The sequence below is a fragment of the Haliotis asinina genome, chromosome 15 (assembly GCF_037392515.1).
Source record: "Haliotis asinina isolate JCU_RB_2024 chromosome 15, JCU_Hal_asi_v2, whole genome shotgun sequence".
In the NCBI taxonomy this organism is placed as follows: Eukaryota; Metazoa; Mollusca; class Gastropoda; order Lepetellida; family Haliotidae; genus Haliotis; species Haliotis asinina.
The window spans coordinates 40,381,643-40,525,821 of NC_090294.1; the positions used below are offsets into that span (position 1 = coordinate 40,381,643).

Below are 144,179 nucleotides of genomic sequence, written 5' to 3' on the forward strand. Positions count from 1 at the left end.
CTATTAATTGCCAGACATCGACTAAAAACTTGGAACTAAAACTGATGTACCCAATGATATTCAAATTGATGGCTGCAAACCGTTTTTGAAACACAAAGCTCTGGGTGACCAACGCCCTAGGAGTTTTGGTATATCAGTTGAAGGTTGTTTCTCCAAATATGTCTCTTTATTAGATTTTGAATCAGAATACATTCTATGTTTTAAGATGTCTAAGGTAGCTTTAAACAGCGAAGATGATTTTATAGTAGGTGTTCTGTATCTTCCACCTGAGTGAGTGAGTTGAGTTTTACGCCGCACTCAGCAATATTACATTTATATGGCGACAGTCTGTAAATAATCGAATCTGGACCAGACAACCCAGTAATCAGCAACAACATGAGGATCGATCTGCGCATTTGGGAACCGATGACATGTGTCAACCAAGTCAGCAAGCCTGCCCCCCCCCCCCCCCCCCTCCCCCGATCCCGTTAGTCGCCTCTTACGACAAGCATAGGTGCCTTTTATGGCGAGCATATTCTACCCCGGACTTTCACGGGTCATCTTTCACCTGAAGGATCCAGGTACGACTCGTATTAACACAGAAAGTGATACCTGCAAGGATTATCGAAGTTGGAGGACAAGAAACCAAGTTTTCAAGAAAGTGTAGCATTATAAATACTAATTTCTCAGTTTGAAAACTGAAATGTTTTAACACATGTCCATGGACACACAGAAAAATATGTTGATTGTAACAAGTAGTCAATGGCTGTTTTATCGACACCTATGTGTCTGCCTGCGAGATCTTCCTACTAGTCCAAAACCTATCCTTTAAGGGTTCTAGATGAGTGTCGGTCTGTGATATTTGGTCACGCAAACCGGCTCTCAAACCTGAAGCGAAAAACGAAGTACATGTGTATATGGTGTCACATTAAGAAACATAGAACAAAGATTATACAAATACAAAAACAAATAAATACATATGATTATAAACATATTTAATGATTAAGGTACAGATTTCCAGATTTAAGTTTGTTTTCTTTCCCTTGTCCACGGGATTTTCTGAAATTTCAACATATTCCAATATTATGATGAAAAACGTACTTGCGAGTTCATTCTTGTAGAGTGTTGGGACTGGTGTTGAAGACGTTCGCAGAAGATCCTAGAGGTTCTCAAATATCTTGTCTGCTTCTATTTTAGCATGGCCTGCTGCATAAATGTGATTGTCTGAAGGTTGTTCTTGGTGTTGATGGTAGACCTACAGTCTTTTGTGCAACACTTCCAGTAGACGGCGTCTCTACTTCTGGACTTAATGCAGGATTAATAGTTGTGGTAAACTAACTATTGTCCACCTCGACCATTTGGAATAAACCGAATATTGACCTGAACGCTTGCCAATTTGCAGTAACGGTTGACATAAACGTTTCCCAAACATATGTATCCTGATTATACTCACCAATTTATTTTATTTTATTCAAGTTCATTGTTTGATGTGTTTACTAGGTGTCGAAATCAATACATGTGAACCATATTCACTGCATCATGTTAGTAAGATAAAAACTCTGCAGCCACACCCGTTCGCCCGATCAGGTGAGCGGTGTTCACTAATCCCCTAGCCGGCTGGACGCGGGGGGACATTTTCTATGGTTATCGATAAACTTTGCACAACCATTCATAATCTTAATCTTCTGAATCTCCTCAGCCTGCCGGACAAGTAGAAATAACCCCCTGTCTGCTAATGGCACAACTTCAATCATAGACCACTACTCTACTGATAAGTAATCAGCTGAAGATCATTTCAGCCTGGTTCTTGAAATTGGATTGATTGGTTGGTTGCAATATTCCTGCTATATGCTGGCGGTCTGTAAATAATCGAGTCTGGACCAGACAATTCACTGATCAAGAACATGAGAAATGGGGAACTGATGACATGTGTCAACAAAGTCAGCGAGCCTGACCAACCGGTCCCGTTAGTCGCTTCTTACGACAAGCATATGTGCCTTTTATGGCAAGTATGGGTTGCTGAAGATCTATTCTACCCCGGACCATCACCATGGGTACCCGGTGGGACAAGTCATGTGACTCTTAACTTTCTAGCACTTTCAAAGGCAGCTTGAGGTTATCGAAGTAACGAAAACTTGTGTGTCATCTGTTTGAGCACGCGCTTTGTACATGGAAAAGGCGCTTTGTAACTTCACAATTAATTTATTAATTATGTTTTACAGCTTAATGATAATATGCAGCAGACAGTGTTCGGGTGATCCTGGCACAGACAGGCTGATAAGGCCCATTATCATCTCAGGGCCTTTGCCTCTCTACACGCAGAGCTTTTCGGGGTATATGTAGACCCATCACCACTGCAGTCTTCTGCATTACCCAGGGTGTCAGAAGGGCTGTGCTCCCGATGAAGCAAAGAGATCAAACCAAGGGCACTGAGAACAACGGGGAGGCTGAGTACTTGGTATGCAAGCAAGACATTTCAAAGGCGAGGTTAGCATGCTCGCCAATTACATTGCTGTCAAAAGGGACAGAAAATCAAATGATATTCAATGATATAAATAAATCCATTGGTTTTATGTAAAAAGAGAAGATCATGTTTGTTGGGTGGAAGTCATCCAAGGCTGTAAATGGGCCTATTCCATAGCAGTTTGAAAGCATCATTTTCCATGACGCCCTGATCAGGGTGGCACAGAGGGACAGCTACAGGCATGGAAGAGACGGTAGTAAAAGCAGGGTTCACAGACAATGTGTTGGACAGTCTCTGTACATTTATTGCATAATCAACATTTTATGGAAACATTTTCTTTCAAGATCACATTTAGGCGATTGCGAGTGGGTAGCGACTGGTCCTAAGCAGCAAAAAGGAAGACACCAGTTTCACATTTGAGACCAGCTGACGTCATCCAAGGGGGCTCGGGGAGATGATTTTTAAAGAGTAGCGTTGCAATGTGAGTGACCATAAATTAGGAACGGTCCCTAAGTACTTATTAGTACAACAAAAATAGCCAAAGTGAATATCGGCATGGTTATGGTTGAGTATCAGTTCGGCTGTCTACAGTTGTCTGCAGATCATCAGTCGAGTCCCACAACCTCTCGACTCCACTGCAACTTCATACCTTCCAACTACCCAATTCTTTACCTGTCGTACCATCCAACTGACCACCTCCTCCATCGCTCTGGTCCATCCCACAGACCGGCTCCATACTTCAGTCTATCATTCCATTCATCTGTAAACTGAAGGTAAACCTAGTCCTATGGATAGTCAACTTCTTTATTGCAACGAATATGGCATTTTGGCGTAGATACTAACACTATCTAACAGGTGATCATCATCATCAACAACTTATAAAATGCCTATCAAGGAATCTGATAAATGTACTGTGAAACGTGTGAAACATTCCAGAAAATAATGATTATAGTGTTTCATAGGATACAAACAGAAGAGGTATTCTGGAAATTCACTCATCGACATCGACATCACAGCCAGGAAGACGTGTTTGTTATACACAGATTGGATCCTGACAATCGCACAAGCAATACCAATCAGGTTTGCATGAACTGAAACAAATTCTTGAGTCACGAAAGTCAGAAAAAGAAACAGATGCCAGATATATCTACAGTATTCCACACAGGAGTTCGGTGATGGCAACACCCAATGCTAAATATTACATAGTGTTAATCACCAGCCATCGACAATGCTTTGTATTTTAACGAAAGGGACAACGGGTACAAGTTCTACCCCAAAAGCAGCCACGGTAGAATAACACCCCACCACGCTTTCTCTCTCTCTGCCAAACTAACATACATCGTCATACACAGCCCTTGTTGTCATCTGTACTGGGTCATCTTTCCACATGCTGAATTGGCCAGTTAGGACATTCACCAACGACTGGCACTGTCGGTGGTTATCATTTTCTCTTTCTATCAGTAGTGAAATCTGTGTGTAGAATCGGATTAGAACTGATATTCAGTGTCTTTGAGGGACGCCTTACGGGATATGGTGGCCAAGCTCTGTGACTTGGTTAATACACATGATCATTCCCCCAGCGTTTCAATGCTGAAGACGCCTATCGCTGGGCTGCTTCGTTCCAACTTCATTATTTCTAGACATATGTAATATCACAGGATCGAAGCGCTGACCACACGAAATGTGGGATTATTCCCAACGCATCTCCATATCCTGAAGAGTGATAGAACACGTGGCCCAAGAGTAAAGGAAAATTGTTCCTCGCATTTTCATCATTTTGAAAGTATATCAAGTTTTGCCATTTGACAGACAAGTCTAGAAATTTGCAGATGTTTCTGTGATAGCTGGACACCCTCTATATTTATTGATGCAGCTGTTATTCCATATCATAACGACCCCATCTCCAAAACAACATCCTACCAGAACACATGTCCTCATACAACGTTCACCTGCACCTTAGTTGATACGTGTCTTGGCGTCAGCTCGCTGACGAAGGACACCGCTTCTCCAACCACGTGCTCCCAACAGTGACTTCGATGTTCTGTCGTCATTGTCGTCCAATTCTTCTCGCAGGTACACCTCTATCGCCAGGTGTGGTACAGGCGGTCATTCATCCTGTGAACGTGTTCCAGGACAAATGAATCATGGTCTTTAAACTGCATTTTGCGGAAACTACAGGCAACTGGTTGTCTAGGCAACTAAAGTGAACGTTGCAGTTTTCTCCAATAAGCCATGAATCTATTAACTTTCTTTCTCACATAACTCAAACAATTCCTTGGGTAGTTTTTTCGGCTATTTTGACTCACTATTCCTCTCAAATCCAGAAATTATTTTAGAAGGATACAAATGAAAAGCCCCATGTCACAAGAACGTTTTTGTCTCAGTGACAAAGAAGTTAATGTAGACTTCCAGTTCAGAGAAAAATTCCGCTCCCTCAAAATAGTTTGTCACTGTTATGCGCTTTTTAAAATATTTCCCCGAAATAGGGTTTGTTACCAACAAACATGGACTTTGTACACAGAAGTAGAAACACGTCGCCAAGAAGAACGACCTTCAAAGGAAGAACTTTAGTCCAGATTCCCAAGCAACACTTGGATTTATCGTTAAAATAACAAATTTAGTGTACAGTGTACGAGCAAGAGAACGAACATTAACAAGGTATTGTTCGTGAATTTGACTGGGTAGGAATGAATAAGAAAGTTCAATATTTTTAGTTTATGTCACGGTGACGCATGGTAACTAGATATCAATGCCTTAACATATGACACATCCTCGTGTGTTATTCAGAATGGGCATCTCTCTGACTTCTCCCCAAACCAACGTTGTAACAGGCAAGGGGATCCCACATCTCCATACCTGTTTCTTTTTGTAGCTGAAATCTTAGGATGTATGATAAGACAACATGAAGTTATAAAGGGCATTATAATTGACAATCAAGAATACAAATTGGGTCAATATGCAGATGACACTGAACTATTTCTGGATGGCACTGAGGAAAATTTGTACTCCGCTATAGACACACTTAATACATTTTACAATATGTCAGGACTGAAAATAAACATAGATCAGACTAAAACACCCTGAGGTACATACCTAGATCTTGAATATGTTATGTATATTTTACCTGAATCTTGGAAAAAGACTGTAAAGGAACATGGATATATAAACACAAATGACCTCGCCATAAATTCTCTCCCAAAGGATTTCATAGCCCCAAGAAAGGGTTCAAGGGTCTTATACGATACATTGCTAGCTGCAAAACCCCACAGGTGACAAATGGGAAACATTATACATTATACATTGATATTGGTTGGTGTTTGATTTTTGATACTTCCAGAAAGAATTTAAAAGATGTGAAATTGTTAGATTTCCAGTATAGATGTCTGCATGTATTTCTGTATATACCAAAAAAGAACGTTTTAGGATGAATCTGGTTGACAATACATTATGTTATGCCACATATGCCATGTATACTGGGGTTGTGAGGAAACCAAAACTTTCTGGAAGAAACTTGAACCGTGGAAAACTACACATATCCAATCATATCATTTGACAAAAAAATTTATTTGGTTTGGCTTTTTGGGTAAGAAGCCATTACTGACTCACATTTTGTTATCTAACACAAGCTCTTTGAAAAATAAAACATGATGTACTCAGCTTACTCTATTCACCCCACTTGTTGTATGTACACTTATTCTACTATATGCTTTTTCATATCTTTGTACTCACTATATTGGGAACAATAAAAAAAAGATTGAAAAAAACCCAAAGTAGATGTATAAACAAATGCGGTCGATCGTGAAATAAAATTCACTTATGTGATTAATCGATATAAAAAAGCTTGCGCTAGAGTTACACTATGATCCCGGTGGCTCTGACAGCACCGTTTCCCCAAAACATAGTGCGCCAGGAGATCTGGGCCAGTTTTCCCTCCAGTTTCCTCGTGGTCTGTCACAATATCTGTGATGGAACCGTTGGTAAAACGGCACACGGAAGTAAGGCACACTACGGTTGGCGCCCGGTCCACTGTGGGTGCCATTACGAATCTGTCGTGAGAAGCTGGACAAAACAAGAGCAAGGGCGAAACAACCGTGACAAAACGGCAAACAAACGGACATGACAAAACTTGAATGTGACCGCGAGATGACTCGGAAAGCGCATGCTTCCTGTCCCACTATGGACCCACGTGGGACCAACTTCGGACCATCTAAAATTTGTTAAGGTACATTGTAGGCTGTGACGTTTTGCTGTTGCAGTTACCAATCTGGCACGACCATTACAGACTGTCACGTTGTCTCATGTCCATTCCGAATTATGCCTGTTACGCTAAGGTTCCACCGAACGGGGCAGCCATGATCCCCAGGAACTTGGTGTGTACAAAGCATGACTAGCCGATCACGTATTAATGTTGGACTCTTTTGATAACGTCAGTGAGTTCCTAGTCCCAGACATAGGGAGAATTATTAATATAACAGAATTCATAAAAAGCATTCATAAAAAATGGACTTTTTTTACCATTTATATCTACATTATTTGTTGTTAAAGAGTGATAGTGTGGAATATCTGTTGAACAAGTACGTAAAAGGATGTTTCTGCAGAGACATTAGTGGAAAATGAGCAGTGCTGGGTGGTTTGTACAAAGCGACTTTGTAAGAACAGACCATGGCTCTAAGAAAATTAGTGATTACATTTTTACATTTGATAAGTATTACATAGGGCACTTTTTCGATGCCCATTTTGAAATTAGATGAAATTCGACTTAGTTCCACCATAAACGATAACTGACGAAAATAATACTAAGTGTATTATTGGATCTATAGTATTAGCCATGGAGTCTTACTGTTACTACAGTATAAAATCGAACAGGTAGGAGGGGTCGTCTCAAAGACACAACTAGAACGGATGTCGCAGATGGTCGATGGGGTCTGGGTGGGGATAGTGATAAATGGCACGCCATAACAATTCATAAATAATATCCAGTCCTGTCGATCTTCGGGAGCTCGTGCCAGCATAATTATACATCTTGAGACATTTCATACGATGGGTGAGTTAAGCTTTCCTAAGAGTATCATACTCTTTTACATATCTCAACATAGCATTTACGAAAGAAAGACATGCGAGATGTTAATCAGTAAATGACACATAGCACATGAATTCTAAAAGCATGAAATATATTTGAAATGACCCCCTATGCCCGTATACAGCACATGCATTTCATGGCAGGTGAGTCGAATTTCCGTCGTCAACCTGGCTGACCGATCTATTGTTTTCAGCAGCTATTCTGTTGTTTTATTTTATGAGTAAACACGTTTTCCTAGATATCGAATTGCGCATCCCGCCCAAAGCCCACTTAGGCCGATATGACCTTTGACATATGCTATTTGCGATCTCCAGCAACCTATGCTTGCCACTAAAGGCGCGTATGCTTGCCGTCAGAGGCGACTAACGGGATCGGGTGGTCAGGCTCGCTGACTTCGTTAACAGCTGTCATTGTTTCCCAATTGCGCTGACCGATCCGCATGCTGTTGATCACTAGATTGTCAGGTCCAGATTCGATTATTTACAGACTGCCGCCATATAGCTAGAATAATGCTGAGTGCAGCGTAAAATTAAACTCACTCACTCACTCTAGGTATAAACAACATAAGGACTTTATCAACCTTTTATGGTCGTCTTGTCCAATTCAGACAGGATCATATACAAGCGAATCGTTAAAGATTAGTGGACACAATATTCTTTATGGTAAAGGTTTATCCCCTCGATTCATTACAAGTCATCAGCAGCCATGACAACGCATCATAATATATTCATCTGTAAAACATCACAAATTAAAAACCGGTGTATATACATGGGCAGGAAACAAAATAATTGGTAAATAATAAAACAATAGAAAATAAATGGATAAGACGTAATGGTGTAATTCGTGAGTTTCAAATTTCTACCCAACATTATTTATGATTAGATATAACAAAAAAAAACCCGTCAAAACAACACAAGTGTTTTGGTGTACGTATAAATTCTGATTACAATACAAAATTCACAGAAAGATGGTTTCGATCCCCGTACAAGATTCTGTGAGTCTTCCAAGCAGTTACCCAAATTCCCTTGTCCCAGAGGGTTCTTCAGATGTGGCAGTGAGCAGGACACTGCTGGTTTCCCATTTCTATGTAAAACACTTTCCTCTTCCCCTGAGAAACTAGGGATTTCCGTTTGGCCCCACAGTGGACCTTGAAGTTCAATCCAACTCGAAAACTAATAAACTTTAAATGCTCAATGTAAAGCCGATCACAATCAAAACATCAGGCCAATTCTGTGAGGTTCTTGCAGAATAAACGCACTAAAAATATTTTAAAAAAGCTGTTACGAGGCAGAGTGCAAAGAAAGGGACAGCCCGATGTACGAGAAAGAGTCAAGACGCCAAAGCAGCGTAATGAAGCAATAACTTTGTCTGCATCTCTGCACGTATGTACTACCTAATTCCAACTGCAGTTTAAACGCAGGTCCTAATTCCAAAGGCAGGTTGTCAACAGGTACCTGTTTCCAAATCCCAATGACAGTTTTCAAGCAGGTACCTGTGTCCCAAGTCCTATTTACAAGCCGGGACCTGTGTCCCGAGCCGAATGACAGTTTAAAAGCAGGTACCGGTGTTCCCAGTAAAATGACTGTTCACAAGCAGATGCACAACATGTTGTTCGGTCCAACTACTCATCATATAAAAATACCATCTAAATAAGTAAATCTAAACTTGTGCTAAAAGTGTGAACAACTTAGAATTGATTGAAACAGGCGCCTGCACATAGCCAGCGTAACTTTTGTACATCTTTCTCAAACAAACACAACAATAGACGTATGTACATTGTAAATCTATACATTATAATCTATAGGATCAGTTATTCCTCACATAACAGTTGGATAATTTACTTTAATCATCATATACATCATCAACTCTAAAAGTCTAGGTCACTGTAACAAATAACAATGTCAAGTCATTACAGACACATCAAACCACAGTCATACTCCGATACAGAATCTATATTACAAACCTATTGGAATATTATCCTGTAGCCTTTCCTGTGCTGTCATCGCATTGACAAAACATATACTACTTAAACAAAAATGTTAACATCTCCGATTGTTTCGTCAGCAAAATAACAAACGAACTAGGGGCGGATCTCAATTTTAGCACTTCTTTTAGAGTCATGGTTGTAGAACAATAAAATAATACAATCATCTTTTAACAAGACTGGCAGTGCCAGCATCGCTCAAACATTCATTACTGCATTCGTTTATCTAAATGTCTTAAACATAAAAATAATGTTCATATTCATAACAAAACAAAATGCCGCACCTGAAAACTCTGTGTTTATGTTGATTCCGATCCATAAACAATGAGTGAGTGAGTGAGTGAGTTTAGTTTTACGCCGCTTTTAGCAAGATTCCAGCAATATCACGGCGGGGGACACCAGAAAATGGGCTTCACACATTGTACCCATATGGGGAATCGAATCCGGGTCTTCGGCGTGACGAGCGAACGCTTTAATCACTAGACTACCCTACCGCCCCCATAAACAATGAAAACAATAATAATGATAATAATGAAAACAACAGAGTATGAAGCCTCTCCCCAAAAGATGTTTCTGACTAGTATGACTCTATACATGCAACAGATGATCACATTATTTGTTGAGGATGGACCCATGAAGATCCGGGTTAGCATTGGATCTTCAGCAAACCACGCTTGTCGTTAAAGGCGACTAACGGGATCGGGTGGTCAGGCTTCTTGACCTGGTTGACACGTCATCGCAACCCAGTTGCGTAGATTGTTATTAATGCTGTCGATCCCTGGACTGTCTAATTGAAGGTTGATTATTTACAGACTGCCGCTGGAACACTGGAGCGTTTAACAACCGCCAATCAGTCAAGATGATGATGGATATTTTATGAGTGATTCTTGCATGTTGAAATTTCTCTCAAATGATACGAACATCACTGCAGTGCATCTCTCATACATCATTAGCGGGTCCTCAAAGCGCGTCATTATAACTTCCTCATTTGAAGAATTGGCGACCACTGATTTTCATTCTCAACTCCCTGGGAAGTATAAAATAGTCGACAAATGAACACAATTTTGTAGATTCTGATAGCTTTCGGTATGAACTTACAGTAACAGTATCAAACATGAACATTCAAATTATAAAGTTGAAAAACAACGCGATGAAGAAAGCTCCCGCGAATTTGGAGTTAAATGCTTCATTAATTTGACGCCAGCGCTGGGGTGAAAAGTGGTTTCAACAGGTGTGTTTAGATGTGATTAGATACGTGTGGTTTGAACGGTTCATGCCCACCTAGCCCAAACCTGGCTGTAACTACTCTGTTGTACAAACAAACACATTGGACTGTGTGGGAATGGTTATAACGTTTGGGTTCAGGGATTAAACCTCTATACGGATTGATATGATTTGTTTCAGATTATCATCTGAACATGCACTTTACATGTAGGAATCAGCATCAGCAAACATGGAGTCAATTTCGCAACATTGGTATCTTCAGAGCCTGGAGTTGAATCTGCAGATCTCGATACTTATTCTTCTTGTACTTCTATTTACCTGTGACCTGGAGATGGGTTATTGAAATTTCATTCTTGACCTGCGTGGTTTTGATGGCGTTATTGAGCTTATGGTTCAAGATGGTTTGTTATACGGGGACCCTGGGTGTCAAAGTGGTTCCACGTCTGGCGACCTTTCTGAACCCACTTCTCAGTAACATAGTCCGCAAACCTATCTAGGTTGGTTACTTCTGATGGTCGGTCTTCCAAGGGCTGAACCCATACATCGTCTAGTTTGTCTAATGGCATTAGCGGTAAGAATGTACCGTTGCATGTCTGATGAATTTGTTGGATCGGGAATGTCTCTGTGGGGAGCTCAATTTTCAAAGGCGAGAAAAACATTGCAGAAGGGTACATAAATATATGATTCACGATTTTGGTAACTTCAGTAGAACGGCGGTCACTCTGGTGGCTGTGGTTCTGGTCTGACTTAACTAAGGCAGCGTTCGCTGTCGTAGCTGTCGCTCGACAACCCATGGGATGAGTCTACTGTGCCCTTATGCCTATTCTTAACGCCGAACTGAAAGCCATTGTAGACTAAGGTTATCAATATATTCAACTTGTACCTGTGCGTTTGCGATTTTGAGTGAAGCTGTCTAAGTTGTCTGAGGTTTTTATACTATGAACTGGAAGACACTGAGTGAAGACTAAAGATAGTGAGTGAACGCTCATCCAAGGCAAGATCTTTATCCAAGGTAGTGGACACTCACTCAAGATATCGGGGAAACAGGCTATACCTCAGAGCGTTAATCCCGTGTAACAACACTTCTCTTTTGGGCTTGGGACTTGCGTGCAGGGATTATCAGTGCGGTCGATGTTGGAGTGAGATGTTTCTTGTGATTACAAGCATCTTGGGTCTGCAGTAATCAAAATACACCCATGCTGGGATGCAGATTTGCAAACCAAGTTTTCAAGAGAGTGCAGCAATAAAAGTACTGTGAAATCACTGTGAAAAAAATCTTCAGCTGAAATGTTTTAATACGAGTTTAAGGACACATAAGAAATAAGTTGACTGTGACAAGCAATCACTTTCACAGACAAAACTATGACTACAGCAGAAGGGAGAAGAGGTATTCTGGAAAATCACTGATCCTTCGATATCAAACACTGACATTGCAGCAGGGGAGACATGTATGGTTTTTTTTTGGTTTTTTTAAACATATTTTTATTCATGAACATAAATAACATGAATATGGATTGGCACAACAAGCCAAAGGCTTATGTAAGTGCCTCTCCATTAACTATAATATAATGCAATCACAAATTTACACAGTACAGAGGCAATGAACTATTTAAGAAAAAAAAGCGAAAGAAACAGTTATTTCCACAAATGCATTAGATCATTAATATTCGGGAAATACGTCTACACAGGTTGCATTAAAGGGGTTCATAGTAATTGTAGTCTAGAAGAATTTGAATCTATTTGAAAGCAGTATGTATTTACGAACAGAGTCAAGAATAAGATGATTAATTCTGTTGCTTGAAGTTTGATTACCTTGAAGAACTGAATTTAAGTTAAAGCCGTTAGTGTAGAAAAATTGATCTGATCTTATTGAGTCATAATATGGGCAGGAAAAGAAGTAGTGGAGAGAGTCTTCCCATGGATACCCACATGCACAGTTTGGATTATCTGAAATATGTCTATCAAAGCGATGAGCGTTCAAGTCACTACACCCCAATCTGAGACGAGCATGAAGTATTTGACAAAATCTAGATCCAAAGTTTTGGTCAAAGAGAACATGTCTTTCTTTGGTCTGTCGTTTATTGAATGAATTTACTGATTCTGAGTTAATTATTTCATTCTAATGTATGTCTAGTTAATCTATATTTAAAGCTTCTTAAACAGTTTACCATAGGACTTACAACTTTTACTATCTCTTCAATTTGTTTTTTTTCAATAACAATCTTTTTGAAGATAAATACCTAAATGTTTATAGAAATATACTTCATTTACTTGAGTTCCCTTCATTTCGATGGGTGAACGTACAGAGGGATTTACTTTGCGAGAGAATAAAATCGTTTCAGTGTTTGTTGGATTAAAATTCACTTGCCACATATCGGCCCAGTCAGATATACGATTTAAGTCATTATTCAAAATCCTTGTTGCTTTGTCTGGATCCTCTACAATTACATATACTGAAGTGTCATCAGCAAAGAGTCTACGTGTATGTGTTATAGAGAGTTTACAGTCGCTCAAGAAAGATCAATCAAGTTTACATGAACTGAAAAAACTCTCATGTCACGACATCAAACCAACGTCACAGATCCCAGATATATCTACAGTATTCCACACTACAAGGCGATGGCGTCACCCAATGCTAAATATAAGATACTATTAATTGCCAGACATCGACTAAAAACTTGGAACTAAAACTGATGTACCCAATGATATTCAAATTGATGGCTGCAAACCGTTTTTGAAACACAAAGCTGTGGGTGACCAACGCCCTAGGAGTTTTGGTATATCAGTTGAAGGTTGTTTCTCCAAATATGTCTCTTTATTAGATTTTGAATCTGAATACATTCTATGTTTTAAGATGTCTAAGGTAGCTTTAAACAGCGAAGATGATTTTATAGTAGGTGTTCTGTATCTTCCACCTGAGTGAGTGAGTTGAGTTTTACGCCGCACTCAGCAATATTACATTTATATGGCGACAGTCTGTAAATAATCGAATCTGGACCAGACAACCCAGTAATCAGCAACAACATGAGGATCGATCTGCGCATCTGGGAACCGATGACATGTGTCAACCAAGTCAGCAAGCCTGCCCCCCCCCCTCCCCCGATCCCGTTAGTCGCCTCTTACGACAAGCATAGGTGCCTTTTATGGCGAGCATATTCTACCCCGGACTTTCACGGGTCATCTTTCACCTGAAGGATCCAGGTACGACTCGTATTAACACAGAAAGTGATACCTGCAAGGATTATCGAAGTTGGAGGACAAGAAACCAAGTTTTCAAGAAAGTGTAGCATTATAAATACTAATTTCTCAGTTTGAAAACTGAAATGTTTTAACACATGTCCATGGACACACAGAAAAATATGTTGATTGTAACAAGTAGTCAATGGCTGTTTTATCGACACCTATGTGTCTGCCTGCGAGATCTTCCTACTAGTCCAAAACCTATCCTTTAAGGGTTCTAGATGAGTGTCGGTCTGTGATATTTGGTCACGCAAACCGGCTCTCAAACCTGAAGCGAAAAACGAAGTACATGTGTATATGGTGTCACATTAAGAAACATAGAACAAAGATTATACAAATACAAAAACAAATAAATACATATGATTATAAACATATTTAATGATTAAGGTACAGATTTCCAGATTTAAGTTTGTTTTCTTTCCCTTGTCCACGGGATTTTCTGAAATTTCAACATATTCCAATATTATGATGAAAAACGTACTTGCGAGTTCATTCTTGTAGAGTGTTGGGACTGGTGTTGAAGACGTTCGCAGAAGATCCTAGAGGTTCTCAAATATCTTGTCTGCTTCTATTTTAGCATGGCCTGCTGCATAAATGTGATTGTCTGAAGGTTGTTCTTGGTGTTGATGGTAGACCTACAGTCTTTTGTGCAACACTTCCAGTAGACGGCGTCTCTACTTCTGGACTTAATGCAGGATTAATAGTTGTGGTAAACTAACTATTGTCCACCTCGACCATTTGGAATAAACCGAATATTGACCTGAACGCTTGCCAATTTGCAGTAACGGTTGACATAAACGTTTCCCAAACATATGTATCCTGATTATACTCACCAATTTATTTTATTTTATTCAAGTTCATTGTTTGATGTGTTTACTAGGTGTCGAAATCAATACATGTGAACCATATTCACTGCATCATGTTAGTAAGATAAAAACTCTGCAGCCACACCCGTTCGCCCGATCAGGTGAGCGGTGTTCACTAATCCCCTAGCCGGCTGGACGCGGGGGGACATTTTCTATGGTTATCGATAAACTTTGCACAACCATTCATAATCTTAATCTTCTGAATCTCCTCAGCCTGCCGGACAAGTAGAAATAACCCCCTGTCTGCTAATGGCACAACTTCAATCATAGACCACTACTCTACTGATAAGTAATCAGCTGAAGATCATTTCAGCCTGGTTCTTGAAATTGGATTGATTGGTTGGTTGCAATATTCCTGCTATATGCTGGCGGTCTGTAAATAATCGAGTCTGGACCAGACAATTCACTGATCAAGAACATGAGAAATGGGGAACTGATGACATGTGTCAACAAAGTCAGCGAGCCTGACCAACCGGTCCCGTTAGTCGCTTCTTACGACAAGCATATGTGCCTTTTATGGCAAGTATGGGTTGCTGAAGATCTATTCTACCCCGGACCATCACCATGGGTACCCGGTGGGACAAGTCATGTGACTCTTAACTTTCTAGCACTTTCAAAGGCAGCTTGAGGTTATCGAAGTAACGAAAACTTGTGTGACATCTGTTTGAGCACGCGCTTTGTACATGGAAAAGGCGCTTTGTAACTTCACAATTAATTTATTAATTATGTTTTACAGCTTAATGATAATATGCAGCAGACAGTGTTCGGGTGATCCTGGCACAGACAGGCTGATAAGGCCCATTATCATCTCAGGGCCTTTGCCTCTCTACACGCAGAGCTTTTCGGGGTATATGTAGACCCATCACCACTGCAGTCTTCTGCATTACCCAGGGTGTCAGAAGGGCTGTGCTCCCGATGAAGCAAAGAGATCAAACCAAGGGCACTGAGAACAACGGGGAGGCTGAGTACTTGGTATGCAAGCAAGACATTTCAAAGGCGAGGTTAGCATGCTCGCCAATTACATTGCTGTCAAAAGGGACAGAAAATCAAATGATATTCAATGATATAAATAAATCCATTGGTTTTATGTAAAAAGAGAAGATCATGTTTGTTGGGTGGAAGTCATCCAAGGCTGTAAATGGGCCTATTCCATAGCAGTTTGAAAGCATCATTTTCCATGACGCCCTGATCAGGGTGGCACAGAGGGACAGCTACAGGCATGGAAGAGACGGTAGTAAAAGCAGGGTTCACAGACAATGTGTTGGACAGTCTCTGTACATTTATTGCATAATCAACATTTTATGGAAATATTTTCTTTCAAGATCACATTTAGGCGATTGCGAGTGGGTAGCGACTGGTCCTAAGCAGCAAAAAGGAAGACACCAGTTTCACATTTGAGACCAGCTGACGTCATCCAAGGGGGCTCGGGGAGATGATTTTTAAAGAGTAGCGTTGCAATGTGAGTGACCATAAATTAGGAACGGTCCCTAAGTACTTATTAGTACAACAAAAATAGCCAAAGTGAATATCGGCATGGTTATGGTTGAGTATCAGTTCGGCTGTCTACAGTTGTCTGCAGATCATCAGTCGAGTCCCACAACCTCTCGACTCCACTGCAACTTCATACCTTCCAACTACCCAATTCTTTACCTGTCGTACCATCCAACTGACCACCTCCTCCATCGCTCTGGTCCATCCCACAGACCGGCTCCATACTTCAGTCTATCATTCCATTCATCTGTAAACTGAAGGTAAACCTAGTCCTATGGATAGTCAACTTCTTTATTGCAACGAATATGGCATTTTGGCGTAGATACTAACACTATCTAACAGGTGATCATCATCATCAACAACTTATAAAATGCCTATCAAGGAATCTGATAAATGTACTGTGAAACGTGTGAAACATTCCAGAAAATAATGATTATAGTGTTTCATAGGATACAAACAGAAGAGGTATTCTGGAAATTCACTCATCGACATCGACATCACAGCCAGGAAGACGTGTTTGTTATACACAGATTGGATCCTGACAATCGCACAAGCAATACCAATCAGGTTTGCATGAACTGAAACAAATTCTTGAGTCACGAAAGTCAGAAAAAGAAACAGATGCCAGATATATCTACAGTATTCCACACAGGAGTTCGGTGATGGCAACACCCAATGCTAAATATTACATAGTGTTAATCACCAGCCATCGACAATGCTTTGTATTTTAACGAAAGGGACAACGGGTACAAGTTCTACCCCAAAAGCAGCCACGGTAGAATAACACCCCACCACGCTTTCTCTCTCTCTGCCAAACTAACATACATCGTCATACACAGCCCTTGTTGTCATCTGTACTGGGTCATCTTTCCACATGCTGAATTGGCCAGTTAGGACATTCACCAACGACTGGCACTGTCGGTGGTTATCATTTTCTCTTTCTATCAGTAGTGAAATCTGTGTGTAGAATCGGATTAGAACTGATATTCAGTGTCTTTGAGGGACGCCTTACGGGATATGGTGGCCAAGCTCTGTGACTTGGTTAATACACATGATCATTCCCCCAGCGTTTCAATGCTGAAGACGCCTATCGCTGGGCTGCTTCGTTCCAACTTCATTATTTCTAGACATATGTAATATCACAGGATCGAAGCGCTGACCACACGAAATGTGGGATTATTCCCAACGCATCTCCATATCCTGAAGAGTGATAGAACACGTGGCCCAAGAGTAAAGGAAAATTGTTCCTCGCATTTTCATCATTTTGAAAGTATATCAAGTTTTGCCATTTGACAGACAAGTCTAGAAATTTGCAGATGTTTCTGTGATAGCTGGACACCCTCTATATTTATTGATGCAGCTGTTATTCCATATCATAACGACCCCATCTCCAAAACAACATCCTACCAGAACACATGTCCTCATACAACGTTCACCTGCACCTTAGTTGATACGTGTCTTGGCGTCAGCTCGCTGACGAAGGACACCGCTTCTCCAACCACGTGCTCCCAACAGTGACTTCGATGTTCTGTCGTCATTGTCGTCCAATTCTTCTCGCAGGTACACCTCTATCGCCAGGTGTGGTACAGGCGGTCATTCATCCTGTGAACGTGTTCCAGGACAAATGAATCATGGTCTTTAAACTGCATTTTGCGGAAACTACAGGCAACTGGTTGTCTAGGCAACTAAAGTGAACGTTGCAGTTTTCTCCAATAAGCCATGAATCTATTAACTTTCTTTCTCACATAACTCAAACAATTCCTTGGGTAGTTTTTTCGGCTATTTTGACTCACTATTCCTCTCAAATCCAGAAATTATTTTAGAAGGATACAAATGAAAAGCCCCATGTCACAAGAACGTTTTTGTCTCAGTGACAAAGAAGTTAATGTAGACTTCCAGTTCAGAGAAAAATTCCGCTCCCTCAAAATAGTTTGTCATTGTTATGCGCTTTTTAAAATATTTCCCCGAAATAGGGTTTGTTACCAACAAACATGGACTTTGTACACAGAAGTAGAAACACGTCGCCAAGAAGAACGACCTTCAAAGGAAGAACTTTAGTCCAGATTCCCAAGCAACACTTGGATTTATCGTTAAAATAACAAATTTAGTGTACAGTGTACGAGCAAGAGAACGAACATTAACAAGGTATTGTTCGTGAATTTGACTGGGTAGGAATGAATAAGAAAGTTCAATATTTTTAGTTTATGTCACGGTGACGCATGGTAACTAGATATCAATGCCTTAACATATGACACATCCTCGTGTGTTATTCAGAATGGGCATCTCTCTGACTTCTCCCCAAACCAACGTTGTAACAGGCAAGGGGATCCCACATCTCCATACCTGTTTCTTTTTGTAGCTGAAATCTTAGGATGTATGATAAGACAACATGAAGTTATAAAGGGCATTATAATTGACAATCAAGAATACAAATTGGGTCAATATGCAGATGACACTGAACTATTTCTGGATGGCACTGAGGAAAATTTGTACTCCGCTATAGACACACTTAATACATTTTACAATATGTCAGGACTGAAAATAAACATAGATCAGACTAAAACACCCTGAGGTACATACCTAGATCTTGAATATGTTATGTATATTTTACCTGAATCTTGGAAAAAGACTGTAAAGGAACATGGATATATAAACACAAATGACCTCGCCATAAATTCTCTCCCAAAGGATTTCATAGCCCCAAGAAAGGGTTCAAGGGTCTTATACGATACATTGCTAGCTGCAAAACCCCACAGGTGACAAATGGGAAACATTATACATTATACATTGATATTGGTTGGTGTTTGATTTTTGATACTTCCAGAAAGAATTTAAAAGATGTGAAATTGTTAGATTTCCAGTATAGATGTCTGCATGTATTTCTGTATATACCAAAAAAGAACGTTTTAGGATGAATCTGGTTGACAATACATTATGTTATGCCACATATGCCATGTATACTGGGGTTGTGAGGAAACCAAAACTTTCTGGAAGAAACTTGAACCGTGGAAAACTACACATATCCAATCATATCATTTGACAAAAAAATTTATTTGGTTTGGCTTTTTGGGTAAGAAGCCATTACTGACTCACATTTTGTTATCTAACACAAGCTCTTTGAAAAATAAAACATGATGTACTCAGCTTACTCTATTCACCCCACTTGTTGTATGTACACTTATTCTACTATATGCTTTTTCATATCTTTGTACTCACTATATTGGGAACAATAAAAAAAAGATTGAAAAAAACCCAAAGTAGATGTATAAACAAATGCGGTCGATCGTGAAATAAAATTCACTTATGTGATTAATCGATATAAAAAAGCTTGCGCTAGAGTTACACTATGATCCCGGTGGCTCTGACAGCACCGTTTCCCCAAAACATAGTGCGCCAGGAGATCTGGGCCAGTTTTCCCTCCAGTTTCCTCGTGGTCTGTCACAATATCTGTGATGGAACCGTTGGTAAAACGGCACACGGAAGTAAGGCACACTACGGTTGGCGCCCGGTCCACTGTGGGTGCCATTACGAATCTGTCGTGAGAAGCTGGACAAAACAAGAGCAAGGGCGAAACAACCGTGACAAAACGGCAAACAAACGGACATGACAAAACTTGAATGTGACCGCGAGATGACTCGGAAAGCGCATGCTTCCTGTCCCACTATGGACCCACGTGGGACCAACTTCGGACCATCTAAAATTTGTTAAGGTACATTGTAGGCTGTGACGTTTTGCTGTTGCAGTTACCAATCTGGCACGACCATTACAGACTGTCACGTTGTCTCATGTCCATTCCGAATTATGCCTGTTACGCTAAGGTTCCACCGAACGGGGCAGCCATGATCCCCAGGAACTTGGTGTGTACAAAGCATGACTAGCCGATCACGTATTAATGTTGGACTCTTTTGATAACGTCAGTGAGTTCCTAGTCCCAGACATAGGGAGAATTATTAATATAACAGAATTCATAAAAAGCATTCATAAAAAATGGACTTTTTTTACCATTTATATCTACATTATTTGTTGTTAAAGTGTGATAGTGTGGAATATCTGTTGAACAAGTACCTAAAAGGATTTTTCTGCAGAGACATTAGTGGAAAATGAGCAGTGCTGGGTGGTTTGTACAAAGCGACTTTGTAAGAACAGACCATGGCTCTAAGAAAATTAGTGATTACATTTTTACATTTTATTAGTATTACATAGGGCACTTTTTCGATGCCCATTTTGAAATTAGATGAAATTCGACTTAATTCCATCATAAACGATAACTGACGAAAATAATACTAAGTGTATTATTGGATCTATGTATTAGCCATGGAGTCTTACTGTTACTACAGTATAAAATCGAACAGGTAGGAGGGGTCGTCTCAAAGACACAACTAGAACGGATGTCGCAGATGGTCGTTGGGGTCTGGGTGGGGATAGTGATAAATGGCACGCCATAACAATTCATAAATAATATCCAGTCCTGTCGATCTTCGGGAGCTCGTGCCAGCATAATTATACATCTTGAGACATTTCATACGATGGGTGAGTTAAGCTTTCCTAAGAGTATCATACTCTTTTACATATCTCAACATAGCATTTACGAAAGAAAGACATGCGAGATGTTAATCAGTAAATGACACATAGCACATGAATTCTAAAAGCATGAAATATATTTGAAATGACCCCCTATGCCCGTATACAGCACATGCATTTCATGGCAGGTGAGTCGAATTTCCGTCGTCAACCTGGCTGACCGATCTATTGTTTTCAGCAGCTATTCTGTTGTTTTATTTTATGAGTAAACACGTTTTCCTAGATATCGAATTGCGCATCCCGCCCAAAGCCCACTTAGGCCGATATGACCTTTGACATATGCTATTTGCGATCTCCAGCAACCTATGCTTGCCACTAAAGGCGCGTATGCTTGCCGTCAGAGGCGACTAACGGGATCGGGTGGTCAGGCTCGCTGACTTCGTTAACAGCTGTCATTGTTTCCCAATTGCGCTGACCGATCCGCATGCTGTTGATCACTAGATTGTCAGGTCCAGATTCGATTATTTACAGACTGCCGCCATATAGCTAGAATAATGCTGAGTGCAGCGTAAAATTAAACTCACTCACTCACTCTAGGTATAAACAACATAAGGACTTTATCAACCTTTTATGGACGTCTTGTCCAATTCAGACAGGATCATATACAAGCGAATCGTTAAAGATTAGTGGACACAATATTCTTTATGGTAAAGGTTTATCCCCTCGATTCATTACAAGTCATCAGCAGCCATGACAACGCATCATAATATATTCATCAGTAAAACATCACAAATTAAAAACCGGTGTATATACATGGGCAGGAAACAAAATAATTGGTAAATAATAAAACAATAGAAAATAAATGGATAAGACGTAATGGTGTAATTCGTGAGTTTCAAATTTCTACCCAACATTATTTATGATTAGATATAACAAAAAAAAACCCGTCAAAACAACACAAGTGTTTTGGTGTACGTATAAATTCTGATTACAATACAAAATTCACAGAAAGATGGTTTCGATCCCCGTACAAGATTCTGTGAGTCTTCCAAGCAGTTACCCAAATTCCCTAGTCCCAGAGGGTTCTTCAGATGTGGCAGTGAGCAGGACACTGCTGGTTTCCCATTTCTATGTAAAACACTTTCCTCTTCCCCTGAGAAACTAGGGATTTCAGTTTGGCCCCACAGTGGACCTTGAAGTTCCATCCAACTCGAAAACTAACAAACTTTAAATACTCAATGTAAAGCCGATCACAATCAAAACATCAGGCCAGTTCTGTGAGGTTCTTGCAGAATAAACGCCCTAAAAATTAAAAAAGGTGTTACGAGGCAGAGTGCAAAAAAAGGGACAGCCCGATGTACGAGAAAGAGTCAAGACGCCAAAGCAGCGTAATGAAGCAATAACTTTGTCTGCATCTCTGCACGTATGTACTACCTAATTCCAACCGCAGTTTAAACGCAGGTCCTAATTCCAAAGGCAGGTTGCCAACAGGTACCTGTTTCCAAATCCCAATGACAGTTTTCAAGCAGGTACCTGTGTCCCAAGTCCTATTTACAAGCCGGGACCTGTGTTCCGAGCCGAATGACAGTTTAAAAGCAGGTACCGGTGTTCCCAGTAAAATGACTGTTCACAAGCAGATGCACAACATGTTGTTCGGTCCAACTACTCATCATATAAAAATACCATCTAAATAAGTAAATCTAAACTGGTGCTAAAAGTGTGAACAACTTAGAATTGATTGAAACAGGCGCCTGCTCATAGCCAGCGTAACTTTTGTACATCTTTCTCAAACAAACACAACAATAGACGTATGTACATTGTAAATCTATACATTATAATCTATAGGATCAGTTATTCCTCACATAACAGTTGGATAATTTACTTTAATCATCATATACATCATCAACTCTAAAAGTCTAGGTCACTGTAACAAATAACAATGTCATTACAGACACATCAAACCACAGTCATACTCCGATACAGAATCTATATTACAAACCTATTGGAATATTATCCTGTAGCCTTTCCTGTGCTGTCATCGCATTGACAAAACATATACTACTTAAACAAAAATGTTAACATCTCCGATTGTTTCGTCAGCAAAATAACAAACGAACTAGGGGCGGATCTCAATTTTAGCACTTCTTTTAGAGTCATGGTTGTAGAACAATAAAATAATACAATCATCTTTTAACAAGACTGGCAGTGCCAGCATCGCTCAAACATTCATTACTGCATTCGTTTATCTAAATGTCTTAAACATAAAAATAATGTTCATATTCATAACAAAACATAATGCCGCACCTGAAAACTCAGTGCTTATGTTGATTCCGATCCATAAACAATGAGTGAGTGAGTTTAGTTTTACGCCGCTTTTAGCAACATTCCGGCAATATCACGGCGGGGGACACCAGAAAATGGGCTTCACACATTGTACCCATATGGGGAATCGAATCCGGGTCTTCGACGTGACGAGCGAACGCTTTAATCACTAGACTACCTTACCGCCCCCATTAACAATGAAAACAATAATAATGATAATAATGAAAACAACGGAGTATGAAGCCTCTCCCCAAAAGATGTTTCTGACTAGTATGACTCTATACATGCAACAGATGATCACATTATTTGTTGAGGATGGACCCATGAAGATCCGGGTTAGCATTGGATCTTCAGCAAACCACGCTTGTCGTTAAAGGCGACTAACGGGATCGGGTGGTCAGGCTTCTTGACCTGGTTGACACGTCATCGCAACCCAGTTGCGTAGATTGTTATTAATGCTGTCGATCGCTGGACTGTCTAATTGAAGGTTGATTATTTACAGACTGCCGCTGGAACACTGGAGCGTTTAACAACCGCCAATCAGTCAAGATGATGATGGATATTTTATGAGTGATTCTTGCATGTTGAAATGTCTCTCAAATGATACGAACATCACTGCAGTGCATCTCTCATACATCATTAGCGGGTCCTCAAAGCGCGTCATTATAACTTCCTCATTTGAAGAATTGGCGACCACTGATTTTCATTCTCAACTCCCTGGGAAGTATAAAATAGTCGACAAATGAACCCTGATGTAGAGAATATGCAGTATGCTCTACACTCATACTCTTCACCAAGTATAGTCAGTCACAGGTAGTTCATTTAAGTTGATCAAGCAGATTCTACACTATCCTAAAAGCAATGGCAACCAGATAAGAGGTCACTGTTCTTGTCAACCTTGTAAACGTATGCATCAATTATAGTCAAAATGCTTTTTTCACAGTCCAGCTAGAGGTTTGTTCCTGGGGAACAAGGAGTGTATTTACCAATATATTACTTTTCCTCTTACAAACTGCTATTTCAACTTGACAATAGTGGTGTTTTGCGTCAATTGTCCAGCAGGTAATTCTTGACATTGCCACAGCACTTGCAGTGGTCAGACAATTTTTCTTTTTAAACCGAGTGCGGTGGGTCTCAGTTCTGTGTAATAGGCAACTGCCCACAGGTTCTTGCAATAATGCCACAATGATTTTTTTGCCACAATGTTTTGAACTGATGCCAAGATGTTCTTGAAATGTTGCCATAATGTTCTTACAATGTTGGAATGATTTGACGCTGCCATAATGTTTTCCATAATACCCTGAGGTTCTTGCAATGTTGCCATGTTCTTGCAATGTTGTAATGAGGTTCTTGCACTGTTGTCATGTTCTTGCAATGTTGCCATGTTCTTGCAATGTTGTCATGAGGTTCATGCAACGTTGCCATGTTCTTGCACTGTTGCCATGAGGTTCTCACAATGTTGCCATGTTCTGGCAATGTTTCAATGACCTTGTGGTATTACCCTAATCTTGCTATGGCTGCTGCTGCTGCTGCTGCTGCTGCTGTGATGATGCATTAATGTCGTTGTGAAGATATCATGCTGTTGATGCACACTACTAAATATGCTCAGCTACATGCAGTGACTGGAGGTCAACTGACGGGTCGAGTGAACACTATGAAGCCAAACAGTGTCAAGTGCTTCATGATAGGAGTGAGCAAGGCATTCAGAAAAGCAATTCTGCGTTCTGCATCTCAAAATACTAAAACAAATACATTAAAAATCATTGTCATGTCCAATGTCATGCCTACTGCCATTTCTGAATGCAACACCATCTGTACCAAACCAGAGCCTAAATTCATGTTGTGTTTGAATTAAGCTACAGTTTTCAGTAAGCCAACAAGCCTATGAAATAATGGTCTTTCGACTGCCGAGATTGGATAGATTTCTGATGGACAGTCTAACCTTACAGCTTGCCAGCCCAATGATCTGGTGAAAATATTAATGTTCAAACTCGCATAATTAAACACATATACTAATCAAAGAAGTTAAAGAACATACAAACCTTTTATAGTTATAAATTTTTTGAGAGGCCTGATAATGGCGTCGGAACTACACCAAAATGTTGCTCTCATAACAATAAAGACGTTTATTATCCATATACTGTGATCCTTTCAGAGGTCTCTAGTTATCCTATCATGTCACTCTAATCAAGTTTCACAATATCTATATGGCAACACACAGCATACAATAAAGCAGACAGCTTTATGGATAAAACAATTTCATGTTTACTGCACAAAGTGATGTTTCAATGTAGATACTTACACCTTTATCAAGCTAAAAGTGTTAATCAAACAATTAACAGTTAACACACTTTAGGTGAGGATTTTCTATAACTTGTATTGAGTAGTATCAGGGCAATATTAGTGGAACTGGTGTACATTGCAACAAGAACTTTAATGCCCAGCCTTTAACAATATGCCGCCTATAGCGGAAAGTTGACCAAATGAAATATATCAGTTTCAACATCAACATAATATATATACAACATTGCAGTTCTCATTATGCCTGATTTTACATCATCATCATCATCATCATCATCATCATCATCATCAAAAAGATATTTCACATTTGCTTTCCAGTATTCCTATTTCTAAAAATTTGGGAAATTTATCAGAGAGGTAGCAGAGTTCCAAAGTAAAAACATAAAATCTGCAAACAAAATCATCAGAATACAATTTACTTCATAGTTCCTTGCGTATAATTGTTTTTTCATACAACACCAAAGTAATAAACCGCTGCTGTTTTCTAAGACTGCATACACATGAGTATGACAGAAGCTTCCTTACTGACTGAAACAAGCATTAACATTGTTCTATGCAATCAAGAAATGTGCATCAACTATGCACAAATTACAGAAAGGAAGCACAAAAACATATACATGCATGACTTTCCATCTGATGCATCATAACATTAGCTGTATCAAATTCATGACACAGTTGGTGTAAGTCACTATTACTAAATCTTCCTGTCTGGTGCACTAAACCACCTTATACCCCTCAATTTCTCTTGAGGACAATTGAAATTCATAATTAAAATTATCTGTATGCCTTGTTTTGCAAGATGACAAAACTGATAAACAATCAGAAATATCGTCAATGTGAAGAGTCATATACCATCTCTGAACATGAGAAGTGTGACTCTGATGATATCTGACAAAAACTAGCGTGATGAAATAAAGTTTTAATTTACACACACAAAACCCAAAGCTCAGTCTTTATTCATGGACCAATTCTATAGAATTCTGATCTATCTTAGAATACTGTTGTTTTGATACTTATCCATTCATAAATGTGAGAATACTTTAATTTACTTTAAACCGACTCTTTGTATAATTACTGCAAGTTTTATTTGGAGATCTCCTTATTCTGCACCCCTGTCGAATGGGTTCGACAGTAGCATTGAGAGGATTAATTTCCTTTAAACCTTTTCAGCATATTTTCAGAGAGCTAAGTTCAGTTTTGTTTGTTTGTTTGATTCACTGATTGATTGTTGTTTTATGCAGCACTCAGCAACATTCAAATTATATGATGGCAGTCTGGACCAGACAATCCAGTGACCAACAGCATGAACATTCACCTACACAATTAGAGCACTATGACATGTGTCAACATAATCAGAGAGTCCTGTCAGTTGCCTTTTATGACAAGCTGAACATCAGTTCTTATCTGCATTTTCACATAAAATGTAGAACTGACAATAACCTATGATCCTGAAGAATAGCAAGTCCTATAAAACCCTGTATCACAAATTTCTGTAACGAATAAGGTACAGATGTAGAACAGCTTGCTTATTTCTAACTTGCATCATTGCTTATGACGCTTTTGGCAACATTCCAGCAACATGATGACTAGGGTCACCAGAAATGGGCTTTGTACATTGTACTCATGTGGGGAATCAAACCCGGGTGTGACGAGCAGACGCTTAGCAATTAGGCTACCCCACCACCTTCATAGGTATGAGGCTACATCCATGGTGATCAACTAGGATTCGGGTTAGATTGTTTGGTTCAGGCTCAATTACTTACAGACAACCACCATACAGCTGGAATATTGCAACCAACCCAATTTCAAGAACCAGGACAGAATTGTTCTTCAACTGATTACTTATCAGTAGAGGCCAATTAATGGACTGGGTGGTGACGATCTGGGGTAGAATTGCTCTTAAGTAAGCCATTTTTGTCATAAGAGGGATCAGGTGGACAGGCTTGCTGGCTTGGTTGACATGTCATTTCCCAGTTATGTAAATCAAGTGATTCATGGCGTTTTGTTTTAAGCTGCACTCAGCAATATTCCAGCTATAAGGCAGCGGTCTGTAAATAATCGAGTCTGGACCTGACAATCCAGTGATCAACAGCATGAGCATTGATCAGCGCAACTGGGTACCGACGATGTGTGTCAACCAAGTCAGCAAGCCTGACAACCTGATCACGTTAGTCACCTCTTACGACAAGCACAGTCAGTTGCCTTTTATGGCAAGCATGGTTTGCTGAGGGCCTGTTCCACCCTGGACCTTCACGGGTCAGTTATGTACATCAATGTTCATGATTACAATCCATGAAACTTTTGGCATGAATAAGATGATTTACAGACTGCCATGATACAGCTTGAATATTGCTGAGTGGGACATTAAACAACAAAAACCATACAGAGTGACTGACAGCACAGAAACATATAACATAATTTTCCCTGGATCACTGGATTACTTTCAAAAAGTGACACATTGGCTGAAAAAACCAACTGATTAGACAGATCAAATATAAGATATGCACTAACAAAACTATCGGTACCATCCTTTGTAACTACTAGCCTCTTTTCGTAACCTACTACAGGATTCTTTGTCATTGCAAACCAATCAAATCATGTGTTGTAAAATGTGAAATGAGATCAAACAATATCTTTGCGATTATCGATTTTTGCTATTATTATTTCCATGATAAAGAAATTATCTTGCTACTGAAATTTGTTTGATATTAATAACAAAAGAACTTACATACAGTGTTGTATTATTACTTCACTGGCATTGGAAATTGTTGACACATTTTGAAGCATGAAAACGGCATCACCATCAGACTTTGAACTGTACTTAAAATATGGAAATTCAGAGTAATATTTCCTTGGAAAAAAAAACAGATGTTTTTTCATCACCATGCCCATTTGTGCCTAAACCCGGTCTAACAAGGGTTATGAGAGGGTTTTGAGACAAGATTTGGCTTGCCAGAATGAAACAAGTAGTTATGAATATCGGCACCATATGCCAACAAGAGAGTAAACACTTAAAACTCAAAACACCATCTGGAGTTCTATAAAATCAGTAACATAGGCATATTTCTTTGGTTTGTCATGACCAGTGGTTGCCATTAAAAAAGGATACATTGCCATCTTATTTTAATGTTGGTCCGGCAACCGGAACCTCAGTGTTTTCAAGTCCACCCAAAGATAATGCGTCCCATATAAATAAATAAAATATTACATACATAAAATGTCAAAGGCTTAAACATAAAAAAATGTACATGTTCTTGCATTTATTAGTATTAACATCGGACAGAATATACATAAAATCAATGATTTGTTTTATGTGAATAATTGCGATGACACACACAGTTCCATGTGACAATGTAATTCACTATCCAGTGTAATGTCACTGCCCTGTGTCACAGCGCTATACAATATAATGTCACTGAAATGTGTAACGCCACCAACCAGCATGTCACTATCCTCTATAATGCCACTATCCAGTGTAACACCACTGCCCAGTGTAATGCCACTATCCAGTGTAACACCACTATCCAGTGTAACGCCACTACCCAGTGTAATGCCACTATCCAGAGTAACGCCACTATCCAGTGTAACACCACTGCCCTGGGTAATGTCACTACCCTGTGTAATGCCACTATCCAGTGTAACACCACTGCCCTGGGTAATGTCACTACCCTGTGTAATGCCACTAACCAGTGTAACATCACTATCCAGTAACAGCACAATCCAAAGTAACATCATTGCTACCTTCTGTGACATCACTATCCTATGTGACACCACTATTCCACAGGACAAAAAGTCACTACCCAATGTCACAATGTCCCTATCCTGTGTGACACTGGACTATCTTCACCACAAGCATTAAACTCTCCCGACCAAGCATCTATACACTACAACAGAGCTGAACATTTGTACCCTCATCTTTTTAAAAAATCTCCCTGGACATTGAGATGGATTCCAGACATATTTGTGATTGTGCCCATGACTACAATAATACACATGGTGGCAGGAAGCAAAAGCACCTTTCATATATAAAAATATATCTCTCATATAATCATAATATTGTACATCATCAACAGGTTCTGGCCCCTTGAGACTGCCACTGCCATCGTCAGATGAGGATGCTGTTTCAGAATGAGTAGTTTGGTTTTAAGCAGCTTTTAGCCATATTACAGCAGGGTGCACCAGAAATGGCTTCACACAAGGTACCCACGTGGTGCTGCTTTAGAAGATTCAATTCCAAAATGATTAGCTTATGCATTTGTGTGAATATCAATTAGAGGGTGGCGATCACTCAACACTGTTTCTACATAAGTTATTGTGTTGCCCTACGGTAAAATCAATGTTTCTATATCCAACGTAATGTAGGTTTGGTCAATCTTTGTACTGTTCAGTTTAGCAAGAAACAAATGAATCTGGATCTTCAAACAGTGATGATTTCATTGTACAATGCATTGCGTCTGGTGTTTTTCAAGTCAATAATGAATTATTGCACACACACCCAGTTTATACAGAGGCAGTAAGAGGGCTTGTCAAAATGTGCTAGGCCTACATAACCTCTAGACTGGTGACGCCAACTAATCTTATGAGTGTTGTTGGACAGTGTTCTTCATCAGCATTTCCAATTATTTTACTCAAATAGATCAACTAGTTCAAAAACAACAGGTCCTTGAAGCATACTGGGGTATTCATACGAGTACAGCATATTTGAGCTTGTCATTACCGGTATAGCATTTTCTACGGAGATGTTCCTTCAACTTTCAAAATAGGTGAAAGTGAAAGTGACTTGGGGCCAGGTCAGGTGAATACAGAGGATGAGGAAGTTCTTCGAAGCTACATTGATGTACTGCAGACTTTGCCAATCAAGAGGTGCGAGATGAAGCAATGTCATGTAAAATGAGAACTCCAACCCTAAACATATGTACTTGTATGTATACCCCAGTTGCTTTCGAACTAGTTGATCTATTTGAGAAGATCAAATGTCTAGAAGTTATGTATACCTAGAACTTTTTGACTTGCCCTTGTGCAATCCACTTTGTAATGACATCTCATTAGTGTAATGACACTGTGTACATGCTGCTCTCCTACAACTATTTCTGTATACAGTCAAAGTCCCATTGGTTCAAGCCTTTGGAGACCACAAACACACTGACCTCAAGAATGTGACCGCGGATTTTACCTCCAACTCATCTTACTAAAACAGTAAGGTTGAATGAGAAGAAATCTGATTCATAGCACAAGTATACAAGGTCCCTGCTGTTTCTAACATGTTTTGCCTGTTTGAATGTTCAGCCATTACACTAGACACAAATTCGTGTTTGTTTTTCACATTTGATCTTGACTTGTCAGAAGTTCTCTTGACCTTTCAGAAGTTCTTACTGATTTTTACTCTTAGGACAACAGGTTTAGATAGAGATATAGTTTGATATGTCAAGGTTAAATATTTGTCAGGTCTGGTCAGTGAGTTCACCATGCCTGGAGATTTGACACAACTGACTTTGTGACAAGGGAGCTTGTCTGAATAGATTATCTTATATATTGTACAGTGTATCAACTTGCTATCCCAAAGCCAGTACAGTATATCAACTTGTTATCCAATGGCATATTGCTAGCTATTCCAAGACATGACGCTGGCAGTAGCAGTGTAGATGCTTTTGGTCTGTGACATCTTTGGTATCAGGTGTTGCATGGGTGACCCAGGTTCAGGTACTCCATCAGGCAGCCCATAGCTCCGAAGTACCCCTAGAATCATAGAACACTATCAATGAGAACATCATCAGGTAGAACACCATCGGATAGAACATCAACAGATAGAACACCAACACACAGACCATCATCAGATAGAAGACCAACAGGTATAACATCATCAGACAGAACACCAACACACAGAAAATCATCAGATAGAACATCATCAGACAGAACACCAACACACAGCACGTCAGCACACAGAAAGCCAGAAATACAGATGCAGCACAAGCCTAAACAGACAGGTATCTACCTATTCTTCTACCTTACATAGGACACATTCAAACAGTACCGGATCTGTCTTTACTGACCTCATGCTCCAGGAAGAGAGCCTTGAGTGAACCTCTAGACCAGAAGTCCATCGCATAAGCCAGCAGTTTCATGGAAATTGTGTTCACTCGTAGGAAGTTCCCCACAAACACCACACGCTCTATTTTCTGAAAGATAATGAAGCATTTCCAAAACCTAAAATATGTGACAGACTAATCTTTACCTGTACTATAAATCATATAAACTCACAAGCCTTTAAACACTACAAATAGCAAAATCCTATCAAGTAAAAGGTGGGATCCTGACATTCTTAAGGGAGGCAACTCCAAAGTATATCTGCAGACAAAGGAATTGCCTGATCGTTATCATCTCTGGACTATCATATCTAGCATCGGCACAAAAGCTTAAAAAAAAACTGGTTCCCAGACATTGGCTTTTAAAAAAAAGTACAGGGAGCCGTGATTTTCTTTCTCAACCTTGGAAAAGGCCTCTCAAGACAAAATATTCTTTGCTATGTACAATAACCTACTCTCTTCATCTAACTTGACATAACATGTAGTCACAACATTAACTCTTCAGGTGTGAAGTCCAACACTTCATGCAACTTTCAAAGAACTCAACATGATGTCAACCAGTTATGATATGTGTACAGTGTATACAACTAAGAGCACAAACTTCCTATTAAAGCCTAACAACCAGGTAACCAGCTACAGTCAAGTCTCGTTAATCCAACCTCTGTTTATCTGACCATCGGCTTCATCCGACGCTTTTTTCTGGTGACAAATTGAATAAACGTAACTTTGTCTCATTTATTTAGTCTGACATCCTCGTTAATCCTACAATTTGCTATGCAACAGACAATATCAGATTAATAAGACATGACTGTAACAGATGCACCTATGTATTTGTGGTCACCTTTGCCACTGTATTCTAATATCCAGTTAATTCGAATTAATTTTCCTCACATAACTGTCCAATCACAATATAAAGCATGAGTAAAATGTGCTCATGAAACTAAAATACATATATATTGACATCGACCAGATAAATGTTTACAGGCAATTCTAGAACACAATAATATAGTGTTCAACAAACTCTGATTTGTCAATGTAAAAACAATATTTAGTCATGTAACATAATTTACATCTGGACATACATTATCAATGCATCATTACAGTTTTATTCAAGATCTTTTACCAAATTAGAGAACGGCACAACAGAGCTACCCCATGATTACCATGGAATGAGATGAGCAGTACTGTACTACGCAAGGGAAGGGAGGTAACTGTATGCTGTATCTCAAGTGTGTGTTTGAGATGCTGCATATTTATCAAATTTGATGTTTTTGACTAAAATCTAAACGTGCTACAACCTTTCATCGTAATATGTCCCAGTGCCTGAGAACCAAAACTATGTTCCTTTTGTCCATGCCAGTTATTCCTAGCCAGTGTATTGGCCTTTACTGGTTGAATATGGCCTTGCCAACCCACATGACCTGAGGACTGACCTCTGTGACAGCACACATCCGTGCTATGGAGCCAATGTTGTTGGTGATGGTAACCAGGGTGGCTTTGGCCAGATCAGCCCTTGACGCTGTCTCTCTCCGCTCCTTGCTCATCATTTGGCCAAAACTGGAACACAGCAAAGCAACAGTGTTAACGTCGAATTATCACAGCTTTCTACCTGTGATGCACTTGATAGTCACTCTTACTTACCACTGTGGAATCTTTCAACACAGTCTCCTGTCTATCAATATTGGCCCTACCTACCAGTGCTGTCCCCTGTCCAACAATGCTGGCCCTTATCTATCTGTGCTGACAATTATCTACCAGTGCTGATCCCTATCCACCCGTGCAGGCCCCTGTCTACCAGTGCTGTCCCGTCTCCCAGTGCTGTTTACTAGTGCTGGCCCTATCCACCAGTACTGGCCCCTATCTACCAGTACTGGTCCCTGTTTACTAGTGCTGGCCCCTATCTACCAGTGCTGGCCCCTGTTTACTAGTGCTGGCCCCTATCTACCAGTGTTGGCCCCTATCTACCAGTGCTGACCTCTGTTTACTAGTGATGGTCCCTGTTTACTAGTGCTGGCCCCTATCTACCAGTGCTGGCCCCTATCTACCAGTGCTGGTCCCTGTTTACTAGTGCTGACCCCTATCTACCAGTGCTGGTCCCTGTTTACTAGTGCTGGCCCTATCTACCAGTGCTGGTCCCTGTTTACTAGTGCTGGCCCCTATCTACCAGTGCTGGCCCCTATCTACCAGTGCTGGCCCCTGTTTACTAGTGCTGGCCCCTATCTACCAGAGCTGGCCCCTATCTACCAGTGCTGGTCCCTGTTTACTAGTGCTGGCCTCTATCTACCAATGCTGTGCATCATCTACCAGATGCGTACCTGCTGGCTACAGTCTCTCCTTTTAGGTTGAACTTGTCATAGTCACCGCCGTAGATGTCCCGTACCAGCTTGTCCACTTTGGTGGCATCTCCTTCTGACGCCAACTGGATGGCATCCTCAAACGTCTCACAATTTGTCAGCAGACAACACAACCCCAGGAATGTTCCCCCTCCCAGACTGAAACAAAAGGTCGACAGGCTGAACATAAAAGAATGTAATAATGGATGGTCACCACCGTAGATGTCCCGTACCAAAAATGGGCTTTACTTATTGTACTCATGTGGGGAATCGATTCTTACCTAGTTCCAGACACTCGACGGTACTCTGAAGAAGACTTAACAGCCAAGATGCTGACCCCTGATCCGATATTGACAACGAGGTAGGGATATGGATTCCGGAAGTCGAATGGGACCTTCTGACAGAGCTGGGAGTTGCCTGGATCAGTCCAATAGTAGCACTCAAAGGAAGGGTTGAAGCGATCGATGTAGTGGATACCCTTTAGGAGGCACTCTAGCTCATCGTACTTGTGTAGGCGAAGATTCACCATCTACACAACAAATACAGGTACAAGATGTTCTGTGTAGGAAAGCATGACACCAAGATTAACCATCTACACAACAAATACAGGTACAAGATGTTCTGTGTAGAAAAGCATGACTCCAAGATTCACCATCTACACAACAAATATAGGTACAAGATGTTCTGTGTAGAAAAGCATGACTCCAAGATTCACCATCTACACAACAAATATAGGTACAAGATGTTCTGTGTAGGAAAGCATGACACCAAGATTCACCATCTACACAACAAATATAGGTACAAGATGTTCTGTGTAGGAAAGTATGACGCCAAGATTCACCATCTACACAACAAATACAGGTACAAGATGTTCTGTGCAGGAAAGTATGACTCCAAGATTCACCATCTACACAACAAATATAGGTACAAGATGTTCTGTGTAGAAAAGCATGACTCCAAGATTCACCATCTACACAACAAATACAGGTACAAGATGTTCTGTGCAGGAAAGTATGACTCCAAGATTCACCATCTACACAACAAATATAGGTACAAGATGTTCTGTGTAGGAAAGCATGACTCCAAGATTCACCATCTACACAACAAATACAGGTACAAGATGTTCTGTGTAGGATAGCAGGACTCCAAGATTAACCATCTACACAACAAATATAGGTACAAGATGTTCTGTGTAGGATAGCATGACTCCAAGATTCACCATCTACACAACAAATATAGGTACAAGATGTTCTCTGTAGGAAAGCAGGACTCCAAGATTATGGTTGGGAAAGTAAGACCCGAGACTGGAGGGTGGGGAGAAGTAAAACCGAGAACGCGTAGTGCTCGAGGTCTTACTTCTCTCCACCCGATGGTCAAGGTATGCTTTATTATACATATAAACCATATCACCTGAATTTGAATGTTGATGTTATATAGTTAAAAATTTGAATGTCGATGTTAGAAAGTTAACAATTTGAATGTCGATGTTAGAAAGTTAACACTTTGAATGTCGATGTTATAAAAGTTAACACTTTGAATGTTGATGTTAGAAAATGTTAACAATTTGAACGTCAATGTTAGAAAGTTTACAATTTGAATGTCGATGTTAGAAAGTTAACAATTTGAATGTCAATGTCAGAAAGTTAACAATTTGAATGTCGACGTTAGAAAATGTTAACAATTTGAACGTCGATGTCAGAAAGTTAACAATTTGAATGTTGATGTTAGAAAGTTCAGAAATGGTAAAGCCTAGGAAGAGGTCTTACAAAAAGTAAAACAGGGAACTTGTCTTACTTACAAAAAGCATTGGTTCTACAACATTAATTTCCTCCATGATTAAATTATAATTTGCCTTAGCTTGTCTACTGTTCTCATTATGCACAAGCACCACTGATGCATGCACACTTAACATAAATACCCCCCACAAATACTGCATACAATAAACACAAGCTACAGATACACATATCCTTATATTTAGACTCGTTCCTGCCTCAACTCAGGTTTTAATTTCGCTGTTTACAACCTGCACAGGTGGATGTTAGTAATGGCTGGTGCAGTGTACCTTCACTAATAGGTTGCACCAAGTTCATGTAACAATAAGCCCTCCAATACCTTAGAGCTGTCAGTGTGGGTCTTAATTGGGAAGTGACTCAAAGTAATCCTTTTATCTCCGCATGACTCGTTACAAGCAGAAGGTTATGCAAAACTGAGACAAATTCATTCATCATTTAACATCAGCTCAGGTCCTGTTGAACATATCTCATACTCGGTACTCGTTATGAAAATTGTTAAACAAGTATATTTGATGCTTTTAAGAATCTGTGACATTATTTTGTCTTGACCCCAAAATTGTGATGGTGCAGCCAAACCTAAAAGCCAGGTTGCACTCGGTGGGGTACTGAAAATAAACCAAACTCATGCCCTGCCTCAATTACAGGCTTACCGTCGCAGAAACGTTACATATGTACACACACTAATGAAAGCAGGCACACTCCTACGGGTAAAGGCGTCTTGTTAAAGGGAATGACATAATCTGCAGTTTAAATCCGACAATTAATCAACTGAGAGCAAGGATACCTAATTCCATCAAACTACAATAAACTGATAAAAACAACAGAACATAGCACTCCAGCCATCATTATAATTAATCCCATGTGCTATTTTTATCTTGTTCTGCCTTCTAAACATTGGTTTCCTCCAAGTGTTGTTGTTAATCCCTTTAATGTATTCCCTCATTATGCATATAGATCTTAATGATAGTTAATCTCTGTTACATGAATGCAGTTAGTTTTATGCCGCACTCAGAAATATTCCAGCTATGTGGCGGCGGTCTGTAAATTATCAAGCATGGACCAGACAATCCAGTGATCAAAAGCATGACCATTGATCTGCGCAACTGCAAACCGATAATATGTGTCAACCAAGTTAGTGAGTCTGACCACCCAATCCTGTTAGTCGTCTCTTATGACATGCATAGAGACAAGCAAGCATGGGTTGCTGAAGGACTATTCTACTCTGGATCTTCATGGATGTCACATGAACATAAGTTATATCTGTACTGTATTACTTTACACTTGCTTGACACACGCTTCTTGTAAGAAGCTATACTGAAATGTCACATCATAATAAAATAAACACACTGTTATGCATAAAATATTATACTTCTCTTATGGAAGGGCATGAACACAGAAGTAACACCCGTCCTGAATGTCCCTCTTCCGTATCTAAACCTCCATCACCTCACCTTGTAGAAGTCCTCCTCGAACTTGTAAGCTCCTCCCCCTGTGGCACAGATTGCACTAGATAAACTGGAAAAGTTTTTGGATTTTGCAAGATCTATAAAAGCGTACATTTCTGAGGTTGGAAAACGTATAAAATGTAGAGATCCTCGTCTGTTTCCTATTACTTGGTGTGGCATTTCCAGATGGACATCTCTGATCCCTGTCTTGCCGTATGCAACGTTCCCAGTCAAGTAACGACGGATGGTTCGCAGTGTTTCCACTTCCTCTTGTTCTTCACTGTCGGCAATGTCACGTGGTTCGAAGTACACCAACTTCGTCAATGTCCCACCAATGTCCATCCCAAACCATGGCATTGCTGAAACAAAGGCAGGAGTGAGTGAGTGAGTGAGTGAGTGAGTGAGTGAGTGAGTGAGTGAGTGAGTGAGTGAGTGAGTGAGTGAGTGAGTGAGTGAGTGAGTGAGTGAGTGAGTGAGAGTGAGTGAGTGAGTGAGTGTTTTACGCAGAACTCAGCAATATTCCAGCTATATGGCGGCGGTCTGTAAATTATCGAGTCTGGACCAAACCCCTGCAATTCATGAATAATACAGCCGGGGACACCAGCAATATTGCAAGAGGGGGAGAGAAGACTCTAGCAATGGGCTTAAAAAATGTGGGGATCCTCAGTGTTACGAGCCAGCTCTTTAACAACTTATGGGACCCACCGTCCATGCAACAACACTGCAATATATTGCATAAATTCCATTGCATAAATTTGTTTGTGGTTATTTGGAACAGTTGTCAGAAACAATGTCCTGTAAACAGCAATATGAAGAAGCTTCAAAACTGGACCACATAACTGTGTTATCGTGACAATGACCAGCCGAGAATAGATGTTGTGAGGTTGCTTGTAGGCATCAGTTTTCTGAAGCAACATCTGTAGTGGGAATGAAATGTATTTCGTCATCAACTACAAAATCTTTACAAAATCTTTACAAAATCTTTACAAAATCTACCTGTTTAACTGCATTTATCTAAGTTTTCCACGGTCTTTTTACATATTAGCAGAAACTTTTAAAAAAAAAACGATACGCAACAATCAATATTAGAAATAATAATTACATGATGCACACAATTTGTATGAGGAAATTAACAAGTATTATATGATGGAAAATAGAAAGAATACTTTTTCATCCTTGATCAAGTCAGATATATGCTTATTTATGTCTTTTCTCAATAACTGACCCATTAATATATACAGGTAATAGAAATAATGAATGGACTACTATTGTAAGAATGTTGAAGGACAGGAAGAAGAGGATCCATGCAGGGCCCTGCTGCTGGACGCATGACAATACTCAACAACAACATATATATATATAGGTAATCTTTGTAATGTCGCAGTGAGTTGAAGGTTTTACTCAGTTGTCTGAACATGTTGACTGCCACAATGTGTATGCATGTATTATTAATCAAAAGAAAAGATGCAAATTGGAATATATCCAAGTAAGGTTGGATTGTGGTCAATAGTGTGGTCAATACTTTTATCTTACCTCACACAGTCACTGACTGAGCACTCTTCTATTATTTTCAATGCACCTCACTGCCAATAGCAACTCATTCAGTACTTTGTGGTAGTTACCTTGAATAACATTAAATGATGCATGATGCATGATGCATGATGCATGGAAATTACCAATGTTTTGTGAATGGAAATCAATGGAAAGGAGATACCCCTAAATGTGTTTTTCTTATGTAGTCCACAAAATCTAGCAATGGTTATGAAAACATTTGACTCTCCTTCCAATAAACATATTTTGACAAAACGTTCAAATGTAGTCCCCATGATTACTAAGAAGGGGAATTACATTGCAGCGACTTTACTAAGACAATACCTACGCAAAAAAACCAGTAAGATGCAAGATTCAAATTGTTTGATTCACACAGGTTGGCTGAAGTATACGATCTGAAAACCCATGCTTCAAACAATGAAGTGTTCCGTAAGATAAATACATTGTTCACTAGTCCCTCGGGGACCATGGATTGGGATACCATCGATGTTTGTGAACATAAACAAACATGAAGGGTTCCTCAAACCATGGTCCCTGAGAGACCAGTGAACAACTTATAATATTTAAAGGGAAACTGATTAGTGTTTACATAAATCAACAATGTCTTTAATCATCAAAACATATGACAGAATATATTTCAATATTGTTTCACTTAAACGTACAATGTCACATATTTAAAACAATATTTTGGCGTACATTGGTTCCTCAAACCATGGTCCCTGAGAGACCAGTGAACAACTTATAATATTTAAAGGGAAACTGATTAGTGTTTACATAAATCAACAGTCTCTTTAATCATCAAAATATATGACAGAATATATTTCAATATTGTTTCACTTAAACGTACAATGTCACATATTTAAAACAATATTTTGGCGTACATTGGTTCCTCAAACCATGGTCCCTGAGAGACCAGTGAACAACTTATAATATTTAAAGGGAAACTGATTAGTGTTTACATAAATCAACAGTGTCTTTAATCATTAAAACATATGACAGAATATATTTCACTATTGTTTCACTTAAACGTACAATGTCACATATTTAAAACAATATTTTGGCGTACATTATCTACATAAGGCCATATGCACTCACTTTAGCTTGTTATTAATGCAGTAGAAAACGTTTTATCCCATACGGCTTGCCAGAAATCGACAATTGAAACTCTGAGGAAGACAAACTTTTTGATTTAATACTATAATCTGAACACACAGTTTTACTGGGAATAAATCATATGGTAGCTTACCTGAGTATTGATAGAAATGCATAATACTTTTAGATAGGTGTGGTATGACATACAACCTTTAATGAATAATACATCAACTGATTAGTTATTGTGTTTGTTACACAATATTTGGGGTAGACGGTTAGGGACGGTTAGGGACGGTTAGGGACGGTTAGGCACGGTTAGGGACGGTTAGGGACGGTTAGGCACGGTTAGGCACGGTTAGGCACGGTTAGGTTAGGTACAGTTAGGTGTGGTTAGGTATGGTTAGGTTAGGCACGGTTAGGTAAGGGTAGGTTCAGGGTTAATTACCAAAAACAGGGACTGTAAAATGCAGGTGTCTCCAGTATTTGTTATATACATGTATCTCACATTTGCCTCATAATGGATTAGTTCAAGCCATATGTGATAGCATATCACACAAAAAAATATAACTTCAAAATATTTTGGATCTAAAAAAATAGAAAAACATGATAAAAGAAACAAGTAAACCTTAAAGGTCTGAACTTCTAACAGCACTGACATAACAGCATGTGCCTCGAGTTGGCGTGTCAGTTTAAGCCAGACTGCCGGGACTTACCTTTGATATTTACTTAGTGACAGGATGACTAACAGTGTTCGATTGTTGGGGTTCTAGGTTAAAAAATGAGGTCACATCATCAAAGATCAGATACCAGAATAACACAAAACATTAATGTAGTACTGTTAAATACAAATATTATTTTGCTTGTGATATATATACACACTTGTTTGTGGACTTTGAACTTGAAGGCAACTTTAGCATTGACTTTAGTCATAACACATATTTAAATTACACATATATTTCTGAAAACTCAATTCCTATTAAGTGTATTGCATAAAATTGTGCTTGAAGTTTTGCAAACACTCAATTAATTTGATCTTACATGTGTACACACATAAAACAGATAATCTGATGTACATTGTATATTGAAAGGTTCTATTTCAATACACGAACAGGCAACTTGCAGTCTTTTTGATCATTTATCATATTAACAAACAAGTAAGCCAACATTTAAACTTGATTATATTTTTACAATTAACATTCATTAATCGCAAAATAGGGTGCAGTTTATTTGTTTACTCAAAAGAAACTTAGATACCCAGTTAAGATAAACACAACCAAGTACATAACTCAATGACCCAAAAAGTTAACTGTAGCTCTGTTCATCTTCACATCACTGACCTTGGTATGGTTCTTGTCCTGTTGCACTCAGCAATATTCCAGCTATATGGCGATCAGACGTACCTATACTGAATAGCACAAGATGCGCAACTCTGGTTTTTGTCAACTTTTCAAATAGAAGACATAACCATGCACCCTTCCTGTAATAATATTTCATTCTCTTGGAAATTGCGTTTCTTTTGCTGTTCGGTGAAACTGTCCGTCCATCTGTTCGTCCACAGATGTTTTTGTTCTACAAATAACTTGAAAACTATTGGTTGGATTGTTTGAAAATCATGAACAACCTTCCATGTCTGATGGAGACATGCAGTGCAAAGTTTTTCAAGAAGTAAATCACATTATTTACAAATATTACCTGAGAAAAGCTAGTTTAAACTATATGTCAAAAAATAAAGAGCCTAACTATTTTCTTGATGTCCAATGTTTGTAAAGTTTCCATTTTATTGTGAAGAGATCATTAGCAAAGCCATATCCAAAGTTTCACATTTGTGGGTAATGTGGTTCAGGAGATACGAGTCATCACAACACATTGGGGTGTAATAATTGCAGAAAATGGAAACAACAGGTCATTTGGTACCTCTTGGATAATGGTATGTCCTCAGAAGATATCATACAAAACATGTTCAGAATGGTATTGAATGTATTCTCGTCACAATCAAAAGCCAAAGACCTGGATAGCTTGATTTAGATTTAGCCAGGGGCAATGTTGTGTACACATATTCATGCTAGCAATGTTTACAATATATTGGGAGCTGACACTTGTGTGACCATTTAGTATTTAGCTTAAACCCAAGGCATCATGAATGAACAGTGAAAACATTAGAATCAGTTATGCCTTATGATGAAGTCACCTGGAAGGGTGAGGGTAGTGTCTCCAAAGAAGCTCTTTCAGTAAACACGAAGATGGGTCACTTTCACAAGAAATTGTAGTTTCAAATTGCTTATAATGCACTTTCATATATAAGTTTGATTTTCGCGGACTTCTACCTACCTCAAACACACAAAATATTTCTTGTATTATTCTTGTATTATTTGCAGATTTCGCAAAGGTAAAAAGTAAAACAAAATAGTGATCATGAGGCTGGAACATAGCAAACTAATTTGCTTGAGCTCGGCATATATTATGCAAAAAAAACCAAAAAAACATAAAAACCGCTGCAGTTTTGTTTGATATGTTTCAGTCATGATTACAAATTACATAATTTGAACTCATGAGAAATTCCCACTTTGAATTTGTTTTGCCAATAAGTTTATATTCATGTACAGTCATATACAGTCGTGCCCCGTTTATCCGAACCTCTGATATCCGGAAAACTTGCCTTCCGAACGAAAATTCCTTAAAACAAATTCACAACGTTTTAAAATTACTCACCTATCTGGAAATCCTGTTTCTGTAACCATACGGTCATTTTCAGTGCAAAAAGCTATGACTGATTTCTTCAAGTGAGCATGACAGCATGAACAGGTATGAGACATTGTATGTATGCACTGATATTTGTTTATGTGTAATCGATAAAGATTGTGTCTGATGCCTACTATGTTCGTTTCTCTGTACGTTTCTTACCATGGGTACATATGACCCATGGTTCAGATATCCGAAATTCGCTTATCCAGACAATTTCAATAAAAACACAAGTGTTCGGATAAACGGGGCACGACTGTATACTGTTTTGAGATGATGGTAACAGTTTCTTTCTTATAAGATAGATGCAGTGCAAGGTTTGATACTGACATTGTATTTTCGTCAAGAATAATCCTTAATATTTCATTATAATTCCCATGGCAACAGGTGTCCCAAATGATCTTCATGTTATGATCTGTTTTCAGATTTCTTGAGGCTTTTCCTGATCTGTCTCACAGTCCCTGAACCACATTATTTTCCCTACTCCCAAGCTCTCTCTGCAATGCTAAAGCCTTAAAGGAGGCAAGTTTAGACTTCCTCAGGTTCAAGATCTCTGGTCTCCCTGGCTCTCCTCTTAAATTTAAATGGGTTTGTTTGTTCCTATCAAAATTATATACATTCGGAGCCTAAGCATTTAGTCTACGTTTTTCTATAAATTATGAATATGAAATGTAATTAAATTTTCCAGTTAAATATGTGTACACATTGTGATAAAGTGTCCCAAATCATGTAGTCTTTTTGGGATATTTTGGGAGCACCTGCATTCTGTTTCAGCTTGACTTCTTTACTCTTAAAATGTTCATATATGTAAATTGTCAAAATGTGATTAATATTTCATTGAGTGGGATTTTTGTATGTTGGAGAATTAGATAAGGACAAACTTTATGGATGAACAACATGTTTATTCAAGAGATGCAACGTTTGTATTGAGATTTTTGTATCGTTACCTGCTAGACAGTGACATAAGAATCTGTATCAAAACATCACATCACTTGACTTAAGAAGTCCATCCTTAAAGTCTGTCCTTACATGTCAGAGTATGAAACTCCCAAATATTTCAGCCAGACCGCAGTCCTGGTTAGATGTAAACCCTTGTCAGCCCTGACCAAAAGTTTCTTGCCTGCAAATAATTTACCTGATTTATGTTTAACGAACAAAATAGCATATCATCCAGTTGGAATTCATCATTTATTTTTATGTGTGAATTAATAATTATTTATGATTTTTTAAGAAATATGGAGAATATCTTCATATCCATGTCTTAATTTTATCCTAGTTGTCATGGGGGTGAATTTCAGAATCAGGCAGTCTGTACCGAAAATTACCCATCAGAGGAGGATGAGTATTTCAAATGCTGTAATACGTTTAATACTGTTGTTCACTTCAAGTTGGCAGTAAATGTAAGGGGTGTTAATGAACCTTGCTAATAATTTCAGCTTATTTAAGAAGATTTTATGCACATTTTCTGGTTTACTTGTAATACTTTGGAGTACTCATCATTTACAAGCACAATAAATCATGAAATGATACTACAAAGTTTCTGATAAGACCAGATGTTACTACTAAGGTTTAATATTAAACAGAGTGATAACATGGTGCTAAATATGTTGATTGTTATTCAACATTATTGCATTTTGCATTGTTTTCACAGTATCAACAGTCCACAGGAGACATTTCAGTTTCAAGTTGGATGTTGTTTAAAGTCATACTTAGCAGTATTCCAGCTATATGGCAGCGGCCTCTAAATAACCCACTCTGGACCACACAATCAAGTGATCAATGAGTACCGATTTATGTAACTGGGATGTACGATGACTTGTTAACCAAGTCAGCGAACCTAACCACACCATCCTGTTAATCGCATCTTACTACAAGCATACAGGTTACTGAAGACCAATTCTAACCCAGGTGGGTCTTCAAAACCAGATCCTTAGAGGCTTTGTGGAGCAACTGACTTCTAGCCATATTAGAAAGAACCAGAAACTGTTCTGTTCTATTTAGTGGTGTAAATGATACAATTGAAGCAAATGAAATATGAGAAATATGTTTGCAAGGCATCATCAAAAACAAAATATAAATAGCAGGGTTTGATTAAAGAAATTAAATCTACTTGTACATGGTGCAACCTTGCTACACCAGAAAAAAGGTTACACCTACTGTCCAGGGGCAAAAATTATATGCAATGCTTGTTGTGTGATGATTTGGCATTATCATAAATATGATCATATGATGAACATTAATAAAACAAATGTGTCTAATTATATGATACTATCTTGCTTCATAAAACTTCATGACATGAACAGGTACAGATGTTCAATCAATACAAATGCAGTATGATGAAATGTTAGCAGTCCTTGTGCACATACACATTATTTGATCGTCAAGAGTCCAACTCAGAATCACCAGCAATGATACTTCTTGTTTGTATGGCCTACATATTTTCTTATATAGCACAGTTGCTCTTGAACAAGATTTCAAGGAATGTTACAGGTGACGCGATTAGTCAGCTTATGCCACCCATCAACATATCAGCGAGTCTATCTATATAGTCATCCTACTCCACCCATCAACAGATCAGTAAGTCCATCTACACAGTCGGCCCACCCATCAACAGATCAGTGAGTCCATCTTTACAGACAGCCTACTCATCAACAGATCTGTGAGTCCATCTACACAGTCGGCCTACTCATCAACAGATCTGTGAGTCCATCTACACAGTCGGCCTACTCATCAACAGATCTGTGAGTCCATCTGTACAGTCGGCCTACCCATCAACAGATCTGTGAGTCCATCTACACAGTCGGCCTACTCATCAACAGATCTGTGAGTCCATCTATACAGTCAGCCTACTCATCAACAGATCTGTGAGTCCATCTATACAGTTGGCCTCCTCATCCACAGATCTGTAAGTCCATCTATACAGTCGGCTTACTCATCAACAGATCGATAAGTCCATCTATAAAGTTGGCCTACTCATCAACAGATCAGTCGTTTATGTATATAGTAGGTCTACCCATTAACAGATCAGTGAGTCCATCTATATAGTCAGCCTACCCTACCCATCAACAGATCAGAGCGTCCATCTACATAGTGAGCCTACCTCACAGGTAAACAGATCAGTGAGTCCATATATATAGTCAGCCGACCCATCAACAGATCAGCGAGTCTATATATATAGTCAGCCGACCCATCAACAGATCAGTCAGTCCATCTATATAGTCAGCCTATCATACACCATCTATACAGTCGACTTACTCATCAACAGATCGATAAGTCCATCTATAAAGTTGGCCTACTCATCAACAGATCAGTCGTTTATGTATATAGTAGGTCTACCCATTAACAGATCAGCGAGTCTATCTATATAGCTTGCCTACCCTACCCATCAACAGATCAGCAAGTCTATATAGTTTGCCTGCCCTACCCATCAACAGATCAAGAGCACACCAAATACATTACATCAGATAGAAAACAAAGAAAACCTGGGTAAATACTCACTCTCTCTATCTGGTGGTATGATACCCATACCTGGCGGGTTACCTGACATATTCCCACTTGCTGACAGAACAGCTGGCATGTTACTATCCTCACAGAGTCCCCCAGATACTACCACACCTGGTCTTCCAGCCCTGGTTCACAGCTCACACACTACTTATCTCTAACACTCTCTACCTGTCCCTGATGCTTTCAACTGTCTCTAACACACACTCTAGACGTCCTGAATTTGTCCCTTCACTTTGTACCTGTCTCAGCTGTCCACCACACACACACTACCTGTCCCCCTTACACAACCTCTACCTGGCCCTCAGACACCATCACACCCTGTACCTGTCTTGGCTGTAACTCACAGAATCACCACCTGTCCACCCCACACACACACTACCTGTCCCCCTTACACAACCTCTACCTGTCCCTCACACACTGTCTATCACACTTTACCTATCTCCAACACACATCACCTGTCCCTTTCACACCCCCACACACAATCTCTACCTGTCCCTCACACAAAATCTACCTGTTCCTCACACAAAATCTACCTGTCCCTCACACAAAATCTACTTGTCACTCACCCAAAATCTACCTGGCCCTCAACCAAAATCTACTTGGCGCCCACAAACCCTTCACCTGGCCCTGAGACACTGTCTATCATACCCTCTACCTGTTCTTCACACACTCCACCTCTACCCCCCACACACTCTCTAAAAGCTCTTGAAAGTATCTGCCCACTTTCTACAGATCCTGACTCGAGACGTTCGTCCTACCCCTCTCACACCTGCCCTTCATGCTCTACCTGTCCCTCTCACAGTCCAAATGTCAGTGACAACCATGGAACTGGATCGTCTGTCAACCCCCTGAACTCCCAATGAGCCGGAGATAACACTCCAGCCACATGTTCCCTACAGTGCAACTTATGTTTGGACAATTGAGTTAGGGCAATTCTGTTTATTGTGTCGAGAGCAGCATGGTAGTGACAGATCACAATAGCTAATTACAAACCAGTTTATGCAGTCGTATAATTGTTAACATTATAATTGATATCACACAGATGTACCTACCACATTCATTTTTATTTGATTATTAATAATAGTTTTATTAAAACATAATTGAAGATAACCAATCTACAATCGAAAAACAATTTACGATGATACAAATGTATCTTTCATTTTACATTCATTCCTTTTCCGGTATCAAATTTCTTTTTGTGTTTCAACTTCAATTTTGTCCTGTAAGTAAGTAAAAGATTTTAGTTTTACTGAGCACTCAACATAATTCCAGCAGTCTGTAAATAATCAAGTCTGGACCAGGCAATCCAGTGATCAAAAGCATGAGCATCAATCTGCACAATTGAGAACTGATGACACTGATGTCAACCAAGTCAGCAAGCCAGACCACCCAATCCCAATAGTCGCATCTTATGACAAGCATAGTCGCCTTTTGTGGTAAGAAGATCTCAGATCTTCATGGGCAGGGATCCTGTAAGATGATAAGAAAAGACAGATCTTCAAATTTATCGCTGACAAAATTATCGATAAAACTATACCTAGAGCTGTTGACAGAAAACTAAATATAGCACTGTACCTTCTTGTACCAGTGTTTTGGTTTGGTACTGTCTGGTCCAGACTCGATTATTTACAGACCTACCCATTTGGCTGGAATAATGTGGAGTGCAGCTTAAAATTTAATTCCCTATTACCAGTGCAATGTATTGCAAACTAAACTGTACTGCAATATGGGGTGGTGGGGTAGTCTAGTGGTTTAAGAGCTCGCTCATTTTGCTGAAGGCCCTGGTTCGATTCCTTATGTGTGTGAGTACAATGTATGGAGCTTATTTCTGGTGTCCCCTGCCATGATATCGGTGGAATATTGCTAAAGGCGGTGTAAAACTAACTTACACACTGCTTGTATATACTGCAATACTGAAAATTATTGCATTACACTGGAAACGAGAGTTTTTGATTGTAAATGAAGATCCTCTTTTCTACATACGGATTCCCAAGAAACAAATAAACATCTATCCAAAATATATTTAGGATACATAGGGGTCCTTTCTTTTCTGTACAATTCAGAGCATATGAAGAATGCTGTTTTGTTACTTATTTACAATGGAAAACATCACAGAACGATTTTAACTTAAGCCATTGAGATAATGACAAAACTTTTTAGTATATTCCACCAAATTCAACGGTTCTCAGAACAAATATTCATTTAATATTGTTTGAAAAGGGTACTAAAGTACATAATAGTGTAAAACAAAACATGACGTTCTTACAAAACTCACAAGAAATGTATATGCACCTCATGTTCTAATGTCAGGTTGTGTGGACTTTCTCCTGTCTCTTAAAACCAATAATTTGTGCCAAATGTCGCACAGTAACATTAGGGATGCAACAGTTTGGTATGAATCATTGAAAAATCAAATTTAATGGTTTTGATTTCCGATCACTATTTCAATTTGACATTTGAATACCTATTGAAATTGTTTGAGAACAGCCAGAAGATAGTTTTGACCCCAACTTGAGCTGTTCAAAGAGCTGAAATAACACGACACGTGATTGGTTGACACAGGGTTAATTATCCAACGAGAATTGTTGTTAGTAGACATCGTTCAGTTAACGATGGATTGCACGCTCAAAAAGCCGCCTCTGAGCGTTAAATGAAACCTGATGGTTTTATATGTATGAAGAACCAAATAAAAATCAAGGGTCTAGTATCAAAAACTGATTTGAGATCTGGGTGAATCGTTGCATCCCTCAGTAATGCTCATTATGCTAGTCCTGCTTTGTGGACACACAGAGATGTTGCAGATGTGTCATTACATGGTAGGAAATCAATAAATAGTAACTGTATATCCCATTTTTATGGGTAAGATAATACACTATTTATGTCAGTACCTTTACATCATCAGTTAATGTTCTTCTTTTTTCCAGCAAAATTGACCATAATGAATCTATTGTTCTTAAACTTCAGATATTTGAAGCTTTCTTAATGCTAAGACAGTCATAAGTTAATGATAATGTATGGCACTTACGACTATCTTAGTGCTAAGAGAGTTTCGAAAATCTAGGCTCTGATGTCAAACAGGGCTCCAGATAAGGGCCGTATCGGCGTATGTACGGAAAAAAATATATATGCAGAAATATGTAAAAAAAACGTCATAAAATGAAGCAGGTACGCACCACCTGAATGGTGTACACAAGAGTAGCAATGTTGTGTTGCATATAGGAAACAAAACACGACATTACTTACACCCCATTAACTTCCATGATTCAGTACTGTAACGTTTCCCTGTACTCTTATATTGAAAAAATAAGGTGTACATACTCCTCATGTTGACAAATTATCTGGAGCCCTGATCAAAGATGGCATATTGTAAGGTAGAAATATATAGGCTAGTCATCACTATGAACAGTATCACATGTCCAAGTCACACGTTATAGTGTCGTTCCGATGAACATGATGAAATGGCCAGTGAACATATATTTGAAAGCAACAAATCGTCTTAGATGACATGCAACTAATTCATTTGTTCATACCAAATCATCACTATGCTTTCAGCCGTTGGCATGATGAAGAGTAAAAGCTGCAGTGCTGTTTGTAAATGCTGGTGTGAAAAGAGGTTAGGCAGTGTAGCTTTAAGCAGAAGAGCCAAACACTCCCACATGAAAACTGCAGTGTCACAGTGTGGTTGAATGAGCTCCAGACATTGCAGTGATCAGCAGTGTCAGAATCACATTGAATTGATCTATGCAAGTGATGGAGACACAGACATACAAACAGAAATTATTCAATTTTTAAGGCATCTGGCCTACACAACATTCATAGGAACTTGGGTATTGATTTATGCATGCATAAGAGCAATTACATTGAAAATTATTACAAATCCAGACTTATCCAGACTTACATGATGTTCATCCTCAATGAGAGATACATTGTTAGAGTAACAATTGGTACACAGTCTTTCTTCATGTGGGGTAGTTGAGTATCGTCCACTTTCCATGGGATTGAGTGAGTTTTAAGCTACAGTCATCAATATTCCAGCTGTATGGTCGCAGTCTGTAAATATCGAGTCTGGACCAGGCAGTGTGGTCTCAACAGCATGAGCGTCGATTTGGGAACCGATGATGTGTGTCAACCAAGTCATCATGAATAAGCATCGATCTATGCAACTGGAAACTGACGACATGTGTCAACCAAGTCAGGAAGCCTTACCATACAATCCCATTTGTTGTCTCGTAAGACAAGCATAGGTTACTAAAGATCATTTCTAAACTAGACCTTCACAGGTCCCTAGCCGAGAGTCACAATGTGGTCCAATACAGTCAAGACCTGACCCTGCATTGTGGCCGAGAACACCACCTTCAGATTCTAGTGGCCGATTACCCTTTGTATTTTCTTGAGATTTTTTAAAGATACTTCCTGTGGGTTTTTGACTTAAAAGTCGATACCAATCTACTCCCAGATAATTTCCCTACACATACACCTAACTGTCATGTTTTTATGATCATACGTTTGAATGCATTTAACTAGCTCTACTTTCCAAACCACATATGTATATACACTTCAAATTTACATCATCGGATAGTAAATGTAATACTGTACATAGCTGAGTTATAGCTGTAGTTAGATCCAGAGCAGCACAAACTCAATTCTCGTACGTTAATTTTTCTGATCCTGAGATGAAATAAAAGTCGGCATCCAATAGGTTATGTCTTCTATATTATTAACACAGAAACCTGCTTGATCCCTGGAACACAACTTTTGCATTAATGTGAATGGAAAAGAAAAGCTATAAATCATGACATTAAAACAGATAAATACGTTATACATAAGAGACAGGAGACGAGAGTGAGTTTTGCATACCACTAATGAAGAACGTCTTCCGATACAGACTATAGAAAGACTACACAAACATAATCAAATTCTCTCCATAGTACTACCTAACTGAAGTCTGTTTCATTCAGCGAAAATACATCTCGTACATAGACTGTGAATATAACAAACTGGTGATGTCGTTTTACATTAGCATACATTATTGTACATCTATGTCTGTGCAGCATGTCTTCTTGAAATTTACAATGGATTAAGTTCAAACATTCATATTATCAGCAAAATATTATTTATAAGTGTAAAAACTAATACTAGTAAAAACATTCTTATCTTACACTTAGTTCTGCTTGGATTTTGTTAACAATACAGGAATGTATATTTGGAGAATGTTTGAAATTCTCGGACATGTGTCGAAGTGAAATTGTATAAAAATAAATGTCCTTGATCCAACCTAAATGTCTTTTTTGTTTGGATGTGAATGGAATCCTCTCTACAAAGAAAAGCTATAAATCATGACATAATAACAGAGAAATACATTATACGTAATGGTGATTGTAACCAAATTATGAGCGCACGAAACAGCAGACGAGAGTGAGTTTTGCGTACCACAAATGAAGAACGTCCTCCTATACGGACTATAGAAATTAGGCGCTTGGGCATAGCATGTCAACGTGTCAGGTCGCTGTAGTTGAAACACGAAGTTTACGGGTAACATGCCCATTAACATTTAAATGTATGATCATAAAAACATGACAGTTACGGGTATGTGTACGGAAATTATCTGGGAGTAGATGGGTATCAACTTTTCAGTCAAAAACCCACGGTAAGTATATTTAAAAAATCTCAAGAAAATACGAGGGGTAATTGGCCACTAGAATCTGAATAGGATTTATGAAAGTGGTGTTCTCGGCCGCGATGCAGGGTCATATCTTGACTGTATTGGACCACATCGCGGCTCTCGGCTACACAGGTCCCATACAATCATGATCACAGTGCACATGAATTCATCAAAAGTAATGTTTTTGCACAAGTATGACGTTTATGTCACATATATGTTGATCACTGGATTGTCTGGCCTACACTCGAATATTTACTGACTGCTGCCATATTGCTGGATTACTGCCAAGAGTGGGGTAAAACTAAACTCACTCACTCCTGAATGCCACACTTACCTGGATAGTCCACACTTGTGCCATTATTCTCAGGTGAATCCTCTGGATAATGAAAACCGTTGTGGTCTGTGGAAGCCATCACGTCGTCTGTCAGTTTTGAGGTGTAATGGTACAATGGTCCCAGTTACAAACCCGGAAATGCCGTAATTTACATGTTCCCTGCAAAAATCTTCCTAAATAAGCACATCTATACACCTTGAGTGACAGTCACTACCGTCGAGGCTGACGCTCCATTGCTGATCAGTTGCAAGTGGAGTAGCTTAGCTCACACTGTGGGCTGATTTCTTTAGGTTAAGTAAACACTTAAAAACATGTTGACTGAGGCGACAGTGTATGACTTATTGTATCTTGACGAACACTATGAGCCGATGTGGGGTCACCATACAAGAGGTCACGCCACATGCGAGTGGTCATGTTTACAGCAGTTATGCCCCTTCCAAACAAAAGTCCATATTGTTTAGAAACCGACAAGTGTTACCTTGATTACTTACAAGCACCTGACCTAAACTCCTTACAGTACATAGAAGGCTTCGAATTGTATTCGTTAGTGGAAGGAAAGTGCACTCGGTAATGCTAAGAGTATTGAACTTTACTGCGATCTTGATCTAATAAATGTTATAGCAACAAATGTATACTATTTTTTATCTTAATGTAAGTCAACAGGTGTACATTTCTATGCATACCTTAGCTTCAAAAAGGGAAAATATCATTATAATATAAAAGATGAATGAATTATCTGCGGGCTAGTCATGATCCGCAAAATGGCTGCGGATAGTAATATTTGTCGGTCGATCAAGTCAGTATTGGAGAAAATACGCATTGCAAGTAGTAAAAGACACGAGGTAAATGAAGAAGAAGGACACCACGGCAACCCTTTATTTGTATATGTATTATATTAGAGAAATCGGGTGTCAGGTAAACAACTGTAAAGGAATTTGCTCTCCATCCATATTTGTGACCCGTCGTCTGCTTGACTCGAGTGAAGCTTATCCTAAAGCCGCGTGATCTCGGTGTCCGTGTCTTCATTTTAACTGTTACCATCATTGCTATATCCCTGAGAATGTATACACGAACACGTCGAACATATCTCCTTATGACAGATTTTTGTCTGCATTTGCCACGCTCGGCTCGAGTGACTGGTATGCTGACAAAATGAGGTCAGGCGCTTCTTCGTAACTGGCCCAGCAGGGTAAAATACGTCATTCAAATTGCCTCAGTGACGAAACGCCCCAGCAAATTTGTTCGAAATGCCCCAGATTTTAGGTCAAATCGCCCTAACGTTGTAGTCAAAATGCTCCAATTTACTTAATATGGTTTAATACAAGCCATAAATGCATAGTTTTTGTCAGCTTCCATATAAAGTTATATTATGTAGTAATATTTCTGATAAATTTGCTATTAGTAAACTGAGAACAGCAAAAGTATTATGTGTAGACAACACTGTAATAACAGTTGAAGGGAGACAGGTTCTTTTGTAGACCCATTGGGTCCTCATGTAACCAGAGACCGCATAATATATTATGTGGTCTCTGATGTAACCCACAAGCTGACGAAGCTTGTTGGTAGTGGTGACGGTCTCTGTCAGCTCTTCAAACGTCTGACTGATCTCTGAAGCAGGGATAAAGGGCAAGGCCATCAGTTTCCAAATAAATAAATAAGCTGGCTTCTTTTTCTGCATGCCATCTGTGCTTCATGTTACATAAACTGCATCTGCACAATGAATTCAGGGCACCTAAACAATCGATTGCAAAACAATACAATGTTAGACTCTCATAACTCTAATGATATCAAAACTATTCTGTACACTGATTGCCAGTTTAACGACATTGAAGGTAATAATCTAGCAACATCAGTCTATAATTATATTCAAGAAACAAATTGTTTCTCTAAATATAAAATCTTAACAGATGTTAAGACTGATGTGTCATCAAAGGAAAATAAAAAATGTTTAACCCCCCCAAATGTCTATGTTTATATATCACAAATGATTTGAAATCTTTATATGTCTGTGTTGTCAGTTGAGTCTACAGCTGTCAATACAATCTTTCGAAGACTGCAGCAGTCTCTTGCAAGTGAAGTTATCACAAATGCCCATCACCATTCAATCCCTGATGACAGCCAGAGACTATCTTCAAGAGCTCCATAATTTCACGTTTTAGGTAGAGTCTTAAGTATTACTACATAAGTACATTGTACAAAACAATGTACAAAAAGAAATAAATTGTAATCTTTATCCATTAAAGATAAGTACCATAACCATCGATACCGTTAATTAACCCAGGGGCTGGTTCGGCTTGGGGCTGGTTCAGGTGTATTCGAATTCAGGTGATGTGCTTGTTATCTAAACTGGCCCAGAACATAACAGAATGGGTCATTTTGTGAACAGAAAGCAAGATGAGAGCAAGGAAATCTGGTGCTTTTTATGTTAACTGGTTCAGCATGTAATACTGAGGCCAGGTTCTTGCTATCTGACTGGGTCAGAACATGAGAATTGAGGTCAGTTGCTTGTTTTGTAAACAGAAAACAGGAGGAGACAACAGAAGTCAGGTACTTTTATAGAATCAGAGTCAGTCCTTAAGAATTGAAGTACCTAAGGCACACATGGGCAGGCTGTACCTACCAGAGCAGATTTGCTCAAGAGGATACACCAGTTTTTACTAGTAGTTTTTTAACTACTACCCCTTTAAATACGAAAACATGTTGATGTCAATTCTTGAAAATAATTATGTCAACAATAATAATTTCATGTATGGCTCAACTAACATCTTTATTCATGGGTGCAAAAAACGAAGAGAACAAACGATATTGTTCGGCACAATAAATCACTAGCCTCATACCAAAAGTAATTGCCAATCAAATGCCACAGAATCACATGTAATATATTCGAAGGAATTTCTTGTCTGCCATTGCCATGATCACCAGTTTACCAAGTCTTAGAAAATGCACTTACCTTAAACATTGCATTTCAAAACGTTATTTTCTTTTCTGACAAAGACAGTCAGCAGAGGGGAAGACACTTCTGTTTATGTTTTATTTCTTTGATGTGTTATGAATCAGCGAATCTGACATGCCTTCTCTGTAGAGAAGAACTTCAAATTTGTAAAGTTTAAACAGTTCTCAAGAAATAAACTTAGGTGGTTGTTGCATACTCATTGCTCAGCACAATGACTGGTCCATGTGCTGTTGTAGGCCAAACCAACATGTCAGAAGACAGTACGCTTGACAAACTTTACAAATTGTGGAGCATTTCTGACTGTGAATATCTTCTGATTGAGCTGAGACGCAGATGGTTCATTGTTACATAATTTCAATAGTGAAGAATGCAATGTTACCTGTGACTAAAATGAATCTCTCTTTGTGACTTTCTGTGAATCTGATTATATTGCTAGTTGTGGTTAATATAAGGATAAACTGACCTACTGCTACTGCTACTCAAGCATGTCTGATGAAAGTTATGAAACTCTTGACATATTAGATGGGTAGCAGTTCATTAGTGATAATGATAGGAAGAAAGTGGATAAAATCTTGGACAATCTTGAAGCCTATTGTATTGATGAGACCAATGAGACATGTGAACACTACAGTTTTAATAAGAGGAATCAAGAACACTTTGAATCTGTTGATACTTAATTTCAGAGATTGGGAAAGGGAGGGGCCATGGGCCATTTTACATGTTAGAATACAAAATGGCTCAATAAAATTTTGAAGTTTACTATTGACACAGGGGCAGTGGCCCATTCTAAATTCAGAAAGTGGCTAATAATCCTGAAAATTGCCCATTGACAAAGTTCTCTTTTCCAATTGCTGACTTATGTAGTAACACTTAAGACTCTACCTAAAACGTGAAATTATGGAGCTCTTGAAGATAGTCTCTGGCTGTCATCAGGGATTGAATGGTGATGGGCATTTGTGATAACTCCACTTGCAAGAGACTGCTGCAGTCTTCGAAAGATTGTATTGACAGCTGTAGGTCCCACGAGAGAGCAGTTGCTCGACTACAATCTCTATCAAACACTGAGATTGTGCAAGCTATCAGCAAAACTAGAGGTTACAAACATGCAAAAGAAAGGAAACAAAACCTGGATTGACTACCCGAAATGATCAATCGCTACAGAGCAAAATTTGTGGACGCAATCATGTGTTCAACAGGAAGGAATGTCCAGCATGTGTTCAGCAGGAAGGAATGTCCAGCATGGGGAAGAATTTGAAACAAATGTAAATGACCAAATCGTTTTGCTTATACGTGCCAGTTAAGTCAAGCCAATGTTAAACTACTGAGTGATGAGGATGACTATATTTTATCAGTGGAAGTTGAAATTGTGAACAGTGTTCAATTACATGGTGAAAGACAACAGCATTTACAGAAGATTTATGCTGTCTTTCTCATTAAGGAAACTGAGGTCATATTTCAGTTAGATTGCGGATCTAATGTCAATGTTTTGCTAGAGACTATCTACGCTGAGATGTTTCAGGTTTCCCACCTGGAAAAATTGGAAACACAGGTCAATACTACTCTTCGAATGTACAGTGGAGTGAAATCTCAACCTGTAGGCAAGTGTGAAGTGTAAATAATCCCAGGAATGAGTGTGAACACACCATTGAATTAGTGATAGTGAGGGACGGGGACTCACTGCTAATACTTGGTGCAATAGCTGTTCAACAAATGCAGCTATCACTGTGAACTTTGAGAACCTTTTCAGGTCTCAGGTAGTGGAGATGTTTCTACAGACCTAGCAAGACTGGACCTGACAGGCTTAGGCCATCATTGCAATGATGTATTTGAGGGAGAGGGTAACACTTGATGGTCTGATGCCTTTGTTGTGGTCAAGAAGCAAGTTCCTGACAAGACATAGATCCTTAACCTCTGAATCAAGCTTTCAAGAGGGATCATTATCCACTGAACTGAAACACTTTGATAGTGATGCTAAGACAAGCCTTCAGTGTGATGCATCACAAAAATGGACTGGGTGTTTATCTGATCCAAAATGGTCAGCCTGTAGCATATGCATCTCGATCTTTGACGAAGACTGAGAAACAATGTGCTCAGATAGAGAAAGAAATGTTGATGATTGTCTTTGGCATGGAACGATTTGAACAGTATGTCTATGGATGGAAGGGTGTCATGGAATCAGACCACTAACTATTGAAGTCAATACTGCACAAAAGTTGTATGCTTCGAAGCATCTCTACCACATGATGTTACAACTTCAGAAGTAGGATTTTGAGGTCATCTATAAGAGGGGATCTCAAATGTTTTTCGCTGACTTTCTGAGTAGAGTGTAGAGGATTTTGAGGTCATCTACAAGACGAGTGTATCTTCCACATGTCAAACATACTGAGACTGACGACGGAAGTGTGTTTGTTACTGATATTTGATGTCAGACAGCGCTTGATGTGGAATGCATCAACATGGTTGAGTATGTGCCAATATCTGAGGAATTAATAGACCAGTTTCAAAATGCAACTGTGGAAGACAAATCAATGATGATACTGAAGGATCTGATTCAGGTCAGCTTGCCGGCGTCATCAGATGATGTGCCATGGTGTGCCAGTGTCTTTTCCCCCATTCACTGTGAGCTGCCTGCTCAAAATGGCATTGTGTTCAAGGATGAACATGTTGTTGTGCCAGTCAGTGTCTGCCCTGACATCATGGAAAGAATTTACTACAGTCACTTGGGAATACAAGGTTGTATCAGTAGAGCCAGAGTTATTTGCCCAGTATGGACACTGACCTCACAGATTTTCATCAGCGTGAGTCAGTGAGTGAGTGAGTTTAGTTTTACGCCGCACTCAGCAATATTCCAGCTATATGGCGGCAGTCTGTAAATAATCGAGTCTGGACCAGACAATCCAGTGATCAACAACATGAGCATCAATCTGCGCAATTGGGAACCGATGACATGTGTCAACCAAGTCAGCGAGCCTGACCACTTGATCCCGTTAGTCGCCTCTTACGACAAGCTGAGTTGCCTTCTATGGCAAGCATGGGTTGCTGAAGGCCTTTTTCATCAGCAAGTGTGATACTTGCAATATGCTGCAACAGGATCAAAGACAAGAGCCATTGGTCAGTCATGAAATACCTAGTCGTCCATGGGAAATAATTTGGTGTGATATTTTTGAGTTTGATAAAAAGGACTTTTTGATCACTGTTGACTACTACTCAGACTATTTCGAGGTTAACAGACTACATGATAAAGGGCACCTGAAATCGTTGTAAAGTTAAAATCCCATTTGGCAAGGCATGGACTTTCCAATCAGATTGTATCAGATAATGGACCTCCCTTTAATTGTGAAGCTTTCCACACAACAAAGTATGAGTTTGAAAGTATCACTTCATCTCCCAGGTACCCACAGTGGAATGGGAGAGTGGAGGGTGCTGTGAAGATTGTCTCTGACGCACTCTCCAGCAAGAGGCCTAAACAACCTTACTACTACGATCACGGTGCAGGTGAACTTTCAGAACTGAGAGAAGGAGATGTAGTTCGGGTGAAGCCATTCAGTCATGACAAAAAGAAATGGAAGAAAGCTGTCATAGAACAACAAGTGGATGTACAATCGTATGACATGCGTACAGAAGATGGAAGATCTCTTCGGAGAAATCTCAAGAGACTGACCCTGAGACTGAAGATGTGGAACTGGACTTTGGAAAAGCAGAGAATGGATGAAAGGTCAATGAAAGAGGTTGAGTCAACTGTGAACTCTCCTTATAACACTCCTGTAAAAAATCCTGTGAAAACTTTGAAAACTCCTGTGAACTTTCATGTGAACACTCCTTTGAACACTCCTGACATAACTAGGACTATGGGCAGTTCTGTTCATGGCACAGCACCTGGTCATGAGATCAGAATGGGGACAAGCAGGGTGGTCAGATGACCGCCCCAGTATAGGGACTTTGTGCCTTGGAAAAAAAGGACGAAGATATGATGTGTGGTCCTGTTAAATATGTAGATGTGACTGGGTGTTGAGATACAGAAAATGAACTTTTTACCACCTTTATCTTTGTGATTAGCAGAGATGAAATACTTCAGAATGAAACTGCATGAATAGGTTAAAGAAATGTGTCAAGACTAGTTGATACAAGCAGTGAATGGCCATAACATGTTTAGCTGTAGATATTTATCAGAAAATGATTCAGAATGGAACTCACTTTGCTCACTTAGAAAAACATTTGATGTAAGCTTGATGGCAGAACATATACCACAATTGCCCTCTATAGTTGGAGGTAAATATATGTACAGAACAATATCATTATTGTGTTTCAATAAAATAAATGCATGAACAACCATGATACCATGTTTGTGGTCAGTTGTTTTGTTGTTTAACGACACACTCAGCAATATTCCAGCTATATGAGAGCAGTCCGTAAATAATCAAGTCCAGAGTAGACAATGAAGTGATAAACAGCATGAGCATCATTCTATGCAAATGGGATACAATAACAAGTGTCATCCAAGTCTGCGAGTCTGACCATCCGATCCTGTTTGCCACTGACAAGCATCATAATCATGCTTGTAAGAGATGATATTTAAATCCTGCAATGAGAAACTGATTTGTTTGTGGTAAATGTTAGTGAGCTTACATTTGAGATCATCAGGTTTGAGGTCATCAGGAGAAATTGTTCCATCACCTTACAATCAAGTTACAATACATGAATAATGTGTTCACTCGATGTGCCAAAATGGGAACCTGAACCAGGTCTGCATCATTATAAGTTAATGTTTATTAAACTCTACCAACCAGGAAATGTTAATAGTTCAAAAGTAAAGTTGGAAACATTGTTGTCTTGCAGGTTCATCAAAAGGTTTCACCGCGCTTAGTAGCAGTTAGCAAGACAAAACCAGTTGAGGCCATCATTACTGCATATGAGTGTGGACAGCTTCACTTTGGCGAAAACTATGTAAGTAGTCATCAGTAAGTAAAGGATTCAGGAAAACTCTACTTTAAAGAAATAGAATTCATTTTGCCTGTATTCCTCAAGTTCATTCATCTATGTGCATTACAAAGTAATGAAAGATCTCTCTCCTTGTCTCATTTTTATATACTGTTCCCTGATCGATTCCATTCTACAAATGTTTGTTAGTGGTGTGTGTGAAGACTAATATACTGTAGTATGTTCATCAGCAGTTCAAATGTCACCATACTTCCCTTGCATATCTTTTTTCCCCAAGACAGTCACAGAAGAAATATTGTCTGGACTTATTTGAATGAAATAGCAATGCCTTGTGCTCTCTACATGACTGGTTCCAGTTTTGAGTGGTTATAAAAAGTTATGGGTATTATTTTACAATTTACAAATAGATATCACAAATATTTTCGGTCCCAAGAGCAAGCTAAAATAGGAATGACTAAAAGAATTATTGATGGGAAATATCATCCATGGCAAAAATTATTATCCTACCAAGTCAGAATACTGAACTGGGATTTTTCATTAAACCTATTCAGAGGTATATAATCATGTTATTTACCTCTGATTTTCCAGCACAGTATGCATTTTTTATAAACCCTAATAACATGGTTATGGTAGAATAGAGATACACATACTTTATTTGGAAAATCAGAAGTATACAGGAAATTATAATGCCTCTATTGTTTTTCACTTTAGATCTCTAAATAACATTTAGAGCGATTATGATTTCGTCATATACCTCTGACTTTGCAATACGGTATGTTTAACCCCTAACTGATGATCGATATGTACATTATGTCATCGATAATATTGTACATGAACTATTCAACGTTTTAATTTCCCCAGACAATTACACAAAGTAGGTTTTTATTCATTAGATGCTTTCAAAATTATATTCAAGATGGTATTTTGTTAGTAAATTAAGCCCAAATATGTCCTGACTCACCAGAAGAGTGAAATATGGTGTTTTCTTTTGGAATTTAATGGCTCAAAGTTACTTCTGCGATATTTATCAGTAATCAATTAATATTTAAAATTTGAATGCAGAATGTGGGCATGGTACTCAGCAATTACTTCATCCAATCACTCGAACTTGGTCAGTGAATTTGCATACACCCTTGACAATTCACCAATCATTTACCAGTGACCTGGTCATGTTGTGTTGAATGAAGTAACTACTACAGACGTACTAATACACTAACCCTTATAATTGGTATTATGACATTGGGATTTTTGTGTGCTTGCATATGTTGGCACTAGCTCATGCTTGTCTTATGACTGACTTGTTCACTGTTTACTGTTTCAGGTCCAAGAGTTGCAAGAAAAAGGTCACAATTCAAAGGTGTTTATTCACATCTACTATTAATATATCCAGCATTTATCATGCTTCTGACACATTTAATCTGAATGTTGAGTGAAAGCATGACCATGTATATTTTACATGAACCATTATTGCTAGTCTGACAATTGTTAATTATTTTACACAGACCTGGCCTGATTTATATGTTTTCATATATATTCATCTGTAAATATTTGATCTTCAGTAACCCATGCTTGTTGTAAGAGGCGATTAACAGGATCGGGACACAGGTCATCGTATTCCAGCTAGAAGGATTGATGCTTTTGCTGTTGATCATTGGATTGTCTGGTCCAGACTCAATTATTTACAGACTGCCACCATATAGCTGACATATTTCTGATTTTGGGGTAAAAGTAAACCCAATCATTTCCTCACAAGTTCATATATCAATAAATGATGTGACATAAATCTTTGAATCATTTTTTGAGATCTATGACGTGTATATGTGACAGTTGTGCCGAGGAAATATTAAATTTTGGCAATATTCATCATTTGGAAACTCTTTTGGACATTCAGTATTTTCACCAAACTTTAAAGAAATATTAGAGTATTTTAGATCACAATTGTGACTCATGTGATCAACTGGTGAATTTTGTACAATAGATGTTTGTATGTTGTGTCAGATGAATGGTGTGAATGTTGAAAATGTGTTACAGAGTGACAGAGTGAGATGACATGTCATCTGTGAATGATGTGAAGGTCTGTACATCATCTGTCTGCATCACTTCTCTGTTGCAGATCCTTGAACAATGCAAAGATATACGATGGCATTTCATCGGTCACCTTCAGAAAAATAAAGTCAACAAGGTTTTAGGTGTGTATGTTTAATCCTCCTGTCAGTTGCAAAGTAAGTGTTGATAATAAACTTACTTTTTGATATGAACTATATTCAATAATTGAAACTCACATTTTGAAAAAAAACACATAAATTCATTGACTAATATTTACTTTTTATCTAAACACATATGTTCAATGACTGAAACTTAAACTCAGTATAGACATTTACATTCAATGATTGAACTTTGGACGTTAACACATATATTGAAACTTACTTTTCAACATGAACCATGCTCATGAGTGTTAGTAAACTGGTTATGCTTGTCGCGAGATGCGACCAACAGGATTGGGTGATCAGGTTTGCTATTGGTTGACACGTCATTGTATCCCAGTTTTGTAGATCAATGCTCATGCTGCTGATCGTATGATTGTCTGGTCCAGATTTGATTATTTACAGAACGCTGTCATATAGCTTGAAAATTGCTGGGTGTAGCATTAAAAAACAATCCAAAGTTTTGTATATGAGGTTCATGACCGGATGAAAGCAAGAATGTATTGCTACGTAGGTGTGCCCAACCTGTACATGTTGGAGACTGTGGACTCAATGAAGCTGGCCCAGGCTGTCAACAACTCATGGGAGAGGCTGATGAAGCCAAGCAAGCTGAAGGTCATGGCTCAGGTCAACACCAGTGGAGAACAGAGTCAGTAAAATCTTTCACTTATCAGGTCGGATTATCTCATTTGTGTTACATACTTGACTGAACATTGATAAATATCTGTCATTGTGATTTTGATGATGTTTTGTCACTCAAATTATACGATCTATTGTGCTGAACACAGTATAAAGAGTTCTTGTCATGTAATGTATGTTGGATCTTGTGGAATTAAGTATAAAAACAATTGATCAGAGGACCAACGTTGCATTGTGAGGTATTTGTTGACATACCAAGGTGATTTTTGACATATTGAGGTACAGTAATATGCTCTTGTGTCAGACTTTGATGTGAGGAGCTCACGGTTGTTTCCAAGTAGTAATAATTTTTCGTATGCATTTCTTTGAACCGTTTTGCGGATTTGACAAACATGGAAAAACTATCAAAGCTTCTGCGGTGCTGTAACAAATCACTCAGCAAAACAGATGTTCGTCATCTCAATTCAAGAACTTGACTGACTCATTTCAGATAAGCATGGTTGTTCCCCTGAGTCTGTGTGTGAGTTAGTCCAGTTTATACAAGAGAAGTGTCCCTCTCTGGACCTGGTAGGGCTCATGACTATTGGAGCTTATGACTATGATCTCAGTAAAGGGCCCAACCCAGACTTCCAGGTGAGTATAGTGACTAACAATGAGTAGGTGAGTTTAGGTTTACATCGATTTCGAGGAGTACATCAATATTCCTGCAATATCTTGGCGGGGGAGACCAGAATGAGCTTCATACATTGTACCCATGTGGGGAATTGAACCTGTGTCTTCGACATTATGAGCAAAGGCTTCAACTACTTGGCTGCCCCTCTGCCTCAATGAAGGTTTGCTGAAATATGCCAAGTTAGACTGGCATCGATCTGTTGCGACAGTAGCTTTATACAAAGGAACACAACCTTGAATGAAACATCAGTTGGATGAGTAAGATCTGTAAGGATAGTTATGAAAGAAAGCCTGAAGGCTCAGAGGGTTATACTTGTCAGCCAGCGTGTCTCCTTCTCCCATGGTTGCAGGTTTGATTCTGGTATGACTCACAGCCTTTGAACCACAGTGTTTCGGTTTCCTCCTTGTCCTTTCGGCAAAGCTTAAGACCTACATGAAGTCTACATTTCCAGTGAGCCTCCCATTTCACAGCGGATTGTCCGTTTCTGTCAAAACGTTTCAAAGTTATGTATGTTCAAAGACTTAAGCATCAGTCTAGTTTGATCCCTGTCATGGAATTTTCATGCAAAAACAATTGACCAGTGAAAGGTCAACTATTAAAATCCCTTTAACTGATTAAATCAGTGAGTAAGTGAGCTTTGTGCCAAAACCTCAGAGCAGTAAGTACCTGTGTTTCACTTTAGGCTTTCAAAAATGAGTCCAAATACTTGATCATATGGGAATAAGTCACATAGAACAATGGGATGACATGAGCAGATGTTTACAGTGTTGAGCCATCTCCCCTTTAACACAGTTATCTGTGTTAAGAAAGTGCTGTATGTTCCTGCTTCAGTGCCTGGTTCGGTGCAGGGAGGAGGTGTGTGAGAAGCTAGGACTACAGCAGGAAGACCTGGAGCTCAGCATGGGGATGTCAGGAGACTATGAACATGCTGTAAGTAAAGGATAGTACCCTTGATAGCGATAAGGTGCATGGTATCCCAAAGTATTCAGAATCTTTCTTTAGCCATTCTTCCCCCAGCTGTAACCATTTTTCTTATCCTGACTCATACTTATTGCTTATCTCCCTTTCCTTCTAAAGGCTGAATGGAAACCTCTGTCCATATGTTCCCAAGAACAGTCAAAAACATAAGTACCCTAACAGGGCCCTTTTGTCAATAGTCCGATGTGACCAACAGCCATATTGTCACTCTCTCCAGAATCAGCCACCACGAAGGCTTGCGTGGAGACAAGATAGTTGAGAGGGGATGGTTGGGAGAAGAGCAATGAGTATGAGTCAGGATATTTATGAAATATCAGTTTTATAAAAAAAAATGCTCTTTTTTAACTTTCTATCAATGTTAAGTGTGCAGTAAACTATGAGTTATATCATTCGAGGGAGATCATCCATCATTTCTCATACACCTTGTCAATTAATACAGATTAATATATATGTAACTTTATTCTTTCAGATAGAGAACGGCAGCACCAATGTACGTGTAGGGAGTACTATATTTGGAGCAAGGTCATACCCAAACAAGGGAGAGAAGACAGATGGAGCCGCTGTGTCTGATGTCGCCAACGGTTTTGCTGATTCATAGCATCAACTAGAGTGTGGAAGAGACTTTATCAGTGTATTATATCAATTCAGGGATTGGGACTTGCATGGACCTACTAGCCAGGAAGTCTTTGTAAAAAGCACACTGCAATGTTTGAAATTAGGGATCCTTGTCATTTTCTAACTGTTGAAAGTGAAGGATTTTGGGGGCCCTGGATTCAAATCTTACAGAATGCCACCAGAGCTACAGGACTTAATTTCAAACACTGTACATAAGAAGTTGTGAGATCAGATTTCAGTATTGAGTATCTTGTTATAGCTGTGAATCTTGCAATTTTATTGGTTGATCCATATCACGTGATCAGTGTTGACCACTCAAACCACGTGGACCTTAAGTATGAGTTTGATCATGTTGTGATCAGTATGGATCTGTCATGGAATGAATATTAACTAATTTCTGCTGGAAAACAAGATGAATTGTTTGCAGAATGTATTATGTTTTGCAGGTAACTGTAATGAAACAGAGGACAGTTTTGAAAACTTTGTAAACATTAAAGTGAATTTCAGCATATGAAAACAAATAGTTACACCTGACCCGGTAAAAATGAGACAAGGAACCTATGACCTAGTGCACTGAGATAAGTCACTAGAAAGGACACTTATACTCTGTTCCTGCAGAGGTATCAGCAATTGATGTGGAAATCACTCTGAAACTCACCCAGTTTTATAGAAAGGTACTACAATTGCCTTCACTAAAAATGTTAAATACAAAACTAAACATGTTATTTTTTACCACTTTCTTAGTGGCATGGTGTATTCATGGACATTGGCAGTTTGTTTATGAAAGGCTCATTTAGAGAATGACAAAGTATTGATTATCTTTGGGAATAATGTGAGTCTACAGAACATCAAGAGGTTGCTCGCCAATTCTAGGCATGGGTGCAAATGCGAATCTGATGTTTGTACTTAGATGTTTGAAAAATTTCTTGAAGAAATTCACTATATTTATCAATGAATTGTATGGTACATTCTCTCCAAAAAAGTGTTTCTGATGTACAAGATATACAACCAGATCAACTCAGGGTAATACTAGGCTGTCTGCGTTTGGACTATATGGTATTAGGTTAACTGAAAGTTAAATAGGTGCTCACTGTTACCCATTAGTACACTGAGATATAGAAAATAATTTAAATACATGATACGGTCATACACAGCTCTTTGGTCTGAAACCACAGTACATATAAGAGTGTTATTGCGAGGGATAACCGTAATTGTATGTGTGGTTGGTTAAACTATTGTGAAGATAATACTCTGAATTTTACCTTTATGCAAAACTACTGTGATAGAGAGTGATTTCCTTATGCCTCTGTATTTACGTGAGGGTTAGGCATGATGTTGATAGATGCACCCAGTTTAACATACCATTAAAAAATGGGGATATTCCATTTTGTGAGAAAAAGTAGTATGTGTCCATACAGATGAACTATTTCCAAAGGAATGGAATAAACACACATTTTCCCTTAATTTTTCTGCCTCATTTGCATTATATCAATCTTGTAAACCCAGTATCCCTACTTTTTGATGGTACATATATAATACTGGACCCCTTGTTTGTTTGATTAGAAAAGTAAATTTAAATCGAAGTTTCTAATATGCTTATGATTAAGTATTCAGAATACCCACATCAGACATCTATACAATGAGGCCTCAGTTTTGTTCATGTTCAACAAATATTTCCTTAGTGAATTTCCTAACTTTGCCTTAGACCATAATCACTCACTATGGGAGATGATATGTGTGTTGCACAGTCATTCCAGTTTGAAATATTATGAGTTTAAATCCTCAATTCACCCATATTATCATGGTGTACTTGGTTCTTACTGCACTGACACTTCTCATTGGTTTCAAGTGGTAAACTATCTGCCTTCTAACCTCAAACTGAGAGGCTATGGTATGACTGAAATATTTTTGAAACTGAACATACACACCCACTCACTACAGAATGATTTGAGTCCTTTCTCCATAATGATGTTGAAATACTATCGTAAATGGCAACAAGCCCATGTTTTTCTATCTCAGGATCATGCTTATAAGAGATTAAAGAAATGTATTATTTATGGGGAAGAGTATTTCCTCTTAAGCTGATATTATGTATTTCATGTTGAAATTTAAGACTGAAAATCATGATGATGTAAAATTGTGTCATGAAATATCACTTGTATTCCAGTATTTATTTCTCTTATACTAATCATGAATGAAACGGACTGACTCAATATTATGTAAATATATGTCTTTGAAACAATGCAGCAATGACTGTGTGGTTTGTTGTTGATCTTGGAAGGCTGGGCCATTGGACAGGAGATGAACTCACGTTAATAAAGTCTTTGCTTCATCAAGGGCAGGTAACTCTGATACTCTTCGGTGGCAGCCTAGGAATACTTGTGATAATGCTGTTCCTTGTTAGTCTGGGGATGTCAGGCCAAGGCATCTCCTCTGCTATACTCTTGATATCAATATTAAAGTCACCCAGTGCACTAATGATGTCAAGATCAAGTTGTTGATTCTGGTGATACCATGACCAAGATGTTTCATTCTGAGCCAGTGATATGACCAAGATACCCCTTGTTGTGCAGGGTATCTCATGACCCAAGATACCTCTATTGTGCTGGTGGTATCATGACCAAGATACCCCTTGTGCAGGGAATCTCATGACCAAGATACCTCTATTGTGCTGGTGATAGCATGCCCAAGTTATCCCTTTTGTGAGGGGATTATCATGTCCAAGATACCCCTTGCTGTGCTGGTGATATCCTCACCAAGATACTCCTTGTGCTGGTGATGTGACCAAGATAGCCCTGTTGTGCTGGTGATATCAACACCAAGATAGCCCTGTTAAGCTGGTGATATGATGACGAAGATGCCCCCTGTTCTGGTGATATTGTGACCAACATATGCCTGTTGTATTGGGGATGTCATGATAAGGCCATTTGAATGATAATGAACTCTGCAAACCAAATAATTATCAGTGATTATTATTCACATGTAATGTATTTGTACTTTCAGCACTGGGTAAAGTGTAAAGTTTGACTGACTGAAATTACTGACTGTAGCATACTGACACAGAAATGCAACACACACATTCCCCAGAAACTCATCCAAAATACCTTGAATATCCTCATCACAAATATACTGATGAAAATGTTGGCTCATTTCAAGCAATAACCAGCTGATGGTGATCAGAATCCACACCCAGATCCTAGTAAAGATCCCAAATGCCATGTCTTGTTGAATCTGAAACTTGAGCACAGTGTGCAAATACTCAACCACCAATCCTGGATTCACTTCTCTGAAGGATACACTACTGGGTGTCACATAATAACAACAAAATTCATGGCCCACATACATACAGCGAATCCTGAGCACTGCCCCTATGCCCTGCAGAGATGTACATGTAGTAGTTTTGGGAGATCACCCACTTCTGCATCTGTGAAGGAAATGGGTCATTACTGATTGATTGGGCGTTATAGATTGTCTTTAAATAATAGAGACTGACCAGACAATCCAGTATCTCCAGCTTGGGCATCACTCTACACTTTGGGTATATGATGATGTGTCAAATAAGTCAGCAATCCTGTTCACCCTAAAACAAAATCCCATTACATGTATTTGAATCTTACAAGCATAGGTTGATAAATTCAATGTGGATCTTCATGAGTCAAAAGGACCAAGAAAACCTGCTTGTGATAACATATGGAGAATCAGCCACAGAAACCCCTATCATACAAATACCAGACTAACAGATTATCTTTATCATTAATAACCTGGTCTGGGTCAGCAAACTTCGATCATTTCATCCCACACTGCCAAATAAGTTATGTGAAATCAATTTTCCACATGTGCCCATTTTTTGTGAAGACAAATAGAAAACATTGCAGTGTATTAATTAACTAAGGAAACAATGTATTCATGGCGATTTTTCTAATTTGAAGGAAAAATGGGAAATATTATCCCCATTTGTTACTGCTATGCCTCTAAGAGAGGAATAACTTTTTCTAGTTGATGCTTAATGTTAACAGTACTCCACATCACAATTATCACCCACACATTTGTTGTTTGATTTTACAATCAAGGTAATTGAGTGAGTCAGTTTGGTTTTATGCCGTGCTCAGATTATTCCAGCCATATGACATCTGGACCAGACAATCCAGTGATCAACAGCATGAAAATCAATCTGTGCAGCTGGAAACAGATGACTTGTCCCCTTAGTCAGTGAGCCTGGCCATCCCATCCTGTTAGTCGCCCTTACAAGTATAGTCACCTTTTGTGGCAAGCATGGGTTGCTGAAGAACTATTCTACCTCAGATCTTCATCAGTGAAGATAATTAAGATTATCAAAAGAAAAACAAACTGCAAATCATATATTTTATGTTTAATCATTTACAATGATAGCATGACACAAATCATAAATACACATCATTTTACATTTTGTCCTGGAATTTTACAGATTTGTCTGGTTGAAGCTGGCAATAAAATCAAAATATTTTTGTGAAGTAACATGTTCAGCAAAATATTTCAGCTATATGACAGCAGCCTATAAATGATCAAGATGGGCTTAGACAAACCAGTGATTGATACAATGAGTAACATCACTAGTCATTGGAGGTACTATGACATATAGTGCCAAGCCAGTCATTGTAGTGGCATGTGCTGCTGGGTAACCTCACCTGGATTGCAGTCAGGGAGCTTTTTCAGTCAGTTACAAAGAATGTACAGACTGCATATTGTGTTCTTCAGGGCATGGCCGTATGTAATATAGAATCTGCACAAGAAAAAATCAACAGTTTCCTTGCATTCACACAATCATGCATATGTGCATGCATGCACATACAATTTTTCTAACCTTGTTGGAACTGCGAATACTTTGACAGCAACACTGAACACATCAGGACTCAATGACAAAATACATGATATATACTAAAAAATTAAGCAACACTTTTGAAGGGAAAATCTGTTGATGTAGAATTCGTCTAAATATGTTCCCAAACAGACCCTGAGATTGTGCTGTAGTGTGTTCACATGTCCAACCCTTTTGAGATTTCAAAGACACTTAGAAGTATACACGATCAAAACACAACAGTCAGATTCTATCCATCTTCTTTAAAAACAAACAGTTGGTGATATGTTCAGAATCGATAAAGTCGCATAATTTACTCTGTCTCTGTTGTGTGTGTGAAAATGTAAAAAAATCTATCCTTCATACTTAAAATGCACTTAAAACCCAAAGAAAATGTCAATATCCAATCTGAATAATACACATAAAATATTATCCAGAACTTAACTTATTTCACATGGTCAGCAATAATCAAGACAACACTGAACATATCTTCTATTGTGTGAAGGCCTTGATCTAGTCAAAATCTATCAATATGCAATAGGTCTATGCAAAAACATTTCCATGAAAGTGTCTCCTTGGCCTGGTCCACAATGCAGCCTTAGTGCTTTATGAAAGGGAGGTAAATACGGACATCTTAGCACTATGACCACTTAGTGGAACAGACACCTGGTGTCAAACAAGCCAGCAAACCAACATCACCTTCATCAACATCATCATCTCTGAATAGTCTTCAGTTCATCTTGAATTTCATCCAGATTCCCCATGCTGCAAAAAGTTATCAAAACATATTTGCATCCATATTTAGACCATCAACAAAACCAACAAGAAAGATTTTGTAATAATCTTTCTTCTTCTTGTTGTTAGCTTGACCTAAAGCTGAATCATAAAATGTCAACACTGCCTCTAGACAGTTCTAGCTACACAACTGCTGATGTGAGGAACAACGTCCTAGCTCACTCTTAACATGACTTGTGCGAGATGTCAGTACCTAGCTCAGAATTCGAGTTTTGATTTGAGTCCATTAGTAAACGGTTCATATTGATATTGACTGGAACTCAATGCAATAAACACTGTTTAAAACATCACCTTCTTACAATGACCCTAACAATGCCACGTTGACAGAAATGTGTTAATATTCAATTGAAAATGATGTCTTAACCATGAAATGTTACTGGTTATGCAGCCAGCCAGTGTGTATAGATTTAGCCCATTCGGCTGTTTAAAGATCGACAGGTTAATGCACATTTCTCTTACCTTCTCTCTATGGCAGCTTGTCTGAAACATTAAGTAACATCATATCAATGCTCAAATCAATAGGGGCCCGTAAAGGTCCCGGGGAAGAATAGGCCTTCAGCAACCATGCTTGCCATAAAAGGCGACTATGCTTGTCGTAAGAGGCGACTAACAGGATCCAGTGGTCAGGCTCCATGACTTAGTTGACACATGTCATCAGTTCCCAATTGCGCAGATCGATGGTCATGTTGTTAACAGATCACTGGAAAGTCTGGTCCAGACTTGATTATTTACAGACCGCCGCCTTATAGGTGGAATATTGCTGAGTGTGGCGTAAAACTAAACTCACTCACTCACTCACTCACTCAAATCAGTAGGGATGACTCGAAATAACAACAATACTGAGTTACAGAGCAATGACATGGTTTAGTCCTCAACATATACTTTCCAAAGTAAGTCTGATGATTGCATATATGTACAAAAGTTGGTTTGTTGTGTAACTCAGCAATATTCCAACTATATGGAGTCTGTCTGTAAACAATTGAGTCTGGACCAGGCAATCCAGTGATCAACAGCATAAGCATTGATCAATTGCTGTACAGTGACCTGTGTCAGCAAACCTGATTACCCACTGCCTTTAAATGCATCTTACATCAAGCATGGGTTGCTAAAGACCAAAATATACAAGGGTAAGTTCCAGTTATCAGACGTTTTAATAACACTTCAATGATATTGGTACGAACTATCACTATGATTGTATACAGTACATAGAGGTCATGATACATTCAAACAGCAAAAACCTCTTGAGAAAATACTTTAAATATTCAAAACACATGTGATAGAATTGTGTCAGTTATAATTTGCCATTTGAACTTGAAATGGATACAGCACATATTTGAAACTTACTGAAATTCAAGTTGTGATTTGATGTGGTCCAACTTCTTCAGTGTCTGCAAAATGAACAGAATCATACTTACAATGACAATCACTACAACTGGGTATTGTGACAAATAAAGTTTGTGACACCAAATGTTTCAGTTAGTAATTAGAGTACATTTTACAGTGATGAATAAACTCACATCAAAGGAATGATTGATGCAGGGTTCCTGGGAAGAAAAGTTTTTGGCTGCTTGAGCAAGAAGCTGAAACACAAGATGAGCAATGGTAAAATAAGACAGACCATGTGTTTGACAATTCTGAAGAAATATTTCCCTCATGTGTTTCAAAAGACATTATCTGAGCATGAGCTTGAGTACTTAGTCATCTTTATGTTCAACCTTGTTCAAGTGTTATACAAATTGGGAAAGTGCAATCAAAAGAGTATATGTCATGGTGAATCAGGTCTCAGATGTTTATCACTTTGGTAACCCATGATAAGGTTTGATGGTGATAAACCTACAAAGATACCAGTAGTTGGTAAGAACGAGTACAAGAGATTCTATACTTAAAGTTAAACCCCACCATTTTTGTAGCCCTTGGAGCCTGTTTCTGACCTGGCTTAGCTTCTTTACCATATTTTCAATCAATAGGTACAACTCTCTGATGAAACGCCATTTTCCCATATTGAGGACTAGACACTACTAGCCAATGAAACATCCTCTATGATTCATGGCATTAGGAGTAAGTAACTGAAGGAATTACAGGTAATTTGAAGGAATTGCATCTCAAATGTAAACAAATGCAGCCCACTCGCAAAACAATTGCAGCAACATTGGTAGTTTAGCGGTAATAACATAAACACAATGCCCCCATTGGAAGCAATGTCGGTAATACTTGAAACATGCTTGGCCATCTTCGGAGATTTCTTGGCTCTGTTCTGTGATTTGTCGGTCAAGTCCAGAAACTCACTCATCAAAACATGGCATCACTGGAAGGAGCACCCGTCTCGATGAGTTTTGTTTTTAGTTTCTACTGTTCCCATTTTTATAATTGTCCATCTTTGAACACCCGTGTTGAATGTGTTGAGGTATGTGGTGTTGTCAGAGCTATAGATCATTTTTTTAGGAAAAGATTGTCAAAAGAGCGTCATAAGTCATGCCCCCAAAGACTTCAGATGTTCATACGTAAACAACCTCAATAGGCATGACTTGCCATAATTCCTTCAATTACTTAGGGAGGTCTGGGAGTACCAAAGGATAAAAAGATTTTTTTCTGAGCTTGAGACTGAGTATGTATTATCTGCCTCTTGCTATAAACTAAGTCAACTTATATTGAGGAAATATAGCATTTGGGGGTGAATGTTACTACTGTGGATCTGCATATAGGATATAACATGTCAGACGAGCTAAAATTATATGGTGGTGACTTTGTAAAGTTTTAACTGCTTAGATGACGTCATAAGTCTGCCTCTAAACCTAGCAGGTTCGAATGTCCATTTGCATTTCAAAATCAGAAAACGTGTGTACAGTAAATGTGGTAATGGACAACAATCACATATTCTTGACTTGTAATGACACAATAACAAATGATAGATATAGGGCCGTCTCCTATTTTCGTGGGTTTCCTATCCTCGCGGTAAACACATTTTCTGCCGAGATCGCCGAAGCGTGATGTTTACATCATTGACCGGTAACGAGGAAGTGGCCCAAGTCTGTGAATTATCAAAATTTTGCAATGTAACGAATATTCGTGAGTTGTAACCAAATTGGAAAAATCGTAACTTTTCCCCGCCCTTTCCGATAAGATTCCCCTTCATTACACCTAATAACGTTACTTTATCGCTATGCCTCGAGAACGGGAGACGCCTCGAAAAGTCAGCGACGGACGACCATGTTTTTCATCGAGCTCATGTGCAATACACCTGATGGATCAAGCAGTTGATAGATGCAGATGCTAGAGGGAGAATCCCTTCACTTTAAAACAATAAGCATCCATACGAAAAGAGCTGTTTGTATTATTTTTTTCAGCTGATATCCGTAAGTACCGCGAGAATAGGAGACGCCAGTATACATAAACGACCATAAATGAAACCGAAACCCGCATTTGGGAACTTTTTAAACTACCGAAAGAATTAATACATACGTCGTTAGACTTCGATCCCCTTATAACTTGACGCGCTAGTGAACCAAGATCGTTTATGTTAGCCGAGATTTTCTCGTTTAATCGCGCTTTAGTTTCTTGGTTCCAGCTAGCAGACGCCATCTTTCATTTATTCACGGAAACCAATCTGTGTATTTGTTTGCGACAACGCCTTTCCTGCGAGTAACTCATCTCGGGCTTACGTCTAGTTTTGTCAGTAAAACCGTGCGTTGCTCGTATTACGTTGAAACTGCTGTGGGATAAAAATAGTTCATATGTATCACTTTGTCTCGCGGGTGTCGGAATGATAAAACGACAACTGTAAACGGGGTAGTTGTTTCCGGTTCTGTTGTGAAATTGTAAATAATGCTGAGAGAGGGATTTGGAGCAACGACACCAGGCGATTTCATAAATAAGAGAGCTTATTATGTGATAAACCAACATCATAATTTCACCAAGAAACGCCTCTGTTGGTTTGCCTGATCTCAGAGATCAGGATTTAATCCAGTAGACAAACATTAATTGTGATTTCAAAAGTAAACATGGGAAAAGGATGGTAAACAAAAGGATAATTTCGGCACGTAAGTCGAAGATAATGACAAGGACTAAAGACCTCTGCTCTTTCTGTGATCCACAGCCATGTGTTTATCCCCAGCCTATGTTTTGTTATGTACAATCTGAACATTGTCAGTCATGAATGACTTTCTCAAGGATTTGGTAATTGACTGATATGTAAGTAAGGAGTTTAACATTGAATCTTCTGCTTCTTGAGACGGATGTGGAAAGCAGTTAGACAATTGCCTGTGTAAGTTGGATATTCGTTAGTTTACGACGATGGAGGATGCAGGGGAATGCATGGACGATGCTCTCCGAGTGGAGATGGAGAAATATGTTCAGAAACTCACCATGTCAGGGAAACCAAAGCTGGATGCTGATGTCATGAAACAGTTGAAAAAAATATGCAAGTAAGTTCAGGTGGTAAGACTTCGGCCCATATCCCTCCTCAATTTCAAAGATAAGGAAATATATCTTTGAGTGGCATTTTTAGGTGTTGGATTTGTCTTTCAGTATGTTCAGTTACAATTAAAGAAACACAATGAAACCGATCCTTATCATATGAGGAATATATATTCAGGTGATATGATTTGACTAGAGTGAAATTTGAGGGGGGGATATGAGCGGAAGTCTTTCCGTTCAGGTTAAGCCGAAATATGCAGTTGCTTCCTACAGGTCTTCACCATGTACAAGTTAGGCCCTCTATCAATACCATCCTTTAGTACTGTCACAGCATTATTATTTTTAATGGTGTGATCTTGATGACACAGTGAAAATAACTTCCTCCGACTGAAGTCTTCTCACTGAAACACAATCAGTACAGTCAGGTGTTAAAGTTGTGTCACTGTCATTGTGTTTTTAACATTCGGTATAAAGCCTAAAATGTTGATGGTAGAACACACACATTTGTATCCTTGTCTGGAGGACTGGAACGCAGACTGCATGCATTGGAAGCTAGTGTGCTTCATCTGCAAACTGTCGTCGTTATTATGCTGTTCATTATGTTCATAGGGACTCACAGTTACCATAATCAAAGATGGGTCAAAAGTATTGTTACAGCACACTTGAATAACAACTTGTCCAATAAGTCCATAATGCCAAAAGTGCTATGACATGCCTGAACTCTTAAGGAATGCTCCAATTACTCATAGAAGAAAGCACATTTGTTTTCTCTGAGGGTATATTGGTTTGAAAAAATGTCTTGCATTTGTTGCCGTTGTGATCATGTTGAATGCATGATGAAAATGTCATTCTAACAAGACCATCTTCCCCTTCTCTCTGCCATGTCAACCATGTCAGAGGACGGAATTGTTAATCTTGAGCTACACAGTGCAGTAATTTTTGTTTGTTTTCTCCTTTTCAGGAAGTCTAACGTCTATGTGAAGCATGCCTATCACATCCTGATGATTGAACTGGAGAAAAATCATGCAGAGGTCCGTCTCTCAACCTTCCAAATCATCGATGAACTCTTCAACCGATCTCATGAGTTCCGTGAGCTGCTCATCTCAGACCTCCAGGTCTTCATGGAACTCACAGTTGGTGAGACTCTCCGACATTACCCACCATGCTCACTCCGATATTCATCATCAGTCATCATCACAGACATTCAACATTATATACCATTCTGAACTTCAGCCATATCTCACCACACTCACAATAAGACTCCCTATATCTCAAATTAATTCTGAGTAAAAGCAAAATTCAAGAAACCATGTATCAGGTCCCCTAAGTAATTGAAGGAATTACGACAAGTGTGAAGGAACTGCATCTGAAATGCAAGCAAACACAGCCCACTTGCAGAAGAATTGCAGCAATACTGTAAGTTTAACAGTAAGTAATGCCCCTGGAGGTTGTTTACATCTGGACATCAGAAGTCGTGCCGCTGATTATGAACGTGTGCTAAACATAATGTCGAATTTTTGTACAAATGTGTTTGCAGATTGTTAAAACTTGTCCCATGCAGTCCATTGTTGTTCACTAAAAAGATAAGATTAATTGTTCATCCAGTTATTGTGATAATGTTCACTGAAAAATAAGGGGTTGCCTCATGCCATGACTTCCAATGTTCAAATGTAAACAACATCCAGGGGCGTGACTTATGACACTCTTCTTCAGTGATGATCTTTTCCTAAAGAATATTCTAAAGTCCCGACAACACCTCATACCTATACGCATTCAACACGGGTGGTCAAAGATGGATGATTATGAAAATGAAATTGTATGAACAGAAAACAAAACTCATCAAAACGGATGCTCCTCCGAGTGACACCATGCCTTGATGTGTAAGTATCTGGACGCAACCAACAAATCACGGAACAGAGCTGAGGAATCTCCGAAGATGGCTGTGCGTGTTTCGAGTATAACCAACATTTCTTCTGATAAGGGCGTTGTGTTTATTTTATTATCCTTAAAACAGAATTTGTTCTGCACATTTTATTATACATTTTTCCCAACAGTGATTTATTTATTTGTTATTACAGATACCAATCCAGATATGCCTCTTCCACCGCCAAAGCCAATTGCCCAGACATTGAAAAGAGAGACTTTGAAGGCCTTCGAACAATGGCAGGAGAAATATGGTGAAGCTTACAAGAAACTGGCTTTGGGATATCATTACCTCCGCAGCTGCAAGATGGTAAGACCTCTTTGATTCTGTTCGCTTCAGAGCCACACATTTAATGTCTTGGAAAGCTTGAGAATGCTTTTAGATAATTTTTATTAGATTCATTATTACAAAAGGAATATTGATAACTGTCACAATACGTTTGCATAAGTATAATTATAAGTATAAGTATAATTATAACCATAATAGTTCCCCTTCAGCTTTAACATTTGGGCTACAAATCTGAGGAAACAGCTCTGCAGAATCGAGAACTTTACGGACATGTTAGACTTTGTCATCAGTCAAGCAATGTGGCGTGGGAACGGAGATATCTTGTTAAATACTGTTCAAACTCATCAACTTAACAAAAAATCTGACAGCAAATGAAATATACTTCCATCAGGTGGATTTCAACGACATTCGGTCGAGAACAATAGCAGAACGGAGGCGCTCCGAGGAAAAGGAAAGGCGAAAACAGAACATTATGCGTGTCCGTCTGGAGCGTGTATTGAAAGATATGGAAGGTGAAGTTGATTGCATTGTTATATTGTGTATTTTGAATAGAGTAGGCATACTGTATGACATCATACATCATATGACATGCTGCATCAGTGCGTGGCAGCAGCAATGTGTATGACAGATCTTATTACTGTATGACGTGCTGTATAACGTGTTATTGTGTGGCATGATGTGTCATTTTGAAGTCCATGAATGCCGTGAACGTTAAAATAAAGCTGGAAGTAGTTCTGTTGGAGCCTAATCCTAACCCCAACCCAGACATAAACCCTTTGTCTTATCAGAGGAAAAAATGTATTGGTGGAATAAGGTAACATGGTGGTAAAAAAAATAATTCAGTGGTGAAAACATACTCTGCACTGACACTGAACTATTTCGTATTCAGAAGCTAAGGTCATGGAGAAAGTAACCAATACATACTGTTGCAGAGGGCGTCCCTGACATGGAGAATGCTGCAACAGAGGTGGAAAGCTGCCTGCAGTTACTGCTGCCAGCACCAGACAATTTCTTCATCTGTGATGATGATGATAGTGAAGACACACCCACAACATCAGGGAAGGCGGGTGCATTCAGTGATTCTGACCAACCAAAGGAAGAGGACAATAGTGATAAAGGGGTCAAACTCTCTAAGAGTACTCTGAAAGTTGAAGACAGTGTTCGTGCCTTAGGCTCAACATCTACATCTCCATCTACCTCTACAGCAAACACTAACACCAGTGATCCAGCAGAGACGTCAACTCAGCAAGAGGAAGAGAAGAAGAAGGAGGAGGAGCAGGAAGAGGAAGAAGATGATGACGATTTTGAGGATGTCCCTGATGCTGAAGGTTTTGTACAAGCTCATGGTCTCGGATCCCGCCAGTACAACATCTCTATTGATATGCGGGCAGTGGAAGCGTTTGTTCAGGAAACGGACGACAACAAGGAAATCTTCAACAACCTAAAGGACTCCCTCTGTCTGATTGCTATCAAGTACATCCCTCTCGTCGGACGATGGCTAGAGGTAGGCCATTGTGGACTTGCAGTTATCTTAACCTTTAACCTCTAAAAGGACGGGATATGAAGTTTAAGTTATAGTGATATCGTTCCTTGCTTAGTTGTTAAAGTGTTGCTCAATGCAGCAAAGACCCTGGTTCGATTCCCACTTGCAATGATCTGAACATGGTGATATTTTAGGTAAATATTTCAGATTTTGTCTAAGAATGGCGGCTCTGAGGCAGACATCAAGAAGATGATAGACCTGAAGAACAAACTGCTGTCCGCCAAGACCAAGTGCGATGAGCTCCGAGTCCTTCCTGCTGTGGAAATTGCCAAGAAGAAAAAGAGAAACGACTCAGGTAGGATTTAGTTGATGTTGAGTAGCCTCTTTCAGTAGCAACAGCTCAGAGCCTCATTCTTCAAAGCAGTCATAGTGCCACAACTGTCATAAGTCTATGTTAAAATATGGGAGTTATAATCATAACAAACCACTCTTATCTGTCATTAACACTGATGCAGTGTAATCTGTGTCAGTCACAACAGATCACATAGGTTATGTTTTACATAGTCTTGTATGTTGTTTTGAGACTTTCCGAGGAAAACTGTTAGTATACTGGACAAAATAAGTTAGGGATATTGGTATTTTTATAATTGATATTTCTATGTGTCAAAAAAATACATAGATCATTATTCATAAATTCAAAACTGACATATATCCCTAACTATTTTTGTCCAGTATATTTGGGGAGGGTTGCTGAGTTCAGGCTGATTATGTAGGACACATCATCCTGAATAGGCCTTCAGCAACCCATGCTTGCCGTAAAAGGCAACTATGCTTGTCGTAAAAGGTGACTAACGGGATCGGGTGGTCAGGCTCGCTGACTTGGTTGACACATGTCATCGGTTCCCAGCTGGAATATTGCTGAGTGTGACGTAAAACTAGACTCACTCACTCACTCACTCACTCACTCACTCACATCTGAGATCACTACAGTCGGGGAGGAATCTGTATCACCAATACTCAGCATCGTACCGACAGGAGTACCATTTGTTGATTCTCTTGTAGATGATGATGACGACTTTGAGGAGGTGCCAGAGAAGGAAGGCTATGAACCTATCATCCCACAACATCTGCGAGCAGAGTATGGTGAGTAGGTCTACGCTTTCCACTTTTAACCAGTATTCAGACATCATCAAACCAAGAAATAACCACAACTAGCTGCAATAGTGCATACTCACACATTCTGGAAACTTTGGGCCTAACATCTCTTGTCTATCTGATCAGACTTGTATGTTGTTATTGTTTTAAGATTTTGTTGTCAGAATTGAATATCATTTGCGGAGTTTATTATATGGTGCTGCTCACAAGTCACAAGCAATATCGTTTGTGTGGAAAGATCGGATAGGGGACTGTATTCAGCAGTGTGACTGCTTAGATTTTCTTGGGCTTCAGTCCTATCAAAACATCAGTCCATAGGCAACTAGTAGGGAGAGGTGGTCATGTGACTCATGCTTACATATTTTGGGAATCAATTTTGTTAGAAGTTTCTTCTCCAATCTTTATCGATAATCAGTTGATATTTTAGTTAATAATTATTGAGTTCATCTATATCAACAGAAAGCCTCTGTTACATACATCAGTTTGTTATAGCATGTTCACTATGTCCATTAGTTCTTCATGATAAAAACAATGCGGTTTGGTCAATGGCCAAACAAAAACAGCAGTAGCTTTGTTATATCCGTCGTTATATATCTTTGTTATAAACATAGTTTGCTGTATTACAGGCTTGGAGCCCATCTCTGAGTCTGTGGAGGAGAAGAAAAAAGCTCCTGAGAAGTTCATGGCACAGATGACTCCTCAATTTTGGAGCATGTCTGCCATCAGTTCTTTGACCAGCTATGAAGACCCAACATCCAGGGAGGCCAACATCTCACGCATTAAGTCCAAGGGGAGTAGTAACTCTACTGTAGGATACAGCCAAGGAAGGTGAGATATAATCAGATATACAGAACAGTGTTCAGTGCATCAACTCATTGCTTTTGATGATGGGGCTACTCTTTGTGATGTTCAAATTTGCTTTTGTAACCTTTTGCAATGATACTTTTAGATCCATTTTCTGTTGTAACTGTAAGGTTGCGTTTCAAGTTTGATCTTGATTCTGTAAGACATGAAGGTCGAAAACATGCTTCTTGATTAAAAACATGAAGGTTGTTTTAAAACAGATGTGTTTGAACAAGCTAATGTTGTTTGTGCTATTGCCTGTATGTCATTGTATCTTGTTAATAAATTAGAATACTTTATTGAAATGTCCTCGGATCTTCATGTTGAGCTGAGGCAATGGGGTCATAACTACAGCTTGACGAATATTAGATGAGCCATGCCTTCTTGAACATTCCATTTGAAACAAGGGAAACAGGTTGTCGTCTAAATATTGAAAAGTTCAATTTCATTGTGCGAATCATGTCGTGATGGTGTTTTGCTGAACTAAATCGCTCTACGAGACACAGGTTAAACAGTATATGCATTGATGTCACGTCTCAGCCAGCATGTATTGCACATGCTTAATCACCAATCTACCTGTAGCAACCAAGTGTATTCATCCAAATTACTTGCCCTGCCTGCTTGTCACAACACAGGCTCATCTAACATTTGCCAAGCAGTAGAACAAGTGAACGAGTCAGTGGCATAACTGATTTGAATCCCCTAAGCCCTGTCTGGATGTTTATAACTTCTAACTGTTTAAAAGAACACAACGGTAGATCCGTCAGTATATCATCTGGGGCTGTGGGCTAGCTTAGTGGTGAAAGCATTTGATCATAACACCGAAGGCCTGGGTTCGATTCCCCACATGGGTTTAACATATGAAGCCCATATTGAGTGTTATGATATTACTTTCATATTGGTAAAGGTCGTGTAAAATCTTACTAACTCATGTAGAGTTACATATTTGAGCATTTTTAATTTTAATGACATTTATCAAATATAAATTCAGGTCCAAGCATCCACATGCTAGTACATCAAGGGAGACAACTGCAACAGACCCAGGAGGATCAGAGAAGACAACACCAGCCAAGAAATCTCGCAATGATGCTCCAGTTGTGCCTTTTGGTGCAGACCTGGCTTATTGGGAGAACCCAGACAAGATGGAAGCACCTACTGTAATCAAGTAGGAATAATTCCTTCGTACTATTTTGAATAGTTAATGGTAGTGTATTGGTACAATGATACAGTCTCGTATTGCCATACAGGGAGCATGATATAATGTTGTCTCTCTACTCTTGCATTGCTAGGCATACAAAACCTTACATTGTAATTTATATTGGTGTCAAAATATGTGAATAATAACAGCACATATTGAAGAAAATTATTTAACGCTTTACTAAACAATGGCTCTATGTTGGTGGTCTGGACAGGGAAATAAGGTGATTTATGTCATGATCATCATTCTATGAAATAGATAAAATATGGATCTAATGTCCCACCAATTAGGGCCCCGCTTCACAAAGCTCTCACAGACCTAAAATCTTTTCTTTTAGCATTCATACTTCCTATGTTACAGTGTAGTATGTACAAATGCTACAAGAAAAGTTACGGGATGCTTAGGCTTGCGAGAACATTGTGAAACAGGGCATAAGTCTGTATCTGACTGTTAATCACATGGGTTGCATAACCCCTCATCAGCGAAATTTGCTGTTTGCATTGCACTATCTGCCATACAGTCAGGCAGTAGAAGAATACTAAGGGTGGACAACCTTTCCAGTATCGATGACTGATATGTCATTCTAAAATGGTGTTGCAGGTATGACTCTCTCCATCGGTTCTGGGTGCCACCAGAGTCAGAAACTGAGAAGCCGAATCCTGTGAGTCTATACTGGACATTTTTGAGCAAACTTATTCTGTAATACCACAATTCTGACACTGTCATGAAGAAGATTTATCAGCCTGATCAAATCAGTCAGTACACGGTAACATGACTAGGTTCCTGGAATCTTGCACCACTCTCAGCCAAAGGAAGGCAACTCAGTGATAGCATAATGCATGTGTTAGGTCATTCTTGCCAACTAATATATGTGAAGTACCATAGCTATCAAGAATTTAATATGGTTATATGTATAAACTGAAAATTGCATGAAACAGCGATGACAACAGGTGAAAAGATTGCAGCTGAAAATCAGCTAGGGTCCAGGATTGAATGATTTGCATTTAAATCTGTAGACTTGCGGAAAATTGCCATCCCCAACAACAATGTCCCGATGTCGAGTGATTTCTCTCAGCTGTAGCTCTCTTGCATTTCACTTAAATTCTGTGGTGTAAAAAACCCTTTCATCCTAATTAATCATCCTGTTGATAAACGAGTGATAGCGTAATGTATGTGTTGAGTCATTCTCGCCAAACTAAGATATGTGAAGTACCAAAGCTATCAAGTTTAACTTGAATGAACTGAAGATTGTCTTTTTGTAGTATGGTGTCCCAATGCTGACTAAAACTCAACATGTATTTCATGTGTAACTGTACATGTACATTGCAGTTAGATATTGCTGCAGTGAAAAACCGAACTTTCCACTTCACGGGAACTTTCGAACCTGTCAAGTGGAAATGCAGAGCACCCATGCCAAATGGAGGACTTTGTGAGAGAATGGACAGGGTCAAGGTGAGACAGAAGTCAAGGTCAGATGAAGCTCAAGGTCAGGCATATCAGAAGCCTGTTTTAATGAAATTGAGGAATTTCAAAACAGTTTATATGTGTATGTGGGTTTTTTTTGACATTATGAGCATGTAAGGTTTTGATAAAATATGGCACAAAGTGACTGAACATGCTCGCTGATATACATGCACCTCAGTTCCTGTTTCACTTCCTTGCAGTGCCCGTTTCATGGGAAGGTCATTGCCCGCGATGAGGAGGGGCGTCCGGCACGTCTCAATGATGCACTGGAGATAGCAAAACAAGCAGAGAAGAAAGCTGAAGGTATGTTTGACGCTGTGAAATATGCTGCATGTTACATACAGAGAAGATAGGAGTGTATGGTATATGCACTGTAAGAGATCTGATTGTCAAAGCAAAAGGCACAACTTCTCACTTTACATGTAAATAACTAGTTAGTGGTTGTAACTATTGTCTTGCTGTCACTTTTAGCCTTAAAAAGTTACACTTGCTTTATAATTCCAACCCGTGAAGGTCCGGGGTTAATAGGCCTTCAGCAACCCATGCTTGCCACAAAATTCAACTATGCGTGTCGTAAAAGGCGACTAACAGGATCGGGTGGTCAGGCTCGCTGAGTTAGTTGACACATGTCATCGGTTCCCAATTGCGTAGATCGATGATCATGCTGTTGATCACTGGATTGTCTGGTCGAGACTCGATTATTTACAAATCATTGCTGGAATATTGTGAGTCGGGCTCACTCATGCCACTCTAAGTGAAACAATCTTAAACAAATTCCATTTGACCTGACCTCTCCGTTCCTAGAGCAAGTGCCTGATTGGCAGGATCCACAACTGCTACGAGAAATTGAGGCCAGCACTGGCCTTGACCTACAGCTCAAACAGTATAAGGACAAGGGCAAGGGCAAAGGCAAGGGAAAGGGCAAAGGAAAAGGAAAAAAGACAAAGTATGGCAACTTAACGGATATTGACAAGATTAAGGATACCAGCAGGTCCCGTCTGGAAAGGAAGATCTTTAATGCGTGAGTTTCTATGCGGTTAATCATGTCTGCACTATCTTGTCTTTTACCACTGTCATCACTTTTGCCTCTCTCATTGCTGTCGCCTCTCTCATCACTGACACCTCACTCATCACTCTCACCTCTCACCACTCTGATCACTGTCACCTCTGATCACTATCATACCTCTCTCATCACTGTAACCTCTCATCACTGTCACACACACCTCATCACTGTCTCGTCTCTCATCACTGTCCATTCTCTCATGACCAACACCTCTTATCACTGACACCTCTCATCCTTGTCCATGTTGTCTACACTACACTCACATAACTGCCAGGTGGAATAAGTTAGGGTCCTGGTGAGGGCAAGTGGTTAAAATGTATCCTTTGAAGACCAAGAGCTCCCTTCAGGGGGGCGGTGGGGTAGCCTAGTGGTTAAAGCGTTCGCTCGTCACGCCAAAGACCTGGGTTCGATTCCCCACCTGGGTACAATGTGTGAAGCCCATTTTCTCGTGTCCCCCGCCGTGATATCACTGAAATATTGCTAAAAGCGGCGTATAACCAAACTCACTCACTCACTCCTTTCAGATTACCTAAGAAATCACCCTAGTGCTTCGAGAAAGGAGGCCCAGTTTTTATTCATTGTATGTCACTCTGATACAAGCTGTAGTAAAACACCCACCCATATCCCCCTAATTTTTAACGATGAGGAAACATTTCTTTGACTGGCATTGTAGGAAGTTGGATATTTTCGGTATGTTAAGATACAGTGAAAGAAACATGCTAAAACCCATCCTTAGCAGATGAGGAAGTTATATCCAGGTGATAGATTTGCCAAGGATTTCTTAACTGAATAAAGTCTGAGAATGTGTTGTACATGTAGTCCCGCTGATGTTTCAGGTCGGCGGTGAAGCGCGTGACATCACGGATGGATGCAGCAGACTATCGACGTGTGCGTGACAAGTTTGGGAACCAGTTCAATTACTCACTGTCACAGATTTAAGAGACACAACACAGATCATGTGCTCATGAACATTGGAGTTTAAGTATATACGTTATATGGCATAAGTATTTGACCTATACCAAGGTCAAGGTCAAGGTCATGGCAATAACTTTGGACTTGTACACAGAGCTTGTGTCCACAGTTTTGGGGGCTATAGCATAACTTATGCACAGACACATATATATAATATGTCCATACTACTTTTACCTACAGGTCATTGTTCAGACTTTGGAGGTATTAGAAGAACATGTGTCCACAAACCTTTAGGTTAAAGCATAATTTGCATATACAGAATAGGGGTTGTGGGTAGAAATCTTTCTGAAAGGGGCAGTACGGAAGACTAAAACAACATCAGCTGATTTACACCAACACATGTTGTGATCAGAATCTGTGACACTGCAATGGTAGGATGTAACTTAAATGTTGTTTTTTGTTTGATAAATAAAGTCCATCTGGCTTAAAAAAGCGGACCGATGAATTGCAATGTAGCTTCGGAAACAAATAAACACAATATACTCAGTGAAATGCTGATCATATCTAAACATCATATAAGGATAAGAAACTCTTTGTGAAAGTACTCAATTCTTTTGACTGGTAGGAGTATACAAAATGCTAGTTACTCCTCAAAAATGCAATTACTCATACATAAACAGACATGGAAGTACATGCCCAATTGCTTGAAAAATGTCTGGGGCTCATGTATTAGTTTCAATAAATATGTTCACCTTGCCATTTACTGTGTTATATAACACTATCCTGGACTGAAATCATTTTTGAACCATGAAGTAGATTAGCAAATGAATATTTTCACAGACATATCAAACATCTGTCATTGTAGTGAAAACATCATTCTTGCACTCTTTAGTATAAGGTGTTTTGCACTGAGGGGAAAAATAAGGGATCACATGAAAGGGCAATTGTTCCTTTATTTTTTTATTAAATTATATTAAATTATAATATTATTAATAATAAGGAAAAGTTTCCTGAATGGAATGGACTAATGTATATAATACAGTATATTGCCAGTATCATAAATACCATGTCATCACAATTATGTCTGTAGATAATTTGTTAGATCATTGTTATCATGTGTGTGTTCCGTGTGTATTTATCAAATCATGTCATGTTATGAAATCATCACATGTACCCATGATTTTCATTTGTGAATATAGTCATGCTGAATATCAGTATTTTGTGTTTGGTTTTCTTAGCAATGTGTCACATATTGTGTCAGCAATACATGATTGATGGGAACATGTGATAGTGGTTCAGACACACGTTCCCAATACCTGATAGTAATGTGTCAGTGGTACAGACAAAAGTTTCCTATACCTGATAGTAATGTGTCAGTGGTACAGACAAAAGTTCCCTATACCTGATAGTAATGTGTCAGTGGTACAGACAAAAGTTTCCTATACCTGATAGTAATGTGTCAGTGGTACAGGCAAAAGTTTCCTGTACCTGATAGGAATGTGTCAGTGGTACAGACAAAAGTTCCCTGTACCTGATTGTAATGTGTCAGTGGTACAGACAAAAGTTTCCTATACCTGATAGTAATGTGTCAGTGGTACAGACAAAAGTTTCCAATACCTGATAGTAATGTGTTTCAGTGATACAAACTTCCTACACATGATAGGAATGTGTCAGTGGTGCAGATTCCCTATAGCTGATAGTAACATATGTCAGACACAGACACAAGGTATTATGCCTGATAGTAAAGTGTCAGTGGTACAAACACAATTCCCGATTCCTGATAGTAACATGTCAGTTGTTCAGTTTCCCAGCACCTGAGAGTAACGTGTCTGTGGTTCAGACACCAGCTTCTAACACCTGATAGTAACATTTGTCAGTGGGTACAGACACAATCTTCAAACACTTGGTAGTAACATGCCAGTGGTAAGTACTCACTGCACCTGATGTCAGTGGTTCAGACTCAAGTTTCCTATACCTGATAGTAATGTTTCAGTGGTTCAGACTCGAGTTTCCTATACCTGATAGTAATGTGTCAGTGGTTCAGACACAAGTTTCCTATACCTGATAGTAATGTGTCAGTGGTACAGACAAAAGTTTCCTATACCTGATAGTAATGTGTCAGTGGTTCAGACTCAAGTTTCCTATACCTGATAGTAATGTGTCAGTGGTTCAGACTCAAGTTTCCTATTCCTGATAATAATGTGTCAGTGGTTCAGACACAAGTTTCCTATACCTGATAGTAATGTGTCAGTAGTTCAGAGTCAAGTTTCCTACACATGATAGGAATGTGTCAGTGGTGCAGATTCCCTATAGCTGATAGTAACATATGTCAGACACAGACATAAGGTATTATGCCTGATAGTAAAGTGTCAGTGGTACAAACACAATTCCCGATACCTGATAGTAACATGTCAGTTGTTCAGTTTCCCAGCACCTGAGAGTAACGTGTCTGTGGTTCAGACACCAGCTTCTAACACCTGATAGTAACATTTGTCAGTGGGTACAGACACAATCTTCAAACACTTGGTAGTAACATGCCAGTGGTAAGTACTCACTGCACCTGATGTCAGTGGTTCAGACTCAAGTTTCCTATACCTGATAGTAATGTTTCAGTGGTTCAGACTCAAGTTTCCTATACCTGATAGTAATGTGTCAGTGGTTCAGACACAAGTTTCCTATACCTGATAGTAATGTGTCAGTGGTACAGACAAAAGTTTCCTATACCTGATAGTAATGTGTCAGTGGTTCAGACTCAAGTTTCCTATACCTGATAGTAATGTGTCAGTGGTACAGACAAAAGTTTCCTATACCTGATAGTAATGTGTCAGTGGTTCAGACTCAAGTTTCCTATACCTGATAGTAATGTGTCAGTGGTTCAGACTCAAGTTTCCTATACCTGATAATAATGTGTCAGTGGTTCAGACACATGTTTCCTATACCTGATAGTAATGTGTCAGTGGTTCAGACACAAGTTTCCTATACCTGATAGTAATGTGTCAGTGGTTCAGTCAAGTTTCCTATTCCTGATAATAATGTGTCAGTGGTTCAGACACAAGTTTCCTATACCTGACAGTAATGTGTCAGTGGTTCAGACTCAAGTTTCCTATACCTGATAGTAATGTGTCAGTGGTACAGACAAAAGTTTCCTATACCTGATAGTAATGTGTCAGTGGTTCAGACTCAAGTTTCCTATACCTGATAGTAATGTGTCAGTGGTTCAGACACATGTTTCCTATACCTAATAGTAATGTGTCAGTGGTTCAGTCAAGTTTCCTATTCCTGATAATAATGTGTCAGTGGTTCAGACACAAGTTTCCTATTCCTGATAGTAATGTGTCAGTGGTTCAGACTCAAGTTTCCTATACCTGATAGTAATGTGTCAGTGGTTCAGACTCAAGTTTCATCTACCTGATAGTAATGTGTCAGTGGTTCAGACACAAGTTTCATCTACCTGATAGTAACATGTGTCAGTGGTTCAGACACAAGTTTCATCTACCTGATAGTAATGTGTCGGTGGTTCAGACTCAAGTTTCCTTTACCTGATAGTAATGTATCAGTGGTTCAGACTCCCTATACTTGTTTGTAACATGAGTCAGTGATACAGACAGTGACATATGTCAGTGGTTCAGACACAAGTTAATATGGCTAATAGTAAAGTGTCAGTGATACAGACTTAGTGACATATGTCAGTGGTTCAGACACAAGTTAATATGGCTGATAGTAAAGTGTCAGTGATACAGACTTAGTGACATAAGTCAGTGGTTCCGACGCACGTTAATATGCCTAATAGTAAAGTGTCAGTGATACATACTTAGTGACATATGTCAGTGGTTCAGACACAAGTTAATATGGCTGATAGTAAAGTGTCAGTGATACAGACTTAGTGACATATGTCAGTGGTTCCGACGCACGTTAATATGGCTGATAGTAAAGTGTCAGTGATACAGACACAATTCCCTATACCTGACAGTAGCATGTCAGTGGTTCAGTTTCCCAGCACCTGATAGTAACATGTGCCAGTGTTTCAAACACAGACTCCCAACACCTGATAGTAACCTTCGTCAGTGGTTCAGACACAGTCTTCAAACACCTGGTAGTAACATGCCAGTAATAAGTACTCACTGCACCTGATAGTAACCTGTGTCAGTGGCACTGACTAGTGTCAGCAGAGTTTCCTGATAGTAGCGGGCGTCAGCAGTATATGTGCCCAAGGAGAGTGACTGACGGGTTGTAAGACAGCAAAGGGACACAGATACTTGCCAGCTAACGACGGCCCCCACAGGTGTGAAATGTAATTAAGGACAGCGCTATCCAGGTATGGCTGTGTTCACGGCTCTCTGGCTCCTGGTATGGCTGACCCGGATTCGAGGATTTCTTTCTGGAGCCGACGGTAAGAGTTCTTAGTTGTATCCTCCATGCGAAATCTTACCGATTCTGGGTTATGTCTGCATCCCTTTCAGTGCAACAATCAGTTCCCCGTGTCTTTAGCATACTTGCAGGTAATTATTGCGAGTGTTCGTGCTTGCCCAATACTCTCACCACACCGGTATGTTTGTAGGAAGCTCTCCCCATAATTGGCTGAAAGTCAAGTTGCAGTTAAGTTCAGCATTCATAGACAGTACCAGTGTTCTGAGAGATGGACTGCTCTGAGTCGATAAGGAGTTCACTTACTACACACTTTTTTCTATTTTTTTTCAGTTGTTTGTGAGCCATAAATTTCGAGCCATTTTTCACGGTACTTCTGTTACATTTTGGTAATTTCCTTCATATTTTCTTTATTTTAAATCTATTAAAGGAATCGAAATTTCGTTGTGCGCTTTGTTGTTTCCATTACTTTCTCATGATTTCTGTAATTTATCGAAATTTCGAGAATTTTGTTTCCTACGAGTTTTTCGCGTAATTTCGTGGAGTTTTTTTCCTTGACTCAAATATTGTCCGTTAATTCGACATACCATTGAAACACGCTTGAAATTCTCATTATGTTCCGTTTAGTGCGATTTTTTTATCGTAATTTCGATTCTCCTCTCCAGTTTTATCGTTATTAATAATAGATTTGAAAATAATCAACAGTACGAGTAATATTACGAGTTACGCGAATCCAAACAACCCCAAAACTGATTGTTATATTTGAAAATTATTGAAATAACTAAAATATATTCCAAGAAACGAGAAAACCTGAATTGACGAACACACGCAAAAAGTAACGGAAAAAACGCATTTGTTTCTACACCACAAAAATATAAGAAAATAACTGACATCTATAAGATCTCATTAACGAGAAAAGAAAGACATATGAACCATAAATAACAAAACTATGATATAACGAGAGATTTAGGTTAAAAAAATATAATTTATGCGACTAAAATGACACCTTAAAGCTACGCGATGCATACTGATATTCCATAATAAAGCATGAAAGTCGTTCTTAAAGACAAACGTAAAGTACAAACGAAAAGGTTTTTCAAAAATTAATTCCTAATTCACATTATTATGCCTATTGTGTTTTACAGAACAATTCCGAATAGTACATAAGCGACAAATGTGTGATTAACAATGTGGACTTGAAATGTTTTTCAACATATATTGTAACGTTAACATATTTGTGATTTGATTCACCATTTAGAGATGTGTACTTAAGTACTTATGTGTTGCTTCTTATTGTCCATCATTTACTTTAGCATTTTCAACATTAACCGCAAAAATTGAATTTGAATGATTCCCACAAAAGTTGTCTGTTTTTTTAAAAATGACCGATAACACAATAAGATTATTTGTACCTGTTAAGATCCCTGTTAGAATTGATCTTCAGGAATGAATGCTCGTAAAATGCGATTGATCGGATGATCAGGCTTGCTGACTTGGTTGATACTTGTCATCATATCCAAATTGCGTAGATCGATGCTTATGCTGTTGATCACGGGATTGTCTGATCCAGACTCCATTATTTACAGACATAGCTGGAACATCGCCGAGTGCAGCGTTAAACAAACAAACAAACAGTTGTCATATGTTCACTGAAGCTATGTAAGATGTTCCAGTGCATGGTATTTATTTTATTTAGTGGAGTAACAAGCATTCCATAAGATTCGGAGAGTATATTTTATCTGTCATAAACTATAATCCCCCTCTGAAGCATTTGGACTTCTTGTACGACGTTCTAATAGTAATGGTATTCTTATACAAGTCCATGACATACTTTGGAACGAAAAGCTTAATATCAAATCAAAAGGATAAAACCGCCTGTATGATCATGGGAATTTTTCGTCCTTTGTACGATTACATCACAAGTTTAAGCATCACTGTATTATTCATGATACGAGGTGTCTGAACAGCATGAACGTATCCGACCCCTCCAGGTACAGGTCGAAAACAAATATATACACCTGCTGTTGATCGCTTGACTGTCTGGTCCAGACTTGTTTATTTACATACCTGGAATATTGTTGAGTACGAAATTAAACAAACATTCTAGAAATAGTCTCGTGTAGTGCGAAACGCGGACACCAAAGACAGGAGCTGCTGGAATCTCGCTCGACTTAAAAGCAACGTCGACTATTGGAAAGTTGAAGGCTAAGTGTTTGTCACACAGTCATGCCGCGAACTTCTTGTCACTCTGAATATTTATGAATACATCCAAACATGAAACAGATCTAAAACATGAAACAGTTTTACCTAGGTCGTGATCATTACTTCAAATATACTGAACCACAAAAGAAACGCGACACTTCAAAACCAAAAAGCACAATTTTGTTCTGACAACGTGGTGTTTTCATTATAGGAGCATCCTTCTATTAACATGTCAGACAGACAGATTTATTCCATAAAAGGCCTTGGGACCATGATACATACTTTCTTAGTGATATCATTATAATGAGAATGTAACTGCTGAACAGGCACGGGTGTGAGGATTTGTAATAAACGTTATACGGACAACAAAATGTATTTATAAATATTGGGTTTTAAATGCTGAGCCTCATTGTGTACCGGTGATAACTGACGGGCTGAGTGCTTTGGGGTAGGAGTGATGTGTCACAGTTTCCATACCTTATAAGTCCAAACATTTCATACGCAGGGTAAACTGTATACTAGTAATAAATGCAAGGGTAAGTGCGTGTTGTTAATAGTGTTGGCTCTCAATTGCCATACTTTATATAGACACAAACATATACTGTGCAAGGTAGAAACATTGCGTGATGTCAGTAAATTCACACCAACACATAGTGAGATTTAACGTAGGGTATAAGCGGGTATGTTTATTTCCTTCTAAGAACGTCATAGGTTTCACAGACAAAAAGTAAGTGAAGCTCATCTTCAATCACATAATCCTTTTTAAATTTACAAAATAAACAAAAACTATTCTTAAATTCGGCCATATTATATTTACCGGTTTCTATAGCAACACCATAATTTTGGCATCTACGTCTATAGATATTGAAGGTCTTAAGTAAACAGGAATATCACGTGACAAATATGATTCTACGTTTAACAATGATTTGAACTGTATATAGTAGTTACACATGCAGGAAGTGCTCAAGCTTGAAATCCATGACTTGCAAATTATCTGGTAATCGTTGTCTGACTAAAGAGACAAAAGATTTTATGCAACCAACCTGCTTGGATACCCAGACAAAACCAAAACCCAAATATAAATAAGGTATGTCGGATGTGTGTGTCCCACGTAGTATGAAGGGACATAAGCATCTGATAACACTGGTTTTGTAACCTGCCAGGAGGTATAGTGATGCGTCGGCACCAGTATTTTGGTCAAATATACCAGCTGCAATGGCAAACGCCCACATTCCCAACTATCATGTTATCTGATGTAGATATACCGGCTCTAAAAATCAACAAACAGAATTTCAACTGTACTCTCTCAGCTTCTTTACTACAGTATATTATTCTGGGCCATAACACACGAGCCTTCTTATCACCGTTACCATAATATCAACGTCATTCAGTCCCAGTTGACATTCATTACTAACATCAGAGTTTTTTCTGCTGAAAAAGCATATCGACCAAACGTACCTAACAGAACAGACGCTAGTCCCAAATTTGCCTGAAGTTATTCTTGTGTTGACATAATCGACACAGTGCAACTGAGGAGAGATGAGAGGAACTAAACCTTGGTACAAGTTGGCCAGGCTGTTTAGCCAATCATTTCTGTGTTCATGACAGGACAATCTGCCAACTGCAGGAACTGTGTCAAGTGGCTTACAGTCCTAGATCAACCTGCAGTAACATCACAACGTCAAAACCTACAGATTGTGAGCAACCATTTGCAGGATCACTTCACCAGAGCTACAGACACAGTTCGCAACATCATTGGGACCAATTAGTGCCAATACAGTGCGTCGACGTTTGCGCTAAAGAACATCTGCTGTCACAGATCACATCGCATCCTCGATATCTCCAGGATATACGTTCCGATAAGTCTCCACTATACCCTGGACGCATCTACGGCTCTGCCAGATAAATGTATTACCTCCCTTGACTGTCTTTTGATCCAGTCAGGTGTCTACGCTGGGAACTTGAGCGAACCAATCACAACTCACTTTCGTTTTTTGAATTGTCTAACCGATTATACTTGGCAACAGAAATCATGCAGAGGTTCTCTGGAAGAGGTAGAAGGCGTTCTTGCATATGTTGTTTTGAAGTTTCGAACCTGTCAATTTGTTTGTATGAATTCCCTAAAATCTGGGACGCACTGCGAGCAAACCTTCGCAGTTGCGACCGCTACTTTTGTTGACACTGGCAAGCTCGGTTATAACGGCGGCCTAGCTGATTGACTACTGTGAGAAGGCAGAGTCAGCAAAGGGAGGTAATAAATTTATCGGACAGAGCCGTAGATGCGTCCTCAACCCTCGTTACCGCCCAAGCCGACTGCACTGGGAAAGTCAGCATTGAAACCGGCGTTATCGACAACGATTTCTGATGAAAGCCGAGATTGTGGCAAGGGAAACCGTTTTCCAAGAGGTGTATTGTTGAAAGAGATCCGTTGGTGTTCTGAGCATAATAGTATGTTGCGCAATCGGTCTGAACCAGTTCGATGGTCCCATGGTGTTCCAGAATCACGGACCAGGACGGAGAAATGACGCGACAGCTGCTCCCTATACTGACCAAGCCATAAAATCACATTTTGGAAGTTACAGAAATCACATCTCCCAACGAGACAACGCGCATGCTAGAGCAACACTTGACTTCTTAAGAAAATGAAGCATCCAAACCCTAAAATGGCCTGCATCTACTCCAGATTTAAGTCCTACAGAACACCTTTGGGGCGAGAATTATAAAGACTGACCGAAGGAACTCCAACCAAAGCCGCCAAAGCCGAGTCCGGCTGGACTCGATCAGGCATTTCTCAGAGTACGTACTCAAATGCCCTTTGCCTTCATCAACGGGCTTATTCATTCCGCGTACAGCCGACACAACACCGTGATCGATGGCGGTCAGCACGATACGGACTTTCTGGCGTCTTAGCGGTTCCATTTCTGGTGAATTTGTTTGGGTGTACTCTCAATGTGTGATTTCCGAAAATGTGTTAACTACAAGTGTCAAGTTTGAAAGCAGTCCTCCGTTTTGATTGTTAATAAATTAGAGTGAATAAAAGTCTGGTGTTTAAGAATCTTCTATCGGTGCGTTTCTTTTGCGGGTCAGTATATATCACATCATTGCTATACCTTGAGCTGAAATGAAACGTCTAGTTAAATTAAGGTGTTTTACGTTTCCCAGTCTAAAGAGAGATTTGAAAAAGTGTGAATACGATTAGTGTTCTTGGATCCAAAGGGACGCCTGAATTATGAAACTGAGTCGTGTTACGTCTGGTGGCGGCTGAGCATGTTCAATGGCAACATCTCCTGCAGTTATGTACTTTCCTGTAATTAGTGGGGACCAAGTATGACCAATTATAATGAAGCTCTGTATGATGAACTGCCATGTGACATGACCACTATAGAGGCGCGTCAAGCAATTAGAAATCTGAAAAATAATAAATCGCCTGGAAAAGACCAAGTTATGAATGAATATTTCAAATGTACATGTGAACTGATGATCAATGACATTGCTAAGAAGAAGAAGAAGAAGAAGAAGAAGAAGGGTTTATTTGTATAACTCCATACGACCCATAGAACAAGATGGTACAGTAGTGATCTTGGTTACCAGTTTCATGAAACAACGCTAACAGGAGCAGAATAAACATGTTCTAAGTACTTGACAAAGTTATTTATGATATTAATGTCTGATGATGTACATATGCTATGGAGGGAATAATAGTATCCATGGACCGTTTTTGGAATGTAACGCCGACGCATATCCTCATAGCGTTTACAAATATAAACAATATGAATTTCATCCTCGATACTTTTACAGTGTTTGCATAACACAATGTCGTCATTGCAAGAGGCAATACTTCGTCTAATATATTTGATACCAAGTGCACTAGATCCTGATCTGAATAACGTGAAAAGACGTTTAAGTTTATTACTTATGTTCAATGATAGATATTTTTCACATATATTTCATTTTTTAAACTGTTTAATGTAATCTTATCATCTGGTATATATCCAAAGTCCTGGACCGATGGAGTTATCATTCCCTTGCATGAAAAAGGAGACGCTCATTTAACATCGAATTATCGTGGCATCACAATTAATAGCTGCTTTGCAAAAGTGTTTTCATCTGTATTGAATAACAGACTTATGTTATGGGTTGACAAATATAACGTCGTTTCAGATGCCCAGATGCCCGACTGTGGATGCATTATTTGTACTCCAGGGACTTGTCAGCATCTATCTACAAGAAACCAAACGCCTTTATTGTTGTTTTGTTGACCTTGTTGATAGTGTCAACAGAGATGACTTGTTGTTGAAATTACATACCTTGGGAATACGTGGTAAAATCTGGACTATTATAAAGGCTATGTATGTTGAGGTTAAAGCATGCGTTAGATATAGAGGTAATCTCTCTGACTACTTCCATGTTACTGTTGGTATAAAACAGGGTGACGTAATGTCTCCCATATTATTTTCCTTGTTCATGGAAGATCTCGAAATGAAGCTCCAAGAAAACGTCGATAGTGGACTTTGGGTTGAATATGTTAATCTGTTCCTTATATTGTTTGCTGATGGCATGATCTTGATTGCTGAATAACCGTGCGGACTCCAACACTCTCTGAATAGTTTGCATGAATACTGTGGTGACTGAGGCCTACAAGTTAATAGTATGAAGACAAAAGTGATAGTATTCCGCAAAAGACGAAAATTGAAAGAGGATGAACATTGGCATTTTAATACTATGCCTCTTGAGGTTGTAGATGAATTTAACTACTTAGGTAATATATATGATTACATACACAGGTAATTTTGGATTTACTCAAAAAATGTTAGCGGGTAAGGGTTTAAAAGCTATGAATGTTCTGCTACATAACATCAGAGCTGGTCACTTTACAGCTGAAACATGTTGTGGTCTGTATGATTCCTTTGTTGCATCTGCTATGCACTATGGTTGTGAAGTCTGGGGTACGCAAAATGCAATTGAAATTGAACGTGTACATTTAAAATTTTGTAAAAATATCCTTAAAGTCCACCACAATGTTACTGATATGGCTGTGTATGGTGAACTAGGTCGTTAGCCTTTGTATATTAATAGATATATAAGCGTTGTAAAATACTGGTTCAGACTGCTAAGCACATCAAATTGTATCCTTAGAGTTATCTATGAATTGTTGTTATCACAATACAATAATGGCGTCAAAAACTGGATTTTTGTGTTACTGAATGTGTTATTTATATATGGGTTATTAACAGACCCATCTAAAGATAGTATTGTTAGATTGTGTAAATACATAAAATTATGCATGTAAGTACTCAAATGTTTTGTCCATCCTCCATCTATACATGTTACATGCATTATACACATTCCAACGGATAACCATATAGTATCTTGTATAGTTTGTAAAATGATGACGAGGGGCATATGGCCCAAGTCTTTACTGAATAAAGAATCGAATCGAATCGAATCGAATCCTGTAATTAGTGGAGAGGAGAGTGTGAGCTAAGCAGGACTGAACGGACTGGTCTATTATTACCGTAGGGGTGTGCCTTCTCTGCTCTAGCTCAAGTGTCCTACAGCTGGGATGTCTGACAAATGGGGTATCGCCTCAAGGGCTGTACTTAATTTTGTGTGTCCCATCACCTGTCTGCACTAACATGCGTAATAAAAAGTTTTGTGTCGCAATGTAGGTCCTTATGTGATAAAAAACTAATTTCACCTTTCAACTCTCATAAAACTCCAAGTCAGTTTGAGAGGGTTTTTGTCACCTAAATATATTCAAAATGTTATATGTATCAGTCTATATCATATATTTAAAATTAATATCATATCATTTAGATGTCAAATTTTGCATGGTGATTTTTTCGCCATCACGCCCTCCCTTTTGCCTTCTCGTTTCCTAGTTTAGGTTAGAGAAGAACACATAAATACACGATAACTTCCAGAATGAATGTCACTATTTAAACATTCAGCCAATGTAACATATTTTATAGGCAATTATTTTCATATCTCTCACAAAAAAATATGGACCAGGTGCATCTGTGTGGCTCTTCCTGGTGCGTTATTAAAGGCATTAATAATACATTCTTTACAACAGCCAAACTGGTTACAGAATGTGCACGAGAAGTGCTAGAGTGTCACCATGTAGGAGGTTTATAGCCAGGCGTTCGTCCTACAACTGGGGCGATGGAGTAGCCTAGTGGTTAAAGCCTTTCTTCGTCACCGAGTTCGAGTCACCACATGGGTTCAATGTGTGAAACCCATTTCTGGCGTCCCTCGTTGTCATGTTGTTGTAATGTTGCTAAAAGCGGCGTAAAACTAAAGTCACTCACCCATCCCATAACTAAGCGTACCAAAAATAACAAAATTCACTGCTTCTTGCTTTTATTGATCACGTTTTAACCTTTTTTTGTCTCTAATTAGTCCATAAAAAAATACCCAGAGCGCGTGCGTGCGTGCGTGCGTGTGTGTGTACTCGCGTACCAGTATGGACCCGTTAATTGAATCTTTCAAATGTTTCAATATATGAGAGAGTTACCTAACAACTTGTCTTGTAATTTGGACTTACACCAAGTGTGTTATTGCTTTTCACTTTTCATAGTCATCAAAAGACACCGGAACTGTACGATAGACTCTGACTTTGATAAAGATTTCGTATGGTCATGGAAGTGCCTTTGACCTGTGCTATTTGCATAACAACCTGCACACATTTATTGTGATTTGACGTGGAGTTGAAAACCTAGCCCCAGAGTGGCAACAGAAGTTCTTAGCAAAGCTGTCAGAAAAAGAGCTTTCACATACATTGCTAGGTTGCCTAGGGGTGTCAAACGGTGAACAGCGAGAATTGTTCCATACAATGAATAGCTCAGATTTTTAATTCTGATGAAGAGCACAAAACGTTTTTTATACGTTGAAGTGCTCAGATTGTTTGATACGATGAAGAGCACATATTGCTTTATACGTTGAAGTGCTCAGATTGTTTCATATGATGAAGAGCTCAGACTGTTTCATATGATGAAGAGCACATATTGTTTTATACGTTGACGTGCTCAGGTTGTTTCACATCAGGGAGAGCTCAGATTGTTTCATACATTGAAGAGTCCAGAGTGTTGAAAAACGGAACTGTAATAATGATCATAAACAGAATCCCACCCACTATGTTCGTGTCATATGAGACATATCAACACCAGTCGACAGACATCGGGGTTTCAACCCATATAGCGCCTTTATCGTCTTGTATCTCAGCCGTTGCCACCATTAAAAGCACAGATGTTTCTGTTCTAATACGTTTCCGCTTAGTAATATGTGCAAGCTGTTTTTTTTAAAAAGATAATATTTTTCAAAACTGTATTTAAACTTGAAAACATTGTCAACTTTTATTGACCATCAGAAATTCCAAATGAACTTCAAAATCTCTTAAAACGTAGCATGCGGGAAAGAACCAGCAATTAAAGGCAAATAAATATAACGCAAAATAATATTTCAAAATATATTTGCACTAAATTTACATAAACTGAACACGTGCCCTTGTGAATCTAGGTTTTATGTGCACATATAAATGAACACGTGCCGTGGATCCCATTTAAAAATTAATTTCCTCATCGTCATGCTGTGCAAAAACGATAATCCTCTGTAATAAAGTTTGAAATAGTACCTTGAATTTAATGTACTGTTTTGTACTCACTATATATAACCGCTCTTGCGTAAGTATAAGGAAGATAATTAGATTGTCAGCAGGCCTTATATTACATTACACATACATTTTACAAAATATAAATAAGCTTTAGTAAAATTTCTTTTTATTCTTTTAATTAGAATAATAATGTGAATATTTACAATGCGTCTTTTTCAGGCTACATATCCTGCTCAAAGCGCACATTCTGAATATTATTACAAAGGATAACCCAAGCTGCCTGTTAGGCACTAGAAGCTTTATAGTCTCGTGACTTATTTTAACGGGTAAAGATTTTATGCTGGGTAAACAGAGGCAATTCATCCATTTCAGAGTAGACCACGGATATAAGGAACTGATATCAGTTCGTTAAAAGCGTAGTTCGTTATAAACGTAGTTCATTATAAGCGTAGTTCGTTATAAACGTAGTTCGTTATATGCGTAGTTCGTTATAAACATAGTTCGTTATAAGCGTTGTTTGTTATAAGCGTATAAGCAGTAAAATCTTTGCAAATATAAAGCAAATGATCGTCTTGACTATTGCTAACAATAAACAGTAAAAGTAAACTCACTCACTCACTCAGCTCTGTTTCCCATTTTTGGCACAATGCTAATGAATTTAGTGAAGTAATGAAATTGGTCGCGGTTCATGGCTGGCTGGTGCCTCCTAATGCCAATGTCTCCTTAGAAGTTTCTTTGTCGCCAGTTGTTTAAATGCTGGAAAATTTGGAAGGCTACAAACCGTTATCATGTTATATTTCATGTTTTATATATGGTCCATGAAAAAACAAGCAAACAAAAATGTTCAGAAAGAATACAGTTTTGCTCAAGTGATTTCACTGAAACTAACTATATGATCATTGTAATCAATCGCACTTTAAAGGTCACATGCAACGTAAACCACAACTTTGCAGATTCTGGTATCTTTCGGTATGCACATACCTAAACAAATCATAAAAAATGCCAATTCAACCTATAATGTTGAAAAAAACGCGATGAAAAAAAGCCCGCGAAATCGGAGTTCAAACGTTTCACTAAATTCCCCCAGTGCTGGGGGGGAAACTGGTTTCAACAGCTGTGCTGCGCTGCGTCCATAACGCATGCGCAGTGAATAGGTTCGCGGAGCTTGAAACAGTATGCATGCCCAGCGTCTGAGGTCGTGAGCAGTAGCCTAATCTTGGTTGTATACACAAACAAGTAAATAATCTACTCGTTAGGTAAAAAAACTTGTTGATTGTGGTAAGCAGTCTCTGTCACAGAGAAAGCTCAGTGTCCGGTTTATTCACAGCTATATGTCTGTCTGCCTGTCTGCTAAAGACAACATGCAATACACAGCTTCAATCATTGACCACGTGCAATTTGAACTTAACACCTATCAGACTGTACGACATAAGAAAATAAGTTGATTTATGACTCGTGCACCCGAGTCCCGTGTCTGCCACATTATGTAATTAGGCACGTGTGATACACATGACATGTTTTCATGTCTGTGGGTTGCAAACAAACTACATTTATTTTTTTCGGATGACTGGATCTGACGGAAACTGGTGCAAACTCTTGTCAGTTTCAAGTCCTGCTTTGTACTTGGACGAATGACAGATTCCAGCCACGCAGTAGTTTGCCATCTCTACTGACATGATTTTTGATTGGATCGAACGCAAATTCAGAGAACATGTGTTTTCCAAACCCAACATCCCTATATACATTCTTCATGGATAACGACTTCTTTTAGTGTTTATGATTTTGTTTGACAACAGTAAATGAATCCATACTGAAACGGCGCATCAAGTACACAAAAAGAAGTTGTTATCCATAAAGAATCTTACTTTCTTGTGACTGGCTATACTTCTAAAATGCCCATCAAACAGATCATCTTTCTGTACACACAATGAACCCTCAGCATATCAGCAAATGAAACAGCCAATCGGAAGCCGTCTTTGCACTTGAGTGCATATCCACCCGCTATGACTGGGTTCGGTCTCCCGAGGGCTTCGTTTCGGGGGAAGTAAGCCCAAGTACAAAATATTGCACTTTTGCATTGCGATTGTACGCTTATAATTTTGTTTATTTGTTTTTTTTAGAAGCAGCAATGTATATTATATGTCATATGTCATAAATAAGTGATAAATGTGTTTTAATTGTGTTTGATGTTTTGGTTGCATGTGACCTTTAAGTTTATATTTACTTACACTGTAATGTGTGAACAGGCGTGTAAAGAAATAGGGCTATTTAACATTATGATTCTTTACGTGCGGACAGGTCCCCGGCTGCGCAAATTGCAAATCACGTGACATGTTGGTCATAATATCAATCACTCGTTTATCTTTACCGATCGCAGGGCGGTAAGGTAGTGTAGTGGTTGATATGAGTCGTATGCTCGTTACGCCGAGGTCCTTAGATCGACTCCCTATATGGGTACAATGTGCGAAGCCAATTTCTACTGGTCCCCGCCGTGATGTGGCTGGAATATTGCTAAAAGCGGCGTAAAACTAAACTCACTCACTCACTCTACTGACCGCGCTGTTATAGCTGGAGTATTCATACTGATGTTATTAACAAACAAACAAATATATGATAAAAATAGGAACTACTTTGATACATTTATGCTTAATTCCTAGCGATACTTTTGTAAAAATAAATATATATATATATATATAAACATATATATATATATATATAAACATGCTCCATTCGAGTGGCAGGCAGATGCATGACCTATATATGAAATTCCTAGTCGTCGTCCGAAGGTTACAGGAAAATGTTTTTTAAAAATAGACCAGCTGAGCTCATGCCCACTGGGGACATGTACGTTTTTCAAAACGTTAATGATTAGTGTAATTGCTTCTCCGTTTTGCAATTCTCTCTCTCTTTCTCTTTCTCTCTCTCTCTTGATAATGCTGAAATGTTCACATGCCAACGGAATTATATTCAATTGTAATCTAGTGTTATTTGGTATTTCAGATTCCCTCGACAGTGATGCTTTATTTGGCTTGATAATTTAGCTAATGAACTATTACATCATCGACAAATTAGATATTATAGCAAAGCCAGGTTATACCACAACAAATGGTATTGAAATGTTTTTCAGTAGCACACATCGATAACTTCAATTAATTTATTTTCTGGCATTTTTTATGTGAGTGAATGTTGTATCCATGTGTAAAAATGCTTATAAAAAATAATAAAAATATATTTAAAAATACTCGGGAAATCCATGTTCTGTATATATCGTCATCGTGGTTTGGTAGACTCAGTTTTACCTGAAGTCCTGTCGATGCATGCTAAAGAAAGGATCCCTAAAAGTATTATCTATATACATTATACAAGATACATATACAATACACATATACAATACACATTTACTGCTCATTCCAAGAATGAAAATATAAAAAAAAGAAAAACAAAAAAACTTTCAAATAAGACTACGAAAGCGAAAATCGTCGGAAAATCGTCATTTTGAATGCAGGGGTCTCACTATAGAACCGATTAATTTACGGGCGTTTGATCGATGGAATAAGGTAATTCCTGTCCGGCGAGGACAACGTTTCATGACTCCCAAACCCCGTATACCAGGTCAGCAACTCTCTTAGTTGTGTTTATTCGGCAAAAATGAACGTTCTAAGTCTACATAACGTTTAGACTGGTGACAATATCTAATCCTAGGAGTGTTGTTGAACAGTGTTCTTCATCAGCATTTCCAGTTATTTTACTCAAATAGATCAACTAGTTCAAAAGCAGCAGGTCCTTAAAGCATACTTGGACTTTTTGACCAGCCTTCGTAAAACGGCATTCAAAACAAGTAGGTGAGTATCGATCTGTGCTAATGGAATACAATGGCACGTCTCAATCAACTCAGCGAGTCTGTCCACCCGATCCCGTTAGTAGCTTCTTAAGATAACCATGAGTTAATGAAGATCAATTTTCTTCAACCAACTAATGAAACGACGGACTCGTTCTGGCGAATGAAAACCTAGCGCTTCCTTTGACCAGATCGTAGTTTGTCGTACAGACCCTGAAGCAAATATATCCAAGGAAGCCCACGCAAGTCTAGAAAATGTGGATTTCCTTAACTTCAAAAAAATGTAGAAAGTCTCAGGTCTGCGGCTCCATCGGCACTGCATTATATTGTGTGTTTTCACTATTTTTTAAAATATGTAAAATATGTTCAAACCAGGGACCCGACCCACAAACCGTTCGTAACACTTTGTCCTTCGTAAGCTTATGATAAAGTACAGAGTTACGACAGCGTTACGAACGGTTGTTGGATCAGGATCCCAAAGACATACGAACGAGACCCTAGACCCGGAAATGAACGGGCCCTTTTCATCCCGACAAGCTGGTTCAGCGTAATCTAAGCATGTTTTCTACAGCGACCATAACATGTTCATGATTTACTAACGCTGAATCCCTTCGTGAAACGGCTGTATGATTTATGCTGGACGTATCTGACCGACACTTCCCTGTATCCACAGCTGAGATGTTGATGCCGGAAGTATATTACAATAACGTGACTATAAACTATACTTAGACTATAAACTATACTTAGACTATAAACTATACGTAGCGGGGCTGGAACTAGTGTGACACGAGATGGTATGTACCACCGAGAGGGTTTTATGGCACAATCATATACGTGCTGTGTCCGAGGAGCCCCAAGGATTGCTAGTTAGCGCTTGGGAGGGCATCCCGCGTGCCATCTAAAGCATAATTTTATTGCCACGGTGGGTTCGGAGGTGCAATGTCGGTTATAAGAGTGTCATGTTAAGTTTTTATTACCAAGAAGGCATGTGCTATGCCTGATGGTAGAACAACCGGCAGTGGCGGGCACCTTGAATACTTGTGCATCCCGTTGTCATAGCGACCGATTAGAGTCATCCATTGTTGGAATGAACCTTGAAACCAATGGCTACTTACGTTGTAGCAAGTATGAATTAATTATTGAATTATCTTAAAAAGTTAATCCCAGTTGTTAATCTCCATTCCGTTGTTCAGTAACTGTTAGGAACAGCGGGGTAGTCGGGTGGTAGTCTGGTGGTTGACGCGTTTACCCGTCACGCCGAAGGCCCTGGTTCGAGTCTCCACATGGGTACAATGTGTGAAGTTTATTTCTGGTGTCCCCCGGCATGATATTGCAGGACGGCGAACTATAGCTTCTCGGGTATTGCCATTACTATTGTTGTTTATATACTCATGGAAACAAGTAAGGGAACACGTGAATAGACAAGTGTTCCTTTATAAATTTCCCAAGCTTTACTCATAATGCAATATAGGAACACTTGTACTCTCTCTTTACATTCCAAACGTATATATGATCTAATCAGTGTAAATACAAACCTAACCCATGAAGATCCGGGTTAAATCGATTATTTACAGACCATCGCCATATAGCTGGCTAGCTGAGTGCGGCGTAAAACTAAAGTCACCCATTCAGTCTTTCACTTCCTGTTACCTAGTTCCTCACTTGTTTCAGTGTTGTGTCAGAAACACCTGGCGGAGAGGGGCCATGGGTTCTTTCCGGTGCCTGGCACATGCAACATGTTCGTCCTGTGTTCTTACTCCCAGAATCAGACACAGTTCTGTCCCAGTGCCACCTTCTGGAGCAACGACATCAACAGCTGTCAACAAGTGGACCTCGTCTCCTGTCCCTACGGTGAGTACATCTTTAACTCACGACTGATGTTCCCGACGATCCCCACTCCACGTCGATCATACTTGTTACCTCCCTAATACTTCGTTATAACGCCGGTGAAATCCTCTTACCCCCTCCCCCCCCCCCCCCCCCCCCCCCCGCCTCTGTTGCCCTGATGGCTTGTCGACATTGTCCCGATATCACCTGATGACGTCGTTTCGCCCATATTCAGTCAAGCAGCGTTCGTTCGAGAACGCGACTATAAGTAATTCTATGCCCCAATTTCCTGACGGCGCAAAACAGAAACACGAAGTGGAAATACGACATCCCAAAATTTGAATTCGTCAATTTGTCCAGTTTCTGTAATACAAACTTGGGCCTGGACACGGCCTAAATAGCATCCTAATATGGCTCGTATGCTTCCTTGCATGCGAAGGTCCGGTTTAAAATTGGTCTGCAGTAGCACATGCTTGTCGTAAGAGGCAACGGTCTCGCTGATTTCGCTGACATGACATCGTATCAGAATTGCGTAGACTGATGCTCATGCTGTTGCTCACTGGATTGACTAGTCCAGATTCGATTATTTAGACATACCGCTGGAATATTGATGAGTAAACAAGAAAACATCTAACCAATGTCTCCCTGATATATCCCCAGCGATACTAGACCCCAATATCACCCCGATATCGCCCCAATATTATTCTGATATCACCATATTGTCCCCTACGATACAACACCCCGATGTCATCTGACATAATTCCAATAATCCATCTGATATCACCATCTAGATAATGAGTCAGGACCTAGATTAACCATTAACCTAAGACTATCTTAGCGCTAAGAGAGCTCCGAAAATCTCGGCACAGAGCAATAAATATTGTACGAAGATGTCCACTGCGGTGTTCATTCTTCTGGATTTTCTCTGTATGTATATTTACACTGGTGTTGTAGATCCATGCCGCAATCGTCCCAACGGCTACCAGTACCCGGATGTAGACTCCTGTCACAACTACTACGTCTGCGGCAATGGGAGATCTCATCACGCGAGATGTCAGCCGGGCGAGAGGTTTGATGCTTCTTCCTCCTTGTGCGTGCGCAGCAGGTCGTGTTTCCGGCGGCAGCAGTGTAAGAAACGATAACCTATACTTGTAGGTACCGTTTACGAATTACCCGTGAAGATACGGGTTAGAATTGATCTTCAGCAACTAATGCTTGTCGTAAGAGGCGACTAAAGGGATCGAGTGGTCAGGTTCATCATATCACAGCTGCGTAGAACGATGTTTATGATGTTGATCACTGTATTTCTTAGTCCTGTATAGTCTTAGTCTTAGTCTATTATTTACGGAATACCGCTACATAGCTGCAATACTGCTTAGTGCGGCGTAAAACTAAACTCACGCACTCACCGTTTATGAATGAACGTCATAAGATGCTGTATGAAGCTACGGAAGCCTATTAGGGTCACGCTTCGCTATTATTCGGGATCTTGTATCTTGAAAATTGTGGCCCTAATAGGCTTACGTACTATCGGTCTATACGAGGATGCATACACTTGGCACATCGGTGTTCTGATTCATTTACCTCAATGAACCGAAATCATTACACTATCGTATCCCAAATGTGTGCCTCGAAGCTCATGCAGTCGATCACTGGATTGTCTGGTCTAGGACTCAAATATTTACCAACGGTCGCCATATAGCTGGAACAGTGTTGAGTGTCAAACAATTACATTTGGTGTACTTTCAGTTTCGTTACAATAACTTGAACTGCGTTCGTATCTCAGAAGTTATATCACCTTTACGTTCTCAATGTCGGGACAGATGAATGGATTTCAGATTGCAACACTATGATGCCCTCGCATGATCCCCACAAGTTCTACTCGGGGGGTCAGCTGGGCTGGACACTGATGTCCTGTCCAGTAGGCCTTGTTTACAACACCGCCATGTGCCAGTGCACGTACACGACTTCACGAACAACAAATAGACCTTCTCCTCGTGAGTACACAGAGTTCAAGTAAACCATCTCTTCTTGAGTACGTAAGTAGATCGGGATCGTGGAGTATCCTAGTGGTTAAAGCGTTCGCTTGGCACGTTGAAGACCAGGGTTCGATTCCTCACATGGGTACAATGTGTGAAGCTCATTTCCGGTGGTCCCCGGCGTTAGACTGCTGAGATATTGTTAAAAGCGTCGTAGAACCAAACTCACTCTCTTAAGTACATCGTCTCTCCTTCAGGATACAGTGGTAGACCCACTGTAGTAGACCCTCTGTATGTCAGTACACATACACACACAGATGATATTTTTGAAAAATCAAGCCGAGTTTGTCTTCCTGAAGATAAACAATTTTAAACCAACCAGCTTCTCTCCACGTGAGTATATTCACTCAATTCAGGAATATTCTGTCTTCTTGAGTACACAGAACATTTAAGTAGATCGTCTGTTCTTGAATACAAAGGGGCCAACAAGACCCTCTCGAGACCAGTGCACATATATTTCTACCCGTGGAAATCGGGTTAAAATTGGTCTTCAGGAGAACTTCATTTTCTTAAGAGGCGACTGACAGCATCTGATGTTCAGTCTCACTGATTTACTAGACACAAGTTATCGTACCCTAGTTTCGATGCTCATAATATTGACCACTGGATTATCTGGGTCCAGACTCCACTACTATCTGGTCCAGATTATTTTGTGAGTGAGTGTATTCGTTGGACACCAGGCCACACCTCCACGACCTCAGACCTTTGACCGCAACAGGCGTGGTATTTTTTCATCAATACCATTTCCAGATTTATTGCTTTCTAAAGAAATGATATGTATTTACATGTATATAGAAACACCTTTCCTTCATACCAAACCATTCTAAAAACAGACGTCAGCAAAACATAATTTGTTTAAATAACCTTAACAAGTGACAGCTATTTTCGTTTCGAACTCTTCCCCAGAATGCGTAAATGACTTCTACTTCCCCTATGATGGTAGCATGATGGAGTCCAGGGGTCGAATCCACCAGGCCAAGCTGGGGTCTGTCGGGGTCACGGATCAGAAGGCAGTATTCCACGGAGCAGGAAGTTTGGAAATACCCTTTCTCGTAAACAGCGACTTCCGGCCTCAGTTTGCTCTCTCCTTCAAATTTCGAGTTACCTCCCATGAGTCAAGGCGAGGAAACGATATGGCGCTCGTTGGGAACGGGTGCAACGGAACGAAAGGGACACTGCGCATGTTTATCAGGAGACGAATCGTCACATTGGAGGTCACGGTTAGTGGCAGCGACCACTCGTTCGTGAGGAGCATCCATGATGTTGTAAGTAATGAGTGAGTGGGTGAGTATTAGTTTTACTTCGCTTTTAGCAATATTCCAGCAATATCACGACGGGGGACACTAGAAATGGGCTTCATGCATTGTACCTATGTGGGGAATCGAACCCGTGTCTTCGGCGTGCCGAGCAAACGCTCTATTTATGATAGAATGGATTGGTGTTCTTAACTTTCCCAGCGTAGACACTGGACAAAAAGCCAGGAAAGGGAGGTAAATATCCTTAAAAAGTGACAGCCATGCGTAAATGCATCCCGAGTACCAGTGGGTGAGTGAATGAATGTAGTTTTATGCCGCATTCAGCAATATTCAAGCTATGTGGCGGCGGTCTGTAAATAATCGAGTCTGGGCCACACAATCCAGTGATCAACAACATGAGCATCGATCTGCGCAATTGGGAACCGATGACATGCGTCAACCAAGTCAGCCAGTCTGACCACCCGATCCCGTTAGTCGCCTCTTACGACAGGCATAGTCGCCTTTTATGGCAAGCATGGATTGCTGAAGGCCTACCCTACCCCGGATGTTCACGGGCCGGGTACCAGTGGAGATTTATCGGGACGTATACTAGTACCCTTGAGAAAATTGAGGATGGCATCTAATGCTGCGGGGTCTATATTGACAGTGTTTCATTGCAGAACGTGACGTCAGAAACACCTGTGCAGCTGATGAGGAACAACACTATCATACGATTCAAGGTTGGCAACAAGGAAGCGAAGCCTGTATACACAAGTGAGTAGGTTTTTGTAAGCGAGCGAGTTCTATTTGGGAACGAAGAACGATAAAGTGTTGTTTTACGCCGCTTTTCGCAATTTCCCAGATATGCCACGGCGGGGGAGATCAAAATTGGGCTTCGCTGATTGTACCTGCGTGGGACATCTGATCCACGCCTTCGGCGTGATGAACATCAACTAGGCTACCCAACCGTAATATCAATCTTCATGTCACCGTTCCCAAACCTTTTTAAAGTTTAGAGTGAATCTTGAAGCTTGGGGATATTGGCGTCACGATTCTGTAATCAAAGCCAGATCGTTATTTGCGGTACAATCCATTTATGGCTGACCATGACGCTGGGTGAGACGTTGGATCCCGTCAGGCCAATGGTGATCCATCTAGGTACAGGTCCAATTGTGCTTTAGGAAAGGCGTTGACTAATTTGGACCCATTCTGATCCAAGCTCCTTCAAATATCGAGTATTATGTATGTATCGTTGGGATGATGCAATGTCGTGTCTGTTATTTTCAGATTTGCATATAAAGCCCATCACGTGTGCCCTGGCGATAGGCATGGGGAACGGTCTGGAAAACTTCATCGGGGAGTTTGATGATGTGAGTATGTCATGATGGTATCCAACATGGTGGTTTGTATAAGTATTAGGGTAAAAAAGTGTATTATTTGCCTCGCGCGGCAATACTACAGCTGATTCCAACGATTTGCACCATGAACATCGATCGGTCTTTAGATGTTGTACACCCAGCAACATTACAGCAATGTTACATCGGACTCTTCGCAATCAAGGATGAAAATGATGAAATTATTACGGGTTTGTGTTAATTATAATGATTTTTAGAATTAAATACACGCTGGGGGCAATGGCTGCTTGGTTTTCCAATTCATGTAAGAGTAACGTCCCTTTACCGCCATTACGTGCTGTTCAAGGTTCAATTGACCCGTGAAGGTCCCGGGGTAGAATAGGCCTTCAGCAACCCATGCTTGCCATAAAAGGCGACTCAGCTTGTCGTAAGAGGCGACTAACGGGATCGGGTGGTCAGACTCGCTGACTTGGTTGACACATGTCATCGGTTCCCAATTGCGCAGATCGATGCTCATGTTGTTGATCACTGGATTGTGTGGTCCAGACTCGATTATTTACAGACCGCCGCCATATAGCTGTAGTAGTGCTGAGTGCGGCGTAAAACTAAACTCACTCACTCACTCAAGTTTCAATTCCAAGAATCCATGCAGTAGAACACGGACACGCAATTCAGTATACTAACTTAGAGTAAAACCGTTTAAACCAGACCTCGGTGTACCTTACTTACAAGCATTAGGCAGAATAACAACAGTCACCATATTTTAACTTCTTTTAGTGAGACCCGTGAAGGTCCCGGGGTAGAATAGGCCTTCAGCAACCCATGCTTGCCATAAAAGGCGACTATGCTTGTCGTAAGAGGCGACTAACGGGATCGGGTGGTCAGGCTCGCTGACTTGGTTGACACATGTCATCGGTTCCCAATTGCGCAGATCGATGCTCATGTTGTCGATCACTGGATTGTGTGGTCTAGATTCGATTATTTACAGACCGCCACCACATAGCTTGAATATTGCTGAATGCGGCGTAAAACTAAACTCACTCACTCTGTTAGTGAAATGGTCAGGGCCTCTTACTACCAACATTCGTCTCTATGCCACCGTGCTACTGTTTATAAATAGTGATGTAGATAAATTCAGGTCTGTTTGTACTTACCTGATTTTTTTTTGCCCCTCCAGTTGCTGTTTTACCGTTGTGTACCTGAGGGGTTCATGGCAGGATGACGTCCTGGGGACTGTCTCAAACATCATGAACGGATTATTTATGATCATTGCATCATCTGTACATATACTCACAATAAATCACTTGTTTATTTATGACTTTGTTTTAAATGTATTATCATAAAAGTACAAACACTCGGTAGACACAAGGGCAATTACTGGTGAACTGACACCTGTGACTGACTAACCGAGTTTAGCTTGACGCCGCACTCAACAATATTCCAGCAATATGGCGGTACCATCTGCACATGTGACGTGAAACCCAGTTTATCCGCACCCTTTTCATTTTTTGTTTGTACTGTTGAAGATCAGGTGGAACTGAAAAAACAGCACTAATGTAAGGAAACCAAATTATATAATTTCTTTATTTTAGTTGCATTTATGCATAGTTGCTCGTGTATATAATTGTATCGGATGATTGGCTATTCCGGAAATTCTTGCATTGCGGTTTTCGAATAATCGAAGCTTCGCTATTTTTTTATGCCTGTCCTGAAAGAAAATGTTAAAATTAACACTCAGACTCAAATCTGCTCCGATATTTCTCTCAAATACAATTGTCTTCCACTTTTCTGAGAGACCCGCGAAGACCTGGCTAGCTATTCTCGAAATGTTCGTAGCCCTACGAAGTTCTTAAGCCCATACTTAACACTTTGGCTACGACCAATGTCAAGAATTCTTAGGGCTACGAACGTTTCGAGAATAAGGGCCCTGCATTAGAATTGGTCTTCAGCCATCTGCAAGTGTCATCCTAACTTCTCACCATTCCCCTTATAGTGTCTGTCTGACTGGTCGCCCTACTCCACACATAGTTAAACAGCGAGAAAGAAAACACCCATTCATTGCCTGTCACTGTATCTCTGGATTTTTTATAGAGTGCTTGTCGTGTTAGTAGCAACAAGACCAATCAATTTTTGTATAACAAGACCTTCCACTCTCGTAAAACAAAAGAGTTCCATTAAATTATGTACATGTTGTTAGGGCAAGTTAAACCATTCCTCGCAATGTAATTATTACAGGTTCAGCTGGAATGCTTCAACGCCCCCTGAACGTCTTCAATCCAACTCTGAATGCGGGAATATAGTTCCTCCTGATCAAGTGGAGAGGTCACAAGACTGATGACGTCATCTTCTCCCTCTCCCTGCTCTCTGCGCATCTGTTCGCGCAGTTCCTCCTCCTGAAATCTAAGGTCACGATTCCGAAGATTGGCCGAAGCTGTCCTGAAATATTTCTCTCTCTGCTGTTCACAGAATGCTTCGGCTTTTATATTGGCCATCTCGTAGTCGAGTCTCGCCCGTCCTCTGATCTTCTCCCTGACCGAAGGGTTTCTGGGTAATACCCTCGCATGAACACCTGGTGGTAATGTTCTGGTGTTTTCTTGAACGTGGGGTAACGTCATATTAACAGGTGCCCCACAGTCCCGTGACCTGAGATGTTCAACGAGCCACATAGGCCCCACTCTGTCATTGTTCTCCCGTGGAGATAGCCCATCTGACGTCCCCGTAGTGTCGCTAACCACGTCAATGACGTTAGATCTGTGCAGCGTGGTATTAGTCCTCTCTGTTCCAACCCTCCCTCCTTTGAAAGTAACGCTCCCTCTTCGTGAGTGTAGGCTTTGAAATTTGCTATTCATACTCTCGACTCTCGTACTAACCCAATCTCCTCTGGTATTACCGTTTCCAACTATTTTGGAGGAAGTGTTCTCTCTGGGACTTACACCATCCTCTCTGATGTTCACCAGAACCATGCCAGAATTAACCCCCTCCCTGCTGACATCAACGCTGTCTCCTCTAGACGTAACGCTGTCCGCTCTGGAAGGTTCCACGTAACGTCGACACAACGGTGGGGCTGACCTTGCCCCCGACGGCTTAAGGTCAACATATTGAAGGTAACGATCACGCGACCGGGAGCAGGGGACAGATGAACATGGGAAGGTTCGCTGGGGGTGGTCTGTGATTAGCTTAGAGTAAAGTTCTGCACATCTATGGATCTGAAAGTAGAAAACACAATGGTTGATCATAGGACATAGTATTGTGAAACAATGAGCTACGATGTCGTCTCCCTGTCATTAATAAAGGTTTCGCTGACGTCCGTATTCTGAAAATAGGATCAATGGGGTAACTTATATAAAGCGTTCGCTCGTCACAAAATGTCCAAGTTTGCCCAGGTAGAACCGGCATATTAGTAAAAGCAGTAGAGGACACACCTGGCTCATTTTAAACAGAATCTATGATCACGACAAACAATGCCACGTTCTATTGAAAAACATTTACAATTCATTTAATGTGAATATTCGTAAGTAACGGTGTACATTAGAGTCATGTTTCTTTGATGGATGTGTAACCAACTAAACAATTTATATAACAAAATGGGAATTCATGGGAACAAAATAGTAATTGGTCTTATTCAAATACTGAAAAAACAAGGGAACGAGGACAACATCCTTGTCTCACACACAATTCGGGGTATGCACATGGTTCGTCTGAAAATAACTGAAAATGGTGAAAGATCTCGCACAATATTTTCAGATATACCAAAAACAAAAGCTATGATGTCTCCCAAGAGATAGACGTATTGAACGATTTGAGAAAAACCTTCTTTTTCCTTTTATCACAATGCAATGCAATGGAATGCATGAGGTTCTTTAGTGGTAGGTATCACAATGTATTGTATAATTTCAATGTCCATAAACAAAACTGATGTCCATATATAGAACAAAACTAGATGCTGGGGACAACAGAAAACCTTCGTCATAATGAGACCCGGATAATGTTGACAAAACAATGTAGGAATACACATGCACATAAGGGAGGTAACTCAGAACTGACCTTTAATCTAACGAATTTGCATTTTGGAATTGCACCAGAAATTGGCTTCATGCATTGTACCCCTGTGGAGAATCGAACCCGGTCTTTGTAGTGACGAGCGAACACGTTTACCACTAGGCTACCCCACCGCCCTCATAAACCGTAGTCCTGATTGGAAAACAGCACAATAGTGTCACTTAATTGCGGGTTGAAACTGACATCACAACACGCCGCTGTGAATAATTTAAATTTTGATTATGTCCATAAAGAAAAAAAAGCCAAAGGACCTCTCCCGACAAGTATGGATTGCTGATGATAAATTCTAACCGGATCTTTGCATAAAAACAGTGTCTTGTAAATTATCTTAGAAATATTCTCCAAGAAAATTTAATTGTTTAAAAAGTACAATAAGTGTCGCACATAAATAGACGTGTTGGGATATGAGTTCTCATATCTCGACATGAGTAAAGAATATAATGACATTTTATCGTAGCTGAATGACATACTATCTAACGTTGGGGCACGTAGGAGGGTTGACGTTTTCGACAGGATTGCCACATGTAAGTAGCAAGTATTGATTCTGAAGTTACCCGTAACATGATGTCGGGTACATGTTAGACAGTGTGAAGATTTAACGTACAGACACCCGCATATAACTTTGTTTATCTCGGGTCAGGTTCAGAACGGGACAAGGGTCCTGGCACGATAGGAATGTTCGAACTTGTCTCGAGCTGCTGAAACATGCTGCCACCACTGTCACATGCTCACATTTAATATTGGTACATGTCCTAATTTTCACGGGGAGAGTTAAAAACTCTCTTGACGTTCATGTTGCGTGACATTTGCATTTTATACGGCCATCCATATGTACTTCGAGCGGTGGAGTAGCCACGAGTGTGGACCAGACACTCCAGTGATCAACGGCATGAGCATTGAGCCTTCACCTCTTACCAACGTTGTCTTCTTACGTACATTGATATTACGGCGGAGTAGCCTTGTGGGTAAAGCGTTCACTTGTCTCGCTGAAGACCTGGGTTCGATTCCCCACATGGGTACAATGTGTGAGGCCCACACGGACCAACAACCGATCCCCGTACTCTCACCTACACAGACAACCACCCAGCCATCCGATACACACAGACCACCAAACGATCCTCGTACTCTCCCCAACACATGGACAACCACCCAGACACCCGATATACACAGACCACCAAACGATCCCCTTAGTCTCATCTATACGCGGACAACCACCCAGCCACCCGATACACATCGACCACAAACCGATCCCCGTACTTTCACCTGCACATGGACAACCACCCAGCCACCCGATACACACAGATCACCAAACAATCCCCGTTGTATCACTTACACAATAATCTAGCCTGGACCAAACAATCCAGTGGTCAACAGCATGAGCACCAACCTGCGCAATTGATGAGATGTGCACTATCGTATGGAAGTTATCTATCTAACTCAAATGCTAATAACTGCTCCGAAACAATTCCTCTTGATTCCTGCATACTGTCTATTTTAAATTTTGATATTCAGATCTACGAGTTTGGTTTTACGTCGCTTTTAGAAATATTACAGCAATATCACGGAGGGGGTCATCAGAAATAGGCTTGACAAATTATACCCATGTGAGGAATCAAACCCAGCTGTTCGGCAAACGCTTTTACAGGCTATCCTACCGCCCCAGATTACGAGATATTTCAATCACATTAAACAGACGACCAAACTTTAAACATTCGCAATCTTGTTTGAACAAAAACTTGGTATAAAAAATGCAAAATTCGAAACACGCATATTAATATAAAACGAAATAGGCACGTATTTTAACAAGAAAAAAATATGTTTATCAAGTCGCTATCGGCTAGTGCTATCAGAGCTCATATCGTATTTCACGACAGATAATATCCTCAGATAATACAGCCTGTTTGCTGTGATAGCTAGGGGTCACTGTGGGCACTATCTCTGCTATCATATAATTTAAGTGGCTACATCCGGGTATCTCAAGCCGCGAAGACACCCGGTGAGCTGCAACTAGTAAATCCGCTTGTCCACTAAGTAAGTGAGAGCATTCTGACTGCTCAAATTTACAATTTGAAACGTACGTAGATTTGCTTCATACAATCTGAAGAATGAACATTATTTTTTCAAATTTATGTTGACATAATCTTTCATAGGTGGGTCCATTGAACCCACCAACCGTTTCTACAAAATCTTTATCCACCCCTGTGAATACTTATTGCTTTTGCGTGGCATAAATCTGTAGAGTGAGTGAATTTAATTTTGCACCGCTTTAAGCAATATTCCAGCATTGCAGGGGACACCAGAGATAAGCTGCAAACATAAAACACGTGGGGAATCGAACCCGGGTTTTGGACATGACTAACAAACGCTTGAACCACAAGTCTTCTCTGTCGAACCTGCAGCTTGTAGAAGTGTAGTAACGCATTGTAGTCAAATTACGTATGTCTGTATTGCCTTGCTACCTTGTCACAGGAATCTCTCTGAATTGGAAAGGCACGTGTCCCTTCCCCGACTGTGTACGGACAATTCCCCATCAAGAAAATTCCCACTTCCCCACACCTGTTTCGTAGCCAGTTTCACACTTCCCACGCCCATCACAAATGATGAACAAACACAAGATGAGATAGTGTACAATTTGTATTAGTAAGTATAGCTAATTATATAAAATCATATAATGAGTTCATTTTTCATCAGTTCATGGAGAAAGTTAATCTTGGAGAAGTTCTACGTGGCCCCTGCTAGATGGGCTGTTTGGACACAGGAAATCATTAATTGGTTCACCTCGAGTCCCATCTTGAAAACCACAGGAAATCATTTAAAAAAACGTTATAATGCCCTTACTGACCAACATACCCTTAATGCACAGATTGGTTTATCCCATCATGCCTGTTGTATACTCATGCCAATAAAGGTTGCCACCCAGTCCTATTAATAAAATTGAAGGGGGTGACAAGCATTATTTGCATGAGAAAATTACAAATTTGTGATGGGTGTCGGGAATTACCCTACTGGTTGAAAAACAGGTGTGGGGAAATGTCCAGATGTGGAAATGTCCTATGGGGAATTGTCCTAGTCTGGAATTGTCCTATGGGGAATTGTCCTAATGGGGGCATGTCCTAGTGGGGAATTGTCCTGATGGGGAAATGTTCTACACACTTCGAAGCTATTCAACTCTGCGTGTTTAACTCGCTGCGCCTTCACGTCCATCACCAACCCTTAAAAAGCTCAATTCAGGGACAGATACAGCTATTTGAGTAAAAGAGGGGTGGGTGGATAATTCATTTTCACCCGTTTTCACGAGAGTTTCAATAAACAAACCTTCCTCCGTGCACACCCCACTTCCCCTTAATCCTCCTATGCAATTCACCCCCTTTGAAGAGTACTCTCGTTCCTCTCAAATTCACCTCCCCTACAACACACCTGCTCATCACAGCTGAGCCCTCGAGCACCCAACCCTCAACTCCCTTTAAAACCGTGGTAAAGAGTGTGTTTTGTCAGTTGTTTACAGCAATGATATAGAAATGTGGTATAACCAGTGTGTGTTTTGTTTAACAGCTGTTGTAGAAAGGTAAACTTAATTCTGATTTAGACTCTTAATTGACATGATTCTATCAGAGTAGGGACTTAGCACGTGCGATTGTCAGACTGTCTTATTTATAGTGCAGACCCCTACGTCGTTTCATGTATTAAACATTTAACAGTAACACGACAGGTTGTGGCCAGTTTGTGAACAGTTTGTTAAACATCTTTTCTCCACTTCATGACAATGACAGGAATTATTAGTTTGCATGGACACACAAATACCGTTTAATGTTCAATAAATGTCACAGTCCCTGAAGCACATTATTTTACCTAATGCCAAGCCTTCTCTGCAGTGCTAAAGCCTTAATTGAAGCAAGTCTAGATTTCCTCAGCTTATGAATCTCTGGGCTTCCTGGGCCTCCTTTCAATTTGATTGTTGCTGTCACAATTATATATATTCAGAGACTTAGCTATATACTAGCTATATACCAGTAATAGCACAACACTCGACACCGGAAATACGTTTCTTACAATATACCCATGTGGGGAACGAACCCGGGTCTTCGGTGTGACGAGCAAACGCTTTAACCATATGGCTACCTTACCGCTCCACTAAGGACCTGTAGGTATGAAGGGCGTCCCAACAATGACCCTGAAACCTGCCTCTGTACAGCGTCAGCTTGCTATGCATGTCACGTAGAACCCCCTTAAAATATTCACGCAGGGGGTACACATCTGTGAAACGTTAAACAATACGTTGTAATCAGCTATATTCATTACTTCTCTCCCGATGATTTGAACACTGAACAGATAATGTTGCTGCATAATCTGTTTAGATGTAGAACGAGTGGTTCAGTCCTCTATGGCGTTGAAAATTCCATCACAGTTGTGTCCCTTTACAGTACCGGGATCTTGTAAGGCTCGAAATGTGTTTCTATATACGGTCTATTTAGCGGTACACGGAGTATACCAATCGCCTACGGAGTTGATGGCTGGTTGATTTTACAGTTTTAGGGCGACTTGGGCAAGTAAAAAGCCTATTTACGCCCATCTGTGGAGTTAAAATGCACTGTATGGTTGTGTCCCTTTGTAGCGCAGGGATCATATGACCTCTATATTCGAAAAATGTTGTTTTAAGTACTGGAACGATCGGGCAGGCCTCTTTAGACGCTTCTTTTCGTCACACAGAGTTGCGTTTCTTACATATGCTAGGATCACATGAGTGTGGTTTGTATCACACTGATAGTGAGTATTGGTTTGCAAGCAGCTGTCTGCCCCTTTGGGTTATATTTTTCAAACAGGTACACGGCCAAAGCCTGCATCACTTCAGATTTTCCTTCTAAGTTAATCTGAAGCTTTGTGATACTACTGCATTGCAGTAAGAAGTGGTGTCAGCTGAAGGTGAGTGAGCTGTGTTTTACGCCGCGTTAACAACATTCTAACAATATCATGGCTGGACACACCAGAAATAGGCTTCACATAGTGTACCCATGTGGGAAATTGAACCCGGGCCTTTGTCGTGACGAGTCAACACTTTAACCACTAGGCTAGCGAAACCGTCCCTGATCAGAAAGACTTACCTGTGCTGAGTAGGTATTAATGACGGGTGTGTTGATCTTTATCCGACGACGTGGTCGCACATCCTTGACGTTCACCACCCACGACTGCTGAGACGTCGTCATGACTACTTGGGAGAGCAGAATCAGGAACCACGTCAGATCAATATGACGTCAGTCAGATTATGTCCTGTTTTAGTGACGTTACACGTCTTCCCACAAACACTGGGCATCATGGACTTCATCCTCAAAACGTCCTCAAAACAACGTTAACGTTAACATCAGACACGTCCGACGTAAATCTCCCGTATATTCACATGCGCCTGGTTATAAACACTCTCGTATAAAGTATGACAGACAACATATATATATACATATAACTTGTATATGCCTTCAAGTTAGTCAACAATCATTGAAACGAGGACCAATTCCTGTCCAGCTGAAATATTGGTTTCCCGTGCTTCAAGTAGCAGATTACCTCACACTGTCGCGATCAACCTGTCAGTCCATTATATAACATGCTCCTTGACTCGAACACTTCCACTTGAAGCATTCACACCTGTAATCAACAACCCAGGTGAGTGTAGACGGCGTAATAACACAGCCACTCGACACCCAACGCGGTAATGTACTCTCGTCGGATCCCTGTAACACCTCCGTCAACATACCATGGTTGATGAGATATTCAGGACTAGCTACCGGTAATGCTACGCCTCAGTCAGCTGAGTACACCTGTCCTGAAAAGTTTAATCATATTTGTACAAAGAACCGAATATCTGTTCCTCACCCCACCCTCTACCAAAACCCCTACCCACCCAGAAAAATTCACCCAGTGACATTCCGCGTTCCCCATTTCCCGCTACCAAATTCACTGATACCCTGTCCGCTCTTATCTTTCCCCACCCTTCTGTCCTCGATCTCGCCCTCACACACTTCCACACGTACACCCTGAATATCGTTACGTTAATATTGTACATATTTACACTGGGTGTTTCTACACCAACACAATGAATCTTTGTACAGTTACATCATTTTGGAATGCGTCCATAGCAACAGTAAATATTTCCCCTGTCAGCTATAGAAGTGTGAAATAGAGTTAAATGTCGTCTTAGGGATAACTGGGTTTTTTCCATAGCGTCCAGGCACATGTATTGGCATGAGTTCCACCCGTAACCCCGGTTGAAATGGAATCTATTTATTATGATTATTTTCTAGGGGCTAGGGATTAGGTTTAGGGTTTAAATTTAACATTATGTTAGGTTTAGGGTTAAGATTAGGGTTAGGTCTGGGGTAAGCTTTCTATAAAATCATCTATTACTGGACATAGAATAATTTCTTTTAAAAAAAAATAACAACAACAACAACAACAACCCCAAAAAACCTGGAGTTACGGGTGGACATCTTTCCACTGCTGTGAGTGAGTGAATTGAGTTTTTTCACCGCACTCAGCAATATTCCAGCTATATGGCTGCGGTCTGTACATAATCGAATCTGGACCAGACAATTCAGTGATCAACAGCATGGACATCGATCTGCGCAAGTGGGAACCAGTGTCAACCAAATCAGCGAGCCTGACCACCCGATCCTGTTAGTCGCCTCTTACGACAAGCATAGTCGCCTTTTATGGCAAGCATGGTTGCTGAAGGCCTATTCTACCCCGGGTAGACCTTCAAGGGTTTGTATTGCTGTGGTCTTTTAATAATTTAGTCTGAACCAGATAATAAGCAAATATTAGTAGCTTCCTGGGTTTGTTTGTTTGTTTTTTAATACGATGAACTTGATTATTAAGATCATCCCGCTGTGTTCTGTGATCAGTCTATTGTGTTACAATCTACGCCAGTGTCTTGTTGGTTGTATGTACAACTGGGTACAGACTGTGACATGCCAGACTCAGTATAGTTCAATTACTAAGATAAAGATACAGATAGCGTTATAATAGATCGTCGACAAATTAAACCCCTAAGATGGAGACATACTTTTTATTATTTCACAAGTAAAGACACATATGAGATGCTTTTATTTCGGTAATGACAAGGCCATTTTCCCATTTTCAACACAGGCGAGGCTGTCGAAAATCTTGCGTATTTTTGCAGTTACACAGTTTTGTCCTAGTCGTATTCAATCCAGTGAAGGTGTGCTGTCATGGTGTCGGCACAGATATTATACTGACATACACAATTAAAGTTTCAGAACAGCCAAGCTGCAGGTGTTAAGAAAGACGTGCTACACATTGATCACAGCTGACTTTCCTTTTGGGAACGATGTCCTTGTTCAAGGGTTGATGACTCTTCGTGTTTCGTGACGTTTTAATTGTGTCACATTCCGAGTTTTGTATTGCCCGCAGCCGTGAATTCTTTATACCAAACGTCAGCACAAAATTCTTAGAGAAAATCAGGTCACGTGGAAGGTACAGGTTTGATTGTTTGTTCGACCCAGTCCCAGCATACAACAAAATCTGTTTGATTGTTTGCTTCAAGGTCACATGCAACCAAAAAATCAAATATAATTAAAACACAGCTATCACTTGTTCATGATATATAAAATTCATTGGTATTTGTGAAAAAACAAATAAGCAAAATTATAAGCTTATAATCGCAAATCAAAAGTGCAATATCTTGTACTTGGGTTTACCTCCCTCGAAACGAAGCCGAACTGAACCCAGTCAGGGAGAGTTTATGTGCACTCATGTGAAACGACGCCTTGTCATTGGCCACTGCTTCATTTGCCGATACGCTTAGTCGGCTCTTTGTTTATGGCTTATACGCCCGATATGTATTGATATCAAACTGCAAATGGTCAGTAATTTAAGTTGTGCATTGCATATTGTCATTAGTAGATAGGTGAAACGTTTGAACTTCGATTTCGCGGGCTTTTTCCATTGAGTTTTTTTTCATAACTTTATAACTTGAATTGGCATTTTTGTTCATTTGTTTCGGTAAGTGCATACCGAAAGGTATCAGAATCTGCAAAGTTGTGTATTACGTTGCATGTGACCTTTAACGTCGCCTCTCTGTGACGTGAAAATACATATTCGAAAGGTTTTTTTTAACGTCTTTCCCGTTGCACATAAATACATACTGGAGCGTGTCTTTAACGTCATTACCTTAACAAGAAAATGCACATGGACTGTTTCTTAACGGCTCTCCCATAACACATAACTACATACTGGGGGTGTTTCTTAAGAAGGGCGGTGGGGTAGCCTAGTGGCTAAAGCGTTCGCTCGTCACGCCGAAGACTCGGGTTCGATTCCCCACATGGGCACAATGTGTGAGGCCCATTTTCTGGTGTCCCCCCGCCGTGATATCGCTGGAATATTGCTAAAAGCGGCGTAAAACTAAACTCACTCACTCTTAAGCATCCTTCCCATAACACGAAAGGACGTATTGGACGGTTTCTTTAACGTCCTTCCTATAACACGAAAATACATACTGGGCTGTATCTTTAACGTCATTCCCAAACCAGAAAGTACATGCTTTGTTGTTTGTTAAACTTTCCTTTCCCATAATCTGGAAACGTATATTTCGTTCTTTCTTACAAAATCGGTGCGAAGCTAGGGATAACTTAAAGATACAAGCATTAACTCCTTGCACTGAAAACCCGGTTTCGATTTCCCGCATGGGTGAAGCCCATTTCTGGTGTCTCCCGCTGTGATATTGCTGGAATACTGTTAAAAGCGGCGTGAAACCACACTCACCCACTCACTCAAAAACAGTATCTTCACCTCAATATACTGAACTGTGGTTAATCTCCTCTAGAATCTATACCGCTGTCATAGACTGTGATCGAAGACACTGACTACAGTTCAACTCACATAGATGTAGACAGAAACACTACGTGTGTCATAACAGATTGTCTACAGTGTTGTACTAATAGTGCGGCCCCGAACTGAAGGCTGAGGTTGAGATCAGGCTAGGTCGAGTCAGGTCTAATTTTTTTTCAAAATTTGTCCCCGATTTCCTCCTCGACGTTTGCTCCCAGCCTGGTTCCCTGGGTCTGATGCGCCTGCGCTAACGCTCCGACACTGAGGCGGAGCGTTAGCGCAGGCGCATCAGACCCAGGGAACCAGGCTGCGTTTGCTCCAAGATGGGGTCGAGGTCAGTTCGACAATAGGTCGAAAAAACGTCGAGTTTATGTAGGAATTAGGTCGATTTACAGGTCTAGCTGGTCTAGCATAGGTCTGGTCAATATGGCCGACCTGAATAAAGATAGGTCGATACAGGTTATCACGAGATCGTTATGTGGTCGTGATGGGGATGGAAACAGGTCGACAGAGACCCTCCAGGTGGAGACTGTTCGAGATCGCCTCTACGACAGCACCTAAAGATACTTGTATAGGTCATGGGCCTCAGGATACTTGTCGCATGCAGTGGGATATACTAAGGTATTTGTCTCATTGTAACACAACCTGTACAAGAGACTGGCTACAGGCTAGCACCGCGTGCTCATTAGTTCCGGGTGTACTGGATCTCGATAGGCATTAAAACAACGAGACGAACGTTACAGACGCTATTTCCTTGAACGAGATTACCTTCATACCTATCAACCGCGTTACCTGTGTCTGAAAACAATACTTTACTGGCCATTACAATTTAGCACAGGGGCCACGCCTGTTGTTTGAAGGATAAAGAGAGAGTTGTCACATAGAATCTGGAAAATGTAGAATAATTTGAGTTGAGGTGTATGCATTCCGGTATGTTGAAATGGACTTTATTGTCGCACTCATAAACACTCGTATGTAAGTGAGTCAGTCAGTGAGCTTAGAATTACGCCGCACTCAGCAATATTCCAGCTATATCGGCTGTCTGTAAACAATCGAGTCTGGACCAGTCCAGTGATCAACAGCATAAGCATCAATTTTCGGAAATGGGAACCGATAACAAGTGTCAACCAAGTCAGCGAGCCTGACCACCCGATCCCGTTATAGCCGCCTCTTACGACGGGCATCTATAGTCGTCGTTCACTCTTACATGAAGTCTAATATGTTGATGTGTGCGCGTACGCTTGAACGTGTGTGTGCGCGCGAACAAATCCTTCACTACAACCGAAATGTCACAAGCAAACATCGACTTTGCCCTTCCCGGCACCCAGTGTAAAGCTTTGCTAAATTACGTTGGGAGTCTTGTGTCGAGCTGAAGGGCACGATGACACATACTGAGTGGAGGGAGACGGAAGCACGCGTGGGGTTCGCGTGGACATCAATTTTCCAATCTCCGGGCAAATTCCCTATCCACTGGTCCACGGGCATGGTTGTGTGGAATGTGGATTAACAGGATTTATTACTGATCAGGTCCGCATATAGATGTGCTATTCATGTCTGAATGTTCCCTGATGAATAGTTTTTCGTTCTCTTTGCGCATTTTGAAACCCTACATAATACATTATCCGTAGCAGTGAGAGTAGCATTTGACAAGTGCAGATTAATCAGAGAAAACGATGGAATTGGTTGTCTGTTTTTCGGGGTTTTTTTGTTTTTTATTTTTATTTTTAGTTGTTTGAGTGTGTGTGTGTGTTTGTGTGTGTGTGTGTGTGTGAGAGAGAGAGAGAGTGAGTGAGTGTTTTTGTTGGGTCAGTCCACGATTAAGAAAAAGTCAACTCACAGATCTAAAAACAAACGTACAAGATTCAAACGCAATGCATGTAATGTGATCCTTAAACATATAAATTTGATAATCATCATCATACTAAATATAAAAGCACGATCGATGTTTTCCGAATGAAATACGTCTAATGGGGGATAACTCTAAAGCATAAATGCCTATATGTTCAGGTTTCCGTTTCGGATCGGAAACTCTGCATGAGACACTCTGTTTGATATCGTTGTCCACGTTGCGGCTGTATAATGCACAAACTTGCATGCATGCTACAATCGATTATATATGGTCTCTGCTGTAATTTGGCTGTCGACCTGGGCGCATTTGCACAGCGGTCTTAGCGTTGTAAAGATTGTAACTCCCATTCTCTAACATTACAGGCTTAAGATAGACGTAGCGATAACATCGTCTTATGCTAGTGGGTCTTCATGACATACTGGACAAAAATAGTTAGGAATATATGTGAATTTTGAAATTATAAATAATTATCTATTTATTCATTGACACGCAGATCAATCATAAAGATACTAACATCACTAACTTAATTAGTCTGGTATATAAAACAAAGTTCGGTTTATTTCCGCCAACTCGAACCACAGGCGGATCCAAAGTTAATCACAAGAGTGACAAGACCCGTGAAAACTAGTGAAAATGAAGCGTGCACTATATGACATTTAAAATCAAAAGCACCTTGTCACTAAACGCTTCCTTTAATTTTGTACATGTGATTAAATTTCAAACTCTTTTACGCTTGTTTTTGTTTATTTAAAACCGAACCATCAGGCCCCATTATACATCGTGGTGATTATTCGTGAAACACATGAAAACGTGCAGCCTTTATTCAAATGTATAGATAAAGGGAAGTAACTCGGTTTGTTCAGTGAGAAGAAACGTGTTTCTGATTTTGCCCTCACAACAATATAAAACTTAATGCGTCATCTTTTACAGATGTGTTCCCTCATCTAGGTTTTGCGATACGTTAGTCATTAGAGCAGCTAATGCTACTGTAGAGTCTGTAATAAATGTAATCCATTCTGAATGCTCTAAATCAAAGGATTCGTTTTGAATTGATAGACTTACTCAGCAGTCTGACATATACGTTGCTGGTCAGTTGCTGACTGCCTCATTAAACAACATTAACTCATTCATAATTTATTCCGTTGAAATGCATGTTTGAAATATGTTGTAAGATCGTTTGGAATACAATTAAAACAATATGAAAAAAACCCCCGATGTTACCACTACAATGAACAATATTGGGGCGGGAAGGGGTTCGATTCTGCACAAAACAATATGGGGAGGCCCATTTCTGGTGTTCCTCTGAAATTCCTGGAATATTGTCATTACCGGCGTAAAACTAAACTCACTCACTGAACAAAATCGTGTTTTTTTCAAGAACGATACGCAATCAGGATGATTTTTCAGATTAGATGTCGGCTTTTGAGCTTTCCATGTTCCAAACCAGACCAAAAGAGCTGAAAACGAATGTGAGGTAGAACTTTTTCTATGTTGGTTATTTTAACAGTGGATGGACGATTTGTTAAAAATTCATTCATTCATTGCAGCATTACTAGCAAAATAAGAGTGGGAAGTCATACAATCTTGCCATTTCATCAGTCATTTAAAATACATCTTGGGTTATGTTTCCACATTTCACCAATATTGTTTTGCATTGATTTGTCTTAAAAAATGAGGTAAATAGTAAAATACGGTGCAGTTGTTGTTATTACTTAAAAAAGATATATTGCAACACATTGAAAGGGGTATACAGCACAGACACAAGAAAATAATCACCCGATCCGGTTATATAGTCGCTTTAGGGCCAGCACACTGAGTTAAAGTCAGCGTGGACGTTTCGGGATCCTTTGGTTAGATCAGGGATAATCTACGTCTCCTTAGAAGCTCAGATATTCTGGAAACACAAAAAGCGCTCTACTTGACGATCTTACAACGGAATTTCGGATCATTTCCTTAGAATTACTCGTTTCAAGGTGCCATGCTTGTGGTATTTCTACCCAAAAAGTATCATTGAAAGTTTTGACAATAACTTAATGATATATTTATGAATCAATCACTAATGAGGAAGCTGCATTTTCGGCTGTTCAGAGTTGTATCCCTTACATGTGTGAGGATCCTGAGTGTGGATTTCAGTCGATCCATACCAGTCTGAACCTTGATGAGTTTTTATCAATGCCAACTTACACAATCTGTGTCACCTAAGACTTTTAAAAACTACTGACCAAAGAGCCTTAAATCCAACTGAAACATCAGAATTGCAACCGTAAGGTATTGTCCATTTCTGAAAAAAAAAGAATATTACGCCCCTTTTGGAATATTTGGACGTTATTTCAGGCACGCTCCGGCGCAGCAATGACTCGCCGCACGGACCTCTGGGTAGGAAAGTGGATCCGGAAGTCAGACCATTCAAAATGGCGGGACTTACAGAAGTTGTTGCTCGGTGCATGACTCTCGACGAAGAACTGACAGACATCACTGACACGATAGAAAGAAAAGCGATTATTCTCCGACATCTTGATAGAGTGGACTCACTGAACTTTGTTATTCCTGATTTCAAAGCAGGTATATAATTAGGCTAACTTTGCTGGTGTATGTATCATGTTTGAAAATGGCCGAATGACAGGAACGCTGGGTGTGGCACGTGACTTGCATTTCTTGACTGCTGCAGACTTGTCCTATCCGACGATAAACTAAGTGTTCACGAATAGTGTCTGACCCACTGACAAATCTGGCAGTTTCGCGTATGGTTAGACAGAAATCACCAACCCGCCAGCCCCTGTGTCTGACTGAATATTTCACAAGTTGTTATTTGTGGCATGTGACACTTGTTTGCTGTTTTTAAATCTTATGTTTGTTATCATATAATGTTAATAATTTCAATGCCAGTTACAAGAAATGTTAAATCTAACATATTTGTTTATCTTGACTCTGTGGGTCCTGTGAATTTTCAATGGGTCAGATGACATCTGAAACTAACAGGACCCAATGTCCTGTTACTTTGAAACACCATCGTGAACACTGCATTTTCATTAAACTGGTTCATATGGTGTATACCTGATTTTTACTAAAGGAAGTGATATTCATCTGAACATGGGTTCAAGTTTTCATCTAGGGCCGTCTCCAAATCTCTGAGAATTTCTTGTGGTAAACACGTTTTCTGCCGAGATCTCTGATGCGTGATACATAAGGGATGTTTGCATAACTGACCGGTATCTAGGAAGTGGCTCAAGTCTGCGAATGATCAAACTTTTGCAATGTAACGATTATTCGGAACGTTTTTCCGGCCTGTTTGACAGGATTTCCCTTCCTTACACCTAATAACATTACTTTATCGTTATTCCGGAAGAATGGGAGACACCTCAACAAGTCAGCTGTGTACGACCTTGTTTTTCATCAAGCTCAAGAGAGATAGTACGCCTGATTGATCAAGCAGTTTAATAGAGGCATATGTTAGAGGGGAGAGTCCCTTTATTTAAAAACAACAAGCATACATACGAAAAGAACTGTTTGTATTATGTTTTCAGCTGATATCTGTAACTACCGCGAGAATAGGAAACACCAGTTTAACACTTGGTGTAGAGTGAGCAAGTCTCACATAAATGCCATTTGTTTATTAGTATCAAAGCAGCAGTCTTGGTTGTTTTTGGCTTGGGACAGGTCACATGGGAACTCAGTGTGTGGGGCTTTTTGTAGGACCTGATGGCATGGTTTTAGACCACACTCTAATACACAGCGGCTTGTAATGCCAACAACTGCCATCAAGGATCATATATAGTCTGTGGTTGGGTATGAGCATTATGTCAAGGGATGGCGCTAAGGGACTGTTTATATTTGATGGCTAGTGGTGTAGGTGATGTTTTTGAGAGGGGGGTCACCCATTTTGTTCTAGGGGTTCGGGGATAGGGCTGTCATTAATTTTGTATACATGTTCTGGAGGGGGATCCATTGATTTTATACATGACAAGTAGCGGGGATCTCTTACTGTGTACATTAATTTTAGGGGGTGTCATTCACATTACACATGCAACTCCATAAAAATCCTCAAACACTCCAGCCATAAATTATGAACTTTTCCTTTACCCAGTCCTTGATTCTCTGGGTCTTGATGCTATTTATTTAGGTGTGTAAAGGTAAAATCCTCAGGCTGCCATTAAAATTCACATTGAATTGTGGTCAGTCATGTGATACATGGTTTAATAACAAACACCTTTCATGATTCCATGGTTTGGCAAGTTGATACTAGTGCAGGTAATATATTTTCTATTCTATTTGCCACTGCTATCAAGATCTGCATGTGTTGCTCAAAGACAGTGTTCACATTTCTTTCTGGCTGCAAATATTCCTCCTGGCGTTTGCATGTTTGAAGAAGGTAAATTTTCATTCAGTGTATGACCAACTCATTCTGTACATGTATCTAAATACTTTTGTGATACCGTTGGTGCAATAGTTCCTCATCAGACATGTAGGCAGCTACAGAGGTCAGGTTCTTTGGATGTAAATTTGAATTTGTCTGTGTCCAACTTTATAGGGATCTGCATTCTGTACATGGCCATGGTGACATTTGTGTTGATTGTATAGTCTGGCATCAATATTTTCAGGATATTTAGCAAAGGTTTAAGATAAAAAGCCTAGTTGTTAGATGTGAAAAAGAGATAGACAGTAAGTTTTCAAAGTTATGTTAAATTACAGGTCTAGATTGGCTGAATGTTCCGGAACCATTGTCACTGACCAATCAGCTTGCAGGAAAAGTGTTGGTGCTGGATTTCTTCACTTACTGCTGCATCAACTGTATGCATGTGCTGCCAGATCTGGAGTTCTTGGAGTCAAAGTTCAAGGTCAAGGATGGTGTCACAATTGTTGGTGTTCATTCAGCCAAATTCCTGAATGAGAAAGTTACTGCAAACATTCTCAGTGCTGTTCTCAGGTATAACATTGAACATCCTGTTGTCAATGATTGTGATGCATTGCTATGGCAACAGCTGGAGATAAGCTGTTGGCCTACATTCCTATTGGTTGGTCCCAAAGGTCAGTATATCTATGCAATGGTGGGTGAAGGTCATCGGGATAAACTGGAGGAGTTTGTTGGCATAGCACTGGAATATTACAAGGGAAAAGATGAGGTGAACAATGCCGATATTCCACTTAGTCTTGAGAAGCACAAGCAGCAAGGATCACCACTTAGTTTTCCAGGGAAACTGTGTCTGATGGAAGATGGGCACCTAGTGGTAGCAGACACAGGGAACAACCGGGTGTTGGTGCTGGAGGCGGACACTGGTATTGTGCAGGTGTGTATGGGAGGGGTATGGTTGGGTTGTGCATGTGCGTATGTGTAGAAGAATGACTATGAGGGTTTACAAGAGATTGTGAACCCTGTGAGGAGGGATGTCCTGACTCTCAGGGTTCACAATCTCTTGTAAACCCAGGTAGGAGTGGTTTTTCCAGCTTTTAAGCTGTTTTTGTGTAAAATATTTTTTAACGTAATATGCAACAATCAATATCACTAGGCCCCAGTGCCTTATAGTAGATGTTAATGGGGTACATGGTGTAGCGAGTATGGTGACATCACAGGGTCGTAACTTGGCTGAGTTTATGAAAAGCTTGTGCATTCCATTTGTTGCACATGCGCTTCACACAGTACCTGTCTTGTGCGGAACACGTGGTTCATACTGACAAACACTTATTCTTCACAGCGATCCTTCGTAGCCTAGTGGATAAAACCGCCAAGCTAGAGAGCAAAGGGTTGTGGGTTCGAAACCAGGTGTCACCACAATATATTTGAAGTTTACAGTTTTGTGACATTTTACAAGCAGTGATAGCAAGACGAAATTATTTTAAAACCATGCTTTAGAAATTATCAAAGGCATATCCCGGGTATTAACAGATCACATACTGGGGACTTGCAATACAGAGTAACCATATGATACGATCTTGAAAAGACTGAGATGACTTTCATAAGTGAGAAAGGTTCACAAGGGGGATACGATCGGATTGTGCATGTGTGTAAGGGAGTATGATTGGGTTGTGCAGGTGTGCATGGGGTTCTGATTAACTTGTTCAGGTGTGTATGGGGGCATGATCAGGTTATGCAGGTGTGTATTGGGGGTAAGATTGGGTTGTGCAGGTGAGTATGGGGGCACGATCAGGGTGTGCAGGTGAGTATGGGGGCACGATCGGGTCGTGCAGGTGCATATGGTAGTTACGGTCAGGTAGTGCAGGTGTCTGTCTATTAGGGGTATGATCGGGTTCTGCAGGTGTGTATGGGGGATATATTTGGGTTGTGCAGGTGTGTACAGTGCCTATTCTGGGATGCGCGATTGTGTAATGCGCGCTAATAATGATCAAATCGCCCCTCATGAAAACAACAGAGTGCGAACTGTTGCGCATAGTAATTTGCTCCCTACCTAACGTTCAAAAAACATACGAAAAAAGCTTTATATTGACATGGAATGACTTTTTAGATCGGAATCGGCCACACAGTCAAGTTAAGGGACAACATGTAAACATAACAGAGTAACCTTGCTTGGTTAATAAAACCACTATCAGCACTGGGGAAACGAAATTCCATTCATATGAGAATGAAAATAGATCACATTTTCGATGAAGTTATGTTTTGATTAATTGATTGACAGCGTTAGACAATGAACTCTAAACATAGTGCATGTGTACAGCGCTTGCAAAACACAGTTTCGTCGATCTTGTTTAGAACATCAGTTCGTTTTAGCTTCGTTTTCGAAATCAGACAATATTATCACTTAAAGTTGCAGACGACAAATGAATACGAAATTCTTATTTACAACGGTCTGTGGTAATTTGGCGTGAATAGTGTCACGCAAAAGAATCAAAATAGCTGACTTTTTTGCTCAAAATACCACTGAGAAAGCAACAGTGTCAGCCATGTCTCCCCAGACCGAATCATGTGAATTGTAAGGCGAGCAAAACCCCAAGACTGACCCTGGTCCCTCAGACTGAAAAAAACCCAAACCAACCAGAAAAAACGTTTGAAAGAATGGCCATGGCTCTCTCAAAATGAGCTTGGTGCTATGATATGTGACTATTATAGCCAAAATAAAATGAGCAATAATTTCACTGGTTGTTGGTTGCAATAACTTTCGTACGTCCACTGTATTCTGAAAGACGGTAGGGGCGACAAATCCCCCCCCCCCCTAGATTTTCAGTTCTAGAATAGACACTGTGTGCAAGGGTGTATGAGTGGGTTGTGCAGGTATGTAAGGGGTGGTATGATTGGGCTGTGCAGGTATGTAAGGAGTGGTATGATTGGGCTGTGCAGGTATGTAAGGGGTGGTATGATTGGGCTGTGCAGGTATGTAAGGGGTGGGCTGTGCAGGTATGTAAGGGGTGGTATGATTGGGCTGTGCAGGTATGTAAGGGGTGGTATGATTGGGCTGTGCAGGTATGTAAGGGGTGGTATGATTGGGTTGTGCAGGTATGTAAGGGGTGGTATGACTGGGTTGTGCAGGTATGTAAGGGGTGGTATGGATGGGTTGTGCAGGTATGTAAGGGGGTGGTATGATTGGGTTGTGCAGGTATGTAAGGGGGTGGTATGATTGGGTTGTGCAGGTGTGGTTATGAAGAAGGTAGGGAAGGAGGGGTTATGAAGGTGCGTTGGTGGAGGTCATAGTGGTGTGGTATAGGTGTGTACCATCCTTTGTTAATTCATCATTTCAACTGATGTGTCTTGTTACCGCTGCAGAGTGTTGTGGGGGGACCAGATCGAGGGTTCAAGGATGGAGACTTCTCCAGTGCAAGGTTCTCCTCTCCCCAGGGTGTGGCAGCATGGGGGACAGACGTGTACGTGGCAGACACAGACAATCACTCAATACGACTGGTAGGACAGTTATGTTCATGTAACATTCTAGTATTCAATCTAGGAAGGATGTACATACACAAACATATAATCCTTAAAGATGTATAGAATTACTGATAAATGTGACCAATTCCTGGAGCCTTAAAGTAACACTGGATCAATGCCTCCATTTTCAAATCCAAATTCTTTCATTTGTGAAGTTTGCTGTGCTGTTGGCTCCTTTAATGCCATATCATGTCAGTGTTTGTCAGTGCTTCAGCTGATGGCAAAACAATTTTGTTTCAGGTTGACCTGAAGACTAAGACGGTGAGGACAATAGCCGGGACGGGCCAACAGGGGACAGACAAGGAAGGGGGTAGCAGTGGTCCTCAGCAGCCATTATCCTCCCCTTGGGACTTAGTTTTGGGCTGGAGTCAAGGTCAGCTTTCTTAAATCTAAACACTATGTTCTTATGGCAGAGTTTTACTGAATTAAACCCACATCCTACGACACAAAGAAATACTGTCATGTTATTCTTATTCAGGTAAGGATTAACGCACTGCATTGTTGATTGTTATTTAATGACACACACTGCAGTATTCTGGCTAAATGGCGTCAGTATGTAAATTATTGGGTGTGGACCAGACAATTCAGTTATCAACACATGAACATTGATCTACAATCGGGTCACAATGATGTCACATCATGCATCAGCCAAGTCAGGTAGCCTGACCACCGGATCCTGTCAGTCTCCTCTTTTGACCAGCATGAGTTGCTAAAGACCGATCCTATCCTGGATCTTCACAGAGTCAACACTCAACAACCTGTGCTGATTGTGAATAGCATCAGCATGGAAGGGCTGGTCAGGCTTGGAGACCTAGTTGATAACATGTCATAATATCTCGATAACGTAGAAAGCTCCATCCAACATTTCTCTTTGGATTGACAGGTCATCATACAGGTGTGCCTTATAGCATCATGTCATCAATGTTGATAAATAGTCATGTTTAACATGGAGTGTTTACCAGCTTGGCCATGACCATTTCCTCCTTACAGGTGACCTTTCCCCTAGTGTGCTGTACATTGCAATGGCTGGGACTCATCAGATATGGGTGTACTTCCTGCAGGACAGGAAGTGGTACAAGGGCAGGTGAGTTACTTCAATCTCTCGATGTCAGACATTAACTAAGATCTCAGGTTATTTGTTGTGATAAGTTAGGTTAGGGGGTCTGGTAGGTGAGGAAAAAATAATTGGCGTAGTTATGTGGATGTGTTAACACACGCATGATGAAAGGAATTCTAGGCTACTGCTGATGCTTAGGAAACTGGTCGTAGATTCTGGTCATATGTGTCAGGTGATCATAATGCGTAACTACCTTGACTGCATGCCATTTTACACCATCATTGTCTGTAGTTGCACACTGGACACACAAGTCCAGACTTTTTAACAGACTGACATCATAAACCCTGGATATTGTTGAGTATGATGTTTAACACAAACAGTACTAGAGATGTCTCATGTTACCTGTGTTCTCAGTGTTGCCTGAATATGTTGTCCAATGAAGAACAGAGTTATTTACATTTTTTTATGTGGTCTTGTCAGGACAGTGTAACAGTGAGTGTTGCTAGTTATTCTAATTATGCTATCTTTTTACAATATATTTATTTTTGTGGATGTTGCTGAGTAAATTAGGTCAAATTAGAGAGTTGTACGTATTCTGTTTCCTAATGTGACCAAGGATAACAGTTATGTTTCTATATGTTTAACATTTTTTACTGGACATTTAATACCAGATTAATTGAGTTCTAGTCCATTTGGACTGAGGAATTGCAGTTTAACTCCGAAACTAATAAGTATAGCATACTCAATGAAACGCTGATCATAATCAAAACATCATTCCAACACTGAGGTTTTTGCAGATTTTTTGTCCTAATAATGAAAAAGTTGTTAAACAAACTATCATTAAAATATTGACAGAGTTCACTGTTTATTACAAGGGAGGGGTGCAGAGAAGGGCAAAGCCAGGTGTTCAAGAAGCATGAGCACAAGTGCTGAGAATAATTTATTCATTAACCTGACCTGTGCCATCTCCATTCTTTCTTGCACTCCTGGCAGTTCCTTTCTCTGCGACCCGTTAAGGTCGAATAGGCCTTCAGTAACCCATGCTTGCCATAAAATTTGACTATGCTTGTTGTAAGAGGCGACGGACGGGATCGGACTTGGATTGATCACTTGTTGATCTCTGAATTGTCTGGTCCAGACTTTATTATTTACAGACCACTGCCATATAGCTGGAATATTGCTGAGTGCGGCGTAAAACTAAACTCACTCACTCACTCCTTTCTCAGCACTCTTCCCTCTTAACAAATAGTGAATTGTGTCAATGTCTTAATGATAGATTGTTCAACAACTGGTTTATGTTTAGTAAAAAAATTCAGCAAAAAACTAACAGAGGTGGCAGTGTGTTGATCAGCATTTCACTGAGTATTTTATGTTAGTTTTCAAGCTAGATTGCAATTCACCGGTCTGCTTTTGAGCCAAACGGACTATAGAATGAATCCCAATCCCATAGTCACTTATCCTAGATTATTTATTTTCAGTTGTCAGTTACTGGAATATTCCTGAGAGACGTGATTAAACATTAATGCTGACATGTATCCATGGTAATGCTTTAAGAAAGAATGAGTAGTTAATACATTGTGTTGGCTGTTTGACAGTGAGTACAAGGCTGGCACATGTATCCGGTTTGCCGGTTCTGGCAGTGAAGAGAACCGGAACAACAGCTACCCAGCTAAAGCTGCTTTTGCCCAGCCATCTGGCCTTGCAGTGTCTCCACCTGACAAGCTGAACACCCTTTACGTTGCTGATGCTGAGAGTTCTAGCGTACGAACAGTCTTGCTTAAAGATGGTGCTGTGCGAGGGCTGGTGGGTGGAGAGAGAGATCCAATGGTGAGTCATAAGACTGTTCAGCTGTTTCATCAGGTGTGATGAAACTTGTAGCTGGAAAAGAAATCGTGGTGTTCTTGGGATACATTTAGTGGAAAGGAACTCTTCAGGGTTGGAGTTTGAACAGGTCACCAGCGACCTATGTGGGTCGTAAGAAGAAACCTGGGCCTTGATTTTTTAATCTATCCCAACACTAAGATAGTCGTAAGTGCCACACATAAACATGATTAACCTACGACCATCTTACCGCTAGTAGGTTAACATTTGTTTAATCAAGCCCTTCTATGTGAACTGTGTAGATACTTCCTTCACTGATTGTGTTCAAGTGTTGTGTGTTTATGGATTCTTACAATACTGAATAACAAGAGAGTACCATTGATTTCTGGAGCTTGTATGTACCAAAGAATATGAAGCTCATGAGATGTTTCATCCATTTATGTGATTTGTTTTCAACTCTAAAGGTCATACTAATTTTAAGTGATAAATTTTTCATAATATGATTTGAGAAATAATTGTAAAATCTTGTTTCCTTGTAGAATTTGTTTGCTTTTGGTGACAATGATGGAGTGGGTGTAGCTGCGAAGTTGCAGCATCCCCTGGGGGTGGCACTGGCCGGTGACGAGGGACCATTGCTAGTAGTCGACTCCTATAATCATAAGGTGAGCTTGTCAGCTGCTGTAAGTGTTAAGCAGCCAGTGTAGAGGAGTATACAACTCATGTTGGGGACGTTCTTTGTTCTTTGGAAATAACGACTACTAAAACTAAAATTTTGAACAATTTTTTAGAAGAGGCATATATGTTGTATCACAGATATATCCCTCCTCTAATATTTGTTGTGTATGAAGCCCTTCATTGCTTGTGTCCCTGGTTGTGCTGGCACTGTAACATAGGCATCAGCAAAGGACTTGTCACACTACCAGCGTACCATTGCTGGTGTCCCTGGTGTGCTAGTACTATATCATACTAGCAACTTGTGATGCCTTATTCGGGTTGTGTAATTTGTTTTCACACATTGTTTTCAGCCTTGTGGTGTTCCTTGTTAAACATGTCTCCAGGAACCGATGCTGGTTTTAAGACGTGATTATTTACTTGGTGGGTCAGGCTTGGTGACATGTTTGCCTGCATAGCATCTCAGATCACTGAAGACAAGCTGACTCACTTGACACTTGTCATTGTATGCAGATTGTATAGATTGATGCTCATGCAATTTAAACACTATTGTCTGGGCCAGATTATTTATAGGCTGCTGTCTTATAGCTGGAATTTGACAGACTCTTTCTCATTGAACTAGCCCCCGGTATACATGTGCTATCTACTTCAGCTGAAGAGTATTGATCTGAAGACAAAGGAGTGCACCACTGTCATTAGTCTATCTGAGGAAGGGAGGCAACTCAATGAACCTGGGGGACTCTGTGTGGACACAAGAAAGGGGATGGTTTATATTGCTGACACAAACAATCATGCCATCAAAGTGTATCACATGGAGAAGAAGAGCCTAACTCAGGTAGCTCACACATTTCATTCATTACTTGCATTCAATTTATCATCTGAATAATCCATGTGAACATGTCATCAAAGTGTAAATCAGATTTAGACTCCATAATTTTAGATCATACTAATTTTCATTGGATTTAGGACCTCCATTGGACCTAGGACCTCCATTGGACCACCATTCAGTTTGTACTTCTTACTTACAATTAAGGTCTTGAGTCTCATATGGTACCTAAAATTATATTGTCAAGTGCTTAAGTTTGCATAGATCAAAATTATTCAGCCTGTACGTCTTCTTATACTTTGTTAACTGCTTGACATTTCAAGTGATGATGTTATGTTTCAGCTCCCTATTATTGTGGACTCCTTCCCTGAGAAGTCAGAGAAAATTGACTCTGCAGATGATCCTGCTCCTGTCGACGGTGTGCATGCAACTGTAGCAGTCAGACCTGGTGGCCACCTTGACCTGAACTTGACAGTTGACCTTGATGTGGATAATCACTTAAATGAGGAAGCACCTAACTCTTGGAAACTCCAAAGTCAAGGTACAGACCAGTTTGTTGTTTCATTGAGGGGCTCAAAAGTACTTTCCTTGGGAATTACTCAGTATTGATTGTGCAAATGTAAGATGTACAAGTTGTATCTCCCTTAGTATTGAAGGTATGTCATTTTGGACAGAAGTTTGAAATTGAACGTTCATTAACATTTGTCCTGTGTTTGAATCCTGCATTGTGATCTTTAGATTGTCAGTATCATACTCATAGTTGTGGTATTTTTCTGTGTGGAAAACTTACATGCTTATCATGCTTCAAGTTGTGACATGAAATCACTCAGAATTCTCCTTTTGATCCTTGATACTACTCTTTGCAACACTTAGCATCTGTTGATGATGCATCACATTTTCACATGAAAATATGCTTACTGTGATTGTCTAGTAGCATCTTTTGATTGTCTAGTACAGAAGTTGGAAAGACCCATATACTTTGCTTGTTTTATGTACTCAATATAAAATACTGCTCACTTCTGCTCCAGAGCCCACATATATCCATATACATAAATATTGGGAAACCAGTCAGAAGTCACAATCACCTTGATAAGCACCTATCTGGCCATTCTTGATATCTCCCAATGAATTTATTTCCTCCCTTGGCTGGCTTTTTATCCAATCAGGTGTCTATGCTGAAAAGTTAAGCGTACCAATCACAACTCACATTTGCTTTTTGAATTATCTAACTGATTAAACTTGGCGACACAAATGATGGAAAGTTTCCAATCTTTCGTAACGGAGACTTAGCTGACTGGCTACTGCCGAGAATGCAGAGCCAGCAAAGGGAGGTATTAAAATTGTCAGGCTGAATCCAGATGCATCCAGGGTATAGTGGAGAGTTAACATATATTCTGGAGGTATTGAGGATGCTAACTGGCTTACGAAGCATCCCAAACCTTGACCAAAATCAGAAATAAGTTGTATTTTTCATGATCATGCTGTTTATGTTCAGTAATTGTTTTCAATACTTTATTGAAATTGACTATTCATGTGCTTCGACTGTAGTGCTTTTAATGCCTGAAGTGAAGTTATCCCAGCAAATATGAATGCTATTCACTAGCATATATTTCTTGTTATATTAATGCATATTGATATATAGTATTCCCAGAAATTATTGAGAATCATGTTGCGTCATGTAACTCATTACGTTTATTAACTTCTGGCGTTTTACTTACATAAACATGTTAAAACATCATCCTTTTACAGTCTCAGTCTTGTTTTAGTACTTTGTTAGACCTCCTCGCTCAGCAATGCATGCCTGAATACGCCTAGGCACACTACCCATCAAAGTTTGTAGGTAATCGTGTGACAGGGTATCCCAATATTGGACCACCTCGGCCTTCATATCTTCAATATTTCTCAGTCCCTTTTGGTTTATTCTGTCGTTCATGACTCCCCACACATTCTCAATTGGGTTTAGGTTTGGGCTGTAACTGGGCCAGTCTAAAACTTGAACATTTTCGCCCGACAGCCACTGTTTTGTGTAGCGCGCAGTGTGTTTTGGGTCATTATCATGCTGGAAAATCCAATCATCTTCATACAATGTTTGTGCTGTCGGAAGAAGGTGACCATTTAGAATGTCAACGTATCTTTCTTTTGTCAAGTTTCCCGTGAAAACACACAATGGCGTCACTCCGCGAGCCGATATGCCACCCCACGTGAAACTTCGGGCTATGTTTGGGTCGCTGGTAGATAGGTTTGACAGTATCTTTGGTCCAAATTTTCACACAATTAGGGAAAAGCCAAACAGAACTTTCATCTGAAAAGAAAACATTATCCCAATCTTGATTTTCATGAGCCCGACACCAGTTTAAACGTTTTTCCTTTTGTGCATCTTTCATCAACGGCGAGGGAATTCCACGTTTTTTCACCCAATGAAGTCTCTCTAATTCTTGCCTAACTGTTTCATTGCATACCTGAGGACTTCCTCTGCTAATCATTTCATTTCTGATGTTCTCAACACTTTTCAATTTGCCCCTACTCACAATCTGCCCAAGTCTTCGGCGATCCACAACACTGAATTTCCTAGGCCGACCTGCCCCTGCTTTGTGCTCTGTTCTGTATACTGTATACAGAGGAATACCATGTCTACAAGCTAACAAGCCTCACCCCTTTCAAAATCATGTAGAATGAGCTTTCTTTTCTCTCTTGTTGTAAATTCTGCCATGTCAACACAGGAAGCCGTCTGCTCAGACAAGGGAGATAACTCTTGACGTAATGAGCTGCCTTCTAAGCCTTCAAGAGTTGTCTCCCTTATTTAGTATGCTTAGTGCATAGTGAAAGCCCTTTTTCCAATCTTAGCATCATTAGAAAATAAACAAAGATTTTCTCAATAATTTCTGGGAACACTGTACATGTGCTAAATATTAAGGTCGTCCAAAAATGAAATTGATCTATTTTTCTGTCCATTAATCCATGTAGTAAGTATATTTGGTACGTCCTTTTTAAACATTGCTTGTCTGTCTTTACAGATAATCTTGGAACACTCATTATTAATAACAACAGTGTATCTAAAGGAAAACTCCGACCTGAAACTAACCAACGCTTCATACAGCTGCAAATTCCTACCTCTGAAGAAAAACAGTGCAACTTGACCTTCACCTTCCAACTGTTTGTGTGTGCAGCAGACAATACGTGTAGCATAGTGAAGAAAGTGACATTGCTGCCTCTAACGCTGTCCCAAACTGCTGCAGAAACATCTGTGGCAGACATCAGTCTTTCTCTGAAATCTTAACACTGGACAGTACAAGAACACCAGATGCCAGTCTTTCACTTGGACTTTCACTGACATGAGATATCAGATGTCACGCTTTTACTTGGATTTTAACATCAGACAGTAGACTAAGAGGTGAACCTTTGACGCAGGTTTTATGATCAGATGTCAGGATTTTGACAGCAGACATGTGATGTCAGCCATCTGCCTTTCATTTGAAATTTTGCAACAGATAACAACCATTTGCCTTTATCTTAGAGCTGGACATTTTGCAACAGAAGCATAGAAGTAAGACTTTATCATACAGCATATGTCAGCTTGTGTCACAGATCTCAGCAGAACAACAGCAGGCGTCAACCTTTGCCAGAGATCTTAGCAACACACAACAGAATTACAGCAGATGTCAGTACGCAAGTACCTATGTACAGTGTTGTTCCACCATTTAGTGGCTTTTATACTATTTAGTTGTCCTATCATATGTGTTTTTTACCCACATACACAGCATGCCTGGAGCTATTCATATGCATTGACTATGGTGCTTTTAATGCCTAAAGTGAAGTTATCCCAGCAAATATGAATGCTGTTCACTATCATACATTTTTGTTATATTTATGCATATATCAAACAGTGAGATGTGTTCTGGAATATATCCAGTGGATTAGCTGTATATATTTTGCATTACTGGTTATGACAATCAAAGGCTATAGGAAGCAAATTGATGCTTCAGTTTATTTAAGCAGTTCTGTGATACACAGGGTTTTAAGAGTTTATGGGCTGATATTCATCCCCAAGTCTGCACAATGTTTAAGTTTTGCAACTGCATCTTGTAGTTTTCGTATTATTGTAAATATGAAATATTTTTACATTAGTTTTATTCTTATCAAGGTACCCATGAAGACCCAGGTTAGATTTGGTCTTAAGTAACCCAAGCTTGCTGCAAGAGGCGGCTTACAGGATCAGATAGTCAGGTTCGCTGACTTGGTTGACATTATATCCCAAATGCATGGATCGATGTTCATGCTGTTGATCACTGTATTGTCTCGCCCAGCCTCAATTATTTACAGACCACTGCTTAATAGCTGGAATATTCTTAGGTGCGGCATTAAACTAAACTCACTCATTATTTTTTTTCAAAATGAAAAAAAAACCCCAAAAAACAGAAAATTACCAGTGGTAGAAAATAATGGTATTTTCCACTTTTCCACTAGAGGAAAATAGTTTAAATGTTATCCCTGGAACTTTAATTCTCAGACTACAGAATTTTTATTAGAAACCCATTATTTCGGTTTTGCTTGATATGGTCAATATCCACAAGCAAGCCAAACAGTACATCAAAAAACTCCTGAGGCTCACTAGACCCATGGACAAATTCTGGTGGTTGCGTCTGCCAAAGTTTATCTTCAGTTATTTTTTAGAATGCAAGGTCTTGTCCCTCTTTTATAACCATAAACATTATTTTCGAAGCAGATTTTCCACACTTACAGTCATGAGAAATGTTTCAACTATATTTCAAAAGTAGTCCTGGGAATCCACAACAATTAAGATTTTGTCCTTCTGATTTAATCTGACAATTAATTGTTTGGTGTCAGTGTCAAGTTCTGAGTTTTTGCGACCTTTCTGGTCAAATGGTATGTTTACTGACCTCCAAAGACATTGATGATTAACCTGTACACTTCATCTTGATCATGATTAGTCATTGTTCACTACAGTGGTGCTGGTTGAAGCTGGACGCTCATCATCTACAGGTGATCAGGATCCATAGGCTGTGGTCCATCTCCTGGTTCTCTTTACATCTGAATGCCAAAGGGAAATTGCTGCCCTAGGATCATAGTCTTTCAAGGGAACTGTGCAATTAGCCACAGTCATTAACCTTGAGAGAGTCTGAGACTTCAATCTGGAGCTCCAATCTGTCTTGACCCTACTCATCGTAGAAAAGCCCCTTTTACACTGAGCTGAAGATGCAGTGTTTCCTCTAACTGTTCAAACCGCTGGTACAGTGTACTGTCAGCAGTGATTTTTTTTGGTACGTTACAATTTTCAATATAATACAAGCACTATACAATGACCTGAACTTGATAAATTAAAAATAAAATGCCCATACCTTTAAATCTTCCGCTAACTTCATAGCGATTGTTACTGGAATTATCAGTGATAATTTCTGCAAGTGCAGCAAAATCAGGAAGTACATCAGAATAGTCCTTGATTACAATTTCACAGCTCTTTTCAAACGAAGTGACAACAATCCCAGAAAGGACATACTTGAACTGTTGGAAATCCCTTCTCGTGCGATCTGTGTCAATAACAGGAGTGATGTCATCATTTTCCAGGCCAATCAGCATGCCGTAGTGTGTCAGTATCAGTATCACATTGAGAGATTCCTGTCCATACTTGAGCAGTTCTTTTCAATCCTTGGCTTAACATGTGGGGTTCAAGACTTCAGGGAGTACAAAACATCCAAAAGAGTTATCTGGAAATCTCTTTCTGAGACAGCTGACCAGTTCCTGAATAAACTCCTTCCTTTCCTTGTTGAAAGCCTGAACTGAACGACCATCTGCATGCGTCAGTTTAATGCCACTGAACACTCCGTTTGCAATGTCTGTCTTCACAAATTCTTCATTTTCACCAGTTTTATTTAGTAAATGTTAAAAACACTGGAGAGTAGAATTCACCATTGGACAAATCATATCAAGATCGATATTATCCTTCTGGAAAATCATTACCAATTTCTCCATGATTGGCAGAACGTCAGACAACATAAATCATTCCTATAAATTAGTATGTTTTCAGTTTTTCATTAGTATGTAGTAAGTTTACACAAACAGTTTTTCCTGTCTGTGGCTTCTTCCTCAAGTTCTGTGGCCAAAGCAGGCCAATTTAATTTCACTGCCCAGACTGCTCTACCAAGAGACAACCAACTGACTGTTGTGGGTTATTTGACACTAGAAAATTCTGAATCATCTAGCACTTTCGAGAGTTCCCACAGTCTATCAAAGTATCATATCAAGTGGCACTGAACTCATAGAGTTTATAAATTTCGTTCAATGTGGTATGATACTCTGCCACATGTTTTGCTAACTTTGCAGCATCCTGTGATGCAAGTGCCACCCTATGAGCGATACAGTGCACATGCACTAAATAGGGATTCTCAGTCTTCAGTCTGACACCGACACCAGTTTGTTTTCCAGTCATTAAGCTAACCCCATTGGAGCCCAATCCAAGTAATTTGGACATAGGAATGTGGCATTCGTTCATGATGTCTCACGTTTTCTCCACAATGCATTCAGCTGTACCACTATCGACACTGTAATTTCGTTAAAAGTATCGTCTCTTCAGACAGAGAGGTCACGAGTTGTTGCCAATCACTATCTCAACCAATCAGAATCATGGAACATCGGCATGTCAAGGTTACTTTGGTCATTTCTATTTGTAGATCAGGGATTTCCTGTTCAAGAAAACAAGTCTACGTTTGGGGAACATTCTCTCCGAAATCGTCACGGGGATTTCCCTCCACCTTAACCCCTCCAAAGCCCTCAACATCACCAAACACTTTATCCGATGAGTAGAATCTGTTAGGGTCTACATTGTTGTATTTCATGAAATCCTTATCACCCCCATCCGTGAATAAACAACCTTTTGCAAATGATCCAAGTATCAACAGCAGTGATAAAATTCCTTCATTTCCTTCATTGTCATTTCACGCTACTCCTCCCATAGACATTAACGCATGTGATAATGTAAGGTACTACATCCCTAAAACAAGTGTTGGGATGCTATCCCTTCAGATAATATATTTCATGCATTATAATTTCACAAATTGATATATTACGTGTTTAATATATCACACAATTAAATAGATATAAATTAGTCATAATTATCACCATATGGAATGTTTAAGCAGAATATTCATTGTATGTGCATATTTACAAAACAGTTGTAGGCAAACAGCATAGAGGCGTGTTCAGAAAGGAGATATGATCGTTTCTAGATTGCCTTTCTAACCTTTAGGGGCTTCGCTAGATGTTTGTGCACCTTCCTGAACGCGCCTCCGTCAACGCAAAGGTTAAAGATCACATTGCCTACC

General features: G+C 39.7%; 7 protein-coding genes and 1 pseudogene across 8 annotated transcripts; 4 read left to right on the forward strand and 4 right to left on the reverse strand.

Moving 5' to 3' along the window:
- Window positions 1-29,140: 29,140 nt before the first annotated feature.
- On the reverse strand, window positions 29,141-52,412 carry LOC137265870 (pantothenate kinase 3-like). The gene is made up of 7 exons (XM_067801332.1): window positions 52,009-52,412; window positions 37,133-37,485; window positions 34,170-34,417; window positions 33,871-34,047; window positions 32,989-33,112; window positions 31,523-31,648; window positions 29,141-31,208 (listed from the first exon to the last, which is right to left on the reverse strand). Exons 1-7 carry the CDS (start codon window positions 52,085-52,087, stop codon window positions 31,143-31,145), a joined length of 1,173 nt encoding a protein of 390 aa, XP_067657433.1. The 5' UTR covers window positions 52,088-52,412; the 3' UTR covers window positions 29,141-31,142.
- Window positions 52,413-52,757: 345 nt separating this feature from the next.
- On the forward strand, window positions 52,758-67,250 carry LOC137265381 (pyridoxal phosphate homeostasis protein-like). The gene is made up of 8 exons (XM_067800777.1): window positions 52,758-52,850; window positions 59,798-59,905; window positions 61,221-61,256; window positions 62,013-62,088; window positions 62,618-62,752; window positions 63,233-63,375; window positions 64,247-64,345; window positions 64,863-67,250. The coding sequence occupies exons 1-8, from the start codon at window positions 52,758-52,760 to the stop codon at window positions 64,989-64,991; spliced, it is 819 nt and encodes a 272-aa protein (XP_067656878.1). The 3' UTR covers window positions 64,992-67,250.
- Window positions 67,251-69,365: 2,115 nt separating this feature from the next.
- On the reverse strand, window positions 69,366-74,249 carry LOC137265258 (BLOC-1-related complex subunit 7-like). The gene is made up of 5 exons (XM_067800613.1): window positions 74,097-74,249; window positions 72,155-72,217; window positions 71,982-72,025; window positions 71,097-71,117; window positions 69,366-70,607 (listed from the first exon to the last, which is right to left on the reverse strand). Exons 1-5 carry the CDS (start codon window positions 74,214-74,216, stop codon window positions 70,556-70,558), a joined length of 300 nt encoding a protein of 99 aa, XP_067656714.1. The 5' UTR covers window positions 74,217-74,249; the 3' UTR covers window positions 69,366-70,555.
- Window positions 74,250-74,424: 175 nt separating this feature from the next.
- On the forward strand, window positions 74,425-86,594 carry LOC137265254 (UV-stimulated scaffold protein A-like). The gene is made up of 14 exons (XM_067800608.1): window positions 74,425-75,058; window positions 76,012-76,187; window positions 77,129-77,283; window positions 77,654-77,774; window positions 78,195-78,766; window positions 78,953-79,100; window positions 79,808-79,888; window positions 80,527-80,728; window positions 81,735-81,908; window positions 82,542-82,602; window positions 83,271-83,393; window positions 83,606-83,708; window positions 84,210-84,426; window positions 85,305-86,594. Exons 1-14 carry the CDS (start codon window positions 74,928-74,930, stop codon window positions 85,405-85,407), a joined length of 2,367 nt encoding a protein of 788 aa, XP_067656709.1. The 5' UTR covers window positions 74,425-74,927; the 3' UTR covers window positions 85,408-86,594.
- Window positions 86,595-89,496: 2,902 nt separating this feature from the next.
- On the forward strand, window positions 89,497-111,168 carry LOC137265628 (uncharacterized). Of its 2 annotated transcripts, none has more exons than XM_067801061.1 (8): window positions 89,497-89,770; window positions 105,069-105,248; window positions 106,179-106,352; window positions 107,063-107,221; window positions 108,170-108,528; window positions 109,179-109,272; window positions 109,786-109,868; window positions 111,031-111,168. In XM_067801061.1, the coding sequence occupies exons 1-8, from the start codon at window positions 89,698-89,700 to the stop codon at window positions 111,073-111,075; spliced, it is 1,167 nt and encodes a 388-aa protein (XP_067657162.1). In that variant the 5' UTR covers window positions 89,497-89,697; the 3' UTR covers window positions 111,076-111,168. The 2 variants fall into 2 exon arrangements, with proteins under 2 accessions (XP_067657162.1, XP_067657163.1); XM_067801062.1 differs by having other exon boundaries at window positions 89,658-89,770; window positions 108,143-108,528; window positions 111,031-111,131.
- Window positions 102,810-102,910, reverse strand: LOC137266490 (small nucleolar RNA U3; annotated as a pseudogene).
- LOC137265630 (uncharacterized) lies at window positions 111,135-119,621 on the reverse strand. Its single transcript, XM_067801063.1, has 2 exons — window positions 119,012-119,621; window positions 111,135-113,059 (listed from the first exon to the last, which is right to left on the reverse strand). The coding sequence occupies exons 1-2, from the start codon at window positions 119,111-119,113 to the stop codon at window positions 112,091-112,093; spliced, it is 1,071 nt and encodes a 356-aa protein (XP_067657164.1). The 5' UTR covers window positions 119,114-119,621; the 3' UTR covers window positions 111,135-112,090.
- A 7,367-nt stretch (window positions 119,622-126,988) lies between these two features.
- On the forward strand, window positions 126,989-141,262 carry LOC137265612 (NHL repeat-containing protein 2-like). The gene is made up of 10 exons (XM_067801044.1): window positions 126,989-127,158; window positions 129,286-129,881; window positions 132,308-132,442; window positions 132,707-132,839; window positions 133,457-133,550; window positions 135,119-135,350; window positions 135,884-136,006; window positions 136,669-136,851; window positions 137,185-137,383; window positions 139,857-141,262. Exons 1-10 carry the CDS (start codon window positions 127,008-127,010, stop codon window positions 140,117-140,119), a joined length of 2,109 nt encoding a protein of 702 aa, XP_067657145.1. The 5' UTR covers window positions 126,989-127,007; the 3' UTR covers window positions 140,120-141,262.
- Window positions 141,263-144,179: the final 2,917 nt, after the last annotated feature.

Coding starts and splice junctions, on each gene's coding strand:
- LOC137265258 (XM_067800613.1), bottom strand. CDS start 74,216: ATGGCGTCTGCTAGCTGGAACCAAGAAACTAAAGCGCGATTAAACGAG. Junction 72,026..72,154: donor GCATCAATCATTCCTTTGAT/GTGAGTTTATTC, acceptor TTCATTTTGCAG/ACACTGAAGAAGTTGGACCA. Junction 71,118..71,981: donor AAATCACAACTTGAATTTCA/GTAAGTTTCAAA, acceptor TTAATGTTTCAG/ACAAGCTGCCATAGAGAGAA.
- LOC137265381 (XM_067800777.1), top strand. CDS start 52,758: ATGATCCGCAAAATGGCTGCGGATAGTAATATTTGTCGGTCGATCAAG. Junction 52,851..59,797: donor CAAGTAGTAAAAGACACGAG/GTAAATGAAGAA, acceptor GTTGTCTTGCAG/GTTCATCAAAAGGTTTCACC. Junction 62,753..63,232: donor CAACACCAGTGGAGAACAGA/GTCAGTAAAATC, acceptor GACTCATTTCAG/ATAAGCATGGTTGTTCCCCT.
- LOC137265630 (XM_067801063.1), bottom strand. CDS start 119,113: ATGACGACGTCTCAGCAGTCGTGGGTGGTGAACGTCAAGGATGTGCGA. Junction 113,060..119,011: donor TTAATACCTACTCAGCACAG/GTAAGTCTTTCT, acceptor TTCTACTTTCAG/ATCCATAGATGTGCAGAACT.
- LOC137265628 (XM_067801062.1), top strand. CDS start 89,698: ATGGCTGTGTTCACGGCTCTCTGGCTCCTGGTATGGCTGACCCGGATT. Junction 108,529..109,178: donor TGAGGAGCATCCATGATGTT/GTAAGTAATGAG, acceptor GTTTCATTGCAG/AACGTGACGTCAGAAACACC. Junction 109,869..111,030: donor TCATCGGGGAGTTTGATGAT/GTGAGTATGTCA, acceptor TTGCCCCTCCAG/TTGCTGTTTTACCGTTGTGT.
- LOC137265870 (XM_067801332.1), bottom strand. CDS start 52,087: ATGGCTTCCACAGACCACAACGGTTTTCATTATCCAGAGGATTCACCT. Junction 37,486..52,008: donor CACAAGTGTGGACTATCCAG/GTAAGTGTGGCA, acceptor CCTTTGTTTCAG/CAATGCCATGGTTTGGGATG. Junction 31,209..31,522: donor CTCTCTTCCTGGAGCATGAG/GTCAGTAAAGAC, acceptor CTATGATTCTAG/GGGTACTTCGGAGCTATGGG.
- LOC137265254 (XM_067800608.1), top strand. CDS start 74,928: ATGGAGGATGCAGGGGAATGCATGGACGATGCTCTCCGAGTGGAGATG. Junction 75,059..76,011: donor CAGTTGAAAAAAATATGCAA/GTAAGTTCAGGT, acceptor TCTCCTTTTCAG/GAAGTCTAACGTCTATGTGA. Junction 79,889..80,526: donor ACATCTGCGAGCAGAGTATG/GTGAGTAGGTCT, acceptor GCTGTATTACAG/GCTTGGAGCCCATCTCTGAG.
- LOC137265612 (XM_067801044.1), top strand. CDS start 127,008: ATGGCGGGACTTACAGAAGTTGTTGCTCGGTGCATGACTCTCGACGAA. Junction 133,551..135,118: donor AGGAAGTGGTACAAGGGCAG/GTGAGTTACTTC, acceptor GCTGTTTGACAG/TGAGTACAAGGCTGGCACAT. Junction 137,384..139,856: donor TTGGAAACTCCAAAGTCAAG/GTACAGACCAGT, acceptor CTGTCTTTACAG/ATAATCTTGGAACACTCATT.